The sequence below is a fragment of the Loxodonta africana genome, chromosome 24 (assembly GCF_030014295.1).
Source record: "Loxodonta africana isolate mLoxAfr1 chromosome 24, mLoxAfr1.hap2, whole genome shotgun sequence".
Taxonomy (NCBI): Eukaryota; Metazoa; Chordata; class Mammalia; order Proboscidea; family Elephantidae; genus Loxodonta; species Loxodonta africana.
The window spans coordinates 24,578,337-24,722,515 of record NC_087365.1 but is presented as its reverse complement, the minus strand read 5'-3'; the positions used below and the strand labels follow the sequence as shown (position 1 = coordinate 24,722,515).

Here is a 144,179-nt window from a genome sequence, read left to right as displayed (position 1 = left end):
TACCCACCCATTTTCCAATAATTTAGAATCTAAACTGAAATGCTGAACCACAAAATAAGTGGAAGAACTGCCAAAGCTCTAGTGGCTGAGCACAGAAGATGCCATGCCTGAGGATGCAGACTACTGGAGAAGCTCCCAAGAAGAGGGAGGCATCCTGAGTTACAAAGCCATATGCCTTCCTTGAAACACGAGGCACGGGGTGCACAAGTCTGGTGTGAAGTTCCCTGGACCCAGTTTCATCCTAACAGGATGAGCACAATCATAATACAGTCTCATGGGTGGAAGGGGCTAAAGGTAGTGGTAGTAGTGATCAGATGGACAGGGGCAATCATGATCTTATTGATCAAAATCCTGACTTCAAGTTTTCTCTCTTTGCCAAGGGTGAGAATTTTAGAGCTGGTTTATACTTTCCTACTCTTTGACTTTGGGCTAGGCATTATGACTTGCTTTGGCCAATGGAATATTAGTGAAGATAACCCCAAGTCCTTTGAAAAATTCCTCTTTTCCTTGAATTTACCATTCAATTCTATCCTATCCTGTCTCATCCATTCTATTCTATCCAAGCTGTATCAGCAAACGTTTGAGGGCTCCAGCCAAACTCCAGAAGTGAGTGAGTTCTGGGTTCTGCCCTCAGCCTGGAAGCGAGTAAAGCCCAATAGGGGTGCATAGGGAAGCCATATTTTCAGGAAGCTGTTTGTTTGATGGAGGATAAAAACCAGTAACCAATAGTCATCTAGTTGGCTCTGACTCACAGCGAGCCACGTATGTCAGAGTAGAACTGTGCTGTATAGGGTTTTCTTTTTTTACATTTTTAAAAAAATTTTTATTGTGCTTTAAGTGAAAGTTTACAAATCAAGTCAGTCTGTCATACAAAAATTTATATACACCTTGCTATATACTCCTAGTTGCTCTCCCCCAATGAGACAACACACTCCTTCCCTCCACTCTCTCTTTTCATGTCCATTCTGCAAGCTTCTGACCCCCTCTGCCCTCTCATCTCCCCTCCAGACAGGAGCTGCCCACATGGTCTCATGTGTCTACTTGATCCAAGGAGCTCGCTCCTCACCAATATCGTTTTCTATCCCATAAGTCTAGTCCAATTCCTGTCGGAAGAGTTGGCTTTTGGAATGGTTCCTGTCTTGGGCTAAGAGAAGGTCTGGGGACTGTGACCTCTGGGGTCCTTCTAGTCTCAGTCAGACCATTAAGTCTGGTCTTTTTATGAGAACTTGAAGTCTGCACCCCACTGCTCTCCTGGTCTCTCAGGGGTTCTCTGTTGTGTTCCCTGGCAGGGCAGTCATCAGTTGTAGCCGGGCACCATCTATTTCTTCTGGTCTCAGGCTGATGTAGTCTATGGTTTATTGGCACTTTCTTTTTTTACATTTTTTAGTAATTTGTTTTATTTTTGTTGTTGAGAATGTGCACAACAGAACATACACCAATTCAAAAATTTGTACGTGTACAATTCAGTGACATTGATTACATTTTTTGAGTTGTGCAACCATCCTCACCCTGCTTTTCCAAATTGTTCCTCTCCCATTAATATAAACTCACTGACCCCTAAGTTTCCTATCTAATCTTTTTAGTTACTGTTGTCAATTTGATTCCACATAGATATATCTTAAAAGAGCTCAGTGCTCAAGGTAGACATTCTTTACTAGTTAAGCTAAACTATTGTTTGGTTTTGAGAAGACTTCAGGGGGTATTTTTGGTTTAAGGTTTAAAGATTATCTCGGGTTAATAGGTTCAGGAGTTTATCCAGCCTCCGTAGCCAGAAAATCTGGATTCCATGAGAATTTTAAATTCTGCTCTGCATATTCCCCGTTCTGATCAGGAGTCATCTATAGAATCTTTGATCAAAGCATTCAGTAGTGATAGCTAGGGACCATCCAGTTCTTCTGGTCTCATGGCTGTTGTAGAGAAAAACTTGCATGTGGTTACAAGTTAAATCAGAGAGACTTATTTAGGGTTTAAAACAATTTCAATTGGGGAACTACATAGCCCATTAAAAATGGAACCAGGTAGTCCGGGGGCAGCTTCATTACACAAGTATTCTTACGGGGTAAAAAGAGGAACCAAATCATAGGGAGGGCAATTACAGGAAAATCAATGAATTGTAATAATCACACTCTGATTGGTTACTGGTGGTTAACGGTTTAGTTAGTGATTACAGATAGTTTCACAGAATGCCTACATCATAGTCACAGGACACTTACATGTATTGTCTTTGTCTATCTTGCGGAAATATCTTGTTGGCAACAACACCCAGACAGCACTCTTCCTGAGTATGTGTATTTTGAGGGATGTGGATGGTCACTTATTTAAGACCCCTCAGGGCATGTGGTTTTGACCACCGAGGAAAAACATGTTTTTCTCAAAAAACATAGCTGTTAGTCTAAAAGTCCAGATTAAAATTAGATAGCATGGTCAGCGTGTTATGCCTCTGTCTCAATGAGCGCCCTGAAGGTTGTCTTTTCTTGAGACATGGCAAAGGGAGCAGTTGTCCTTGGAGGCAATTAGCCACTTGTTCTGTTTGCTCCTCCTCTTCCTGACTCTCCTTCTTCCTCTGTTGTTCCAGGCAAATAGAGACCAATTGTTGTACCTTGGCTGGGCCCCTGCAGGCTTTTAAGACCTCAGGTTCTATGCAATGAACTAGCAGGTAATGCCTAGGGTTTTCAGTGGCTGATTTTTCTAATTATCAGGCCTTTCTTCTGAGATACCTCGGGGTAGACTCAAATTTCTAACCTTTGTTAGCAGCCAAATGTGTTAACCATTTGCAGTGCCCCTGGACTCTAATGGGGCAGTTTATCCCTGTGAACAGGCCTACAACTGCCTGTCACTATTGGCAAGGTCTTTTACTTTGGAATTCAGAGTTCTGTGTTGGCTCCTTCACTTGGGGAAACAGCTTGATCTTATTGAACAAAGTTAAATGTGGATCTCACCTGTGAACCAGCAATTCTTCTCCTAGGTATATAAGGGTGCCATTTTCAAATTACTAAAAGCATAATTCTCATAAAAATAGGTGAAAGCATACGTCAAATTTTTATTTAACTCACAAATGAAGGAAGCAGTGTAATGACAAAATCCAGGGAGGATGTGAGAAACTGATATTTATATAATTTGTGTGAAAAGAAATGCTGAAATAAAATGGCTAAATTTGATACAAAACTGGTTACTGCCCCACAAGGCAATAATATTATAACCTTTGGTGTTATCTCCTTCATTGAATTTTTTTTTCCTTTTTAAATCAGCACACCTAACCAGTTTTCTACAAGTCAACCTTTAACTTTAGAGAGTTCTAAAACCTTAGGAACCTAACCAACCACAATAAAGTTTCATTCTCTGAGTTGGATGACCCTCAAGAGGACTTAACAAAAATAATCGCAGAGTGATATTTAAATGTTACACATCTTCTTTTTACTTTATTTCAAAATTTAGGATAATTATGCTAAATAGTTACATTACCAACAGCAATTCTTACATACCAGTGCAAGACACATTTCCAAGATCGTTCAAAGCAACATTGTTTTCATTAGCAAAATCTAGAAATCATTCGAATGTCTATCAGGGGAATAATGGAAAAATAAATTATACTATAGTCTTTGAGGAGCCCTGGTTGCTCAGTGGTAAACCCTTAGCTGCTAACCAAACGGTTGGCGGTTCAAACCCACCAGCTGCTCTGTGGGGGAAAGATGTAGCAGTCTGCTTCTGTAAAGATTTATAGCCTTGGAAACCTCATGGGGCAGTTCTACTCTGTCCTATAGGGTCACTATGAGTTGGCAATGGGTATGGTTAACGGGTATACTCTTTACAATAAAATACTATACATCAGTGAAACACGAATAAACTGGCTACATTTTCCAACACAAAGCAATTCCACAGTGTAATTTTGTGAAGTTGCCGTAGATTGAGTTATTAACTCAATTTTAACTTCCCTGTGGTCATATTTTATATCCGCACCTTTGCCAAAGCCTCATGGTAGGCAAAAGTGAACTTCCCTACTATTTGACTTCTGACTTGTTTTGACCAAAGGGACTTTAGTGGACATTTAGCAAACAAAAGCAAAAATGGACCGTGTGTTTGGTTTTGCTCTTTTGAGCGTCTCCCTTTTGCCTCTTGAAGAGCATGCCTCGGGGAGATAGAGATTTAAAGAGACCAGGCACGGGGACCAGATCTGAACACAGCCTGCACCCTGGATCCAAGCCCAGCTGCGCCTCCCTCAATCAAACCCAACCAACATTCAGTTACACGGTCACGAAGTAAATACTTATTCTAGCATCCCACTGAATCTTGGGATGGTTTGTTATGTAGCGCTATTGAGCAATAGCTACATAAGACAAACATACAGAAGACAAAAGTTTCTATCTGTTGTTCAAGGATCTAAAAATATGGTTAAAAGATTCTGTGGATATGCAAAAAAAAAAAAAAACTAGTAGAACTGTAAAGTAAAGCACGTGGTTAAGAAGCATAAAATTCAGGATAGTGGTTTCTCTGGGTGTGAGGGAGGAGATACGTTTGGGGGCATGCACAGAGAACCGCAAGGATAAAAAATAGTGGTAGTGTTTTATTTTTTAAGGCAAGTGTTGGGTACGTGGATCTTTATTTTATTAGTACTCACTATAGCTTATATATACACGTTTCATAGAACCCCTCATATATACCATACATTTAATTTTCTTTCAGATGGGGGAAAATTAGCACACACAAAAACCTTGTACCACAATAAAAATACACAGCTTAGGACACAGCCCTGGGACTCAGTTTACACGGACCGCTTACAAAATCTTAGTACAGGTAAATCCAACTCATTCACATACGAGTTATCAGAAAAGAATGAGCACCTGATCTAATCAAAGATACTACCAGAAAAAGGACAGGGAAAGCAAAAACAAATGGCTAACATAGAATATTCACCAAAAAAATGTTGCCACAAGGCAAATGAAAAGTATGACCAAGTATTTTCAACCAAATTACAAAAAATTAACGAAGCAATCACCTCTAAGAGGAGGAGGCAAATGTAGAGATACTTGCGATTAAGTTAGAGATACCAAGGCTAAAGGGTGAGATGAAAAGAGAGCTAAAGGAAATTTAAAAAAAGGGAAATGTCAAATGATTAGCAATGCTTTTGTCTGAGAGTAGATGGTGGGGGCGGGGGGAGGAGAAGGACTCTTCCCTGTGAGCCACATGGAGCTATCCTGCCCGAGGTCCAAGGCCACACCCCTCCCAGAGCCTGGCCTCTCTCCTTGGGGGGTCTGTCACATCTGGACATTTAGCATGGAATGAAATGAGGAGAAAAAAAAAAAGCAGTAACGGAAGAGGCAGTAAGTAGTTAATTCAGCATCACCATGGAAAACAGGCTACGTGCCCTGGGTGGGACTTTAAAGGTGGAAGGGTCAGGTAGCTCTTTTCAGGCCCCCTGTTCATCCCAGCTCATTGGGACTCTTGGAAATGAGGAAGCTCTGGAAGGCAGCACAGCGGTGCTGAGCCCTGGTTTCAAGGGCTTACCATTCCACTAACTCCATGTGATCTTGTGAAGATCACCTTTTCTGAGCCCCCAATTTTTTTACCTCTAAAATGTGGGACATTTCCTGACACCACAGGGGACAGCGCGCAGGTGGGATGGAGTAAGAGACATGCCAGAGTTGGAAGAAGGCGAGGAATATTGTTGAGAGGGTTCCCTCTGGGGCATGGAATTGGAGAACAACCAGGTCAAGGGAGATGTCCATGTCTGAGTCATAGAAGGAGGGAGTCAGTGCAAAGGTCACATAGAGATCTGATCAGGGTGGGTGCTGGGTGTTGGCCAGGCAGTCACCAGGAAGGGATAAAAAAGTCTTGGTTGCCAGGCCCTGACACAAGGCAGAAAGAAGTCTGAACACAGACAGCTCTCTTTTCTTCCTAACTCTTTACAAATGAGACTAAGCCATTGAGTTCACCTGTGGGAACCAGGGTCTAAGAGACTGGGATCGCCAATGTGAGAATGGCTGCTTCAAAGTTATGAGGGTGAGGAATGTGGCAGATCAGCCTCAATGAGAAGCCCAAAACACCACTTTCAAACTCTCTTCAGTGAAGGTTAATGTCCTATCAGCTACTCCTTGGACCTTGGATGACAACTACTTAGTGACACTCCCTAATCAACAAGACACTGAGAAAAAAAGGAATTGAAATATCAGTAAGTGAAGTTAATGAGGCCTATTACTGGTGGCACAAACAGTTAAGCACTCAGCTACTTAAAGCCTGGTGGTTCAAACCCACCCAGATGTGCCTTGGAAGAAAGGCCTGGTGATCTGCTTCCAAAGGCCACAGCCATGGAAAAACCCCTGTAGAGCTCAGTTCTACTCTAAAACACACGGGGTCGCCATGAGTCACAATCAACTTGATGGCAGGTGGAATTACACACAGAGAAAGACGAGAGAACAACAGAGAATGAGGAAATTCTTTAAAAGTGCCTAAAGAAAGTTTAGATGTGTTTGCCCCATTGGAGCTAAGAAATGCCAAAGTTTCATATCAGACTTAGATGACCCCTTACATTTTAAAACTGTAGAAAGAGAGGGTGAGATTTGATTGGTCACAGCTACCCCACCTGAGAATCTAAGAGCTGGGCCAGATTTGTGTCAGGAGAGCCTATACTTATCAGTATTTGTTCTTTTGGCACACTGTAAACGGACAATGTCAAGGGACTCAACAATGGATTAAGCAGAAGTTCAAAAAAACCAAGGAGGGGTTAAAATATTATGAAAAGAAGACAAAACCAGCAAGAAGCCATTTGAAAAACCCAGCAGGGCTCATTCAAAGAAGCAGATTCCAGAACAGAAATAATGCGAGGGGTAGAGAGAAGCCCTCAGGGGAAGTGGGCCCCTGGAAGACAGTTGCTCTGTGAGACCCTTTGAACAAGAAACTGAGCCCAAAAGACAACTGGACTGAAAGAGAGGAGAGAATAAAGGAAATAAAGGCTGTGGCCCAGCAAAAGAAGTATTTCGAAGGCCAAAGCCTATGATACCATCTCCAGGACGATCTGGTCATGAAACCCTTCCAGAGAGAGGTCATCAAACCCAATTCAGTTCTTTGGGCCACTCAGTGAGATTGGCTAAGTTCTCTACCTCCTCCAGAAACGTGCCCCTGCAATGACTTTCTCCCTTTTTAATGGGAGAGATGGGCTCAGACTCTAACTTGGGTTTGAAGACAGGCCACCACTTCATCTCCAGGTGATTACAATGTTGTTACAACTTCAGGGTAAATACTCTTACATATTTTTGTTTCCTATAATTAAAAAAAAAAAAACCACCAATAACGTCACCAAGTTTTAAAAGTCAAAGATGTCCCCTTGATGACTAAGGTGTGCCTGACCCAAGCCAGGGTATTTTCAATCGCCTCGTATGCAAGAAAGTTTGACAACGAAAAAGGAAGACAGAAGAATTGATACATTCGAATTGTGCTGCTGGCAAAAAAAAAAAAAAAAAAATTGAGTGTGCTGTGGACTGTCACAAGAATAAACAAATCAGTCTTAGAAGAAACACAACTACAATGCTCCTTAGAAGCGAGGATGGCGAGATTTCGAGTAGCTCACTTTGGACACGTCATCAGGAAAGACCAATAGCTAGAAAAGGGTATCATGCTGGGAAACTCAGGAGCAAAGGAAAATGAGGGAAACCCTCAAGGGCATGGGTTGACGCAATGGCTGCAACAATGGACTCAAACATGTCAACAATCGTGAAGCTGGCACAGGACTGGACAACATTTCCTTTTAGCCATGAGTCAGAGCCAACTCTGTAGCAAAAACAACCACCTCACCAAGTGATCCTCAGCTGGTATTGGACCTACTCTGATTTGTGGAGTTTGGAATAAATTAAAATATGCCCATCTGGGAGGCTCATGAAGCAAGGACTTGACCTTTACCTCGGTAGACCCTCAAAACAGAACTACGAGGTAGATGAGGATCACAAAGCTCTGAGAAGCTATCTTGCTCAAAGTCTCTGCAGCAACAAATTATATAAGGAAGAGTAACCCCCCCATCTAGAGTCCCAAATGCCTGTCCTTGGATCTTTGCACATAAAAAACAAACAAACAAAAAAACCCAAACCCATTGCCCTTGAGTCAATTCTGACCTATAGCAACCCTGTAGGACAGAGTAGAACTGTCCCACAGGTTTTCCAAGGAGCAGCTGGTGGATTCAAGCTGCCAACGTTTTGGTTAGCAGCTGTGTTCTTAACCAGCACGACACCAGGGCTCCTCTTTGGACACAGAAACTCATTAAAAATCCCCATAACATCAACGAATGGAGACAGGTAAAACAAAGGCACAAAGAGGTTCGTTAAACTTGCCCAAGATCCCACAGCCAACTTGTGGCTAGCTGCCTTTGAATTCAGGCAGTTAGCTTAACGTGATCAGATTTAACTCCGGCTTATTCCCTTCCTTGTCTCTCTGTCCTGCTCTCAGACTCTCCCTTTCCCTCTGGACCTCCCAGAAAGAGGGAGGAGGAAGCTGAGGACTGTGAGAGCTAAGGAAATCGTACCAGCCAGACAGGCAGGGACTGCACCAGAAGTCAAGGTTTCTCTGAGCCCAGGGCCTTTCCGGAAGGTGTGAGTAACAAGAGCAGGGCAGAAACAGTGGAGAGCTCTGTTGAGCAGAAGTATCCTAGGGAAGGAGAAAGGTGCTGTGAATCTCCACAGGTGTCAGCCAGTCCCCGGGGGAAGGTGGAGGCCGGCCCATGCAAGGCACTGAAGGAATGAACCCAGAAGCCATAGGGCGGCCCCATTCACATTCCGGGGGGAGTGAGCCAGCCCAGTCTGGTGTGGAAGCAGCCACCTCCTTCAGGCTCCCTCAGCATCCAAAGAGCCTCACAATACCTGGGAATTTGCCAAAGGCCCTGAGGGGTTACACACCCCCCCTGAGGGTTTACATACCCCTGTTAACTCTCTCTCTTTGGTTCTCTCAGCCTCTCTCTGCATTCCTTATTTTCTGTTCACAGTGAGAGGCTACAGGCAGACAAGGCAGGTAGGACGGCAAGCTGAGCCCTCGGCCAGAGCTCAATTTCCTTCTCTCACCAGGCAGAGTGGGCCCGGCCAGCAGCTCTGGCTGAGCAGGAGTCACAGGAGGTTCATCTGTCCCATGGGAAGCCCTTCCCTGAGGGTCCCTCTGATGCCTTCGGCGTGACCAGCGGGGCAGGAGTAGCAATGAGCTCAAGCTCGTCTCTGAGATTTGTCTGCTGGCTGCTATGTGTGCAATTACTTTTCCTTAGAATGTCGTTCTCAACATAGTGAGGATTATGATAAATAATATAACCACCAACGGGTTTAAAAGAATTGTCATGTCGGTTCTGTGACTCTGGTCCCCTAAGAGGCAGAAGAGCAAGCAACCAAATTCGTTATCCAAACTGCAGGGCTGGAGCCCAGATGGGCTCAGCGGGAGGCTGTGGACCCAAGGCAGCCTGGAATGGATGAAATCAGGTATTTTAAATGGAAAATTGGCCCGTAGTGCGGAAGGTCCCTGGGTGGCGGACATGGTTTACACTCAACTACTCACCTACTGACCTAAAGGTTGGCAGCTCAAACTCACCTAGAGGCTCCATGGAAGAAAGACCTGACTACCTGTTTCTGTAAAGATTATTGCAGAGAAAAACCCTATGGAACAGTTAGGGTAACCCTGTAACACATGGGATCAATCATGAGTTGGGAATTGCCTCAATGGCAACGAATTTAGCACAGAAGTGGCTTGCCCTTCTGGACCACGGGAAGACCATGTGTGTGGTTCAGGCCTCACCTGTCCCTAAAGACCCCCAGAGGAGTGACAGTGGAGGAGGAGCCTGTGGGGAGGTACCGGGAGAACTTGCAGGACCATCTGAATATGTGGCGCCTCTGCTGCCTGGTGGCCTGACTGTGTCCTTCAGTCCTTATCACTCCTCTGAATCTCAGCCCAGGTACAGGTGGATGAGCGTTTGGCTTTCCCATGTTGCCGGGGTCCTCTGCAGCAGTTGTGGAGCTGGGCCTCTGTCCTCGTCCATCTAGTTGGCAGCCACCGGGGAGGGTGCTAGTCCCCTGGTCCTCTGCATTCCAATGTCAGCCATTCCAATGTCACCGCTCAGGAGCAGGCGGCCACAGGAGCGAGGAGGTAGGTGGTAGGTAGGACGGTTGGCAATGCAGAGGGCATCATGGTGGATTGCTAGAGAAAAAGGCAAAGAAGACATCGTCCTCCTCCTCCTGAAGCTCCAGTGGGGACAGAGTTTGTTAAGCCTTACCATGCTTCGGAGCTCCCCTCTCCTTCTTTCCTCTGCTCTCTCCCCTCCCTCTCCCTTCTCCCTCTCCCCACCCTTCCCCCTCCCAGGATAGCTTGAAACTGCTTCCCACAACACCCCCCATCCACACTCACACCACTACCCAGCTCCCAAGGGCTCATTATGGTGGTGGGGATGGGGAGTGAGCTGGGGGGGACTGGAGTGTGCTTTGATGGGGATTTCACCTCACCTACCGCCCCTGTGGAGCCCTCCTCCTGGGCGTGTTCCCCGCGGGGTCTCTGCCTCATGCCCCCTCTCCCCATCCCATGCCCCTCCTTGGGCGGCAGAGAGGACAGCAGGGTTGTGTCTGCATGTAGCTGTGCCTCAGTTTGCCCGTTATCCATGTGCATGCATATCTTTGTGTGTTCCTGTGTGCATGCTCGGGGAACACCTCCCCCCAAGTGAGTGACCCTGTGAGCCTTCTGATAAGCAAGGCCCCAGAGGAAATGCCCAGTGGGCCCCACTTCCTGTGGCCCCTTTTTATTGAGGCCAGGAAGGATTCAGAACAAAACTGAGCAATAACCAAGCTTGATTTAAAGATGACGACGCTTTCCCGTCTCTCCCTCCATCCCATGCTGAGCCCTCCAAATATTTTCAATCAAATCTTAGTAGCATCCTTTGCTTTGTGCATCTGGGTTCTGTGCCCGAGGAGGGGGGGGGCCTTGGCAACCGTAGTGAAACCAGTTCCCTTCATGGGGATTAACACTGCCTGAGTGGCTCCTCTGCAGGCTGTCCATCCACTTTCGCTGCAAAATTTCACCCCTGGCTACACCCCTGGATAGACATAACGTTCTGTGTCTACACTGGGGCTGCTGAGCCAATAGTTGAAAAGCACCAACAGAGCAGACTAGTCCCTGTAGGTACCTGATTATCAAATTCACACTCCCTCCAAGAATTCCCATCAGTCAGGGCTGCATCACTACCCTGGGGGGCCACAAGTGTGATTTCTTTCCTCCATTTAAAAAAATATTAAAATTTTATGACTGTGTCAGTGTAAATATGAATATTATTGGCATTATATATTGAGGAGTCCCTGCTGCTAGCCAAAAGGTTGGAGGTTTGACTCTACTCCGGGGTGCCTTGGAAGAAAGGCCTGGTAACCTGCCTCTGAAAACCTTGTGGAGTCCAGTTCTACTCAGACACACGTGGGGCCACCATGAGTCAGAATCAGCTTGATGGCAGCTGGTTTATGCTTGTTTTATATATTAAAATTTTTCTCCCATTTAAAAGTCCATTTTTCCCCCTCCTGGTTATAAAAGAAATTGAAACATTTTCATGGGCCCCAAAATGTTTTGTGGTCCTGGACACTGTGCCTACCATGTCCTGGGGCTGAGGGGTGCTGTCCCATCCTGCCTGTGGCTGTTACACTCCACTCTCTCCCTCTGCCCAGAGCCTACGTCGTTCAAATGGTTTCCAGTCTAAACAGGGCAGAGCCCCACATCTCCATCTCCAGGGATGGTCCCCAGGTTACCCGCTAACTTGCACGTGTCTGCACTGGTTAACACGATTCTATGCTTCCTTATTTGTTTTACACTAGTCAACGAGGGACTTCTTGGGTGCCAGGCAGTTTTCTAAGCATATTACATTGATTAAATCCTTGATCTACTCCTATGGGGTGGATGCTATTATCCCCTCCATTTTACAGATAAAGAAACAGAAACTCAGAGAAGTTGCCTAAGTCACCCAAGGCCCCAGCATTCATAAACTAGGGAGCTGGTCTCAGAACCCAGGTAGTCAGGCCCCAGAGCTGACTTTCCTAACATTACACAGCCTTCCTCACTCAGGGTGTTTGGAGGCAGCCATTTCATGGACAGAGCATGTTTCTCTGGGTTGTCTCATTGCCTAGGATCAGTAGGGTGGCTGGAGTGAGGGTTGGGCCAAGGTACCTGGTATGAGACCTTGGGAAACACCAACCGAGTGGCTCTTGAGGCCTGAAGTCGTAATCTTTCCCTCCTTCCTGCATGCAGGGGGAACACATCCCCCTCACAGATCTAATTCTTAAACCCTTGATTCCCAAACTCTGCCCCCCCATCACTGTAGTTGCTGCAGTCAGAGGAAGGTGTTTCCCCACCAAAAAACCCTATTGTATCTGCTTTTCTTCCAACTGAAAGAAAAACACAAAATAGATAGCATTTCCTATATTACACTTCTGAGATAAAACCGGGGCTTCCAACCAGTTAGTCTCGTCTGATTTGAACCCCTGCTGGGAATTTGCATTTCTAAAAAGTTTCCTGCTGAGAATTTGCATTTCTAACAAAGTCTGGGTAAATTATACCTTAGAGTCACCCAGAGAACTTGTTAAAATGTAGATTCTGATTCAGTATATCTGGGGTAGAAATGCAACGGAACTGGTTCAAAGCCCTGGTTAAAACAGAACAGGGTGTCTCGTTGACAGCCAAGAGAGGAACCAGTGGGAGGCCTGGGTAACCTGCCTGAGCACCTACTATCTCACCAGATTGCAGAGGCCTTGGTGACTCAGGCTGTCAGGGAAAGGGCACCTCCCTCCCAGGCCCTTGATGGATTATAGGGAGATTGTCCATTAGCTGAGAGGGGACAGCCCCTGCACCAGTACGAGGCTTGGCGGCTCCTAAAGGAATTGGCCGTGGGCTCCCCAGAGAAGCAGGCTGATACTGGCATTTACATCTAAGGAACCAGAGGCACAAAGAGATGAGTAACTTGTGCAGGGTCTTTGCTGTCATAGGCAGAACTGGGGGGCCGGTTCAGATTAGAGGCAGAGGTGGGAGGTGGGCCCAGGTATATTAACTCCCCTACAGCAAGGTCCTCCCAAGGATGCATTTGGGAGAGTGGGGAGAGGGCACTGAGGGCTGAACTTGAGCTCAGCACCATGGGGTCATGTTCCCTCCCCATCCTGACCACAGCTTTCACCACCTTCCCGTACGACCACCAGCAGCGAGTTGGTAAAAGCAGCATCAAGGTTCAGATTGAGACTGTCAACATCAACCATGCATGGGTGATGTACTCATTCTCCAAGGGGCAGGTAGCCCCAACAGCTCAGATCAGATCCCAGGATCCTGCCCAAATTCCTGAGCCCAGAGCACCTGCTATGACCTCAACCCAAATCCGCAGCTGCTTCCCAGTCTTCTCCGAAGGACGAAGGACAGCTGCCGTCAGGTGACAGGGTGGGAGTCCAGCCCCCGGGGGAGGGCCTGATTCGGGACGGGGCTCACTCAGCCACAGCCCTGCTGTGGGCTTGTCACCTCTTACCAGGCAAGAGGTGACATTCCCCAAGCAGGGAAGCTCTTCTGCAGGCCCACGAGCAGCTGAGTCTTCTGTCTTCTTCAGGACCCAGGGCAGGCACACACTTGCTTCAGGGTGGGCCTTCTCTGTCGGGAGCCGGCCACCATTCAACGCCTCCCTGACTACAGACATTCCACCAACCGCCTTCCTGACTGATTGCCCGAGACAGACCAGTGAGAGTCCTCACCAGCTCTGATGTATCAACTGACTGAGAGACTGGACCACAGGGCTGAGGCTTTGTCAGTTTAACTGATTCTGTCCCCAAGGGAGCAACTGCCAGATATTCTGATTGGCTGACAGAGCAGGGTGGCCACCTGCCCAACTGAATAACCAACTAGCTCCTCTCCAGCTCAGCTGCCTGTGGAACAAAGTGGATGCCTGCTGCCGTTGTCCGCAGGCTCTGTGCTTCTTTCCTCCTCTTTCCCCTCCTCCTCCTCTTCTTCCTTTTTCTCCTTCTCTTTTGTAACATCTTTATTGAGATATAGTTCATACACCACACAATTCACCCTTTTAAAATGTACTATTCGATGGTTTTTAGTGTGTTCACAGGTTGTACAGCCGTGTTGTACCATGTATCAGTACTTCATTCCTTTTTAATGCCAAATAACATTCCTCTCCTCCATTCGTCTGTTAGCTCGTCGTACTGTGGGGGTTTGCGTGTTGCTATGATGCTGGAAGCTTATATCACCAGTATTTTAAATACGAGCAGGGTTACCCATGGTGGACAGGTTTCAGCAGAGCTTCCAGAATAAGACAGACTAGGAAGAAGGACCTGGCAGCCTACTTCTTGAAAAACTGGCCAGGGAAAACCTTATTAATAGTAGCAGGACATTGATATAGTGTGGACTGAGCAGTGTTTCGTTCATCTAGTACACAGGGTCGCTGTGAGTTGGAGCCGACTCGACAGCACCTAACAACAACAATAACGATATTCCACTCTGTGGATACACCACATTTTATTTATCCATTCACCAATTGATGAACGTTTGGGTTGTTTCCACTTTTGGGCTATTATGAACAAAGCTGCCATGAACGTTTGTTCAAACTTTTTGTGTGGATGTTTCCATTTCTCTTAGCTATATACCTAGAAGTGAAACTGCTAGATGAAAGGGTAAGTCTATGTTTACCTTTGTGATTAACTTCCAAACCTATTCTAAAGTTGCTGCACTGTTTTACGTCCCCACCAGCAATGTAGAAGCCTTCCATTTCTTCCCATCTTCACCAACAGTCATCTGGTTTTTATTATTACTATTATAGCTATCCTAGTGGTATACTATGGTACAAAGTCAACCCAACTTAAGAAATTGGCAAAAGACTTGAATAGACATTTCTCTGAAGAGGATATATAAATGGCCAATAAGCACATGAAAAGATGCTCAATGTCATTAGTCATTAGGGGAATGCCAATCAAAACCACAAGAAGATACCACTTCACACTCACTAAAATGGCTATGAAAAAGAAATGGAAAACAACAAGTCTTGGCAAAATTATGGAGGAATCGTAACCCTCATCCATTGTTGGTGGGATTGCAAAATGGTGAAACCACTGTGGAAAACAGTTGGCCAGTTCCTCAAAAAGTTAAACAAAGGATTACCAATTGCTGGTATCAATTACAAGCAATTCCACTCCTAGGTATATACCCAAAAGAATTGAAATCAGCAGCTCCAACAGAAAGTTGTACACAGATGTTCTTTGCATTCACAACAGTCAAAAGGTAAAACAATCTAAACGTCCATCAAGAGATGAACGGGTACACAAAATGTGGTCCATCCATACAATGGAATATTACTCAGCCATAAAGAGGAATGAAGTCCTGATCCACGCTACCACATGGATGAACCTTGAAAACATTATGCTGAGTGAAATAAGTCAGAAACAAAAGGGCAAATATTGTATGATCCTACTTACATGAAATATCTGAAATCGGTAAGTGTATAGACACCCAAGTTTATTAGTGGTTGCCAGGGGTGGGGGGGAGGTAGAAGGGGGAGTCAGTGCTCAGGGGACAGTGAGTTTCAGTTAATGGTAAGAGAAAAAATTGGGGACAGTGGTGATGTTTGCACATGACGCACGTAACCAATGTCACTGAACTATACACTTAAATATGGTTAAAGTGGAAAATGTTTGTTACATATATTTTTAACCACAATATAACAATGAAGAAAAATTGTATGATCAAAGAGAAGAAGAAAAGTCAAGGATTGTTCCAAGGATATTGGCCAAAACAACCGAATGAGTAGAGTTGGCGTTTTACCACGGTGGGGGAGACTGAGGGAAAGCAGGTTAGCAGGAGAAGGTCGGGAATTCACTTTTGGAAAGTTAAGTTTAAGGTCCAAGTGAGGGTTTCAAGCAGGCAATTTGCTTCAAGAGTCTGCAGTTTAAGATAAAGTTTCAGGCAGTGTCATGGATTGAATTGTGTCCCCCCAAAATATCTGTCAACTTGGCAAGGTCGTGATTCCCAGTGTTGTATGCTTGTCTACCATTTTGTCATCTGACGTGATTTCCGTAAGTGTTGGAAATCCTATCACTATGATGTAATAAGATGGATTAGTGGCAGTTATGTTGATGAGATCTACAGGATTAGATAGTGTCTTAAGCCAATCTCTTCTGAGATATAAAAAAGAGAAATAAGCAGAGGGACATGGGGACCTCATACCACCAAGAAAGCAGTGCTGGGAGCAGTGCGCGTCCTTTGGACCTGAGGTTCCTGCGCTGAGATGCTCCCAGACCAAGGGAAGACTGATGACAAGGACCTTCCTCCAGAGCCGACAGAGAGAGAAAGTCTTCCCCTGGAGACGGCACCCTGAATTTGGATTTCTAGCCTACTGGACTGTGAGAGAATAAACTTCTCTGTTAAAGCCAACCACTTGTGGTACTTCTGTTATGGCAGCACTAGGTGACTAAGACAGGTAGAAATAAAAATCTGAGTGTCCTCAGCACACAGCATACCCTATGAGAAAGGATAAACTCTCCAGGGAGTTAGGTGGAGAGAGAAGAGAAACAGGTTTCAAGGATTGAGTCCTGAGGCCCTTTAGGGTAAAATAGATTGCAAGATGAAGAAAGCCCCAAAGACAGGGGTGTCAGGAAGCCAAGAGAAAAATATTAGATGCTGTGGATAGGTCAAGAAAGTCCTTCCATTCTAGTCACATTTCCTGCAGGAAGAGTTCGATTGAAGTTCTCAGGATAAAGAAAAGCAGGAGAGTGTTCTTCAGGCAGCTCATGGTGCCGGCAGCCCAGAAGAGAGGCCCCATGGTGTGCCTTCGTCAGGGAGCTGTGGCTCATTGCTGGGTGGCAAACTCAACTGCCTTGATCTCTTGGATTCACACCCTTCCCCTGTTCTTGCCACACCCCCCTCCACCACCACTACTGATCACAGCCTTGTCCAGAGCAGTTTGAGGACAAATGCTGCAAAAGTTCATACTTGAAAGGTTTCTGGCTTTCCGTAGAGTGGGCACATGACTGGGGCAGAGTCGGGGTGTGTGTCGGGCTGGGAAAGAACAGTGGTGACACACTAGCAGAGCTGAAGAGGTCAGTCTGGGGTTGGGTAAATCTTGAACTGCATCTCAACGCCCGTAGGTTTCCCAGATCTGCCTCAGTCTGAAACACCCAATCCGACGACCTCCTTGTTTCCTTCTTTGGCAGGGATGTGGCCTGTCATCTGTTCTCCTAACCCTTGGAGCGGCCTGTGACTACCTCTATGGGTGAAGTAACCCATGGTGTGGAACACATTTTTTTTTTTTTCCTGTGTGGTGCTACGGGTGCCCAGGGAATGGAAGATGTACTCCTGCCCAAAAAGGAGGAAACTCTTGAGTCAGCTGACTCCACAGTACATCAAAGACTGGGTCTCCAAAACATGCCACAAGATGGCGGCGTATGCACACAGCATTTCAAACTCTTTCCACCTCAGAGAATGTTGCCCTTAAACTGATCTGGTGACAGAGCCTACACTTAAGGGTTTATGGTAAAGTATCTTTTTATAATGTGTTGCAAACACATGCAGCATGTCTTGAAGCAGATACATAGATTCAAAGGACAAAGAGATGTTCAGTTCAGAACTGTAACCCTTTTGTAAAGAGCAGTATTTTGCACTACAAAACCCATTTGCACTAGAAGCCTGATAAAAGGATTTGCTCAGCAGGTGGCCTAGCTGGAGGCTGGCTGAGCAGATGGGCAATGCCTTACACACCTTAGGGCGTTAACCTTAACTGCAGCTGCCTGGAGTGGAGATCATTATTTTCATTTTACAAATGGGAAAAATAAGGATCAGAGAGTTTAGGAAGCTTGGTAAAGGAACACAGCTTTCTAGAAAAAGCTGAGGTGGACTCTTAACCTGGCTTGCCTGACCCCCATTGGATGGATGAGGCCTCCTCTAGGTCATGCTAAGTTTTTACTGCTTCATGACTGCTAAAGTCTAGGTCCAATACTCCAAACTGCAGAAGCCTTCCTGCAATTCCATCAAAAACGTTTTGTAACCGATATGATCATTTATGAGGAGCCCTGGTGGTGCAATGGTTAAGCACTCGGCTGCTAACCAAAATGTTGGCGATTTGAACCTACCAGCTGCTCCATGGGAGAAAAGACCTGGCGATCTGATCCCATAAAGATTCAAAAAACCCGTTGCCATCAAGTCAATTCCAAGTGATAGCAACTCTGTAGGTCAGAGTAGAACTGCTCCGTAGCATTTCCAAGGAGCGTCTGGTGGATTCAAACTACCAACCTCTTAGTTAGCAGCCATAACACTTAACCACTAAGTCACCAGGCTTTCCCCATAAAGATCATAGCCTAAGAAACCCTATGGGCAGTTCTACTGTGTCATAGGTTGAGAGGTGACTCGAGGGCACATAACCACAGAAACAATACGATCATTTACATGTCCAGCGTAACAGCATATTGAGAATAGTCCTTAACTTGGAATTAGTGAGGACAGTAATGAGCAATTTATCATGAAAGAGGAGAACAGAGAAAGGGAGCCAGTGCCTGGGAGGGAAGGTGAGATCAGAGAGGCTTTGCTTTGTTTTGAAAGATGCGAGAGGGAACAGCACATTTGTATGTAGGAAGTGACCCAGTCCAGACAGAAATGTTGGGGAAAGCTGGAGAGAGGGAGAATTGCTGGAGGGATGCCCTGAGATGGACCTGCTGCCCTAGTGGAGGGGCTGTCAAGAGTTGGGCAGCTGAGTGCAGGAAAGGTAGAGCACGTGGGCTCAGGTGCACAGGTAGAAGTGATGGTAGGAGCAGGTGGAGACTCCCTTCAGATGCTTCCATTTCCTCAGTGAACAATAAGCAAGGCCAACAGCTTTGCTTATTCAATTAAATTAAAGCTGTGTGTAAGAATGGGGAGAAGATGAAGAGGTTTCAGAAGAGAAGAGGTGTGAAATAGTCATCCAGGAGAATGGAGCTGTAACAGATTTGGGGCCAGCCTTGTATGGCAACTGAGGTTAGTTAGTGGCCAAGAACTTAAGTGAGACTAGTTAGAAGTGCTGCTTGCTTTCCTGGGGCCATGTTTAATGTAAGAGTGTGGAAGCAGGCTTGCAGGAGAAGTGGATATAATCTGAGGGGAGTGATGAAGCAAGAGGTGGGCTAGGGCCTTCTGGGCATGGGTGAGAAATTGATTGCAACGTCTGACCCTGGAATTAAGGCTGGGTGAGGCTGGAAGTGCAGTGGTCTTGCTGAGCAGAGGGTGCCAGAGAGTGACCAGCAATAGGGGAGTCCATTAAAAAAAAAAAAAAAGCCGTTGCTGCCCAGTTAATTCCGACTCATAGTGACCCTATAGGACAGAGTAGAACTGCCCTATAGAGTTTCCAAGGAGTGCTTGGTGGATTCAAACTGCTGACCTTTTGGTTAGCAGCCATAGCACTTAACCACTATGCCACCAGAGTTTTCAATAGGGAAGTCCCACCCACCCACTGCCGACGAGTCCATTCCGACTCATAGCCACCCTAGAGGACAGAGTAGAACTGCCCCGTAGAGTTTCCAAGGAGCAGCTGGCAGATTTGAACTGCGGACCTTTTGGTTAGCAGCCGTAGCACTTAACCACTACACCACCAGGGTTTCCTAACAGGGGAGTAGGGGGCATGAAATTTCTGCTGTGGAGGGAGTATCAGTAGAGGACAGGACAAGGTCTCAGGTATGACCATAGGAATGAATGGCTGAGGAGGGAAGACAACCAGCCACTGGTAGAGAACTAAAAGCCAGGACACTGGAAACATAAGAATATATCACAGAATCATGACAGGAAAGTGTTAGAAAAATTGACAGTGATCCAGGAAGTAAAATCTTCAAAGAATACAGTCATCTACTCAGGTTTGGTAGGTGGCTATAACCAGGAGGGTGGTAGGTGAAACAGCTTGTCTTGGGAAGGTGGGAGAATGTTCTAGGAAAGCAGCAATGAACTATGAGGAAGACACTCACCTCACCTTCAGGCCCACCGATACTAGTGCAGGAAAGAAAACATCACAAAGAGCAGCAGGATAAAGCGAGGTTTCACTTAGAGCTGTACTCTCCAATATAGCAGCCAGCCACTAGCCACACATGTGGCCACTAAGCACTTGAAATGTGACTCAGGGAGCTGAAGAACTGAATTTTTAATTGAACAGAATTTAAATTAAAAACTGAAACAGCACAAAATATTTTTTTCCCGTTAAACACAGCTTTATTGTTTTGGTAGGGCTCCACTTCACTGTTGCTGCTGAAAATCCAGTATGTGCTCTGTGTGTAAAACACCAGATTTCAAAGACTTAGTGTGAAAAAAAGGGTGTGAAATATCTCATTAATATTTTTATACTTTGGCATGTTGAAATTAAAATTAATTTCACCACACATTCCAAGAAAAGAAGGAAATTGCATCAGACGAATCTTTCTTCTCTTTTTGCTTATTTTAATATGGCTACCAGAAAATTTTGTATCACCTATATGGCTTGCATTACATGGCTACTGGACAGTGCTGGCTTAGAGAAAGAAGATAAAGAAATTTCTAGATAAAAAAAAAAAAAACCAAAAAACATTGCCATCAAGTCAATTCTGATTCACAGTGACCCTATAGGACAGAGTAGAACTGCCCCATAGTTTCGAACAGCCAACCTTTTGGTTAGCAACCAAGCCCTTAACTGCTGTGCCACCACGGCTTCTCTAAAGAAGAGGTGGAGGAAATAGAGCATTTGACTGATGAATGGCCTCGAGTTCCAGAGGGCACATGGAAAAGTTTTCAGGGATTGGTGAGGGATGGAAGGTCAGAGAGGCAAATGCACCTTATATGGGGATGAGTGTCTCAGGGCTGAGGGATCTCCAGGGAGTTCTGGGATTCTTGTAGTGTCTGGAATCAGCAGAGACGAGAGTCATGTAAAGTTTTGATTTTTCTCCAGGCATATACTGTTGGTAAGGCTGGGACTGCTTAGAGGTAAGGAGGTAGTTCTGCTCTCATTAGGGACCCCCTTTTTGCTCTGCCAAAGGAGGCATCTAAAATGAAGTACATTGAAGGAAGAACCCAACAGGACTTGCTGATGGATTGGATGTGGGGCATGAAAGTAAAACAGGACTCAAGGATGACTCAAAAATTTGGCCTGAGTAATGGGAAGAACGGAGAAGGGAAAGACTAACTACAAATATAATGTATTTGTGTTGGGGGGGGAGGGGGGTGGGTGGATATCATGAGTTTGCAATGAGTTAGGTTTGAGGATCTTGAGAAGGCAATTGGCTATAGGGGTCTGGAGTTCAGGGGAGAGAGGAGGCTAGCGATACAAATTTGAAGGTCTTCAGTGTATAGGTGGTATTTAAAGCTACGGGATGTGAATTGGGAGATCAAAGAATTATAGATCAATCCATAATCGTTTCCCTATAGCTTGATAAACAGCCACAGTATATATAAAAAAAAAAAAACCGAACTCCCCACTTATTTTTTAAGATGCATTTTTTTTTTTTTTTTTTGCAGGTGTACATTCTAAATGACACTTGGCTGGATCTAATATTACAGTTGTCCCGTATACCCTGAAAGTGCCCCAGCTGACAGGATACACGGATCCAGAAATAAGCTTGGGGAGACAAAGCCAGACTGGTATTTATACATTTCACAATGTAGAGAACCTATAGCTGCTCTCAAGAACTTTCTACCCTCTGCTCTCCCCACTCACAAGCTGCCCCTGGCTCCTTACAAACATTTCTCTACATACCTGGAATTTTGTTAAATGAATAAAACCTTGGGTCAGAGTCTTTTGAGCTGAGCCAGCCACACCAACCCGGCAGAAGAAAGCCATTCCCTCTGCATTGGGCCAACTGGTGAACAAGCCATCCTCTTGTCCACACCCCTCAGCACAGAGCTTTCTGCACAGGAATTAACCAAACCCACACACTGCAAAAAAGGAAGAAAATTGCCTCAGATGAATCCTTCCCTTTTGTAGTTCCTTGGTTAGCTAAGATAACAAAAATACACTCGATTATCACTCTTTAACTTGGGTTGGTTCTGCACTCCACTTCCCCCTGGAGTTCCTCTTCTCCTGCAATACACACACAACCTACACTACTGGGTGCCTCCCCTCATGGCCATAATTGGGGAGGCATTTTTAGATGGCTCCTAAGTCAAAGAGACCATAAAGTACAACAGAAATTAGGCGCTGGGAGGTCATCGTGACAGTTAACTGATTTTACTGATAAGAAAACTACTGCAGGGAGGTGAACTGACTTGGTCACAGCTCAGAACTAGTGACAGGACTGAAACCAGAGCCCAGACCCCTTTTTCTTCCTAACTTTTTGTTACCAAAAATTTCACACATACACAAAAGCAGAACAGTATTAAGAACCCATATGTACTCATCGCTCAGCTACAGTAATTACCATGCTTATCCATATTTTGCCAGCGCTGTTTCATCTACCCACCTTGGTCTGTACTAGTTTTAAAGAAAATCCAAGGCATTATGATGTCATTTCTTTTGTAAACATTTTAGATTAGGAAAAAAAAAAAAGCAACATGCCATTAAACACTAAATAAAATTAACAATAATTCCTTGATGTCACCTAATACCTGTCCATATTCATCCCGATCATCTCAAAGGTGCCTTTTTATATGGGCCATTGTAGCAGGATCTAGAAAGGTCCATACATTGCATTTGGTTGTTATGTCTCGTTTCTAGTTTATAACCGTCTCCTCTCCTTTTTTGACTTAATGTCATTGATTTGTTGAAGGCTGGGTCAAATGTCTTCCAGAATATTCTGGATTTGACTTTTTGTTTCTTATGGGGTCATCTAGCCTGCTCTTCTTTTCTCTGTATGTCCCGAACATTGGTAGTCAGGTCTAGAGGCTTGCTTAGATTCAGATCCAGCTTTTTGGGCAAGAATTGATAGATGGTACTGCGCACTTACTATTGACTATACACGGGGAGACAGGTAATACCTGTTAGCCACTTTTGGTGACACTAAGGCTGCTCAGTGGGTTCAGGTGGTGTTGAGCTGGTCACGCCGTTATTGTCCTCATTAACCTTTCACATCATCGTTCTAGCATCTCTTGATTATCGTCTACATCCATTCTTTCATTAAGGGTTACGAGATGATTTTTCTACCACTCCCAAGAAGTCCCTGGGTGGTACAAAGGATTAAATGCTTGACTAGCAGCTGAAGGGTTGGCAGTTCAAAGCCACCCAGATGTGCCTCAGAAAGATGTGGCAATCTGCTTTTTAAAGGCCACAGCCATGAAAACCCTATGGAGTAGTTGTACTCTGAAACACACGGGGTAGCCATGAGTTGGAGCTGACTTGACAGCAGCTGGTGATGGTATCATTCCTTTGCCTTTATCAGCTGGAATACTTCTATAAAGGCAAGCTTTTATCAACTACACGGTTGTCCCGAAATATAGTTGACACAGTAAATGTAGGAAAAATGCTTGCTCTGTGATTATCATTTCCCGGAGAACTGAGTTGTGCCCTGGCAACTTCTAGTGGTGACAAATGCAGGACTTTTTTTTTTCCTACTATTATGAACTCATGAGATTTGTATATATTTGATATGTCTCCGTCCACTATAGTCATTATCCATTTTGATTCTAAAACTGTCCCATCTTAGTTGATTAAAGTCCCTTCACATTAGCTCCTGTGTTCCTTTGACTTCATTCCACTCATGCCCCTCCCCACCCCAGGCCTATGATCATCCATGTTTCTCAAGAGTGCTGGTTCAACTTGAAATTAGCCATTTCTTCAAGGAAATCTTGTTTTGGTGGGAGATGGTATTTAGAGACCACAATTTTGGATGCAAAGGATTCATGTTGTTAACAGGTTATTACATCTAGGTTTTTTCAGTGAAGAAAGAAAAAGAGATACTCATTTTAAGAAAAAAAAAACCATAGGGTCATACTGATATTTCCAATTCAAATTTAAGATTACAGGTTTTTGCTTCTTTAATTTCATATTTACATCTTGTCTCTTTCACTGAAACCTTATGGGGCAGTTCTACTCTGTTCTGTAGGGTCGCTATGAGTCGAAATCGACTTGATGGCACACAATGACATCAATATCAATATAACTGCATATTTGCTTTATCCTAGAATATGCCTATAATTTTAAAGAAGAGTAACCAATATTACACAAAACAACAAAAGTGGACATACTTCAGGTATTCTCGTGGATTTTTTTTCTTTAGCATATACTCAACTGTTGTTAGGTTCCGTCAAAGTCCATTCTGACTCAGAGCGACCCTGTGTACAACAGAATGAAACACTGCCTGGTCCTGTGCCATCCTCAAAATCGTTGTTATGCTTGAGCCCATTGTTGCAGCCACTGTGTCAATCCATCTCATTGAGGGTCTTCCTCTTTTCTGCCGACCGTCTACCAAGTATATTAAACCAGGGATATTCAAGCATAATATCCCCATTTTAAAGTCACTCAAACTCATGTTTGTTTTTTTTTTTTCTGTGTGATCTTGCTTCCAACATGACATACGTTGGGCTGATCAGCTTCAGTTTGTCTTAAATTTCACGGGGTTGTTTTACTCCTATTTGACTTGGCTTTTTTTTTTAATTATGTAAAATATTTTTAAGATTCCAAAATCAAAGTAGTATGGCAAAGTTTATCCACTATTCCCTCAACCCTGTTCCTTCCCCATTATTGAAAACCATTTTAATTAAGTTCTGATTTGTCCTCCATGATTTTTTTTAAATATAAGCAAACATACATGCATTTCTTACATAAAAGGTAGCATACCATAAGCCCTGCGCCTTGTTTTCCTTCCATTTAATAATGCAGCCTTGATATTAATCCACACTGTATATGGATATCCTCTTCATTCCTTTTTACAACCACATACTATGAGAATAAGATTTGGTATCATATTTTTTATTAGCAACATAAAAACTTTGAAATTCATAGGGAAAATTATTCTGAATATGATATCCATTATCCAGCCAAACATCCCAGAAAGTTTATCACCTACACATTATCTAAAATATACTACATAATTTATATCAGCAAAACAACCCTTCCCACAAAAATGAATCCAGTAGGATGACATGAAATACACAGTGGTAATACAGAAATGGTACACTCAACCTTGGCTGTTGTCGTAGTTTAGATACCACAGAGCTGGTTCCGACTCACAGCGACCTCACGTACAACAGAACGTGACACTGCCTGGTCCTGCGTCATCCTCACAATGGCTGCTATGCTTGAGCCCATAGCTTCTACGGGTTTAAAAAATCAGCTACAATCTGGAGCTACATTTCCAGATACTCCTAACATTGGAGGCTCTTGGTGAGAGAAGTGGGGAGAAAAGAAATGCATTCTAAGTTTATTTGGAAAAAAAGAAAAATAAAGCCACTGAGTAATACTGATCAGACTTAGATACCAACAGAAAACTTTAAATTGAAATATTTGTTAATTTAAGTATAATGTACAATATTCAAAACACTAAAGGAAAAAGTGAAGACAACACCTAGAGGGGCAGTGAGACATGCCGTGTTGGTGAATGGCACTATCCACTTACAAGTGGAAACATTAACAGATCATTGTGCACCTAAAAACCTTCACAGCACATAAAACTAAATTGACAAGAACTACAAGGAGAAATGGAGTAATTCATAATCCCAGGAAATGAAAAAATACCCTTTTCTGAACTCAGTAGATCAAGAACTTAAAAAAAATACATAGTATGCAAGTAACAAGTTTGAATACACAAATATATTTGACCAAACACACACACAATAGTATGTCCATTTTTTTCAAATATCCATTTAACATTTGGAAAAATTGTTCATATATATGACACAAAGAAAATGCCAACAAATTTTGAGGAGTAGGAATCACGTAGGCCCTACTGATTACAACACAACAAGGAACCATTGAAGTATACCCTAGAGAACCTTACATTTGGAGGTAAGGTTAAAAAGAAACTCAAATGAGAAATTTAAAACTATTTTGAAGTTAATGACAATATCAAAACTTGCAGGACACAGCAGAAGCAGGTCTCAGAAAACATCTATAACTTTAAATGAATTTATTAAAAGTGAGGAAGATTTATCTGTGATTTAGGATTCAACTCAAAAAACAAGAAAAGTACAAAATAAATCCAAATTAAGTAAAAATTTTAAAAACTAAACAAGAGCAATAATTTATGAAATAGGAAGGATAATACTAAAGACTAGTTTTAAAAAAGGGACATAGATCTTTGATAATCTAGTAAAAAAAGTAACCCCCATCCTCCCCTAAAAAGAGATTAAGAGCAAAAAAATAACTTCACACCCAACAAGATGGTTGGAATAAAAAAGTCAGATAAGTTTGGTGATGACCTGGAGATTTTGGAATCTTCACACACTGCTGGTGGGAATGTAAAATGGTACAGTCACTTTGGAAAACAGTATGGCAATTCCTTAAACAATTAACACAGAGTTACCACATGAGCAATTCTACTCCTAGGTACACACCCAAGAAAAATTTAAACCTGTGTCCATACAAAGACTTGTACTCAAATGTTTATAGCAACATTATTTATAATAGCCAAAAAACGGAAACACTCCCAAATGTCTACCAACTGACAAATGGATAAACAAAATGTGGAATATTATTTGCCTATAAAAAAGGATGAAGTACTGATACATGCTACAACATGGACGAACCTTTAAAACACTATGCTAGGTGAATAAAGCCAGTCACACAAGATCATATATAATTCCATTCACATGAAAAGTCCAGAACAGGGAACTCTATAGAGACAGAAAGTAGGTTAGTGGCTGCTTAGATCTGAGGGGAGAGGGAGTTATGGGAATAAAGTGGTAAATATATACGTAACAAAACATTTGTCATTTCAACATCCTTCATCTTATTTAATTAACACGTGCAAGAAAACTTCAGCAGCCATCGTATTTACATCCTCATTACAGTCAGGAAAGAAATAATGATGCCTATAATTCTGGCTAGCTAATAAAATAAGACAATAGTTATGAAAAAATTAGAAAGAAAAACACACTGTAGATAACACAATCAATTACCTAGACAATCCCATAGACTCAATGACAAAGTATTTTGACTAACAAGTAAGTTTATCCAGGTAGCTAGATATTACACCAATAGACCAAAAAAAAGCTAATTATTGGTGCAGAAGAAAAGTATTTAAGGAAATGTAATAGAAATAAATAAAAAATCTATTCCTAGGGGCTTCAAAAAACATACAACGCCTAAATGGGAAACTGACGCATGTACATGTGTCTTCATTTAGCCAGAATTTTTATGTCTTTATCTTACTGAAGGACATAAATATACTGAATAAATGGAGACACATACTGTCTTGTGGATAGAAATTTATTCTTAAAATGTTAATCCTTCCCACACGTTAATCTAGAAAATCGAACACCTATCTAATTCCCAAGAGGGGCTTTTCTGGCATTTGATAAGGTGATTCTCAAGTTACGAAACGTTTAAGAAAACGTCGGTGAATAAAAAACTCTGAAAAAGAACTGGGCAGCCACTGAATCAGGTATAATATAAAGCTATAATAACCGCATGGTTTCAGTAAGACAAAAACCACGGGAGACTCCTAGGTACCACTTACTGGGGATGGGATGGGAGCAGGTTTGGTGGCAGAGGTGGGGAAGGAGGTAGGACAAGCTTTGCTGAGGTGCGTTAAGTGTGAGATGCCCAGTAGGCCTCCAAGTGAAGATGTGGACAGACATCTGGAGTTCAGGGTAAAGGTCTGGGCTGAAGAGATACTTAGCAATCATCTATAAATGGCATTGGAAACCATGGGATACCACTGAACCTTTGCTAAGTTTTGATGGCTTTCCTCCTGCAAAATTACACAGTTTGGCTTTGCAAGTGATTTCCTAAGTCTGCCTATCCCGCCCACACTTCTGTTCCCCATCAGAGGCGGTAGGGGCACATTTGAATCAGTTCAGGAGATGATTACTCCCCGCCCCTCTCCTTGTATTATTCCTGTACTAATATCACCTCTCTCTTCATTATTATTTTTAAATGTGTCTTTCATGTCACTTCCATTCTTTAAAATCGTTAATAAACCTTTATCTCCTCCAAGGATGTAAAGCCTCTATCTGGCATTCGTAATCTCCTCTCTGTTGTCAGGATGGCTCCTTCATTCCACCTGAACACATCACAAATACTACCCTGGCCTCAGAGGTTACACAGGCTGTGCCCCAAACTGGTTTCATAACGATGCTGACGTCTACCCCTTTCTGTAAAGGCTTGAGAGCTCCATGAAGGTTTTCCACAATCACTCCTTCTTAACTCCCCCAACACATACTTGTATGGCCTTAATCATATACTCTCTTGCACTATATTTAACATTTCAAATACATTTCTCAAACCATATAAGCCCATTAAGAGGTAATATTTGAATGAATTTCTCATCATGAATACAAAAATTAGGCAATATTTCTAAGACACATACTTTGCCTTCCACCCAAAAACTACATGGCCCAAAGCTAAAATGTAAAAGAAAGTAAACCAGTTGTATCTAAATCTATATTAACCAGACTCCATTATCCAGCCTAGAATATCAAACCAGCAGTATTGTGACCACCAAAATCCAGTCACAGCTGTGAAGAGGAAGCAAGGGCAACGACTGTCCACCAGGACTAATGAGGTGGCCTCCCTCCAGGGTCAAGCCAGTCCTTCTTCACTATCAGTCCACCAGCGACAGGATTTAGGTATATTGCCCAGGAAGCAGCAATCACACCTGGGGAAAAGCTGTATCATATCTTCCAATTGAATCAGTGGAATAATAACCACTACTCTTCCAGCTTTCTGCTCATTGGTTAGGGTAGCTCATCAAATATGTGACTCCAAGCAACCAGGGCACAAGTGAGAACCCCACATGCAAACATGCACACATGCACATGACACACTCCAAACAAAATGGCCAAGCATGCTATATAAAATTGCATGTACACTGTCAAACAATTTGAGTTAGGAAAGTAGGATCGCTGCCACCACCATTTATTTATCTAGTTCATAACTAAGTATAGAGCACTATAATAGTGCCGGAAATGCAAAGAAGTCCCTGCCCTTAAGGGGCTCACAATCTTATTAGGGAAATGTAACAGGCACATAAAAAGTTGGACTATAAGAAAGCACATGCTAACAAATGCCACAAGAATTCAGAAGGCAACAGAGTTTAAGAACACCAGATTAGAAGTCATGAAACTCAGAATCTAGTCCCAACCTGGTAAGTCATTTAACCTCTCTGGGTTTATTACCTCAGCTGCAAAATGAAGTAGTGCAATTTAGAGGCTGTCTGCATTTGTTTCCGTCTTAGAATATCATGAAACTGATCAAAAGCTGAGGAAAGTTTTATGGAGATGGTGGCACTTGAGCTGGACACTGAAGGACAGCAGAGAAAGGCGTTTCAGATAAGCAGTTCTGAGGTAGGCCTAAGCATGGGGCTTGGAGGTGAGAAAGAAAGATGAGTGTCACAAGGGAACAACGGGACTGAGGTAAATGGGGTGGCAGGAGGCCAGCTGTGGTAGCTCTCAGGCACTACTGACACAGGAGTGAGCTGTGTTCCTCATGTTGACACCCAGTTACAGTACATAATTTCAGAGACTAGAAAATATCAGGACAATGGCGGCATTTTATCAAATATTTCACTCAGTTCCAGAAAAATATAAAATAATTTAACATTAGACCTCTACATTTCAAAATTGACATCAATAAACCACCCCAATGATCAAAATGTAAACCAATTCAAAGTTTACATTCCTAGTAAACATGACTAAATCTCTTAATTCAAAAGGGCATTTGATACGAATTAATTATCCTGACCATTCCAACAGTTATCTTCTGCTATGTTCCAGGTACTGTGGAAATAAAATAAGGCTGCTGCTCTTGGAGAGCCCACAGCCTGGTAGATGAGACAGACACTAACCACGCCTATCTAGAATGTTCTGTGACACATGTGATCAAGGTTACGAACACAATGCTATGGAGTAAAAGATTGATTCGTTCCTCCTGAAGAAGCTTTGGCAAGGGCTCAAGAAACAAAACTGACGACTCAGGCAGAAATGAGAGTTTGGCAGGGAGAAAGTGTCCGTGGGGAGCAGAGGACTTCTGGGTAGGTGTGGCTGGAGCCGAGTGTTTACGGCAGTGGCTAGTGACACAGAGCCTGGACTTGCCCTGTAAAAATCAAGAGCCATTGCTTGTTATATTTTAATTATCTACTAGCATTGGGTCTTATGGGCAGGAAGAGATAGAAAAGTGAGCAGGGAGGCTCTGTCTGTATGCGAAGCAGTTATTGTAAGCTCTTCTCAATAAACATAAACTGCCTAGGCGCACTCCACACACCTCCTTTCCTCGTCCTCTCTGCTTTCCCCTTTTTTCCCTTCATGATCTGCTTCCCCTCTACCTTCAAAATGGAGCTGGAACTGGAAGGGCACAGGGTGAACTAAAGGAACAGGATTAGAAACACATACATATGGCCAATCAAATTACTGTACGTAATGGTGATTGTACTGTACTAAGATCTGCAGATGAGGAAAAAAAATGCTTTTTCAAGAGTTTTCTACAACTACCTAATTCACACCAAAATGCTGGAAAATCTCAATGTGGGAAAAGCACACAGAACCTTTCCAGAATACTCCATTTTCTAAACTATTTTCCATTAAACATCAGTGTCACCAAAACAATACCATACGATTTCAAGGCCTATCTTCACACAATTAAGACCTGGCCAAAACCGTACTGCTTGGCTTAAAAAATAAAAAAAGATACAATATATAATTTCAAGTCTTCGGTTCTCAGCTACTCCCCAAGTCTGTCAAGACATGAATAAACTGCCTAGCAAATAACATGCAGTAAAATGCAGATGCAAACAAGCCAGCTCTTTAGGCTAGACACTAAATTTCAATTTTTCATAACAATATTATAAAACTGATTCTATAAAAGTAACAACTTCTTGAAATTTCATTTTATAATGAGGAAAATAAATCTGTGTCATTTTATTTAACATTCGTTCTTAAGTTACAGTTATATCCAAACAATCTGCTTCTAATGAAGGAAATCTTAGTATAATCTTAAAAAAAAACATGCATATACATTTAGTTGAATCTTCTACATTTCTAAATAAATTACATGCATGATACACATTAACCAATAAAGAATACCAATATGAGAATTCAGGACATTTATTTTTCTGCGTGGAGACTGAACTACTGTACAACACTCACAAAACAAATCCACAAAGCAACGGTGTGTAATAGGTAGTGAGAGACACTTAAAATAAGCATATTTAAAATGCCTACAAACAGGCTTTTTTTTTTTCTTTTTCTTTTAGGCAACAAAATATTTTCAGTCCTTGGCACCTTCTCACTCACCTAGCACCACAGATGCAAGGACTTAAGTAAACGTGTACCATCTCATGCTTAAACCCTGAAGCATGCATCGGATAGAATTTACACATGTGACCTACTCTAAGTATACAACACGTACGTCCTCTTACTAATATTTTACATTAAATTACCCTGCAGCATTTTGAAATTGTGACCTTTCTGCGAAACAACTTTTGAAAGACTTGTGAAGAAACAAGTGTTCAAGGTTCACGTCCAGGCTGTTTACACAGGTGTTGGGTTTGGTTACACGGGAAATGGCAGCATCTCAAGGTTCACACTGAAGGAAAACGGGCGTGTCAATCCACGTAAAAAGACATATGTGCAGAGATGGCACGAAGATTTGTGCAGTTGGAATTACCGGTGCAAACGCATGCGTCTGAGGTACTTATTTTTCCCATGGTCAGGTATAACTATGCGTAGCCATTTTCCTCAAGCACTAAAGATTTCAGACCTGATCAAATGAAAAGCTGTTAACAAGCGAAAAGATGAGATAGTCATATATTTAATTTCAAAGAGTTATGCTATTAATGAGCATTTGTTTAACATTACAGGTTTACATTTTTAGTTTAAAATATTTACCAACCAATAAATCTTCTCATGGTCAAGAGACTGACTGGTAATTATACCTGGCCAAGTGATTTAAATGGCATACTTGAAATTCTAGCAAGAACTGTAGAGAAATAGTAAAATACTTCATTATTGCTTCATTGGACTGAGGAACCCAAAAGGCATAGATGAACAATGCTCAGTAGTGAGAAGTGAAGACCCAGAACAGCGGTGCATGCCCCCAAACAGCCTCTGTGCAGTAAAAGCTAAGCATTCCCCGCGTTGTCGATGCCATTGGCATCCATGCGGATATCAGGCTCCCCACACAGAGAGGAGGGAGCAAAGCGGCTAACAGTGGGGCACAAACAGCTCTTAAGCTCTGGTAATTCTTGCTTCAGGCGTTCCAACTGCTCCACTTGGAATATATTTGGCTGTTCAGGCATCCAATCATATATCCTATGGTGAAACAAACACAAAACACATAAAATGGTATAATTTATAGTTTACTTAAGACCTGCTTGACTTAACCCTTTCAAGAGAATTCATTTACAGAATGCCTTGAACACCTAGAGAGTCCTTAAAAAAAAAAAAAAAAAAAAGATGCAAGCATGTCCGTTCTGTTTAAAAACACCTCTCTCCTACCTAGTCTTCCCACTATTCCAGAATAACACACTGCCTTTTGTACCCTGATATAGAAGAGCTGAATATACAGTAACTGAATCAGAAAATGAAATCTGTAGCTTACTTACTTGTGATTCTTAAAGTATCCTCTTTCCAGGCCAAAGTCGGCCATGCCTTATTTTACAGATGGGGACACTAAGAGGTTAGATAGCTTGCCCCAAATCACAGAGCTAGCAAGAGGCAAAACTGGAATCCACACTGGTCCTCACTTTCCAGTCTCTATGACCAGGGTGGGAAGGACTTGCTCAGCAGTGTGAGCACCATCCTACAGCTGTGTAGTGCTGACAGATGTCCCCGAGTCTAGAGCCCGGAGAGACTCGCATGACTGGCAGCTGCACTGGCCCTGCCCGCCAGCCCTGCCCGCCAGCAGAGAAACAGTGGTCTTCCATACTTAACATGTGAAAGCCAGATGCCTGATGTGAGGTACTACAAGACAATTTTTGTGGTAGCACAGTAGGGAAGAATTTCTTAACCAAGACAAAAAAAAAGACTTAAATATGTGACTATATTTTAATAAAGGCTTTTGGTTAGAGACAACCATGAGAGGATACAGACAGGAACTCTAGGGGTCAAGGCATCAGGCTGAACAAAGGCATCTAACTTCACCGTCCCCCTACATCCCATTAAAAAGAGTAAAATAACAGGATTTTTGAGAAATCCATGAGCGTAAGGGAAATAGACACAGCAACAAAATTTTGGAAGCTAGAAAACAGATGGATAACAACTAAGTTTTTCAGTCAGCAGATGGAAAAGGCCAAACTGAAGCCAGTAGTGAGAAAAAAATAAAAGGCAGAGTAAAAAAGCAGCATCAAGTTCCTCTTGACCTGGGAATGAAGGGAACAGGATGTGGCCAAGACTTTAGCTGTAAGTGCTTTTCTTCCTCTACTCCTCGCCACTGGTGATGTCCCTCCCCGGCCCTGGCAGAGGGTTGGAGGTAAAGACTTTAACAGATGTCTCTTGGAATGGAGGACAGCAGGACCAGGTGAACTTTGGGCATTTTATAAACCACTGCCACCACAGCTGCCACCACCAGCAGGGCAATTAGAGACAGTATATGTGTACCAAATGCTAAGTACAGAGGTATGCCCCACCTCCTCTCTTCCCTCACTTGATTCTAAGAACCTAGCAACCAGACCTGGCCCTTCCAGGTACAACATATAGGTTCTTCTATGAGAAATATGATTAGCCAAGACATAGAGCTCTAAATGTACTGACATGAGAGGTGCAACCCAACAGCCCACCCAGATCACCCTGTAGTCAAGTCAACATGCCTCATTCACATACTCAGAACAAGCTTTTTAGATTCCAACTCTTTGTCATGAGAGGCAGACAAAAGATTTCCAAATGTCCAAGGAAAGCTTCTAACATGGAAGATAGAGTGCAAAACGAAGAAGACTCAAAAAGACAGAAAAGAAAACCCCAAAAAACCTTAATGCCATCCGAGAAAGAGAACTTTTATTATACAGGAACAGGATCTTTTATACATAGAAAAAGAGCACTCTGAGAAAAAAAGAGTCTTTGGAAATTAAGAGGACAATAGCAGACGTGAAGAACTCAATAAAGTGAGTAGAGGGTAAGTTAAGGAAATCTTTCAAAGTGGTGCAAAAAGACAAAGGTAGAAAATAGGAGAAGAGATAAGAATTAGAAGTCTAGACCAAGAGGTACAATAAAAAACAAATGTGGAGGAGACAAACAAAGGAAGAAATAATTTAAAAACTTTCCCTTAAATTCAAGGGCATACACCAACAAGGCTACAAGGGCAACCCTGTGCCAAGCACAATGGTAAAACCAGACTCACAAGAAGCTCCATCTCTATGTGATTAGATCACTGGTGACAAACAACTCTCCAAATATTTCCACAGAGGAAACAAAGAAATCACACAAGAAGGAAAAGGAATCAAAATGGCTTCAGACTTTTCAACAGCAACTCTGGAATTGTAAAGGTGAAAGAGAAATGCTTTTAACATTCCAAAGAAAAGTAATATCTAACATGGCATTCTATGGTCAGCCAAGATATTTTCAAACACGCAAAATCTCAAAAACATTTACTTTCCATGCTCCCCTTCCTCAAGAAGATGCTGGAAGATGCGTTGCATAAAATGAGAAAAAGCTATGAGATACAGGGAACAGGAGAGCTGCCATCTCTCAAGAATGAAAAAGAAGGTGTGCTAAGGGCTCTCACTCCAAAAAGGCCACTATGATTCTACCAGCTTTGTAACCAGAGTCTTACTTAAACACGATTTCTCTTCACCATATGCTGATCAACTTTCTGCTCTACCCAACAGGATTATTATGCTTTGGCTTACTCCTGAGACTTAATAGTAGGCTACAATGAGCTTAAAAAAACCCAATGATGTCGAGTTGATTCCAACTCATAGCGATCCTATAGGACAGAGTAGAACTGCTTAGAGCTTGGAAATACAGACCAGTCCACTCTGTGTGATCATTTTCCTGCTGTACATCCAATGTCTGACCCACAGGCAGGTGGCTGCCTGATTGTGCTAAGCCAGAGACCTACTGGGTCACAAGATCAGTTCAGAAGGTTAAGACTAGCATAAAGAAAGTATACACACACAGAAAATATCCAGGGGGCATTGTTTTAACTTTCTGTTTCAGGTACACACTTACAGACGTATCTGTGTATACTGCATTGCAGCATAAAATGTATTTCTAATTGGGTTGGGAACAAAAAAAATTGAAAGTCAGTGCCCTGGAGAAACTTTACACGCGTATCCCAGGAGACGTGGTCAGCAATATTGATAGGAGCACTAATGTAATAGCAAAAACCTGGCAACAACCCAAATGCCCTTAAAATAGCAGAAAAAATTATAGTAGACATGCAATGAAATATTACACAGCCATGAAAATTAGTAAATTACAGCTATATGTAACAGTATGGCTTAATCTCAGGAACATACTGACAAGTAAAAAAAAGGTACAAATAAAGTTTTAAAAAATGTAAAACTAAATGGTTTAGGGACAGAAATAGACACAACTTGAAATAAGAAAGAAGAGAATAATTTAATAAGCAGTTATGTTTGAGGGAGGAGATAAGAGGACGGGATTAGAAGAGGGCACAGGGAAGACTTCAAATCTAATGATAATGTTCTTTACTTTAAACACCGGTATCCACTGTGTTGTTACTGTTTTTGTTTTAATCATTTAAACGTGAGTATTTATAAAAAGGGGAAACATTATTCAATTTACTGTATGAGGCCAATATGATCCCCATACCAAATTATACAAAAACCGTTTGAGAAAGATAAATTAAAGGCTTATCTTACTCATCATAAATGCAAAAATCCCAAACAAAATATTAGCACGTCAACCTTTGCTAAAGCCAGTAAAAAAAAAAAAGCCAGTACTTCCTTCAAATTCTCAGTTGTCATTTAATTAGCTGGAAATGTCTATTAAAAAGGGCAAGGAATCATGCCATTTAATGCAAATTTCACCATATAGGTAATAAGGAAGAACAGAAGGCAGGCAGGAAGGCAGGCAGGCAGGAAGGCAGGCAGGCAGGAAGGCAGGCAGGCATTATCTAGGCTGTGATTTGAATACCAGACTAATTCAGACAAAAATAGAGAAAAAGTAAGCTTTATTAAAAAAAAATGTTGTGACTCTATAGAACGAACAGTCATGTGAACTAAATCCAAGGAGAGTATTTTGTAAAGCAGGCCTGCTGAGAATTTTATTCCAATCAGTTCACTTACTCTTTAACGACGGTGCTCAAGTATTAGCAAGCCCTTTCATCCTGCAGCAAAGTAAACAACATCTCCTGTAACCCCAAAGTTCCTTTATACTAAGCAACTCTTTTGTCCTGCAGATTACTGGCTTTCAAATATACATTGTAAGTAATATGAGGGGCTTATTTAAGAAAACAACAACTTATTCAACAAGTATTTGAGCTCCTTCTGGGTAAAATACATTGTTCCACACTCCAGAGCCCAGCAGAGAACAGGCCCAAATCCATGCTCCCAGGGAGCTAAGGCTCTCGTTTGTGTGTGTGTTGGGGTGGCGTGTGCGGGAAAAGGGACCAGGGAGAAAAGCAAAGGAGGAAAATATAATACTTATATGCAGTCTGTCAGACAGTGAGAAATGCCACGGAAAAGGGCAGTGCACTGTGAGCAGAGGTTGTTATGGGCAATGGGGTGTGCAGGGAAAGCCTTGCTGAGAACGGCACATTGCAGCCTTTACTGAAATCTTTCTTTAAAGAAAAAGAGAAACAGCAAGGAGGTCAGTGTGGAGTGCATGGGGGAAAGTCATTGGAGGTTGGGAGGTGGTGTATGTGAGACGGTGGGGGCGGAGAACAGGGAGCAGCTTATATAGGGCCTTGAAGGGACTCCAAGTGACACCTAAAACCATGGGGAAGTTTTAAGTATTAACATGACCTGAGTTTGGCCAGAAAAAATGGAAAGATGGAATTGTCATTTAAACTGAAATCAGGACGACTACAAGAACTGATGTCAGTAGCTGGACGTAAAAGTTTAGAAGTCAGAGGGAAGGTCTGATTATAGATACATGTATTTGGAAATTCTGCCCCAGATTTGGGTGAGATCACCAAGAAAGTCAGTACAGACACAGAAGTCTGGGGACAGGGAGCCGCCTCTACATCTCCTGAGATGACCTAGTACATCTGGGTTAGGGCCTAGGCATCTGAATTTTTACTAAGCCTCCCAAGTGATTCTGGTTTTCTCTAAAGTTTGCAAAAACCCACTGACAAACAAATGTCAACATAAACCTCAGGCTGAAGTACAGAATTTTAATTTAACTAAGTTTTATTTATAATTTATAAGATGAAAACTACTTTGTCGCTATCATTCCATGGAAATTTTTCATGAAAAACAAATACCTATCATAAATTAGACCATTAACTCCAAATTCCTTCAATTTCCTTCTGTTTTCAGGATCATTGGTGTCATCACCCCAGCAGAATATGACTAGTCCCTTAGCTTTTGCCTCTTGAATATAGGACGGGTTTCTGAGCAGGTCTTCAGAATGTGCATTTATCCCCTATAACAAGAAAAATCACTTATGCATGAAAAAGGGACTTATGAGTGGCAAATGCTAAATGGTCATATGCTAGTGCTCTCCAAATTGGAGTGGGCAGGAAAAGAAAATGTTAGAATTATTTACCATTTATTTTTTCTCATCATTTAAAAATTCCTTTTTAGTGTGTAACTCATATATAAATATATATATATAATATTCTCTTTAGTAATATTAGTAATACATGTATGTAATATATAAGCAATTTATAAACATACAGATGTGCACTCAAACAAATTTTATTGATGGAATGCTCTATTAAACAAGTTTACAGTCTAACCATTTAGAGGATTCATAAGATCCACTCACAAAACTTCCCTTAAGCCTAAAAGAAATTTTCTATTTTCATTCATTTAACCGCTTTTCGTTGAGACCTAATACCTTCATTTTTCAGTAGAGCTACTTGCTTCTTACACACTTTAGCAACCAGATATATAAAGTAATAATGAAACCTTATTTACTACTGCTCTAAAATATGAAAAAGAAAAATCCAAACAAAAGTTACCAGTAGATTTTCAAACTGTGCAAAGCTCATTGCAATGGGAGTTGTCCGAGATCTGAGGTCCATGAGTTCAGGGTAAATATCAGATTTCCCTTGAGTCAAAAATAATATGGGATATTTGTTCTGTTTTTGTCGAACCCTAAAATAAGTCAATTAAAAAAAAAATAGCTTTCAATGGGAGGATAAATGTAATGTATTGTTTTGAAATTTTAGAAAATAATAAAAAATATATGGAAAACAATCAAACAAAAAATCCTACTGCCATATTTTTAAGAGAATAACGCATGCATATTACATTTGTTTGCCACCTATGCGCTCTTCCGTGAGGTATTATGACAATTTTTTTCTTTTTACGTGATGCTGTAAAAAAAAAAAAAAAAAATTGGCATAGCACACCTATGAAAATACCTCGGGGCTGGGGGAGAGCGCATTTGGCAAACAAACTTAGAAAGTACAAGTTATTCATGTAAAAATGTGTGGTAATCAGATATAACCACCATTAGCATGCTCTTCATTCAAAATCAAAATAAACCTTTAAAATTATTTGATACAAAAGCTAAGATATTCTCAGAAATGGGCAATAAGAAAGCCCTTGAGGGCTTACCATCGATAAGATTTTACGTGTTTCGTAAAATGAAACATAGGGTATGATGTTCTAGGACCTAGTAGGTATAGAGTTCACAGAAGTGGACAGCTTTCCAGAAAGCAGTGATTAAAGGATATGAAAAAATATATGACCAGACTGACAGGACAAATCAAGTCCTGGTTACATTCTAAGGGTCTAAGAGAAAAAAACTGTATATATTACTCACATTGTACAAATATCTGCATCAAACGAAGAAAACACTATTCTCCTCTTCCCAGAATTTTCTAAAACAGTTTTTAAAATTATATCCAAAAACTTGTTCATGTCAAAATATGTTGATAAGTTGCCATCCCACATTCCGTCCTATGTAAAAGAAATAAATAGAAAAATAAAAACCATTACCCACCCTAAAATCACAGTGCTAGAAAAAAATCTTGAACACATATAGTCTAACCCTTTTATTTTACACACAGGAAACCAAAGACCTGAAGAGATTAAGTGACTTACCCAACACCACAGTGCTAGTTAGTGACAGCGCATTGATCATAGTTCAGGCATAGAGACTCTTCCATACAAAGTGATTAACTATTCCACTAATAGACTTTAAGAAGGTTAACAAAACAGAAGCTGAAACTCTGGAAATTTGTAGTCCACTGTGACTTTAAGATATTCTGATATAATTTTCATAAACTACAGGGCAAAAGAATTCTACCCCATTTCATTAGCTCATTACAACAAAACCCTATTAATTATGAGGAACTCTGGTGGCTCAACAGTAGGGTCACTATGAGTCAGAATCGACTGGACGGCACTGGGTTTGGTTTAGTTTTTTTACTAACTGAAAGGTTAGTGGTTCGAACCCATCCAGTATACTAGCTAAAAATCTTATTCTTTGGGTCTCAGGCATACAAAATACCCTCAACAAATATTTAAAATAATTCAATAAATATAGCTAAGATACCAAGAGCCCTGTTGATATCCAAATGTTAAAGATTTTAAAGATCAATCATTAAAATAACTCTAGAAGCTTAGAAAACTAAAAAATCACCTATGAGCAAAACCTTCTTGAACGCTTACTACTTTAACCTGGACCAGCTTGTCACAAACAGATACGCTGACCAAAAGAAATTCCAGTTAATTGCTCCCACTGCCCAATCATGACACCCAACTGACCTACTTCGAACTGCCCACTCACCTGTTCATTCAGACTTCTCACCACCTGACATGTTCCCTAGTTACTTAACTGCCGTTTCCCCCATCCACCCGCCCGTCCACTAGAATGGAAGTTCCAGGAAAGCAGGGCCTTACACAGTTTTGTTCACGACTTGTCCCAAGCATCCAGGAACGCGCCTACTTAGAGCAGATTTTCAATAAATATTTTTTGAGCAAATGAGTGAGTCTGGGATTGATTTAAAATACATCGGCAGAAATTTCTTTCCCTGGGTTACTGTCATTACCTGCCGCACCCAACAGAAACCGCTTAGGCAATGACTTACGGCGTGATTAGGTATGAATCCTACTTTGTAAATATGCCCGGAAACCACCCATGATATTAATGGACACATGAGACACTTGTTAACTGAAATTTCTACAATAACACGTTAATCATTAATTTTAAGAAAGTACTCACGTCTTAGTATATGCTTTATAAAAAGGTCTAAAAACCACTGTGGTGGCTGGAGAAAGCCACAATGTGATTTTAGTTTCCCTTATTCCATTAACAACAGAAAGAAATAGGAACAAAAGCACTGAGAAAATAAACAACGGGGGAGGGGCAAGGCTGTGTTCCCCAGAGAATGACTTACCCTTTGCTGGCAGATCCATTTTATTTCTATGTTAAACCCCACATCTTCTGGCAAAGACTCTAAGACCTAGATTTTGTTTATTGTTGGTGAATTTTGTTTTGTTTTTGGTGAGATGAGTTGTGGATTAAGAAAAAAAGGAAAAGAGAATTATTACAAAAGGCAATTAATAAGAAAACATGTCCTTAGACAAGATAAAATGTATTGTGCCTCAAGCATAAACCACTAGATCTTTCTCATTATCGAACTGATTTGGCTGACGATTATTATGTTAAATAATAAAGTCAAAAGGAATTAACTAACAAAAGCAGGCAACAACTGTGGTAACTGATTGCCACCATCACAAGGATGGGTCCACTAACCTAGACTCCTTTTCACTTTAATGTTGAACATTCAAAGTGAACTGTAATCAGACAGGGAATCTCATGAAGTCAAGACACATTCCTCATGTTTTCTGAAGAGCATTCAGATACATCAGTCTACTAAGACACGGTTACATAACACTTGACAAATACCACGCTGGTAACACCCAACTGAAAGATTATGCCGCAGCTTGTAAGTAAATAAGACTATATCTATATAATGAATAATACGTGATCCATTTAAGTTAAACCATCTAGACACTTTGCAGTCAAGACTATTTTGGCATTCATAACTAGAAGATTAGATTGAAAATATGAAGCCTGGTTATTAATCTACAAAGAGCTGACTTGTTTAATCTTAAAACAAACACGAAGGCCAGGCAAACACATAAACATGTTCAGGTCAAAATGAATTTAGTACAGATTATGTTTTACTTCAATTTAGTTCAAAACTTTAAAAATCCTTAACATGTATAATATATATGGTATTTAAATTTATACTAAATTATAAAATAAATAAAAGCCTACTAATAGAATAACATTCTATAACATAGTGCTGGGTTGGCAGTTCAAACCTACACAGAGACTCCACGGAAGAAGAGACCTGGTGACAGGCTCCCATAAAGAGTATAGCCTCGAAAACCGTATGGGGCAGTTCTACTGTCCTGTTGTTGTTGTTGTCATTGTGTGCCACTGAATTAATTCCGACTGATAGTGATTCCATGCGTGATAGAGCAGAATGGAAGAGTTGCTGATGGGTTTGAACCACTGACCTTTCAGTTGGCAGGAAAGCGCTTAACCGAGGTGCCACCAGAGCTCCTTACTCTGTCCTACAAGGCCGCTATGAGTCATAAATTGACTCGATGGCACACAACAACATAGCCGGAAGTCTGGTGACCTGGGATCTAGTCCTGCATCTTATACTAACCAGCTGACTGAAAAGTAGTTTCCCGAAACAGTTTATATGCAATTTCATGTGAGGCTTTTAACTTCCTGCTTTTGCCGTCCTTCTCTTATGTCTTTAGCCTCATTTATTTAATGTGGTATGGTGCCATAGATCACTTTTATGTGGGCTTTCTAGCCATGGTCTTGTAATTTCCACCCACATGATTGGGAGGGACTGTGCAGACATGGTAACTGTGGCACACCAAAGGGAATGGTCAGTTTTGCCATCCCGCTGGGCTTGAAACGCGCCACCTCAGAGGCAGGAAGAAGAGGAACCCACCACCACCAAAGACGAACAGCCAGGAGGCAGCACATCCTTTGGACCCAAGATCCCTGTGCTGAGAAGCTCCTGGACCCAGGAGACAGAGAGAGAGAGAGCTCAAGAAGTGGCAGCAAAGACCTGGCCGCAGAGGCTGGTAGGAGACAGCACAGTGGGCTTCCTGGCCCACGGAGAAAGAAAGCTAAGCCTTTGGGCTAGAGAGAGGCGAGCCCGCAAGCACAGCTGGGAAGAGCCTATCCTCATGGAAGAACTGTATCCTTGAGTGTTCCTGAGCCTGAATTGTAACCTGTTACTTCCCTAAAACCCCATAATCCTGAGTATGGTCTGTGAGTTCTGTGTGGTCATCGAACCCAGCAGAGAAGTAGAGAGTGTCGTGGGAGGGATGGTTGGTGTCAGAATTGGCAAAGATGGTGAAGAGAGGAGGCATGTCTGACCGCTGCCTCACAGTAATCAGCCTCAGCCTATTGACCTTGAGTCTCCGTCCTCCTTGTGAAGTTAGAGGAGGTAGGCCACAGCCCCCCCGTCGTTTATACTTGTGGCTATCATGGAACACAAAATAAGAAAAATAAAGACATGTGTATCAGTGTTATTATTGTTAAATACTGAATTTGAAGAAAGACTGTCCTTTATATTGAAATCGTATTTAGCCTAATTTTTTTTTTGGTGTTAGAATCTCTGATTAAATGACAATGAAGGTAAAGTGAGTGAGTGAATGAATCAAAGTGTGTATTTAACTTATTTGGCTAAATAAAAGCTGTCAAACCTTTTACAGACACAGTTTTTTAAAAAAGTTTCTGTTCTATGAAATCAAAAGTCTGGGAATCTTGAGATTTCTAAGAAGCAAATGATTTTTGGATTTTAAACGAGAAGGAAAGATCTTCCTCAGCTGGGCTTCATACACACCTGGATGATTCTATGACTCGTGTTTTAAATGTACAAGGACAGTGATCCATTTTAGGGGCTGTCTTAAAGCATAGCATCCTTTTTGCAGAGGGAATAATTAATCCTTAATTTACTTTTAACCACTTCAGACTTTACTGATTTAGATTGTTTTATGAGCTCCTCAGATATTACATATCTAAGTATTTTGACAAAATATCTTTATTATACATTGTTTACTGCCACTTCTTTCCTTTCTAAATATACACACACATACATAGACTTTAGGAACCAAATAATATACTAGATAAAACCCACTAAGGGAATAACCCCTATTCCCAAAACATACATTTCCGTATCATGCTAAACTGGAATTACCTATTTTTGCCTGAGAAATCTAGTGAAGCTGGTATTACCAGGAAAAGACACTGAAGGAGACTAGTAATTAGGAAATGGGCTAGTAGGAAGAAAAGCAGATCTAGTGCTGTCTAGGAGCGTGTCTGGTGTCCCTGTAGGTTTTCCTGATACAAAGGGATTCCTGTATGAATTGTGTCTAGTTTTTAAATCTTTATGCTAGTTTTTGCTTATACTTTTTCAGAGTAAATTCTTGAAATCTGTGCCTCCACTCTGAGAACCAGGGCACTTATTTTCTTTGGTTGCCTTTCTGACTGTGTTGTTTCTCTCCAGAAGCTAAGGAACGGTTTTGAACACCGTAAAAATGCCCGACCCACCACGACATCTCCATCCTGCCCCGTGTCTGTGCCCTCTCCTTCCTGTCTATATACAGAGATAGGTGAATTTGCTATTCTTGCCAAATTAACCTGTTGAGATGGTAACTTTTATTCACCTGAGCCGATTAATGTTAGTCTTTTAAAAAAAGTAGCACAGGTATATCCGACGAGAACGTATCTTCTCAAAAAGCACCAACAATGATAAATTTATATTAATGTTTTCTTTGACACAGTTGTTTCAGAGCCCACCTAACAGACCAGAAACAAATGCCATTTAGACATAACAATGAATGGAATAGCCTCGCCTTAATTTTTTGGCAAGAAACTTACCATCCTAAGAGAAGGAAATGGCTGATTTTCAGAGAAGGAATTTTCTTCCTCAATCACAGATTCTGAAATTTTGAATTGTAAAAACTCAGTAAATAAATAATAGCATTATATCACTAACGTCTTCCCTAAATTCTTAGGGCAAAAAAAAAAAAAAAAAAATCTAAAGTAACTAAAATCTTCTTATGCACATATTTTTGAAGGCTCTTGTATTTATTATTTTAAACACTCAAATCCTATATTCTATTCAAGCATCTTTTATGAAACCAATTTGCAACATCTGATAAAAATACCATAATTTGTGGCCTCAGCAGTGATTATTTTCTCATAAAAATTTCTAATATTACTCTTCTTAAAGGAGTCACAGTGATTATTATTTCTCAGTGGGATTGAGAGCTGAGTCACATTGCTAAGATCTCTATTTGAAATACCAAAATCAGCTCAGAAATTAAGCAATTAAGAGACTCTAGCCACTGCTGTGCTTGTGTTACCATCACAGTAAACCCCAGATTGTATTTTTAAGAAGCGCACAAAAATTTTTCCCCAAAAGAATGAAATTTTCCAATTGTACAAAACTAAAGGTAAAATTTATTTAAACATTGATGATTATTATTGCTAGTCATGAAATATCTATAACCCTATAAAGTTACTTGTTAAACTATGTTATGTTTATGCTCTGGGGATAAATCCTTTAACTGTTCAGCACTTCACATTCCTTCACATGGGCATTCAAATCGTACTGTTATCACAAGTGCTGACAAATACCTGCTGAGTACCTACTATGTGCAGAGCACTGTAATCATCTCTGGGATCATAAAAAACATTTTCACTATCCTTGAGAGGCTTATATTCTAGTTGAAGAGACATGACAAATACCAAAAAAAAAAAAAAAAAGATACAATAAGCCACAAATAAATGGTACTGACTCTTCAGTTCTATAGGAGTACAGAGTAAAGTAAAACCACAAAAAGATGTGGCAGGCAGGGCAAGCTTTGAGGAAATGGAGGCAGAGAACGGTTAAGTAAAAGTAACCTGCCCAAGGTCCCAGCTGGTAAACGGTAGAGCTGGATTCAAACTCCAGTTGACCTGGCTTTGGAATAAGATTTTGTACTTGATATACTTTCTATGTTATAACGGTTAAGGATGTTTGGAAAGATTGATTGGTACAAAATTATAAAGAATTTTGATCATCAAGGTAAGAAAAGTCATGAAAGGAAACAACCATGAATGGCTACTACACAAACGACAATATTCTACATGCTTTCATGGACATATTAGGACTGTGGTTCCTGGCTTCTGTGTGTCCATTTTTGCATAAGTAAAGAACTAAAGCACCCAAATTTTACTAGTTTGGTTGATGAGAGACATATATTTGGAAATGAATATATGTAAGGCTTTCGCTTGTACAAAATTACATTTAGATATTCCAATACCAAATTCACTAAAATGGGTAAGGAAATACCACATTAATGCAAACTATAAAATGGAAAGTGTTTCCATACCGATACATACCTTTCCGATCTTTAGATTTTAGTGCAGTCACATGAGCGAGCTAGAAAACACACACACAAACACAAAACGCAATCAGGAAAAAAAAAAAGCCTTAGTTTGCGAACATATGGTTAATACAACTGTCACTTGAAAAACTAGCAAATTAGAAAAGACTATAAAACATCGAAGTATCAGTTTAATAGGATAAGTACTGCCATGGAGGCTGGATGAATCCATGAAACTATTGCCCTGAGATAATCTTTAAACCTTAAACCAAAAATACTCTCTAAAGTCTTCTTAAAATCAAACAATAGTCTAGCTTAACTAGCAAAGAATGTCTGTCTTGAGCGTTGTGCTCTTTTAAGAACTACCTATATGGGATCAAACTGACAAGAGCAACCTGAAAGATAGAAAACTTAGGGGACAATGACTTCATGTTAATAGAGGAAGAACAACTCAGAAAAGGAGGGTGAGAACAATTTTTATGCAAGTAATGCACGTGTTTGCTGGCTACACCCTCACAAATGCTGCCATGCCAGTCCTCTTCCACATGTTACTGTAAAAAGAAATTAGCACGGTGCCCTTACCAAAATACCTGGCGGGGGAGCGCGTGGCCAGCAAACAAATGCAGGTGTGTGTTATTTGCATAAAAATACAGTATGTTCTACTGTGTATATTCTCAACAACATAAATAAATTATTAAAAAAATGCAATAATCACTCTGTATACATTTTATATGTATATACATACACATAGGTCATAACAAAATACCCAAGTAGGGATGTAGAATCTAAAAATTCATAAATTAGGAATCTGTTTATACTTAATCTACCATTTATTTAGGTATCTAATGGGGATGGGAAGAGGGACCATGCAAAATCATACGGTACAATATACAAGGATCCTAGAAATTAGTAAAAACCAACTATCACATAAAAGGCCAATATTATTATAAAACAGTGAGTTGTACAGAGAAGGGCTAAAGCAGACCAGAGGCTAACCTAAGATGTTCAGAAGGCCTAGCTCCTCTGACCTACAAAGACTTGTGGCCTAACCCCTTCACGAACGCAAAAACAAGGGGTCTGGGAAAACTGTTAGAGGAGGCAAATGGGTCAACACAAACCCATTCTCCCTAATGGAACAAAAGACCAAAGCATATGCTCGCTGGGTGCTGAATATACAGTCATTCCCATGCGCCCTATAAAAGCAAGCATAAGCAGTTAAAAGATAAAGGATAATTCACATCTCATGCTACTACTATTACCTTTAACAACTGGAGTTGGTCAAATGTTAACTCCTTTACTGGAATTTCAAATAATTCAACTGGATCAGCATCAAATTTCTGAAAAGTAAAAGAGAAAAACAGACTTTCAAGTTATTACTGAAAGGTTTAGATGTTAGGCCTAACATCTCAATTTACCGAATGATGAGAACAACTGTTATGTGGCCATGGTAAGCCCACACAGGGAGCCCATCTTACCCAACACCACCACCCAGCTCTTAGATCCTGCTTTTAATGTTGCTACAGAGGGCCTGGCAGAAAAAATAGCTGAGAATAAGCTGTGGCACTGAAGATACAACAGAGCCAGAGGTCAGTCACTATCACTTCCCCTATTCCCTGTCAGGCTGCACACTTCTTACACACACTCCTGCAAAAAAGCTAGGAAAGCAACATGTAAGTACTATGTAGGGATCGAGTTCTGTCAGTAAGTTTTTAAGCTTGTCTAAGCCTCTTTAAAACTTAAGTTTGCTTAAAAATTGCTAGAAAAAGCAACTGTCCTTAAAAATTGTCTGATACATTGAAATAGAAAATAGCTATAAGCACCAGTATTTAACAAGAACCTGATCTACTATGAATTTTTCCCAATAAGCAAAACTACTAGCTTTTAATGCTGATATCAATTGCCACACTATACCTCTATGGAACTGAGTAACACATCATCAATAAATTACCAATCCAACAAATACACTAAGGTATTCGTGTGCACGTGGTATGAACATGAAGTGTTTCTGGACAGATACAGAAGAAACTATTAAGAGTAAGATTGACATGAAGAGGAATAGGTAAAAAAAAAAGGCTTTTTTTTTTTCATTTAATAATCTTCTGAACTATTTGCATTTTTTACAATACACATGAATTGCTTTTATAAGAAAAATACTAGCTTAATTAAAACTCGAACTAATAATATATATAAGTCATTACTTCATTACCCAATTAACTCATCCAGGTTCAAGATCAGAGCAAGTCAGAGTCTGGTAAAAACTCGGGATGAGTAAGTAGTCCTTCCAATTTGTCTCTCATAGAGCTTTAGAAATAAGTTACAGATAGATGCATTAATCTCCATCTTGTGTAGGCAGGTCCTTTTGCGCTCCATTCCTTCTCATTTCCCCTCACATTAATATTTCCCCGTGGCAAAACAACCTGCTCCATTTCTGTTTTGTTATTCTATTTCTGTCATCTGAATAAATGCATCTCCTTTCTTCCCTCTCCTAATACCATCTCACGGAAACGGAAGGGTGCTTTTCTATACATCACAGTAATCCAACCTCACAGGACTCAGATAAGAATCCACTAGCAGGCACGGCCATGTGCCTTGTCATGTTCTTTTATACAGCTACAACAAGCAGTGTCTAGTACGGTATAGAGCCCTCACTGACACAGTGGTTAAGAGCTCAGCTGCTAACCAAAAGGACGGCAGTTCAAATCCACCAGCTGCTCCTTGGAAACCCTATGGGGCAGTTCTACTCTGTCCTATAGGGTCGCTATGAGTTGGAATCAGTTCACATGAGTTGGAATCAACAGATTTTTTCAGTATGGTGTAAGACATGTTAGCAAAGTGGCCTTATTTAAGTCAACTCAGTCAAAAATAATACCCAATACAGTTCTAAAGAAAATCTCAAATGAACCCTCACAGTGTAAGTCCCTGAGAAATCACTTGATTAATTTGTATACTGAAGTTTAGGGCCTATTATCACAAATATGTCTGTACATTAACAACTACAATTTTTAAAAAATTAGATGTTTTTCAAACCTCCATCATGCCCTCTTCTCCATTCTCACCATCTTTACTCCAGTTCAGACTTAATTTACCTTTGGTTCACACTACTCTTCCCTTTGCCTCTAGTCCCTGCCCTCTCAAATTCATATTATATCAGCTACCCAAAATATTCATCCTGAAGTTTAGTTCTGAACATTATCCTCCTCTGTCTTCCATCTCTCCCTAGCTCCTAACCCTAAAACCCCTACCCTTCACTGAGGCCCTCTACTATGTGGAGCCAAACCACCTGTCCAGTTTTAATTTTTACTGTGACTCTTCCTACTTTAGTCAAATCATACCGGCCTATTAAATTGAGGAAAGCACTGAAGCAGAAATAGATGGGCAACTAAAAAATAAACTAACAGTATGATATCTTCCCCTCCTGCCTCAGTGTAGTGACAATGGCTAACTGATATAGAATCATCTAGAATGTCCCTTTGTTAGATAATATAAAGAAGCAAATTTGGGAAAACAGAGACCTTTTATTTTTTTTTTTACTTAAGGAAATTAATATTCCCATCTCCTCACTCTTCTGATGTTGTAGGAGCTTGAGAGAGGAAAGAACTGGCAGTAATTCACCAACTGAATTACTTATAGAGAATTGAGCGACTCTAACAAATAATTAAAATACAACAAAGTTCCTAGTTTTTATCAGGACAGATTAGAACTGCCCCATAGGGCTTCCAAGGAGCAGCTGGTGGATTCAAACTGCTGACCTTTTTGTTAGCAGCCAAGCTCTTAACCACTGCGCCACCAGGCCTCCTACCTAAAAATAAGAGTTTAAAATGAAGGAATTTCAACGTACCTTTTTCATAGTCAAACAACAGGTGAGATCATGATAGACCACAGGCACAAAATCCTTTGACAGGTGTACATCAAATTCTACAAAGGCCGCACCCTGAAGGAGATAAAGGAAGTAAGTAGGAGAAAAACATTATCTGGATCACAATACATCTAAAACTACACGGAGGTAAGAAATTTATCATTCAATGTACATTTACTGGAAACCCTGGTGGCGTAGTGGTTAAGAGTTTGGCTGCTAACCAAAAGGTCGGGAGTTCAAATCCACCAGGAACTCCTTGGAAACCCTGTGGGGCAGTTCTACTCTGTCCTATAAGGTCACTATGAGTCAGAATCGACTCAATGGCAACGGGCTTGGTACATTTATTATTCACTACGACAACATAAAACTTCCTTATGAAATACGTAATACTACACTTCAAGCTTTTTCTCAAAAATAATTTCCTCCCTTAAAACAATTATAACTGTTTTACCTTTTTTCCCCCACTTAGCAGAGCAATTACGTTTTCTTGGCCAAAAAGGAGCACTGATCCACTTGAAATATGCAGGGCACCTCAGTGGCAATGATGCCGCCTTCACAGGTGTCACAGCTGCTACCGCTGCTAGCAGAACTGGGGCCTGACAGGAGCCTGGGGCACAGGGCTACCTCACCTTGTCACCCCTGCACCCCCCAGGTGGTCAGCTGACTCTCAAAGGTAAGACGGGGAAAAGAACAAGCTGCAGGCCCTCTTAGTTACGCTCCCTGTGCACTAGAGCAGCGTACTCTGTAGCCTTTCTTAGCAAAACCTCAGGATCAGATTAAAGAGGAGGTGGAAACCGCTGCAAAGAGACAGAGAAAACAGAAATGGGCAATACGAATGCCAAATTTCCTGATGTAAGCCTAAACAGAAGAAAAGCACAAGAATTATGTTAAGGATATATTTTTAAGAGTCTGATCCAGAAAGAGAAATAATCCCAATAAAAGATGAGGACAGAAACTGACATACCAATTTGTGAATTCATGGAAGGAAAACCAGCTGAAATCAACTAAACAATGTCTGGGAATTCTGCAACGTTATGGAGTGAGTTATATAAGAATGGATGTATTTCCACCCTTTACTATGGCATCTATGACCCGGTCATGGAAGGTTTCTCAACTTAGAGTACACATTACCATCAAATCGTTCTATAAGCATTATTTCCAAAGTGAATATCTGAATAAGCACATTATTCCATTAACGAAAACCAGTATTTAATGGAGAACTTTTTTCTTTCCTGATCACCCAAAATTAGTTATCTCAAAAGCAGGGTGCTTAAGATCATAACCAAGAGATGCTTCATCTTTACTTAGAAATATGTTCGGCAGCAGCAGCATAAATTCTCCCGTTTTTAGATCATGATCTTGGGGAACATCTAGCTCAATTGGCATAGCATAGTTTATAAAGAAACTGTTCTATATTCTACTTTGGTCAGTAGTGTCTGGGGTCTTAAAAGCTTGTGAACGGCCTTCTAAGATACTGCACTGGTCCCACCCCACTGGGAGCAAGAGAGAATGATGAAAACCAAAGACACAAGTGAAAGATTAGTCCAAAGGACTAATGGACCACAAGTACCTCAGCCTCCACTAGACTGAGTCCAGCACTACTAGATGGTGCCTGGCTACCACCACCGACTGCTCTGACAGGGAGCACAATAGAGGGTCCTGGACAGAGGTAGAGGAAAATGGAGAAGCCCCAAGAGTATGGCCCCCAGACACCCTCTTAGTTCAGTAATGAAGTCACTCCTGAGGTTCACCCTTTAGCTAAAAATTAGACAGGCTCATAAAACAAAACGAGACTAAATGGGCACACCAGCCCAGGGGCAAGGACGAGAAAGCAGGAGGTGACAGGAAAGCTGGTAATGGGGAACCCGAGGTTCAGAAGGGGAGAGTGTTGGCATGTTGTGGAGTTGTTAACCAATGTCACAAAAGAATGTGTGTATTGCTTAATGAGAAACTAGTCTGCTCTGTAAACCTTCACCTAAAGTACAATAAATAAATAAATATTCCCCTTTTTAACCTATTAATCCAGACTGTAGGTGACTCCCCAGGCCCACATTTCTCTTCCTCAAAAGACCAAAGTTATTTCAAAAAAAAAGAGAGGTTCACTTACATGACTGGCAGCGTTTCTTAAAGAAGCAATAGTATTTTCTTGAACTTTAGCAAGCCTGAAATAGAAAAGAAGTACTTATTATATACTATAGAGAAGATGAAGAAACACTGAATGAAGAAGCCGGCTATATTTTCAAAAATGGAAATAGTACTTGTCCCCTACTGTGAAGTTAATTTTGCCAGCCCCCAAATAAGACTGTAACCATCACTTGGTTGATACAGGTATTTATCATATTAATACAGCTAAAGGTATTTACAGGCTAAACATAGACACACCCGATACCACAACAACAGAGAGTGTGTGTCTTCTTGTAATAGTATTGGATGACTTCTTTTTTTCTTGGAGAAAAGTGAGGTGTGGTGCATGGACCAATTAAGGAATATAATCCCCTTCAAAGGCAGGAAGGAGTAGAGACATAGAAATCTGCTCCTTGTAATGCGGTCTCCAGATGACGTAATACTGGCAGCCTCTGGTGGGAGGATGGGAAAGGATGGATGCACCAACAGGATAGTTATGGAAAATAAATTAAGAATAGAGATAATTTTGCTGTGTAAATTCTCAACAACAAAATAAATAAAATTTAGAGGCGGGGATAAAAGAATAGAGGTAATAGAAGCCTCACTGCTTGACAAGATGGAGCTCTACAGTACTTCTTTCTCAGATGGTGATTTGATAGACCGTGATCTCCATAAATCCCAATGCTATAACAGTGTTACTTTAAAAATAAGGGTGGGAAGGGATTAAAACTGAAAGTAGAAAAGCTGTGGAAGTGAGCTACATGTTGGTAATTAAATAACTTACAAAGCTGGGCAGAAGAACAACTCTGTCAAAATGAGCTCCGCTTCTGGTAAAAGAGACACAGCTTTCTGTCTGTCTGTGCAGTCCAGGTTGAATTAGTATCCTTCCCTGAGTTTACACACTGGTACTACCAGAACAGGACTCTTATTGCCCCCCTTGTTCATCAATTCAGGAGAATATTAAAAAGACCGACCAGAATCTTAGGAGAGAGTCGGTCTTTAAATAAATTACAAACCCCAAGTACCAAGTGACATTTACTTTCAAGGGCACACCGTTGTGTTAACTCATAACTCTACTGATAAAAGGACCATCTGACCATCAGTGGGACAAAGCAATGCAACCTTATGAAACATATGAGCTACCAAATGCTAATCCTACTCAAATATTCAACCTACTGGGCAGTTGTTGTAGAGTTCCCTGCGCCTCGATGTCCAACATCCAATGGTATTCTTGGCTTCCAATACTTGGAAAATGAAGATTTCATGTCACAATTGTATTCTGGTAATGGCCTAATAATTATATAGTCAACTTTCATAGAAAAAAAAAGGGGAGAAACAAAGATAAAAAAAAAATTTTTAAAGGCCATCAAGAGCTCGATTATATTTAAATACAACTTAACTCTACTTTAATAACCTCTATCAAATATTAAAAAAAGGTTGAAATTGATTCAAAGTAAAGCTTCTAGAAAAATAATAGATATGCTCCTTAAAATCATATTACTTAATATTCTGAAACAAATAATTCAATCTTTACCTTTCTTGTAAAACCAATTTGAAACTAATTAAAATTCCAACCTAGCCTTAGCTTGTTTGTAAAGGGCCAAGTAACTACCACCCAGATCCTCCAACCTTACCTCTGACTTTGCCTATTGTTTTTCTGGAATTTCTGCTCATGATAGGAAGAGTAAGGATTCCAGCACTCTTCCCACTCTCAGCAATGGTAGATGATAAGAGACATGCTGTACCCACATGTCCAGGAAGGGCATCACCCTGAACTACAGGTTCACTGAGATCTTCCTGGAAAAACAAGGTTTAGAATAAACAATTTCTACGCTATAATTTAATTAAAAAAAAAATTCCCTTAAAGTCAATTCAGAATCTATGGATATTTAAGGTTAAGAGCTAAGGCTGCTAACCAGAAGGTCAGCAGTTCAAATTCACTAGCCACTTTTTGGAAACCCTGTGGGGCAGTTCTAGTCTGTCCTATAAAGTCACTCAGAGTCGGAATCGACTCCACAGCAACAGGTATACGGGTGATGAAAAATATACTCAAAGTTACATTAAGGTAACTTAGATGGCTTCTTTACAATAAATAAGATCCACTAATATTTTAAGATTTTTGTATCTTACTTTATGCATTATAACTCTACTGAATTTACGTTTCTGGTCCTCTAACCTGCATTACGTCAGTTTCAAGCACTGATGGGAAGGTTCTGTGGTGCCTTCATGTTCAAAGATCAAGGCACAGTGAATTTGTAATGTGCATCAACACGGGTGGCGTAGAGCGATAGTAACTTCTCTAGAAAACCGAATATTCACTTTGAGGCACTGGACAGTTTCATAGCCCAGTCTATGAATCACACAGTATTTCCAAAAATGCTAATTAAGGAAAGGGAAAAGTTAGGTTCTTCAAGAGATTATTAAAAGGTAGATTCTGAAGCAACAAGGAAAAGCTCAACAAAAACTTCCTATTTTTACAATAAAGTCCCATAGATTTTATCACTTAGCCAATAATTTGATTCCTTATAATACAGGGTAGCCATAAAGACACCCACAAAGGCTATATCTAAAGATGTCACCAATTAAACAACTCAGTTTCTAATAATTTTGTGTAACAAGTTTCATTCAATAGGTTAAAGCTTGCCCTAAATTCGGCTATTTTCAAGAAACTGTGGCTAGGTGCTACTGCAAACTATAATCCAGTGGGAATGGGGTACAAGCGGCAGGAGAGCTAGAGGAAAAGTAGTACACATCACCCCGCTGTGCCAGGTACAGTGCAGTAAGAACCTTGGGGAAGGGACTATCTGAACCCACAGCCATCCATGGGCTCCAGTAAGTATCACACACAGCTCTGGAAACTTAGCTCAGATTCCGAACAGCTTGGCGCAATTTTTTTTATTCTGGTTAAAATATTCATAACAAAGCCTTTGCCAATTCAATAATTTTTACACGTACAACCCAGTGACAATGATTATGTTCATGGTGCACAACCATCACCACTATCTTTTTCCAAATTATTCCACCACCAATAACAGACACTCGATGCCTTTAAGGCAATGACTCCTCCTTTTTCCTTCCCTCCCACCCCGAGTAACCACTAATAAACTTTGGTCTCTAAACATCCACCTATTTCACATAAAATACGAAAGTGGGATCATATAATATTTGCCCTTTGTGACATTTCACTCAGCATAATGATTTCGAGGTTCATCCATGTTGTGGCGTGTATCGGGACATCATTTCTCTTTATGTCTGAGCAATATTCAAGTTTTATAATTATAATTCTGCTAAATGTAGAGGAATAAACATCTAAAAAGTTGTATGGATTATGCCTTTACATAAATTAGTAAATGAAAAAATCAAAATGTATGTAAAAAATAAGCTTACGCTTGCATTCTTTTTCAATCCCCTCACTGAAAATAACTTACTCACCTCAAAAAAATCAAAGATTAGTTCCAGGTTATCCGGCTCCATCGTCTGTATGCTATACTCCGTCCAGCGGTCAGGCTGCAAGCCATACCCACACTCTGGCTGGGAATGCCGGCACTTGAATTCGTTGTCGCTTATTAGAGATATCTCCAGGCTATTAGACATTTTGTGAAGGACAGTAGGAGATGCCCTATCATCGTCATCTTCCTCCAGACCCTCTAGTGTCAGCTTTACCCTACCCAATAGGAGAAAACATTAAATACAAAAAAGAAGCACAGAAATGAAAGTCATACAAATGTTACTACCTAAATGCTGAATTTAAAAGTGCTACTGAATACGTTTAAATCTTCAAATAGCAAAAATAATATGCAAAGATACACGAACTACAGGTTAAGGCACTGAATATGTTTCATGGAACTTGTGCTTTTATGTACGTATACTCCTGCAAGTTTTAAAAAGGGACAGATGTCTACTGCGTCTACTACAACTGTTTTTGTTAATAATTCTTTGGTTAAGATTTTTGAAAAAAATGAATCTAAAGAGATATTTACTATTATCTCATTTATAGCTGGCTATATAAATTTCTTAACCTTCAAATAATAATAAGACCTCCTTTTGAGAGGTTTCACAAATACACATATGTAAGACAAGTACAAAGCTGAACCTGTTAGGGTGCATTAAAAGGCTGTTACAGTTGGTTGTAAATTAAAGATTTTTTCCTGACTCTACCACAGTGAAAGTCCAGGTACTTGGTGAAAAGTATATTACTAAAGAAAAATATTTGTACTAAGCCTATGTATGTACACACACACATAAATATATAGAATATTTGAATATAATGGAAAAAAAAAATCAGAGTCTCGAACTCTTATAGGCCTCACAGCAATGGAAATAGTTAAGACCAGTCACCCAGGCCATAGGGTCAAAGCCCAGTCTTCTCCCAGTGAGAAGCAATTACTTACACAGAGCACTACTTGCAATCTAAAAAGTCAACTCATAAGCAGCCATCTAAGATACTCCACTGGTCTCACCCTATCTAGAGCAAGGGAGAACGAAGAAAACCAAAGACACAAGGGAAAGATCAGTCCAAAGGACTAGTGGACCACAAGTACCACAGCCTCCACCAGACTGAGTCCAGCACAACTGAATGGTGCCTGGCTACCACCACTGACTGCTCTAATAGGGATCACAATAGAGGTTCCCAGACAGAGCTGGAGAAAAATGTAGAACAAAATTCTAACTTACAAAAAAAAAAAGACCAGACTTACTGGTCTGACAGAGACTGACGAAACCCCAAGAGATGGCCCCTGGACTCAGTAATGAAGCCACTCCTGAGGTTCATCCTTTAGCCAAACATTAGACAGGCCCATAAAACAAAATGAGACTAAAGGGGCACACCAGCCCAGGGGCAAGGGCTAAAAGGTCAGGAGGGATCAGTCCCTAGAGGATGACATCATGCTTGGTCAAGTAGAGTGTCACTGAAAAAGAGGAAGACCTTCAACAAGATGGACTGACACAGTGGCTGCAACAATGGGCTCAAGCATAAAAACAACTGTGAGGACGGCGCAGAACCAGGCAGTGTTTCATTCTGTTGTACTCAGGGTAGCTGTGAGTTGGAACTGACTCAACGGCACCTTTCAACAACAATTGGAATGTACATAGTTTAAACAATTTTAATACTATTAATGTAGGGAACAATGTTATCATAGAGAGTACTAAAATTTTTCATTCTAGATTTAGATGGAACCCAATTTGTAATATAAATAACAGAATCACATTGGTAGAGCCTGCATGATCCCCTGCTCTCAACCACTACTAAGGCTTGTCTAATAGCCACATAATTCTGAGGTACACTTGAGGGGGACACCTATACGGATTATCCAATTAGTAATACTATTCTGTAATCACACTGTAAAATCAAAAGTAGCATTTTAATAACCCAAAACAAAAATAATCATCTCTCCTCAGAAACCAAACACTTAGGAAACGTTCTGGACAATTTATTTTGTTGGTGAGTCTGAAGGAGCAAACATTCTTCTCTGCTAGGCTGTATGAACCAGGACCTCCAAGTGTCAGTAAGGAAAGTGAGGCATGGAAGATAAAAATAGTTATTCTGCCAACAGCAATGTTTTTCTGTTATAGAAAAAAATCAAGTTTAAAGGGATGGGGTCTTTAAAAGAACTTAATACTTAGTTCATTGTATATGTTACAGGTTTTCTTCAAAAAGCCATAACTGGTATGGTCTATCATAAAGAGATATTACTTTGCAATTACTGATGGAGGCAATTGAAAAGGGAGACTTGTGTTTGAAACTTGGTGGTAATGAGATGGGATCACACATCTAGTATTTTACATAATTTGCATACGCTACTGCTACATTTTTAAAGTCCTGACATCTTTGTAGATAAATTTATTTCCTACTCCATGAAGGCTTAGTCTATCACTAATATGACTTTGGGAGATGGTCGGAACAAACACTAATATGTAGCTATATACAACTATTTCAATAGGAATCAATGTTATTTAATGTGTAGAGTCCAGCTAAATATGTTGTTTGTGGTTAGGTGCCGTGGAGTCGGTTCCAACTCATAGCAACCCTACATACAACAGAACTAAGTACGGTTATAATAAAACATTTCAATTTATTTTAAGTCTAAGGAACACAATATTTGCAAACACTCCAAGTGATTCCTACATAAACAAAGATTCAGCATGCATTTATACTCTAATCTAAACCTCTGTCTTTAATTAGCTATTAACTTCTTAACTCGGGGGGAGGGGGGATCCTAATAAGCCCAACCAAGGCTTTATTTAAACGTCTACTTCTACCCTTATCTTAATGTCTTATGCAAATAAGACAATTTATAGCAGCAATACTATTTATTTGCTCCTTTTAACTTGTAAAGAAAATATTCAGCTACGTACATCTAACTAGTTACAGACTCTCTGAGGTCAAGGGGATCTTCCGACGAACCTCAGTTTTTCGTACGCACGGCAGAGGCCTAGGAGAGTTAAGGCACAGAGAGCAGAGGCCTAGGAGACTTAAGGCACAGAGAGCAGAGGCCTAGAAGAGTTAAGGCACAGAGAGCAGAGGCCTAGGAGAGTTAAGACACAGAGAGCAGAGGCCTAGGAGAGTTAAGACACAGAGAGCAGAGGCCTAGGAGAGTTAAGACACAGAGAGCAGAGGCCTAGGAGAGTTAAGGCATAGAGAGAAGACCCACTTGAACTTGACGGTAGAGCCCAGAACCACAGACGCAAAGGACTGTGAAGTGCCACCTACCCTGTCCCTTATCTACCTTACAACTGGGATACGTAAGCACTATAATATTTAAGCAGCTACAGTAAAGCATTTATGGATTTTTAAAACATGATATTATAAATTTTATTATGAAGATAAGTATTGTATGATTAATTACTTCAGTTACTGAAAATGGCCCTTTCAACTTAGCCCTGACATTTAGCCAGAAAAAGATACATTACTCATCAATACTTACATCCTTCTGTCCCAAATGTCACAAAAACTCAAATGATAGGGGGGGCCTGATTCTTACAGAAGCCAGCTCACTCAGAGGTATGTACAGTGACTTTACAGAAATATAAAGTTACTAATTTAGCCATTTATACAGCTTGGTATCTATTTCTGAAATTAATACAGGCTTAAAAAGCAGAGAATTCTCCAAGACTATTGCCCTGAGATACTCTTTAAACCTTGAACCGAAACAAACCCCACAGGTCACCTTTTAACTGAATAACAGATTGGCTCACAAAATAAAGAATATTACCTGTGAGTACTGTGTTCCTTTAAAAAATCATCCATATGAGACCAAATGGTCAACAATTATTTTAAAACAAAGATGAGAAGGTATGGGGACAGGGAAACTAGACTAATGGTAATGAAACAAGCAGAATGGAAATGATGAGAACGTTCACGCGCTGGGAAGAATGTAATCAGCGTCACTGAACAATTTGTGTAGAAACTGCTGAACGGGACACGAAGCACAATACAATATCATTAAAAAAAAAGAAACTAATCTAGAACTGCTAACTGCTACTTTTCTTCATGGAAAGGCTTCTCGTTTTCAAGCCACAGTGATAATTTAGAACACTGAAGGATATTTCTAACAATTGTTTTTCTGTGCTTACGCCATTCTCCCCCCATTAGCACAAGATCATTTCCATTATTAGCCACTATCGCTATACTAAGAAATTTTAAATGGTAGAAATGACAAAAAGAAACCACTTATCTATAGAAAAACAAATTCTTCTGATTTCAAATTTAGGGACTAACGTAAGTATGCGTAACTGTAGCAATCTGAGAGGGGAAAGCAGTTCACTATCACAAGGCCTGTAATTATTAGAAAACGTGACGTCACCTCTGTGTTACTTTCTTAGTTTGTACACTTACGGCTAAACTCAGATGGGTATGAACACTACAGTGCTAGTGAAGATAAATGCCTCAAGTAACAAATACACATAGTCTTACCTAAATCTCGATTTTTTTAACTTTTTCTTGGTTATTGAGACAGGAGGTTTTTCAGAATAGTGCAAACGTAATCTTATTTCAGTTTGACATGTCAGCCATCCAGAATCCAAAGTTTCAATACCATCTGGCAGAGCAAATATGAAAACTGGTAATTATTATACATTTAAGAAAATTTGTTTTATTATAAAATATATATGAAACATTTGCCAATTCAACCATTTTTATACATGTAATACATGTTTTTTGAAACAACCTAAAAAATACAAAATGCATTGAACATTCTAGTTCACGTTAACATTTTAAAATGCCTAGTTTACACATCACTGGTACTTCGCCCCAAAACAAACATAGGTAGTCTTAAATTTGTTGAAAAAGGGCTGTTATTTGAAGTAGGGAAAAAAATTAAACGAATATTAACAATTACCCATGCTTTAACAACTTCAGTAAATTAAAAGGTTCTTACTGAATCCAATATTGAAGTAAAACAAATCTGTTTCAGAAGGAACACATGTTCTAAGACGGCTTCTAGACTGGCCATTCTTCCATGACGACCCACTAATACTTCCAAGGTTTCACCTGAAACTAGTTATGCCCCTAGTGCTGAAGGTCTGAGATACAAGACGGCTAAGAATAAAACTGAGTCAATTCTATCTTCTTATTTACATATTCTGTCATAAGTAAACGGCATGACTGCAATAGCATGTTAAGCATTGTTTAACTTCAAGTTGGAAATGTGAACTCAACAAACATATGTAATAAAAATTTCATAAGAAACAGAAACTGACAACAATTTTGAACCTAAGCTTTTTCATCAATAGGGCTAAAAAAATAAAAATAAAAAATTTTATATCCTTAGGTATAATTTAAAATTTTAATCACTGTTAAATTTTTCAAATAAAAAGAAATCACTATCATCTCTAAATTTTAAACACAGTTTTCAGAGGACAAAGTCGGAGAAACAGCTTTTCATTCTAAAAGCTAACCAAAACTGAATTTAGGACAACAAAAAAGTAGGAAAGAAATTTATAAGGATAAATTAAAAAAAAAAAACCCAGTGCTGTCAAGTCGATTCCGACTCATAGCGGATAAATAGTAATTAGCAAATCATAGAGGGACATAATACTGTGCACTACAGCAGAAGAAACGAGAAAACCACTCCTCCATAAAGAAACCTCTCTGATACACGCTGCATGGATAACGTTTGTAAATAATAAAGGGACAAGACTCTAAAACGCTAAACACGAAAACTATCAAAGTATTTTAGACCAATATTCTGATGTAATATGAACAATCACAAAGGAAAACAAATGAAATTCCCTCCAAATATAGCCAGATCCATGTACATTTCTCATGTGCGTACACATATGTACGTAGTAAAACCACAACCAGAATATCCAGGCTGTGTTCTTTCTTACAGTCAATAGGAAAGCAAACTGGTTATCAGCGATTTCTCTCTGGTTTGGAGTCAATGCAAATACACATGCCACCTGCTCCTTTACACCTTCTGGCTCCTTCAGTGTAGGACTGACAACCCTGATGCACTCTGAGAATTCCAGTCACTGAAGAAAATTTGAGTTCTCAGGATAAGGTATTCACTGAAGCAGAAAAGTATGCTGTTGCATTACATTTTCAACATTCTTAGAAGTAAGAGCATTTTCCACTCTACCGTAAAATAGTTTTTAAAGACTCAACAGGAATCACTAGAACATTCCGCTTAGTCTGGATTTTACTGTAAAAGCATACACTCGTACAGAAACTTAGCTGAAAAGTAACATTTCGCACTTTCAATGTTTAGAACTGTTAATATCATTTTCAAACATATTGTTACTGATAAAAAGCAGTAATATGTTAAGGATAATAATTTTGGGCGCTGGTGGTTCAGTGGCAGGATCCTCGCCTTCCACGTGGGAAACCGTGGCTCAGTCCCAGCCAGTGCATCTGAAGCGCAGCCACCATCCCCCCGTCCGTCAGTGGGGACTTGAGTCCTCGTTTCCATGACGCTGAGCAGGTTTATGCGGAGCTTCCGAACTACTACAGACTAGGACGGAAGTTCTGGTGACCTGCTTCCAAAAAGACGTAAATGACAACCTTGTGGACCTCGACGATCTGATGCCCGACCGACCCCAGCGACAGTGCGGGACCAGGCCGTGCTTTGTTCTTCTGTGCACGGGTCACCGTGAGCCAAGGGGACTCACTGGCAGCTAACAACAACGACATAATAATCTTATTATATTAACATACCTGAAACCACCAAATAAACACCAAAAGGATAAAAATTTAAATCACAAGAATCATATTGGAAACTTACTTAATAGAACATATTTGTTTCTTGGATCTAGACTCTATTTTCGAAATCATACTTTCTCATATTTCCCTGTACTATATATTTCTAATGAACGTAAGGTAGCAGGTCAAACACATAACTAAACAGTTTCAAAACAGAGTCTCACTTACTGTGGATTCCAAACTGTCCATCATCGATAACAATTTCACTTTCTAGAATTAAAGGAAAACCGGAAACCTAGTTAAAATCTTGATGTATACAGAATGAACAACTGAAAAATTACTCAATTTAAGCATTTTTAAAAATATTAAATCTAAAATTCAAAAGCAGCCCAATGTGAATAAGCATATTCATTGTAGCCCTCAATAGGAATTCCCTTTTAAGGACACTAGCAAAAAATAATAATTCTCACGCACAATATTACAAGGAATTAAAAAAAATAAAAAACTCCTCAGAGAAGGGCTCTAGAGGCACTGGGACAGACTTCTATACCCACCAACATACGAGATCATCAGATTGTTTGACAATGATAAGTCCTTCCTGATTTTTCAAACCAAAGGTCTTGGCACAATTAAAATGCTTATTCTTTTGTAGTGCATATTCCGAACTTGTCTAAAACGTCATTCTCCTGAAATCCCAGCTATTTTTTATAACTAGCTAAAAGCTTTACAAACTTACCTGTATAGACAGAGCTGTGAGGAACTACCAAAAATCAGTAAGTGCTAGCACATCCAATTCTAACAGAAATTTCGATCAAATAAGAAAAGCTGAAAAGCCCCATCCCTCTAAGCAAAATATTAATTCTCTTCTCTGATATTTCCCTTCCCTGTTTACTTTAAACATAAGTCTGAAATATGTGTCAAAATAAGTCATAGATTCCCATAAAGATTCTCTGGTAGTTTTTACACAGCTCTTAAATCTGAAAGTGATAGTTCCCAAAGGCATAAAAGAAATCTGCTTTTAAAAGACGAGAAGCAAAATTATCCCACTTCTGATAATAAGAAAATATATTTAACTCCAATATGTTTCAAAATGCAAATTGTTTAAATGTTTAATACCTAATAATTTCCAACCTCAGTGTGGGACTACTATAATTCTAAAGTACACTATCATAAAAACTTTAAATACGCTATCAAAAATATACTAAAATATATAAAAAGAAAATCCAATAAAGAGGATGGAATGAGATATTTGCTTAAATGAGATGTGTCCTTGCTACGGGGTAAAGCAGAAACTCCCACTACTTTCAAATTTGAGTAACCAGCAAGCCATTCATTATTTTTAAATGCTAAGTTTACCTAGAAACTAAAAGATACATTTCAAAACTTTTCAATTTCATTCAATTTACAGATGAATTCAAGTAGGTAAACCAATGTTTGTGAAATGAATTTCAAACTCTAATTTTGGTACAGAAAAAAATTCAAAAATACTTGTATGAAGGAAAATGCCATCTTTAAAAAAACAAGAAAACCACGTGTTAAAAAAATAAAACGATCTGAATATCTCAATTCTAACATAGCCAACAGGGAATTTAAATAAATTAGGAAGAATATACGTCTGCTATAACCAAGAAATTTTTGTTCATTCATACAAGTTCATTCAAGCATTTATTAGTTAAGGAAAAAAAAAATTATTCTCTTACTCTTCAAAGTTAAAAATTTAAGAATCTTTGTTTTGGATTAATTCTTTCTGCAAAGTTCTCTAAGCCTGAGCAAATAATCAAATAAAGCCATGGATGCCCAGTTCAAGAAGAACGTGATTTTATAAACTTCCGAGCTACTCCACATAAAAATAAATATTTCATAAGAAACTAATCTAACCTAAGAAAATAAAAATAACTAGGCAAGCACTTATAACAAAGTTTATAAAGAAGAGCAGTTAAGAACTGTTTAGTTTTGGAAGTAAGATCCACAAAATGCTAAGTGAAATTGGTAGAATGGACAATGCATTGACTTTATACTTTAAAATCAAAATGTATTAAATCCCACTAAGCCCTTGTGCAGCATATTAGTAACTTTATGCATATGCCTCAAACAGATGCAGTTAATGCCCATACCTAAAGGGGTTATTGATCGTGGTTGTAGATGAGTCTCCCACTTGTGAACTATGACTTGACATGGACCACCGATAGTCTGCAATTTAAAAGTTAAACGTCTGCAATAATTTCTTAGAGCTTATTTTCTACCCATGACTCCATTAGCTGTTTGTGGCCTATGTCTTATACTAAATATGAAATCAAGCGATTCATTTTGTTAATCATCAATATTATATGCCAAAAATCAGGACTGTACCAGGTCACAAAACACGATGCGTGCTGGAAGAAAATGAGGGTGAGGCAGTGAAAAAAAAAAAAGATGAACTGGCACACAGAACTGTCTTAAACCCATTCTTTAATGTGTCTGCAATACTCAATTTTTTCAAACAAATTTACATTTTTAACTAAAATTAATTTGGTTGTAAGTTCAAGTTAACATCAAATATCCTTTAAGTTTGGTATGTCAGTAGTCAATGAGGTAACCCTGAATAATGAATTTATTCATTGTCCTCTCCGCAGATAACGCTCCCACTGTTTGAAAAGCCCAAACAACTCTCCATTAGTAGCAATAGTAGGAACAAGTACTTCAAGCTCGATTATCACCAGTTATTGAAGGAACTAAAGGGCATGAAGTTACTTATCATATCGAAGAACAGAGGGGAAAAAAACTTGTTGCTGTTAAGAGTTGATTCCAACTCAGAGCAACCCTATTTAAGAAGAGTAAATGGGAACCAGGAAGAACACCAGATTTCTCCTACCACACTAACTGGTGTTTCTAAAAAGCAGAAAAAACCCAGAGCTGTCGAGTCTATTTCGACTCATAGCGACCCCATAGAACAGAGTCTGACGAAAGGGGAACTAATACCCAGTTTTCCTATAATGCCTTAGGGTTTATAAATTCATGTAGTGTAAAAATTCCTAATACTGTCTTCAGTTATCAAGTTCCCTTACTAAAAAAAGACTAGTTTTATGTGTTGGTGGTAACTCCTACAGTAGTTTAAAAAGAAGAATAAACAACCACCAAAGACTCCCTGAGTATACCTAAAGGACTGACTCCTAATTTTCCTTTGATTATTAAGAAATAATAATTAAAAGTATGTGTCAAAATAAAAATCTTATATTTTTAAAAGCAAATCTTCAAACTGTAACTTTATAAGGTATTTTAATTTTTTCTTCATTACAGAGTCTCTGTAGAAATTTAATAAAATACAGAGAAGCAATGAGAAAAATAAAAACTACTGATTATAATATCACTTAGGGATAATCACTATCAACATTTTTATGGATAACCTTTGAGTCCTTTTCTATGCACATACTACAGACGCAGTACTCTTAAACAGCCTGGAACATGCAAGTTTCTCTCTATATATTGTAAAATATATTGTACATGGCATTAAATACTCTTTTATAACAGTTTATAGGATTTTAATACTGATTATATTTGAAAAGTGCCAAATGACAACAAATAAGTGTGTAACAAATTAGGTACATTATTAAGTAATTAAACACAGATAATTCTGCCACTTAAAATGACTATAGGTTAAAATGGTTTTTGCTTTTAATTTGCAAACTTCTGAAGTTTGGAAACTAAAATAGCATTAGCCATTCATTCACATCATTGATGCTGGGATATTAAAAGAAGGAAAAGCTCATTTTCTCTAGCTGAATACCTCGTTATTATAAGGGTTCACTTAGGAATTGGTAGACTGGGTAGATTTTTTTTTTTAATGCAAATGTGAAACTGCTCATCTGAAAATATGGTGAATATATTTATTTAATTCTACATCAGCTAGATGTTTTTTACCACAACTTTTTACCTGGCACATGATTTTGAATTTGTGTTTTAAAAACAAAACTTTCTAACCCTCAAAAAATGCACATTTATACATTAGAAATAGGACTAATCTTTCTTAGCAATAATAAGCAGCCAGAAAGAACTAATCTATTGCCTTTCCCTACCCTCCTGTCCCTTCAAAATAAATAAATAAATAAAAACTCTATAAAGATAGTTTGGACCTATAATCTTATAAAAGTTACTAATCAAAAGTGGGTTAAAAAGGGTACCACGAATATAATAAATGCAGGCAGAGATAAAAAGTGGGTAAAGGAAAGGACAGGGATTTTTTGTTTGTTGGTTTCATTTTAATTCAGGCCTCAGGGGAACTTTACAAAGTGTTGACTATAGTACCTATGCTTAACCATGTAAAAATAGCTGTGTGAATTAACTATTTGGTAGGAAACATATCTTAGCAACAATTTTTAACAACTCTAACCAAGGCATCCCCCTTTGGCCAACCCACTCCTCACAACAAAAAACCACCTAGATGTGCACAGGACGGATTATCTGGGCAGCAGACCAAAAGGCTCACTGCGACAGATAACTTACGATTGTGGCTATTAGCATTCACACTGCCAATTCACGCTGGTTGGTTATGATGTTGAAAAAAAATTAACCAAGTATTAAGACACTCTGGGTTCCCAAAATGTGTTACAATTCCTTTACTGAACTCTAGAACGTAATCTTAAAATTTCAGCTTTACTGAAGTTCTTTAAAAAAAAAAAAAAATTAAGATTTGAATATCGGGAAATTTAAAATCTCAGTGATGACTCCAAAATATGTGATCCTTCCTAACACGCTAACTGCTGTGACTCTGAGATCTGAGAAAAAGAGCAGTTCCGTTCTACAACAGGCTGCCACGACTTTACGCACTTTGGAGCTAAGTGGAAGGAGGGTCCTTGGGGAAAAAAGTAACAGTATCAGTTCAAGATAATAGTCCATTAATGGTATTGGTAAAGTTATTTCACAATTTAGCATATAATAAATCCGATGATTGCGGAAATGTTTTTAAGCATGCATATTAATAAAAAATTTAAAAACTCACTTGTTTCCCAAAAAAAAAAAAACTTAACAATTGTCAACAGGTAAGACAGGTGTTGTTTTTTTAACAAACTACCAAGTGAAATAATCAGCTAGTCATATAAAAACACTGATTTCAGATATCATAAAAATATCTATAAATGTAAACTTTAAAAATTTTACTGTTTCCACAATTTTGTAAAAGAAGACCTGAGATCATCTATGATGTCGTTTAAGGCCAGATCTATAGCTATTAAAATCACTATTTTTGATGAGACCAATAAAAACATGGTCATCTAGGAGTGAGTAAAGCAATGAAGCGAGGCTGACAGACATCGCAGAGAAGGTTCAAATCTCAGCCAGCATATGAGTATATAGCATCCAAAAGAATTGTCCTGTGCTATGAATCTTGTACATAATGAGAACTCGTTATGCTGAAAATGAACCATCACATGCCTATCATCGAGGACCACTCTGTAAAGCTTGTTTCTTTTGTTTAGGGATTAAACAAAAATCAGGGGAAATTAAGAATATAAAAAGTTTGGAATAAATCTAATTATTAATGTATGTTAGCATCTATAAAAATTAGAAGCATAGAAATGTTACTGAAAAATAAAGACCTACTTCCACTGAAATAAAGCAAAAATTTCAAAAACAATATAATTAAAAAGTGGTTAACATTTCATTACGAGAAAACATCTCTCATTCCAGGCACAAGCAAAGGAGGTAGACATGGATCAGAAATGTTTCAATCATATATTAATTTACAAAGTATCTCTGGTGAAGATGTGAAATTAATGGTGATCTACAGACTCATTCCAAGAATACCCACTACTTTCCTTTAATAAGTTTCTATTTTATAAGAGAACATTTTGCTTTGTAATCTGTAAAATTATCTAAAAATTCAGCACATGAACAACTTATTTTAATTTCACAAAATGTAAAGGACTGAGTAGTTGTGGAGATTTAAGAGAAAAAGCATTTCAGGGCTCTAACTTCTGAACAAAAAGAAAGATGCCAGATAAAGCAAAGCATGGAAGAGAAAATATGAATGATAGAAGGGACCTTAAATACAGTCAGGTCAGACCCTCGTGAGAGAGCTGAAGTCTAAATGACTTGCCTACGTCCTAAGAAGTTCAGCTTAAGTCCTTTCCAAGTACCATCATCTGGGTGGACTACTTCCAAAAAAAAAAAAAAATCAATCTTATCTCCCAATTCAGTTTTTTCATGCTGTTATAATTGCTTTGCTATCATTCTTTATGCTTATAAAATATGCATTCCAATAATTTATTTTATCGTTTAAGATTCCTTATACGTCATCTGACAAAGCACAATCGAGACAAAGTTTCACTACATTTCTATTAAAAATTATGTTTCATTTTAAAAGCGCCACCAACTTTCAAAAGCAAAGAAGTGTCACTTTAAGCTGGCATGTGGAAAAAAAAAACAAAAACTCTAGCCATATGCATGGGATTTTATGTAGCTATTTACTCTATTCCATGAAAAACATACTTACCATGGCTGCCCCTGCATCACACGGTACATGTGTACACGATACAGAGTACCTACTTAAAGAAACACACTCACCAACATATACTGTAAACTTTTGCAAGTATTACAAGAGGGGAAAATTGTTTTTTTTACTTTAAGTAGACTTCTTGCCAATTTTTTCAAAAAGGAGTTTTGGACTGGTTTGCTGCTTTTGGTTACATTTTCAAGGAAGAGAAAAAATACTATAGGTTGGCTTAATTTGACCTGTGTTGACAAAAGTCTTACTTTAGAAAACTATACTCATTAATGCTTGTCTAAGCATCCCTCTCCAAGCAAAATTTGGTTGATTTCCCATGCTAAATTTCACATAATAAGACCCTTAAATAAGCTGTTCATGTCATGAGTGCTGATTTATGTATCTATACTCAATTGTCCAATTTATACTGAAGAACACTACACATAACTTCTATGCCAAATGAATGACAGATGCCCTTAAGTCGTTAAAGTGAGACTATTGTCAAGATAAGCCAACACAATGATCAACCACAATGTAATTTAAGTTCAATTACTGAATATTTACAATATATTCTTGGAATAAGAAACGTAATAGGTGCAAAAGACAGCTGAAGTGGGTTGTCAATTTTTTTTCTTTTTTTATAACGGTGGCTAAGAGAATAAATGGGGTAACAGTGGCTGCTTGCATTTTTCACACGTAACAAGTGTTCACTGACCCCCAAGGGAAATACATTAAAAAAAAAAAATCTAGCCCATGTTTTGCTTCCTGGACCCCTATTCACATGCAGCCTACGTATGCTCAAAGGTAAAAAATATGAAGGAAAAGAATCCATTCGGCAAGTATCTTTAAAATAAGAGGAAAAGAATCAACTCTTTTTTTTTTTTTTTTTTTCTAAATACAAGACAATCCCAATATAAAAAAATCATTGTGAGCAAGCAGATTTAATAGTCGAAAGCCTTCAGAAAAGATTCTGGCCTATCAAGACCCTTTTTGAAAAAATCTAAGAGGAATCACTCCAATTTTGATAAAAGTTAAACAATGCAACCACTAAGAAATGGCTGCTGTGAAAATATTTAAAAAAGATTACTCGTTTAGGGCCAGCTACATACTTCTCTAAGTGTATTTCCACTGCAAAAGGATTTAAAATCAAAACAAAAAGAAAAATCCTTACAACTGGTCACTAACTGGTTTACAAATGTCACAGAAAATGCACACCCACAGATTACATTTATTTATCATTAAAACCAATTTCATGATAAGAATATTGAAGAATATACTTACTATTAATCTTTTAAAACTTCCATGGCAGACAACATCTGCCTCTGAAGTGGCTACTTCCTTGCTTTTTGATACTAACATGCTATTAATCTAAAGTTATATTTTTGTTATTTAACCAAAACAAACTCATTTTACTTTTGTTTTCAAACTTAAGTTAGTAGCTTTTGAAAGAAATAAGTTTGCTTGAGAAGTTGGAAACTAGATAAAGAAAACATACCTTTGGTTCTAAAAAGCACCCTCTGAAGTAGCGATATTGAACTGATAATCCTCTACTTAGTACAATGGTGGCTTTCCATAACATGCTGAGAGGGGGGAAAAAAGGCAGCAGAATTAACATCAAACTAAAGCGCATAGACTTCAGAGTTCACAAACCCCCTCAAGTTAGGTCTATGACCAATACCATTTATCCATTCCTCCACAAAATTTCATCACAGGCCTGCTCTGCATAAGGTGCTGGGAACACAGTGATGCTCAAGGCAGAAAGAGCCCCACCTTCAGGGAGCTTTCTTTCTTCAGGGGCAGACTGATAAATAACCAAACAAGATACAATTGCAGATCACAGTAATAAGGGCTACTTGACCTTTGTGAAGTTTTGGAGGGACGGCCTCACTGAGAAAAAACTATATGAGCTGAGACCTAAATGATGAGGTGGAAACAGCCAAACAAAGAGCCATAAATACTCCAAGCAGAAAAGCCAAGTAGTTCAAAGGTGGAAGCCAGAGCCAAAATCTTCTCTTGCCTCCCACTTAGCTAGGGATGTTACGTGAGGACAATGCCTTTGTGTCATGAGTAAGGGATGAACGTGGGCAAGTTACACTCATGTTCCTGACTGTCCCTTGTTCTAACTGCCCTGCCCAGTCTCTGGTCATTTACTCAACCAAGCAATCTGTATCTGTATCATACTTGCTTCAACTCCATGTGTTCCTCTGACCTACGCTATTCTACCAGTAACTAAAGCTTTGACCAAATAGCCACCTGCAGACTAAAGAGTTCATTACAATTTATGACTGTAACTGATTTTCAGCATCAAATCATAAACCAGTGGTACCCAAAGTGTGGTCCCAGCACATCGACATCATCTGGGAGCTTGTTAGAAATGCAGATTATCAGACCCCACACAGACCTGCTGAATCAGAAACTCTGGGAAGTGGCAGCCAGTAATCTGTGTTTTAACAAGTCTTTGGGTGACTCTGATGACCGCTAAAGTTTGAGAGCCACTGTTATAGACCATTACCTAAACATCAATTCAGTAGTTCAGTGAGTCAACGGCAGCTCCAGATACTTTCTTCCATGATACCAGATGGCCACCACTGCTGCCACCCTGGCTCCACCAAGACAGATTTGGGGCATTACCCACACTCTGACTCCATCCTGGGTCTTAAACAAAATATCCATAAGTAGCTGTCACCCATGGTCCTAGCTTTGACAATTAAATGAATCCGGTATCAATAAAATATATATATCCTGGTTCTACCATAGGAGATTCTAATTTCATAGGTCTGGGGTGGAGCCTGGTCATGTGGAGTTTCATAAAACTTCACAGGACATTCAGATGTACATGGCTGGTTGAGAATCAATGCTGTAAAGCAAGGACAGCAAACACTTGGCATATGTGCCCCCCATAAGACTCAGCATCCTTAACACAGGGCTGCAAGCAGGCTGTATCAATTCACAGTTGAAATGAATCTCTGCTATGCTACAAAAAAAAAAAAAAGGCAAATTTCTTCTACAAACAATGAGCTAGAGTATATAAAGCAATGGAATTAGTGGAAAACTTTGAAAAATGTGTTGAAAACATGTCTCCTAGGCACTATTTCTCAATCTCCAGGAGCAGGGCCAACACATGCATATTTTTTTAAAAGCCCTCCCCCAAGTGATTCTATGCCCACCACTCCTGGTTATGAACCACAAAAAGAAGACACAGAGAAAGTAAAGCAAATGTCTCTAAGCAAATGTAGCACTGATTAAAAACGAATCAGAACACTGAAGCACAGGAGGATAATGGGTTTTTGGGACATGGAAGCTCTGCATTAGAGACCCTCCCTGACCTCCCCCTGTTCGTCTCTTCTCTATGCTGGTCCTGATTTGTATCCTTTTTAACAAAACTGTAAACACAGATATAGCAGAGAAAGAAAAAAAGAACCTGAATTGTTCAGTGACTTAAAGACTGGCCATAACCCAATGAAATCCAAGAAAAAACAAGAAAGAAGGGCAGTGAGGTTTATTAATGCATCTGCCTGATGCTGAATCATTCTCATTCTCCCCTAAAATACCAAAAAATCTATAGGTGAGCAAAGAAAACCACAAGTGATCCACACTTTCAACATTACCAGGAAAGAATACCGTGACCTTTAAAGTAACTGAAAGTAGAAAAACAAAATTTCAACAGCACTCAAAACCTCAAACCTGTACAGCCAGTAAAGGGAGGTGTAAGAAAGTCCACGAAAAAGAGAGACACAGAGGTCACAGATGCAGAGTACACTGAAAGCCTGAAGAAACACAGTTCTAAGACACAAAAATGTTGTCCAAAGACAACCGGATTCTATGTCATCTACCTCCTTTCTTCTTGTGAAGCACTAAGTATTTATCTGCTATATACAAATCAATTGTATTTCAATGTGCATCAGCAATATGTAACATCTGCCCTTGGAAACCCTGGTGGCATAGTGGTTAAGTGCTACGGCTGCTAACCAAAGGGTCAGCAGTTCGAATCTGCCAAGCACTCCTTGGCAACTCTATGGTGCAGTTCTACGCTGCCCCATAGGGTTGCTATGAGTCAGAATCGATTCAACAGCACGGGGTTTGGCCTTTTTTTTTTTTGGTCCCTCAAAGTTAGGAGTTATCTCATTCCATTAATAGCAGTTCGACCAGGCTGGCTGAAATAGACTTAAAGAAAAGTGACAGGGCAGCTCAAGAGTTCAGAGCAGAAGTGTGTTATAGGGACAAGTTCAGAAAGACATGAAGTTTCACTTTGGATGAGAATGGCTGGTCTGAAAAATCAAGTAATAAACAACCACTTGAGGGGAATAAACAACTCATCCCTCTGTGAAAGACCAGTAAAGAGCATCATACCCCAATAACAATTATCAATAGAACCTTACTTATAAAGCAGCTAAGAATTGACTAAGAAAATGTGTTACACTAATAACAAATAGGAAAAAGGGTATTTTATTTGGTTTTTTTTTTTTTTTTGGTCTTCTCTTTTTATATAAGAGAGGTCATACAATATTTGTCCTTTTGAGATTGTCTTATTTTGCACAGCATAATGTCTTCAAGTTCTACCCATACTGTAGCATGTATCAAGACTTGATTTTTCCTACCGGTGGAGTAGCATTCCCTTGTATGTATGTACCATGTTTTGTCTGTCCATTCACTTGCATGTATGTACCATGTTTTGTCTGTCCATTCATCTGCTGATGAGCATTTAGGTTGTTTCCACCTTTTGGCTATTGTGAATAGTGCTGCAATGAACGAACATTGGTGTACACATCTCTTTTTGAGTCTTTGTTTTCAAGTGTTTTGGGTATATACGTAGGAGTAGAATTGCTGGGTTGTATGGTAGTTCTACTTTTAGGTTTTTGAGGAACCACCACACTGTTTTCCACGGCTGTACAATTTTGCATTCCCACCAGCAATGGGTAAGAGTTCCAATTTTCCCTCATCCTCATCAACATTCGTTATTTTCTTTAAATCTTAGCCATCCTAAACTTGTTGCCGTCAAGTCGATTCCAATTCATAGCAATCCGGCAGACCAGAGTAGAGCTGCCCCATAGGGTTTCCAAGGAGCACCTGGTAGATTCGAACAGCTAACCTTTTGGTTAGCAGCCATAGCTCTTAACCGCTATGCCATCAGGGTTCCCTTAGCTATCCTAGTGGGAGTGCACTGGTACCTCATTGTAGTTTTGATTTGCAACTCTCTGATGGCTAATGACGCTGAGCATATTTTCATGTGTTTGGTGGCCATCTGAATGTCCTCTTTGGTGAAATATCTATTCAAGTCCTTTGACTATTTTACGACTTGGATCTTTTTATTTTTGTTATTAAGTTGTCAAAGTTTTATATATATTTTGGTTATAAGATTCTTGTCAGATACACGGTTTCTAAAGATATTTTCCTAGTCCATAGCTTGTCTTTTCACTTTTTTGGTGAAGTCTTTTGACTCAGCACTTAACTGCCATGCCACCAGGGCTCCTTAGTATGTGTTTTACTCTTGTTACTTTTAATTAAACCATTACTTCAAGAAAATAATTTTATAGGCTGAAACAAAAAATAATTAGATCTTTTATCAAGAACATGCAATGAGAAGGCAAAAAACCTGAACTTTGTTTTTTTTTTTAAATAAAAAATAGCAATATAAGACTTATTTAGAAACATGCTGATAAATACCAAAATAGGCAGCCAGGAAGGAGAAGTGCTGGTTTGACAGACGGTAACCAAGGAGCAGAAGAGCCTGAGTTTTCACAACAAATTTTACAAAAACTCTTTCACTCTTTAAATTGCGCACATGGTAACTTTGACAAGTTAAAACTAAAAAAAAAAAAAAAACCCAAGGTATTTGAGAAGTCTCTAAATTTATAATCTGGGTGTCACAGTCATTCTGTAACTCAGCATCTCCATGCTCACCTTTCACCTGTCTCGTTCTCTGGGAGAAGAGCCACAGCATTTTGAGGACTCCAATTTCCCAAAGCATCGCAGCTTCCGCATATTGCAAAAACTTCTCCTGAGGAAACAGAACAAGCAGTTACTGTGGAATAAGTAGGAACAGTTCCAATTTTAGTTTTAGGAAGCAAGAAAACAGCAGTAAATTGTACTAGTTCAACCAGATGAGAAGTTTCCTTTACCAAAGAGGGACCAGCCTCACTGGAGTGCTGCTGTGTGCCCAGGTACCACACTAGCACCTGGGCATTAACACAGCGACACAGAGCTGAGGCCAGAGAAAGGGAGGAGGGCATCTGTTTAACTATTTATTGAGCCACTATCAAGCACATATTGTTGGGCACCAAGAACACAAAGTGACCAAAGCACTGTTCCTGACTTTAAATTGGCTTCCAATTGAAAAAGCAAAGACTAAATGCAGAGAAGTATTCTAGAGAAACATTAACCAATATTTTCCAGGAACTCAAGCAGTTTATTAATAAGCTGAATATCAAGAAAATTATCAATGGCACAGCAGCAATGTAACAAAAAACCTCAAACCAAAGTCAGATATAGTGGAAAATTTAGTTTTCCTCATTCAAAAAATGACTATCATTTCATCTGAATACTTCTCAGCAGTAGATCTTAAAAACCAAGCTTGGGGTTTATGATTAAGTTTATATAAAAAATTTGGTCTTTATCATTAGTTCCTGAGAGATAAACTGGAATATCCCCAGTGATTAAATTGGCTTTGTTATCTCTAAGGGCTCCAGAATGAACATACTGTATAGGTTATGCTAATGAGGTGACTCAGGTGGGGGCTGGCCAGGCCAGAAAGACTCAGAGCATATCAGCTGACCTTAGGCTGAGGAAGCATGATTCGATCAATCCTGCCTATGTAATAAGGAAGGAGCCCTGACGGCGCAGTGGTTAAGCACTTGGCTGCTAACTGAAAGGTCAGTAGTTTGAATCCACCAGCCTACGAGCGATTCACAGCGCTGCTATAGGACAGAGTAGAACTGCCCCATAGGGTTTCCAAGGTTGTAATCTTCACGGGAGCAGACTGCCACATTTTTCTACCACAGAGGGGTTGGTGGGTTCAAACTGTCCACCTTTTGGTTTGTAGCTGAGCACTTAACCACTGCACCACCAGGGCTGTAACATGTAATGAGACCCCACTAAAGTCTCTGGACACAGAGGTTCCATGGGCTTCCTGGTTGGTGATAGACATGGATGCACATGGAGGGCAACATATCCTTTTTGGGACATAGACGCTCTGTTGGGAACCTTCCCAGACCTCGCCGTATGGGTCTCCTCATTTAAACCCTTTTTACTATAATAAAACTATAGTCCTAAGTACAGCACTTTCCTGAGTTCTGTGAGCCATTCTAGTGAATTACCAAAGCCAAGGAAGTTGTGGGAGCCAGCAGGTCAGAAGTGAGTGGGGCCCTGGGAACCCCTGAGGCTTATGGCTGACTTCTTAAGGGAGTAGTAGGACACCCCCAAATTTGTACCCAGCAGGTCAGAAGTGACAGTGTTATGGGGCCTTCAAGCTTGCGGCTAGTGCCTGAAGTCTCGCGCAGACTCAGCAGTCTGAAGGACTGTGCCCTTTAACTTGAGATCTAATCTAGCTCAAGCAGTTAGGATCAGAGGAAGACGTCTGCATGTGTAATTGGGAACAGAATGAAACAGATATGAATTGGAACTGAACTGAATTGAATAGATAGACTGCATTGATTTCCCTTACACCAACATATAGCTACCACCTACACATGTTAAGTTTTGTATATTTAACAGATCTACAACTTCTTGGATATAGGTATGCAGAAGTCTTTGACTTATACGATGACACACTCAGAATTCATATAATCAAAATTCAAAAAGAAAAAGATAATGAATTGAGGCCAATTACAAAACATAAGATGAACACTTCCACACTCTGAGTGCGGCTTGGCTTTCAAGCTTTGGGTACTGCTCTACTAAGACTAGAATTGTATGAGCATTTTATAAGCCCAGGCCATCTAAAACTTAACTCAAAATATGCTATTATTCAGAATTTTTCAGAGGTCTCATTACATGTATGTGAAACATAAGATAGTTAAATATAGAGATTTCACATCAAAATATTCACCAATCCATTAATGTAACCAGATTTTTTTTTCCTGGTAATTAACTTAGGCTAATTAATTATTTAGATAATCATTTCTGATTAAAGGAAAAAAAAAAGAGAGAGAGAGAGAATGGAGCTAAATACCAAACCTATTGCCATCAAGTCGACTCTGACTCCCAGAGACCCTCCAGGACAGAGCAGAGCTGCCCCACAGGGCTTCCAAGGCTGTAATCTCTATGAAAGCAGGCTGCCACATCTTTCTCCCACGGAGAGGCTGGTGGGTTTGAACAGCCAACCTTTGGGTTAGTAGCTGAGCACTTAACCACTGTTAAGTACAAAGCACAAATATTCATTTCCAAGACTGTGTATGTTGCTATTCAATAGTCTCAGGCTCCTAGCTCCCAAAGTACCCATACCCATCGCCGTTACCTCAATTCTCACTCATAGCAGCCCCATAGGACGGGGAGAACTGCCCCATAGAGTTCCCAAGGCTGTAATCTCTAGAGGCAGATTGCCACATCTTTCTCCCGAGGAGCAGCTGATAGGTTTGAACCACCGACCCTTCAGTTAGCAGGTGAATGCTTAACCACTGCGCCACCAGGGCTCTCTTCCCAAAGTACACATCATCATACAGTCACTAATTTGGGCCGATTACACTTCCATCTCAAAGCAGAATCTCACTAGAATGTTTTCATGGAGTCATTATTACTCGTTCCCACACAAACAGGAGGCTACTGGAAAAAGTGAAACTTGGGGGTCGGTGGCCCACTGTGCTACTACAGGTGTTCCCACATTTTACCAACTCCCGTCTGCTATGTTACTTTGTCTTTTGCTGATTTCCTCGGAATTCGGTTTCTCTGAGGAAAAAAGAAAACATTGTTTTTGTTTACTAGGACAGATTTTCTTCAATTGGCCCTCACTTATAGGAAAGTATGAAGACTAGGGTACTAACTTAAAAATGTGCAACCAGCATCCTCACATACTCTTTTTTTTTTTTTAATGCACTTTTTTTTCCTTTTTTAGAGCAGTTTTAGGTTTACAGGAAAACTGTCCAGAAAGTAAAGTTCTCATACGCCCCTCTCCTCCTCAGATACCCTGTTATGAATCAAATTGTGTCCCCTGCAAAATATGAGTTGGAATCCTGACCCCTATACCTGTGGATGTAATCCCATTTGGAAATGGGCTTTGTCATGTTAATGAGGCCATTTCAGCCTTAAACCTATTTGCTTTTTAGATATGAAAAGAGCACATTAGGCACAGAGAAGGAAGCAGGAAAGGAGGGGAAGATTCATGCCCCCTGGAGATCACCAAGAAATCAAGGAACACCAGGTTTACAAAACTGAAAGACATCTTCCCTAGAGCCAGGGCCCTGATTTGTGACTTTTGGCCTCCTAAACTGTGAGAAAATAAATTTCTGTTCTTTAAAACCACCCACTTGTGTTTCTGTCACAGCAGCACCGGCAAACTAAGACACACTCCTTTCTGCCATCATCAACACTTGCATTAGTGTGGAACATATTCTTTTTCTTTCCTTCCACCTCTCCCCTCAATGGCTCCCACTTCACCCCTCTGTTCCACTCTCTTCCCACATTCAGCAGACAGCAATTCCTCTAGCCACTATAAGGAAACTAAGATGACAGTGGATGAGGGGAAAGCCTCTCCAACGTCCCGTCCCTGTCCCTCTACCTCTTCTTTCCCACCTACAGATTCATCTACATTCACATCCACCATTATCTCCTTCCCTCTAGTCTCTGAAAACAAGTGTCTGCCCTCACCAAGCTGACCCTTCTGTGGCCAGCTCTGAGGTCAGTCCATTCACTGACACAGCCAGCTCCTTCTGGCTTAAACTGCCTGCCTACAACTCTGCAGTCTTCTCTCTGCAGAGGAGGCCACACGCTGGACAGAGGCAGGCATTTGACCCAAGGGAGCCAATCCACTGAGTGATTAGCAATCTTCAACCTGTAGAATCCTACCCAGAGATGGAGGTGTACCAAGCCGTCTAGGCTAAGAATTTGAACTTGGGCACTTGGAGATACACACACACACACACACACACACAACTGTGTTGGTTGCTAGAACAAAAACACTGGATATAGAATGAGTTAACTTGTTCACCCTTTGAATATATATCTGCTAAGTCCCTGCTCTGAGCCAGGCACCATGCTAGGTGTAAGAATTCAGCATAACAAGGCAAGGTCCTATTCTCATAGACTTTACAATCTGTCCACAAACAAAATTAGCCAGACAGTTCTATAAAAACCGTAAGAGATGCCACAAAGCAGTGCTAGGATCCTGAAGGAATTTCACAGGGACCCTAACCTAGCGGAAAGTGGGAGGCTCGTGTAGGGAAAGTTAAGGGTGGGTCCACAGATGTCGGCAAAGGGAACAGAATTTGAGAAGGGCCCACAGGAGGAAGAAAGGGGGGAAGGAATGCAGCAGATATGAGGAACAGAAAAGGATCAGCATAGCCAGGCAGAGTGGGTGGTGCAAATGGTTTGTACTTGGCTCCTAACTGAAAGGTTGGTGGTTTGAATTCACCCAGAGGCAACGCAAAAGATAGGCCTGGCGATTCGCTTCTGTAGGGTCACAGCCAAGACAACCCTGTGGAGGCAGTTTTACTCGGAAGCACATGAGGTCACCACGAATTGGAATCGACTTCACAGCAACAGGTTGTTTATAGCCAGAGTATATTAAACAAGAATGGACACGACCCAGGTACACGCCTTTTCATAGCAAATTCCTTTAACTTAATTATGAGGTTGTGAAAATGAGTTTTTAAATTCCCAGTACACACTAGTAAAGGTGAAAAGGTAATTACAGTAAAACCTAAGTGCTATGGCTGCTTAACAAAAGGTCGGCAGTTTGAATCCACCAGGCACTCCTTGGAAACCCTATGGGAGAGTTCTACTCTGTCCTAAAGTGTCGCTATGAGTCAGAATTGACGCAACAGCAATGGGTTTTTCTTTATCTTATACTAAAATTATTTCATGCTGTCTTAATAAACCCAAAAAACCAAACCCACTGCCGTCGAGTTGATTCCGACTCATAGCGACCCTATATAGGCAGCAAAAAATATAAGCAGCCAAGTCATATTAGCCAAAAAATTCACCAGCTTCTTGCACTAGCAAAAGTTCCCTCATTTTCCTGTACTTAAAAATCATAGCCAACCATCTTGTCCTATCCAAATTTAAACAAACTCATAGCTCTCTTGGAAAATACGAGAATTAAGAGGCTATTTGGGAAGATTTTTGTTTGTTTTTCCTTGAGTTTACCATGCTCTGAGCACATTTCTGACATTCAGGTAAGGCCTAAAGATATTGTCCCATAAAATTTAGGCCCACTTTTGTCTCTAGTAACAACTGTATATTTAAGATAATCTGGATAACAAAAATGCTAATTTTTTTAAAGTAAAATTTTACAGTACCTGGAAAAAGAGTTCCTCTTATTTCAAAGGTAACCTGAGAAGGTGTCATTCTGATGGTTTTGTTTTTGGATGTCGTGCTAGGAAGAAAAAAAAAATTGTCATTTACAGTATATGAAATTATGAGCTCTAAACATTTATCATCAAGAAACAAGCTAAAAAGAAAATGAATCTCAACTATGAGAAAAATATTAATTCCAGAGTCCTTATATATAAACTGACTGCATTACTTGAGAAGTACCCAGCAAGTTTTAGGATGTAATGTTACCAACCTACTTCTGTAAAAATGTGTAAACCAGAAATACCACAAAACAAAAAAAAGTCCATACTTTTTATTTTTAAGGAGTCAAGGTTCTCTAATCACATACTTTCTCTTCTGATAAGCAGCTATTCCAAATTCAACCTTCCCAACTAGGCTCATGTCATGAAGGAAAGAAAAACTATAGTTAGGAAAAAGCTTAACTCAAGAAAGAATTTCTACTTTAATAACAAGATATCAGTTGAAACAACTAAGAACTTAAGTACTGCCCACTGAAACAAACTAGCCATGTTTTGCAACAAGTTTGAGAATCTGCTTCTAAGATACAATGTTAAAGTTCTCTTCTCCACACAAATCACTCTTTTCAGACTTTCTCTTTTTTTAGCCATAGGACCACCATTACTCCAGTTCTACAATCTCAAGTCTAGAATCTTGACTCTACTGTCTATTACCAAGCTCTTTTGATTCTATCTAATTGATTGTATGCCCATATTTTTCTTTCTGAAGTTATCAACTGCATTCAAAGCCAAAAGTCTCCTACCTATATTTTGGCTTCTCTCTCTCTTCCCAGTAATACATTTTATGTCAATTAGAATATTCTTCCTCATGTCTCTGGCTTGGAATCACTTTGATTTACTTACAGAAGTCTAAACCCCTAAGTCTTTGAGATCCTTTACCACTCATCCCCATTTTCTCTCTAGCTAAATGTTCAATTCTTGTCTTTCCCAGTCAAAGGAATCTATTTGCCAACACCTAATTTAAGTACCTAAGGAAGACAGGAAATGGATAAAACAATACAATACCAATTCTCAAAAGATTATATAATTTACATAGACAAAGAACACATACTCCACAGAAGGGCACATCATATTCTATATAACATCTCCACACCAAAATCAAACCACTTGTTGTTAACTCCTGGTGACTCCTTGTGTTGCAGAGTAGAACTACTACTCCATAGGGTCTTCTAGGCTGTGACCTTTCAGAAACAGACTGCCAGCGTTGTCTTCTGAGGGGCCTCTGGGTGGATTCCAGAGGTTAGTAGTTGAGAGCTTAACTGTCTGTGCCATCCATAACTTCTCCAATTCCCCCCCCAAATTTTCCCACCCCAATCCACCAGTGTTCCTAAAAGAATTCCAATCATGTCTTGACTCTACATCATTTCCATAAATTCCCCCAGTTTAAATTTTGTTTATTTACATTTGTACATTACTTTATAAAGAATCCTAAAAAAAGCAAATCATTTTATTTTCCCTTTGCTCCCTCTCCTCCTCCCCCTAACACATGCAGAACTCTCCGATGGCCCTTTAATGAACACTGCTACTCACAGTTAACCACAAGTCCTAGCCAAGGGAGACAGATCAACCAACAGCAGTGGTTCTCAACTGGAGGCAACTCCCAACCTCCCCCCTTCAGGGGATGACTGGTAAGTCTGGAGACATTTTTGGTTGTCACACACTGGGGGTAATGCTACTGGCATCTAGTGGGTAGAGGCCAGGGATGCTGCATAACACCCTACGATGCACAGGAAGCCCTCCACAAATAATAATTCAGCTCTAACTGTCAATAGTGGTGAGGCTGAGCCACTTTGATCTACGATAGCGACCCCCAAGGGGACGGAGGGAACTGCTGTGAGGATCAAGAGAAATGTAACCTGGCACAGTGCCAGCCACTGGGTCCGAGTGCAACATTAGCTATAAATTATGCATCAACACATTTACATCAATAAAATGTAAATGTTAAATATACATTAAACAAGGCCATCCCTTAACACAGTTTCATGTTTACTTGTACCATTTCAGTTAGAAAACCCAAGACCATGTGCTGGAGAGAATCCAGTCCTTGATCAAACTAATTTCCAAGACACTTTAATCTACTTTCTGTGTCTAAGAGTAATCACGATCTAGAATTGGCAGACGTTCAACCATTTCAGGAGGTAACATGTGATCAAGAACCAATGGCGCTGAAGGAAGAAGTCCAAGCTACACTGAGGACACTGGTGAAAAACAAGGCTCCAGGAACTGATGGAATGCCAACGGAGAGGTTTCAACAAATGGGTGCAATGCTGTAAAAGACACTGTCTATGGCCAACTGACTGGAAGAGATCCATCTTTGTGCCCATTCCAAAGAAAGGTGGTCCAACAGAATGTGGAAACCACTGAACAATAGCATTAATATCATATGCAAGCAAAATTTTGCTGAAGACAATTCAAAAATGATTGCAACAGTACGTGGACAGGGAACTGCCACAAAGTCAAGCCGAATTCAGAAGAGGATTCAGAACAAGGGATATCACTGTTGATGTCAGATGGATTTTGAGTGAAGGCAAAGAATGCCAGAAAAGATGTTTACCTGTGTTTTACTGACTATGCAAAGGCATAGGACTGTGTGAATCATAACAAATTGTGGATAACATTGTGAAGACTGGGAATTCCAGAACACTTAATTGTGCTCATGAGGAACCTGTACATGGACCAAGAGGCAGTCATTGGAGCAGAACAAGGTGATACTGCATGGCTTAAAATCAGGAAATGTGTGCATCAGGATTCTATCCTTTCACCATATCTATTCAATCTATATGCTGAGCAAATAATCTGAGAAGCTGGACTATGCGAAGAAGAGCAAGGCATCAGCATTGGAAGGAGACTAACAATCTGCAGATGACAAAATCTTGCTTGCTGAAAGTGAAGAGGACTTGAAGCACTTACTGATGAAGATCAAAGACCACAGCCTTCAGTATGGATTACACCTCAACATAAAGAAAACAAAAATCCTCACAACGGGATCAACAAGCAAAATCATGATAAATGGAGAAAAGATTGAAGTTGTCAAGGATTTCATTTTACTTGGATCCACAATCAACAGCCATGGAAGCAGCAGCCAAGAAATCAAACAACGTATTGCATTGGGCTCAAATATGATGATTGTGAGGATGGTGCAGAACTGGGCAGTGTTGCAATCTGTTGTACACAGGGTCACCTAGAGTCAGAACTGACTTGACCGCACCTAGCAGTAACATTTAAAGCACATACATCTAGCACATCCAGCAGTGCAAACCAAAAAACCCGCTGCCATCAAGTCGATTCTGAGTCACAGTGACTTTACAGGACAGAGTAGAACTGCCCCATAGAATTCCAAGGAGCAGCTGGTAGATTTGAACTGCTGACCTTTTGGTTAGCAGCTGAGTTCTTAACCACGGTACCCCCAGTGCTCTTATCTAAATCCAAAAATAGCTCTAGCCTGCTACTCCCTTCACTGACCTATAGTTATCTGAATATCTTAGTAGTTCTCTTTTAACATGGCGTCTGATAATTTGAGAACAAGAGTACAAATGTTTCCTTTTCTAATAGACAAAATGGTTCACAGAAGCACTGCAATCTTCCATTTAATTTCAAATATCTACATCACATCAAGAAAAAAATCTTAAGGCTAGCAAAAAAAAAAGCTTGACTTTGAAGTTGCTGAGTTAATTTTACAAGACAGCAAAAAGCACCATTATCCAGCAAAACTGCTAAATAACCAGTCTCAACCTATAACCTGTTCTTTAACCCAGGGTCTACTGCTGTAGTTCTCAACTACCTCACCCACAGAATTACGTAGTTGGTACTCAACTATTTGTTGATCAATTTAAAATAACTATTTTAATCAATTTTTAGGGAAATCAGGCGTAATTATTCCTATGTACTAAAATCATCAGCCGGTACAAAACTGTCTCTAGATTTCTACTGCATTAAGACAAATGGGAAACTTACCTAAACTTAATCTAATTGCAACGAAATCAACTAAAACTGAGCCTTTCATTCTTAAGGTTGTTTATCAAAGTGGCTGCAGTCACTTGGCTGTAAAAAGCTGCAGTAAACATACTATGCAAAGCTGTATAGGCAAACACAAAAACACCCCAAAACATATCCCCAAAATTCAACAAGGCATCATCTTCCACTTGGACTGCCAAAACCCAAATAATCTGGTTTAATTTTCAGCCCCCAAAACTTAATACCATTCCAAATATAAGTCTGGGGGAGGGGTGCTGTTCTCATGGCAGTTTACTGGATCATGGACCGAGGCCAAAATTCTGGTGCAGGATTGAAGCATACGATTTTGGCACCAAGCTACCACCAAAACAGTAGTGACAAAGTAAAATCCTACTCTGTTTTGTGACACAAAATTTACACAACCCCTACATTTTCCCCTCTGCCAAACGAGCAAAAAGCATGACAACCTGGAGTGGGGAGGTCTTCCAGATATACGTAAAATAAGAATATTTATGTGCCCAAGCTGACTGCACACATAGTTTAAACAACTCACCTATTACCTCAAGTATAGACTACACTTCTTGAGAGAGGTTTTTGGTTTTATTTTATGTAACCTCCATTTTGTGCTTCTTGAAGATAAAGATTAAGCAGCATTCTCACTGGAGACTGAGTATCATTTAACACTATTTTAAAGAGACTCAAGCAACTACCAAAAAATGACATTATAATTTACATTAAAAAATACTTCACAGTTTATACTACCTAGCAAAATAATTTTCACTCTATTATTTTTGTCAAAAAACAAAAAACTTTGCCAGCACATGGCCTTACTGGTTTACCAGCTTGGGGGAAGAAAGGGAGATTTAAGCAAACCAAGGGTACAGGAACATTTAGTAAAGAGCTCAATTGAAGTCAGTAGATATTTTTAGCTAAAGCAATTTTTTTTTTGACCAAAGAAAACAGCTCTCAGTTTTCCTTCAAAATTTTTCAAAGAAAAAAGCTGTTTCCAATTCTCCTTAGTATTTCCTAGAGCCCCAGAGATTTGATCCTCACAGCCAACTATCAAAAAGGAATATATGAGATGCCTACATTTCCCAGAGTTGATTTTCTTCTCATCTTGGTAAAGGTTAATTATGGCCCCATTATTCTGACCCCAGGACCCTAGGTGGCACACACTAGCCAAAAGGCTGGTGGTTAGAACCCACTCAGAGGCACCACAGAAGACAAGCCTGGCCATCTGCTTCTGAAAGGTCAGAGCCTTGAAAACGACTCTGCACCAATGGGGTCGCCATGAGACCGAATCGACAACAGGGTAACTAGCAATAAACAGTTCTGGTATATTTTAACCAAATTGTAAGCAAACATCAATGCATTTTTTAGTGAGACAGCCTTTCTACAGTAGATTTCGCTACGCCAACTTAATTCTTTCATCAACTTTCCACACAACGCAGCAAGACTGTTTCCAAATGTTTTCCATCCCATTTTTAGTTTGCTATTATGTTCACAGGGATCAGTTTTTTTCTTTAAGTTATACACAAAGATCTGATTCATCAACCTACATTTTGTACATATAAAATTTCACTGTCCTCTGCCGCCGTGAGATTTCTTTGTGGTCATTATTACCCTGAATCCAACCTCTGCTGATTCAAATTTTGTCTAGAATATTGGTTCTCATTATTTAAGTCAAGAACCAATTCAACTACATGTAATTTCACCTCAGTTGGCTTCATTTTGTGTGATTTGTATCAGGAATGTGACGAGGTGGAAACAAGGCTGCTAGCTTGTATTTACTTCTTGGCACACTCAAAATTGTCACACATGTTGCAAGATGGAGAAACATGAAAGGATAGAAGAGTGGGCAGAAGCTGGGCAGGAAACTGGGAGTTGGGAGAGAGAAGAGTTTGAACAAAACATCCTCAAGTCCGATTAGCCTGCTAGGTTCTCTCAGTTCCTCTATGCTGCTGCTGCTGCTCCATCAGACTTAAAGCCTGCTTCAAGGTCAATGAATTCCACAATTCACGACTGGGGTTGGCTTCCTTTAGAGCTGGGCAACGGGGTAAAAGGAAGGGACTGATGTCGCCTCCGAGTCTTTGTCCCAGAGGTCCTCAGAGCACTGTGAAGAGCTTCAGAAAAAGTAGGACTTCGGAGAGAAGGGGGCAGCTGTCTGAGAATTGTATCGAGGGCACCGGAACCTTTCCCTAAAACAGTGAGCACTTGGGTTTCTTGCAGTAACTTAGTTACACAAGCATGTTCTAGACGACGCGCTTAGGCAATGTCAGAAAACCAGCAGCTGTCAAAGCGCTGTGACTTCCTCAGGGATAACTCGAGGTAGAGGAAGTGGGCGAGCGCAATGCTCTGGGGACGGGGCACCCGGAGGGGTCTCCCTGCCTTCTTGGTTTCTGTGCTTCTTGCTCCTGATATGCCCGTGGTGGTCCCGTCCTCCATGCCTATCTGCCTGAAGTATTTCCCCTGTTTACAGATAACCGCGCGCCAGGCGGTGCCGCGGAGCCCTGGCGGCAAACAATGAGCCGAGGACGTGCTCCCCAGCGGCTGCCGGGCGAACGTCTAGGCCGCGGTGTCCCCGCGGGCGGCCCCTGCCGGGCAGCTGATCCGCCGCCGCTCGCCCCCAGCGCCCGCTGCGCCCGCCCGCACGCCCGCTGCGCCCGCCCGCTGCGCCCGCCCGCTGCGCCCGCCCGCACGCCCGGGCCGCCCTGACAGCCGGTCGCCACGTGAGCCGCAGCCCGCCCTCCCGCCGCTCACCTGCCGGCTCCGCGGGTCCGCGGGTCCGCGGGTCCGCGCCTCCGCGCCGCCGCAGTGCCCGACAGCGAGGGCTGCGAGCCGAGGGGCCGAGGTACCGGCGCCCGCCGTCCCGCCTCGCCAGCGCTCCCCCAGGCGGCCCGCGGCGGCGCCGAGCGACAGGAAGCGGCTCCGCTCAAAACCGGTTTCAGCTGCTCCAGACCAAACCGCCAGGCCACCCGGCGGGGCGGGGCCGACGGGCGGGAGGGGCGGGGCCGACGGGCGGGAGGGGCGGAGCCGACGGGCGGGAGGGGCGGGGCCGACGTCACGCCCGGCGCGGTGCCGGCCAATCGGCGGCCGCGCGTGGGGAGGGCGGGCCCGCGCGTTCCTGGAAAGGCCGGAGGCGCGGCGGGGCGTCTGCAGCATCCTGCCTCCCGCTGTCTGGAGGAGCCGGCTGGAGCTGTCAGCGGCGCCCGCGCGGAGGACGCCTGGCCGGGGTCGTAGAAGCAGACCTTGGTCTCCACAGTCGCCTGAGGGACAGCCACGTGTGGAGGCGGGAGCTGCGATCCTGAATTGCCGTTTTTCACGCTTGAAAACCAGGGAAATGAGCAGGACTTTGGGAAATTTTGGAGCCCTGGTGGCGCAGTGGTTGAGTTTGGCTGCTAACCAAAAGGTTAGCAGTTCGAATCCACCACTATACGGCAGGTCTACTCTGTCCCATAGGGTCGCTATGAGTTTGCATCGACTCCACGACAACGGGTTGGTTTGGTTTTGGTGGCACACTGGTTAAGGGTTTGGCTACTAACCAAAAGGTCAGCGGTTGGAATTCACTCGCCGCTCCTTGGAAATTATGGGGTAGTCTGCTCTGTCCTATAGAGTCATTATGAGTCGGAACCGACTCGAAGCAACGGGCTTGGTTTTGGGGCAGCGGAAATTTTAGGAAACATTCTTCCGTTACAAAACTAGCAAGCACCCTTAGACCAGTCTTTAAAGTTTAAAACCAGAATTGGGTGACCGAAGACGGTGGAGAGGTTATAAGCTTTGCCACTCAAAGTATGGTCTGCAGGCCAGCGGCTTCCCCTGGGAGCTAGCTGAAAATGCAGAATCTCAGCCCATCCTAGACCTGCCCAATCAAAATGCATTTAACAAGATCCCCAGGTGATATGTATGCCACTTTAAGTTTGAAGGAATAGGATTAGAGGAAAAAGACTCTTCTGCAGAAGTTAAAGTCCCTTCTTTATTTTCTGAAAAGTGGGTCCTATCTCTGCCTCCCCAAAATGCAGATTGTTCTTTCATGGACCTGAGAAACTTAACATTTACCACTTACCTGACTTAATTGTTACCTTCCCAGCACCAGGTATTTCTGGTTGACTTCTAATAAAATTATGTTATCAAAAGCTTCATCTAAGGCAGATGAAATGATGAAAATTTTTTAAAAACTAAAAAAAAAAAAAACCTTCAGGGTGTTGAAGTACCCTTAGAATAATTGCTCTCGTTGCAAATGGGTTCAAATTGGCCTATTGAACAGGATTAGATGGGCTCTAGCTTTAGACAGAGCTTCTAGTCTTATAAATCGGGTTGTTCACATTTGATATTTGAGCTTGGTATACATTCTAGGGCATCCCTGACAATGCCATCCACGCAATTAATAAATAGTTAAGCGTCTGTTCTGTTGTAGGCACAGGATGCAATGGTTTTATTGATGGCACTCATTTTAACCCCAAATTCCTTAAAGAATTTAGATTTCCTTGTAAGTATCCACCATTATCTGTTAAATCTGCTGTTGTTGATTTCATTCCTCTGCTGGTAGTCATACTTCGGTGAAGAATTTCTACCATAATAGTTTGCTTCCTTTAAATGCTTATAATAGATCTTTATTGTCCTGTAACCACCACTTATTCGAGCAATGATTTGCCTAGCGTTTATAATTCAAGTAAATGGACCTAATCTATGGTCCTCCTTCCCTAAATCATATTGAAATGACAGAATAATTATACATATTCAAAAAGTGCCACCAATGGGCTAGAAACCGGGGAATTTCTAGAAGATATGAAACTAGACAGTAGCATTGTTGCTGTCAGCTGTTCCATCCCCTAACTCATAGCAACCCCGTGCACAATGGCATCAAATTGTTGTGATCCATAGGGTTTTCACTGACTGATTTTCAGAAGTAGATCCCCAGGCCATTCCTTCCTTGTCTGTTTAGTGTGGAAGCTCTGCAAAAACCTGTGCAGCATCACAGCAACACGAAAGCCTCCGCTGACAGGAGTAGTGGCTACGCTTAAGGTGTATGCATTGATTGGGAATTGAACAGGGTCTCTTACATGGAAGGTGAGAATGCTACCGCTGAACTATCAGTGATCACCCTGCCAGTAGCATTAACTCATTGCTGTTGAGTTGATTCTGATTCATAGAGACCCTGTTGGACAGAGTAGAACTGCCCCGTAGGGTTTCCAAGGAGGAAACCTTGGTGGATTTGAACTGCCGACCTCCTGGTCAGCAGCCAAGCTCTTTAAGCACTGTACTACCAGGGCTCCTGCCAGTAGCATTAGATGATTGGAAACATTATGAGAGCAGAGAAACCCTGGACCCACACAGGGGAAAGAGGGACCACTGGAGATGATCCCATCTTGTATACTTTTGCTTGAAAGCTCCTAGATAATATTTTAGATGATACCATGTTTGCCCTGTTCTGATTGGGAAATTGAAGTTAAATATAGACAATACATTCCTTCCTCCTGCCACTTCTGTGGAATATTGTTAACTTTTCAAAAGAATGGGTAATAAGATTAATTTACATCTCAGCTCATTGTTTCCAGAAGGGAAATTTAACATTCATTATCTTATTTAATTAAATAATAAAATATGTTACTTGTCCGAAATCAGATCAAATTTTATACAGTTTTTAGAAGTGGCAATAATAATAAGGAGCCCTGGAGGTATGATGGTTTAACATTTGGGTGCTAACCAAAAGGCTGGCAGTTTGAATCCACCAGCCACTCCTTGCAAACCCCCTGGGGCAGTTCTACTCTGGCCAGACATGAACTCGAATCTTACCCTTCTCTATCTGACATTTTTAATGTAAGTCTGTGGTCAAATTTTTGCTGCCAAGTATTGTGTTCTTTAAAGATCTGTCTGTATGGGATCAAATTGAGAACAGCAGCTCAGAAAATTAGGAATCTTAGGGGTTTATGTTAATGGGGGAGGAAAAACTCAAACGAAGGGTGTGAATGGTTGCACAACTCAAAGAATGTAATCAATGTCACTGAATTATACATGCAGAAATTGTTGAATTGGTATATGTTCTGCTGAGGTGAGATGTAAATTAACCTCATTGACCATTCTTTTGAAAAGTTACAATATTTCACAAGTGGCAGGAGGAAGGAATGTATTGTCTATATTTAACTTCAATTTTCCAATCAGAACAGGGTGAACATGGTATCATCTAAAATACTATCCAGCAGTTTTCAAGCAAAAGTGTACAAAAAGTGTAAATAAAATGAACTATAAAAATAAAATATATTGATGAATTTTATTCAAGATTTTATTTTCTTGGAAAAACTCCATTGCACCAATTTAATTTCTTAATCAATTTTTCTAGAAAGTATATTTAAGCTGTTGCTAATTTGTTTCATTTTTATTTCACTGAAATTTTCAATTAGAATTGATTTTTTCATATGCATTTTACCATAAAGAATTGCTTTATGTGGATATCAATTTTTGGTAACCAAATGTACCTTCTACCATTGTGAGTTTCCTTTTGTGGCATTATTTTGCAAATCTACATTTTGCCACAAAGAAGTGACTCTTCCACCATTTTTTAGTTAATAGCACATTTTACCTTGGCAGTTTTAGTTGTTATTATCTTTGTTTTGTGCTCATTCTTCTCTCAGAAATATTTATTATGTCTTGCATTGCATACAAGACTGATCTTTTCTACTTATTTTGTGACCAATCCATGCAGATATTGTGATTATTCTCAGATATTCCATAATTACCCTACTGTCTGAATTTTTTTAAGACTCAAAGCTAACAATTTGGTATGTGTCTTAGGCTGGGTTCTCTAGAGAATCAAAACCAATAAAGCATATAAATATATGTATAGAGAGAGATTTATATCAAGGAAATGGCTCACATGGTTGTAGACGCTGGAAGGTCCTAAGTCCATGGATCAGGCTTCCACTGATTCATGGAGCCGCAGGGGCTGGAGAACTCAAGATTGGTAGGTTGGAGAGCAGGGGTCTTGTTCACAGGCTGTGAAGATAAAATGAATCCCAAGATGGGCAGGCAAGACTGCAAGGAAGCTGCTAGCTCAAGTCATAAGAACTGGTGATCAGAGGAACAGGAACAGGATCTGCATGATCCAGAATGAGCAAAAGCCCCCAAGCCTTGCTAGAACGTCCGCTTGTATTCAGATGCAGGCCACATGCCTGAGGAAACTCCCTTTCAACTGACTAGCTACTCACAGCAGATCCCATCATGGGGGTGATCACATATCAAATCTCAACAGGGAAGTGATCACATTATACGACTGCCAAAACACTGAGAATCATGGCCCAGCCAAGCTGACACACAATCTTAACCATCACGGTATATTTATTCACCTCATTGATTTCTCTTCTTCTCAAAGATACTACCCATGACTTTCATTCCCTCTGCATAAGTACACAGATGGTTTTCCAAATAACAGTTAAAAAAAACAAATAAACCCATTGCTGTCGAGTCGATTGCGACTCATAACCACCCCATAAGGCAGAATAGAAGTGTCCCATAGGGTTTCCAAGGCTATAATCCGTACTGAAGAAGACTGCTACATCTTTCTCCCGAAGATCAGCTGGTGGGCTCAAACCACCAACCTTTTGGTCAGCAGCCGAATGCTTAACCACTGTGCCACCAGAGCTCAGTGGTACTGCTTATCCTTCGTGGATGTACAATGTGTAGCTTCCACAAAGTTGTTATGGTTTAATCTTTGCTAATGATTGTTCTTTCATATAAAGGTCAATACTGTATGGAGAAACCAAGGAAAACGCTGATTTCCAAAACAATTTGGGTTCTTCAAATGTGAGCCTTTAAAACCAAATTTCAATTTGGCCTTGGCTTTTTCAGTGTATCATTTTTCCAAGCTCTTGACTGTGTCATAGAATCAAAATGTCCAGGGAGAGCTGGAACTCAATGAGACCGCCTTGTTTTTTCGGGTCTTGCAATCATTCTGCCTTTGACAGGGTGCAGTTTTCCACTTTTCTATCGCTCATTTTAGTGGAAAATATTTTTGTTTTCCTTCTCTGCCTTACACAGATTCTGGCTTTCACAGGTTTTACTGTATTATTCATATTATCACATCTTTCCAAATGCTGCCCAGTCTTGTGCTTTCTGAATTAAAATGAATTCCCAAAGGAAATTCCCTTTCCCGCTCAAACTACTCAGCAACTGACTGGCAATCCTCTTAGTGAAAATGTTGGTAATTACCTACAGAATGAGCTGCTGTTTTCCAAGCAGATCCTTAACTCTGAACAAAAAAAAACTCCCATAGCACTGCTGCCACGTACCCGGCAAAGAAACCCAGCAGCTAAACCCAGGCTGGCAGCTAGCCGCAAGCTAGGACTGGAAGCAGGAAGGCAGGGTTCTTTGCATTCGTGGTACACTTATTATGTGAGTGATTTAGATGGGGAGATTAGAAACCGTGATTCTGCTCTCTGTTCTACTCCTGACTTGCTGGCTCATAACTATACCTGTGTGGTTTTGCCTCTAAAACAAATAGAGTTTTCTTCAGCCACTCACCCAGCATGCAGGGAAAGCTAACATTTAGTTGCTTTTATCTGTTTAGCTCTCTTTTGCCCTATTATAATCCAGTCCTCAAGAGCAGGGGCGATGTCTTATTGATATTCATATCCCAACAGAGAGCCTGGCACATGGCAGGCATAAAGGTTTTTATATAGAGAAGTGAAATTTTGAGGGAAAAGTATTAAGTAGGTTTGTCCATTCTAGATGTCAATATTTTGGTCATCAGTAGGAAGACAGCACTGTGTGGACCTCTTGGAGAAGCAGAGATTCAGCTGCTGTGGACTCCACTGCTGTGGCCTCCCCCTCCTACCTGCACCACCTTGCCCTGCAGGAGTACTGCTCTGACATTTAGTAAGATGACATAACTGACCCACAGCCATGGACATATGGCCCATGCACTGATTTTTTTTTTTTTTTTTAATTTTGAATGCACACATGCACACCTTATCCCAACACAGGCCCCCACCACTCCCTGTTACTCACCCCACCCCACCCCCCACCGCCGTCCGAGTTGTACGTTTTCTGTTTCCTGCCTGGCCCAGATAAGGCTGAGTTTGAATTCCAGGACAGCCAACTCCTGATCATCCTAGTTTTGCTGCGTTAAAGGGAACCCCACCCATCTGTCAGTTTGTTGTACTGTGGTGTGTTACGTGTTGCTATGATGCTAGAAGCTATGCTACCAGTATTTCAAATACAGCAGAGTCACCCATGGTGGACAGATTTCAGCAGAGCTTCCAAACTAAAACAGACTAGGAGGAAAGGGCTGATGATCTACTTCCAAAATCATCCAATGAAAACCTTATGGATCACAACAGAACGTTGACTCTCTCGCTTTGGTCAAAAGGGATCAATCATTGGAGGATACTGTGTTTGGTAAAGTAGAAGGCCAGCAAGGGTGAGAGGGGCTTGTGAGATGGATTGGCACAGTGGCTGCAACGGTGGGTTCGAACATACGGGTGATTATGAAGAAGATGCAGGACAGTTGACGGTTTGTGATGTCAAAGAGGGAAATTAATAACAGATGTCTTACTTTGATTTTAAGGCTTTTCTTATCCACAAAACGAAATATTAACTGTAAAAAACTTCCAGACCCAAAATTAATCCCACCAGTGGCTTTTTTTTTTTTTCTGCCCGAAGTTGCTAATCTTTTCTTTCTCGTTTCAAGTCAGGTTTACTTTTTTAATTTCAACAGGTATCAAGGCTGCAGGTAGGTAGAGGGCCAGAGATCACCTTGTGACATGATATCAGTTGATTTCAGTAAAAGGAGGAGTGTGGGACTCAATCAATCAATCAGATTAGCCAATGGTTGGTCATTGTAGTCACATAGTTACATAGTTCGTTATAACTAGCATAATTCAAGCCATTTGCTTTTTTTGGCAATCAGAATGGTCTCCTTAATATGCATAGAATGACTGCTCGGAAAACACTTTATGTTTCCATTTCTTTGAGCTCTGATTTTTTTTTAACAGTTCTGTTGTACATAAGGTCACCATGAGTTGGAGGTGTCAACTCCACAGTATTTGTCTGCGTATCTCTCTATCTACCTATCCATCTTCTTTTCATAAAAAGGTGGGTGTCATAGCCATGTTCCTTACCATATTTTCCTGCTAAAAGAGCAAATGCAAAGGGCATGGAGAGAGGATGGGAACCGTCCAAACCATTTGGAATGTATTACCGTACAATCAACTCATGTGACTGTATATAAAACTGTTAAAATAGCAAAAATAAAATAATTAAAATATTTTCCTAAAGGGAAAAAAAAAAAAAAAAAACCCTTAGGGACTATGAAAGTGATGGCAGTTAGAATTCTAAGGCCATTTTGCCCCTCCCAATTTAACTAATTACTAAGCTTGCTTTCTTGAAATCAGAATAAGTGCTTTTCATGTATTTAATACAAACATCAGACCTATGATTCACGGTGAGAGAACTAAATGACAGTGTGGTTAGACAACCAAAACCCATCAGAGATGGAAACTATCTCCCAGATGATTTTATTACCCAGCCTACTATAGAAAGAACCAGCTATTAGTTGGTTTTAGAGACATATTTTGCTGGGTTTGGGGAGAGAAGATACAGGGATGGAGATTATTAGAGAAAGATGCTGTAGGAAAACGGCATCACAGTCTGATGAAAACTTGCTGTTACAGTCAGTGATTCTGTCCTTAGGCCCCAGATTGCATTTCAGAGAAACCATTGTCAAGTCAACGCCAATTCGTGATTCAAATTGTGGGATTGTGTCCAAGTGGAGACCCATTGTTTAAGGCAAACAGCCAAAATACTTTCTGTAGAAGATCAGAACTCATCTTGGAAATTTTAAGGATTTCAGAGACCTAAGAATCCTGTAACAGCCAGACATTTCTTTGTGTTTTCACAACAGTGCTGATTCTGCAGTATGCCAGGCTCAGCCAAACCAAGTAGCCTCGTGATTGCCTCTCCTTTCATCTCTCTTTCTAAATATATTGGTGTGTTTTCTGTGTTCACTATGCTCAGTTCCTATCGTAAACTGCATTATAAACGTATAGTTTCAGAACACTACGCCTTTGCCAGAGTCCCTGGGTGGTACCAGTAGTTAACACGCTCAACTGCTAACAGAAAAGTTGGAGATTCGAGTCCACCAGAGGTACCTTGGAAGAAAGGCCTGGCAATCTACTTCAAAAAACTCAGCTATTGAAAACTCTATGGAGCACAGTACTATGACATATATAGGGTCACCATGACTTAGAATTGACTCAATGGCAACTGGTATCTGGTATCCCTTTTCTTAGTTCAAGTCATTCTCCACTTTCATGGCCTAAATGCAAATGACGGCGGTGACAATATAGGGTTGCTATGAGTCGGAATCGACTCGACGGCACTGGTTTTGGGATAATAATAATATAATAATAATAATGGTGAGTGGGAAATTTTTTCTCCACACTCTGCCTCTATGGATTAGATTCCACTCCTACCCCAGTTAATTCACCTTTTCTTTTTTTTTTTTTTGGTATCCCAATGGCTCTCTGTAATCAGATTAATATTCTTTAGCTGATTCTCCCTACTTCTTAGTCTTCATCTCTGATCCAAGATACCTTCATCCCTTCCAATTATGCTAAAAGACTTAGGCCTCCTCAGCCTAGAGCTTTGCTACTCAAAGTGTGGTCCTTGGCCTAGCAGCATTGGCCTCCTCTGGGAGCTTATTAGAAATGCTAAATCTCAGGCACTACTCCAGACCTACTGAATCAGAATCTGCATTTTACCAAGATTCCTAGATAATTTATGTGTACATAAAGCTTAAGACATTCTGTTCTAGAAGACTTGTCTCTATTGGCCACTCTCCCACCCACCTGAACCACAGTTAACTCCAGGATGGAATCAGGTGGTCCGCAGCTCATCTTGGAAGCATTTCCTTTTTCTTACAAACATCCTTTTCCCTTTTCCTTAGTTCCTCCTTTGTTGGTTTGACAAATATCTGTGCGGATAAATTTGCATAGACGAATTTTCATCATAGCTTGATTGAGCTCTGTTGAATGTATTCACGTCCGGTTTTCAATCTCTCCCTTTATTACTTTTCTACTAGGTTGTAAACTCCTTGAGGTCATGAATCTTATTCCTATTTTAAAGTCCCAAAATCTAGAGACTTGGGTTTGATCAATTCTGTTGCCTGAGGAAATAAAGGATTGACTTCTAAAACCCACCCTCTTTTGTAATTAGACTCAGCCAGTTAAAGGACCATCTAGTCCTTAGTAGAGCTTGAAGAGATTTTACAATCAGAAATCATTCATCTCACATGATTATTTAAATTTGGCCCAGGGCTGTGTACCAACCCACCCTTAGAGATGTACTCCAATCCCTTACCCCATTTCCAGTACAAAGGATGCTGCCCTGGGCCCAAATGAATGCGCCTGTTGTCTTACTCTGCCATCCTACTGCTACCACAGTCTTACACTGAGCATTCTTCTTTGGTTCTTCAGGTCCGAGGGCAAGCATCAGTCTTCTCCTGCCCAGATCCCAGGATGCTATCTTTTGACCCTAGGTCCAAAGACCACTCCTACCAGCCAACAAAGCAATCACCTCCACCGTACCTCTAATTCTGTGGCCATTTGCCCCTGGTTTCTACCTAAGAATCCTCAACGAGGAGAAAACCACAGAACCTTACTAAATGACAGAAAGAAGGATTTGTAACACGCAGTTTGGGGAAGATGTGAGGAAATGGGCAATCGGGAACACTAATACTGGGGGTGTTCATTGATACAACTTTTTTGGAGAATAATTGGATCATAGCTATAAAAAATTTAAGTGTGCATAGCTTTCAACCCAGAAAATGTGCTTCTAGGCATATATATTTACAGAAATACTAATACAGGAACATAAAGATATATGGATCAAAATATTCATTGTACCATAGCTTGAAATTGTCCCCCTAAAATTAACAAAATTTAAAACTAGAAACAACATAAGCATCCCTCAGTAGATAACAGTTACATCAATAATGCTCATTTATTTACACAAAAAACACTACACAGCCACAAAAAACAGTGTGATTTCTCTTTACGTATTCACTTGGAAAGATGTCTTATAAAAAGAACAAGTCGTACAGTGTATCATTTGATTCTATTTTTTTTTTAAATAAAAAGTATGTTGTTAAATGTACCTATTATGGTATTTTTTTAAAGGTTGAAGAAATGCAGAAAAAAATAATAAGAATATGTGAAATTGTTTCTTTTTTGTGTTTTTCACAACTTTTCTAATATTCTATGTGAATGTGTTTATTTTCATCACACAAGAGACCATAAATCAATAATAATAATAATAAACAACTCAAACCCATTGCCATCAAGTCGATTCCGACTCATAGCAACCCTACAGGATAGAGTAGAGCTGCCCCATAAGGTTTCCAAGGAGTGGCTGGTGGATTTGAGCTGCTGACCTTTCTGGTTAGCAGCTGAGTACTTTACCGCTGCGCCACCAGGGCTCCCAAGACAGGATAGACAAGATTTTTCATATGCAAGCAAATGAAACTACAAGCCTATCTTCTAATATGGGAATTATGTTAACCAAGGAAACAAAGTACATGAAATTCCGGAAACAAATGTATCACTTCCTGTTTCCACTGAAAGTCCTCAGTCAAATCAGGTAGAGAAGTGCCAGCAACCGAAACTGGCACTTAGGTGGCGCGTGCAAACCACTGCTTCCCACCTCTGCCTGAGGCAGAGCGCGAACCCTTCCTGCTGTACCCCCCCGGGGGAGAGGCCCCCCTGTCCTTTACAGCACAACACTCGAGGGGGCATCTACTACCGGACTGGGTTTGGAAGATACTTGTTCTTCCTATTCTAGCTGTGGGCTTTTGCCACTTAGTTCTCACCCCTTCTCTCCTGTTGCAGTTGGCAATCACAAGGGATATAGCTTAGAGACACCACGTGTTCCCCTGGGCATTCCACCCCCGATTATAAAATGATCTGGCCTCCCCTACGTCTCCTCCCTTAGACCTGCCATCCAGAGAGCACAGCACAGCACACGTGAGTGACAATGACATTATTATTCCCGTATGAATTTATTTTTAAAATTAATTTGCATGCATGGGTATGCAACCTCAGCTTCCTTTATGATCCATTCCAAATAGAGCTGTATTCAACAACTGCTCAGCTGCTTCAACACTGAAAAAGTACTTCGTATGCCGGAACTGCCGATCGTAAGTCATGTGAAGTCAGAACCAGGAGCTCTGCACCAAAGTTGTTAGCGATTAGGGGAGTTTTACATTTTCTTCTTTTTGGCATATGGGTATTTTTTAATTTTCTCCAAAAAAAAAAAAAAAAAAAAATCCAGTGAGGATCAAATGCATGTGAAATAGAGAATAGCTGTATGTCAGGCAGTGTGCTAAGAATTTTACAGGCACTATTTTTTATCTGATTACATCCTCACGACCATTTTTGAGATGCTATCATTAATCCATTTTACAGACAAGGAAACAAAGACCATTGCAGTTAAATACCTTCAGCCCAGCTGCCTGTTTTTATACAAACCACTAACTCCCTGGAGACAAACATTATGCTTGGTAAAGTAGAGGGTCAGCAAAAACAAAGGAGGAAGACCTTCAACGAGATGAATTGACACAGTGGATGAGTCACAATAGGCTCAAACGTACCTGTTGTTGTGAGGATGGCACAGGACCAAGCAACATTTCATTCTGCTGTGCATAGGGTTGCTATGAGTGGAAACCAACTCAATGGCACCTAAGTACAACAATGATTCTCTTAGGCCCTCGGTTTTATGGCCTATAACACTGAGATAGTATCTGCCTCATCAAACATAAGAATTAAAAATGGGTGCCAACTGTGAAGAAGCTCTTACATGAAACGCCTGGTAGAGAGGAAACAATACTGTTTAGTTTCTCCACAATGTCAAGTGCAACTACATTAAGTACTATTTGCTAATAATATTTATTATTAATTCATTGGTATAATTAATGTATTATTATTTAATAATTATTTATTGCTATAATTATTTAATTATTATTGAAACAGGTGCCTCAGCAGTATGTGCAGGAGCTGGCTCACGTCCTAGTGTCTCATTTCTCCCACTTTCAAGGTCACTGTCCTCAGATCACTGACTTGAAATCAGTCATAGTGGGAGTATTTATTTATACCATGGAAACCGATGAACACTATAAATTAGGGCTTTTTTTCCCTCGGAGAGCAGGCTGTTAAAATTTTATGAGCACACCAAAGCTCCTAGATGAAAAGATATGGACTTCCTGGTCTGCCTCAAATTCAGGTTTCAGTGGCATATTTCGGTGGAATGATTCCTGACTTGGCTTTGCATATCATGAGGCATATTTTCCCAGCTGCAGTGTTAAAGAGTTACAAAAATAGCAAAAAAAAAAAAATTCCCAGAAAAAGATTTCCCCCATTTCATCTGTTTCAATCTAATTAGGGAAACACACCTTTGGGTGTTGATGTGGACTTTTTCATTTATTTTATATTTTTAATCTTTATGCTTCCTGCTGCTGCCACAAAGGGCCCAGATTAATAATTTCATGAATAGCTCACTTTGTTTGGCATACTTGTGCCTTTGAGTAGCTATTTCATTAACCAGACGGTATTTCTTCTCCCATGGAACCGTATCTTTCAAGAATGCCTGGCATAGATAAGCTATTTTATCAAAATAAGGTGATATTTGTCAACATTATTTCAGTAGTTGGTGTATGGCCCTGGAAACTTTCCCCTCCCACCATAATAAAATATCAGGCCTCTCTTATTGTGACTGAAGAAATGGGGAAACTTCCTGCTGGGGTTCATACTGCCATCCTGAAAGTCAAGCTTCAACCCAATGGAAGACTGTCCTGAAGGTAAGAGTTCTGATTCTCCCCTGATGTCTTTAAGCCCTTGGCCACACTCTTTAGCCATTCTCCAGTGGGTCCCTGCCTGTCAGCTTTCGTTCAGTATTAGGTATGTGGGTCAGACTGCCCCACTCATAGTTATCCAGGCTGGGAAGCAAAGGCAGGCTGGCCTTTGGTTGGACTAGGGTTAGACACCTGACCAGAGAGAAACCAATCAGCTTCTCTTGGCAACTTCACCTAGGATACTGAGAAGGAAGTCCTCAGCTATTTGGGCCAGGAAGTTGTACATAATCAGTCCAAGTCCAACATGAGTCAACAGGGCAAGCCAAGGGAAAGAGGAAGAGACAGGCAGAACAGATATACAGAGGGAAGCAAGAGAAAACAACCCCTGAAAGATGGGGAATATGGTTTCCATTACATCTATTTCATTAACTCACTTATTCTCTTCTTTGTTTTTGTTCATCTCAGTCACTTTATCTTTCCATGCATACTGTAAAACCATTAGAACCCTATCCAATGGGCAGTTTTCCCGAAGTTAGTGTGGAATGGGTGATGATTCTAGAGACTAAACTTACCAGCCAAAAGAAAAGTGAGAAATACAGTAATAAAAGTCATTTATTCCTACTTTTAAAGCTTAAACTACCCTTTAAAATTGAAATATAGAAGTTTTTTTGTTTGTGTTTGTTTGTTTAATAATGTCCTATCTGGCAAAATTAAAAGCTGATTCTATATCTAGAGCCAGCTTTTTTGTTTGTTTGTTTTTCTTTTCACTATTTTGAGTTAAGCATTGCTTAGCAGGAGATTGAATTCCTTTCTCTCATGGATTCCACAGCAGCTTCTTTTTCCTCAGATGTCTCCCTTCATACAAATTTTCTCCAAGCTTTTCATGTGACATCCCAGTTAACTAGCATAGTATTGTGTTTAGTGCTTCTGTCCTATCTCCTAGTTTGTTGCATAATGCTTAGAATCTTAAAAGCTTACAAGTGGCCATCCTAGTTATAACAATTGGTCTCTATTCACCTGGAACAATAGAAAAAGAAGGAGAGTCAGGAACAGGAGGAGAAAATGGGATGCCTGGCTAATTGCCTCCATGAACAATGGCGGCCTCCTTTGCCATGAGACCAGAAGAACTGAACAGTGTGCAGCTACCATTACTAAACATTTTAACCAAAGATTCTACAAAAGAATCTCGATCAAAAGGTGGAAAATGCAGAAAAGAATTTAAAACCCATATGGATCCCTGGTGGCGCAGTGGTTAAAAGCTTGGCTGCTAACCAGAAGGCCAGCAGTTCAAATCCACCAGCAGCTGCTTGGAAACCCTATGGGGTAGCTCTACTCTGTCCTATGGCGTCACTATGAGTCAGAAACAACTTGACAGTAATGATTTTTGGGGGGGTTTATGGAGCACAGTTCTACTCTGACACACATGATGTCACCATGAGTCAGAATTGACTAGACAGCAACTGGTTTTTACTGTGACTGTATAAGAGAATACTCTTGTTCTTAGGGAATAGACGCTGAAGTATTGGGAGTAAGGGGCATGATGGACACTACACCCTCTCAGATGTCCAGATAGTCAGTAATGTGTGTGTGTATATACATAGAGAGAGAGAAAATGATAAGGCAATGGGACAATGTTAACAACGATGAATCTGGATAAGGGATATACAGGAGTTCTTTGTATTAATTTTGCAGTTTTTCTTTAAGTTCATAATTATTTCAAAATAGAATAGTAACAAACGAAAGCAAGGGGCAGAGTCAATGCCTTGCCTCCTTCTGAATACTTTTGTGAGTGATGTGACCTCGGGACCACCCTCAGGTGTCGAAGAAGAGAGCAGCCAAGACCATACCTTCCCACTCTCAAAGGCCAACTCCTCACTGCTGTATGGAAGAGAAAGCTCAAACTCAGCTGAGAGAAGTATAGCCCATCTCCTCCTCTGCCTTCTTCGACTCAGTCTCAGCTTCATTACAGAATTATGCTTCATAAATATATATATATATATATGCAAACCTATGTAGACGTGTACATATATTACACGCATCTGTATGTGTGAGTTGAAGGTCTCTGTTTCCCTGGCATATGTTCCATAGAAGAGAGAGAGAGGAAGAAGAGGAGGGAGATGAGGTAGGAGGAAGTAAGATATAGGTGTCATGGGTCATTTGCAGTAATCAAATATAATCACGGGATGCCCTTTGAAACTTCGAAGTCCTCACGGATCACCTGAGGATCTAGTTAAGATGCAGATTCTGACTCAGCAGGTTTGGGGTGGCCCTGAGATTCTGCATTTCTAACAGCTTCCAGGGGATGCCAATGCTGCCAGTCCTCTGACTCACCTCAGTCTTGCTGTTAGTTGCTGTGAAGTCAATTGTGACCCATGGTGACCCCGTGTGTGCAAAGTAGAACTGCTCCATAAGGCTTCCAATGATGTGATCTTTTGGGAGCAGATGTCCAGGCTGGTCTCCTAAGGGACCACTGGGTTGTTTTGAACCACCAACTTTTGGGGTAGTAGTTGAGCACTTAACCTTTTGCACCAGCCATCCAGGGACTCTTCAGCAAGTCTAAGCCAAAAAAGCCCACTGCTGTTGAGTTGATTCTGACTCATAGTTGGCCCTATAGAACAGAGTAGAACTGCCCCATTGGGTTTCCAAGGCTGTAAGTCTTTACAGAAGCAAACTGACATGTCTTTCTCCCACAGAGCAGCCGCACTTTGCAGCCACACTACCAGGGCTCCTTCGGCATGATCTAGCCACAGTTGAATGTGGAGCAATGCTCAAGGAACATCTCATTTTGTAGTCCTTTGGCATCTGTAACTATCAGTCACCTGAAGTTCTTCGGTTATATAATATTTTTCAGGGTTTTCTAGATAGTCGAACACTAACTATAGTTCAAGGTGATGTCAACCAAAGTCACTGAAAATTATGTGAGCATCTAAAATCATAGGGTCACCTCTTACACAAAAGCACCAGTCACAGTAGACCTGATGCTGCAATCCTGGGTTTAAATGCCCTACTTCCCTGCCGAGGCTCTGAAAGGACCATGCCCTGCAGCTGTGCAGAAGCTTTTACATAATGACTCATAAAAACAAACCAAAAGTGGGAAATGTTTGCACTGATGGTAACTGTCAAACGTCAAGACTGCAATCATCATCTTTGGTTTCAATTTCATTTACATTTTCCCCATTACATTTCTGGAGATCTTGGATAAATCACTTAATTTCTGCAGTACAATGGGTTGTTTTACATGGCCTTTCTAGCCGTGGTCTTGTAACTCCCACCAAAAGACTGGGCGGGACTATGGAAATTAGTTACTTGTGACAAGGGGATTGGATAGCTTGTTAATAATGTAAATAAGGTGCATGGCACCCTTACGAGGGTCGGACCATATGAATAAGGTGTATAGTACCCTAACGAGGGGATTGATCTGTTTTGCCATTGCTGGGCTTACAATGAGCCATCCCAGAAGCAGGAAGGAGGCTCTCAATACCACCCAGAAAGAAGATCCAGGAGTGGACAGCGTCTTTTGGACCTGGGACCTCTACACTGAGAATCTCCTAGATTTAAGAGACAGAAAGAGGGAACTGTAACACCGAAGACAGTGAGAGATAGCAAGAAGCAGCGTTAGAGAAATGGCAGCAGAATAACCAGGAGACAGCATGATGGGTTACTTGAAGAGAAAGCTGAGTGGCTTTGGGCAGGAGGCTTGCTGGTAGAGTGGAACGCCTCTGGACACTTGTCAGAGCTAGGCTTCCTGACCCATAGAACAAGAGAACTGAGAGCCTTTAGACAGGAGGCTTGCTGGCTGGAGTAGGGTGCCTCCAGGCACTTGGCTGCAGAGCTAGCTCACTGACCTTTGGGGTGAGAGAACTGAATGCCTTAGGGCTGAGCCTTATTGGCAGAGAGTAGTGCCTCCAGGCACTTAATGGCAGAGCTAAACAGCTCTGTAACACTTGCCTGAGCAGGGCAGAGGCCGAGGGGCCAGAGAGAGGCCTGCCTGCAGGCACTGCTGAGAAGAGGCTGGCCTGATCAACAACTGTATCCTGAGTGTCCCTGAATCTGAGATGTAACCTGTTACTTCCCTAATAACCTCAGAGTAGTGAGTATTGTCTGTGAGTTCTGCATGGCCATTGCAACAAATTATCGAATGCAGCAGAGAAGTAGAGTGCCATGGGAGGGACGACTGGTGTCAGAATTGATAAAAAGGTTGGAGGGCTGGAGGGTAGAGGCATATCTCATAGGAATCAGCCTTGGGCTTTTGCTAATGGTTCTCTCTCCCCCTTGTGAAGTTAGAGTAGGTCAGATACCACCAGCATGCCATTTTGAAAAAATGTCATCCTGTTCTTCTCTACTGCCCCGAGGGATAAGCTTTTCCATTAATAAATGGTTCACTTAATATCCAGGACTGAAGTACTTGCAATTGGAAGCCTTCACCAAAGTCAACAGCTATCCCAAGATTGAGGAGGTTGATATGACCAAGAGGACTCCAAAGACTAGCATGGGATGTATGTTTTCAGTGGTTTTGAAAGCTTCCAGCACTCCACTCCATGATCAAGAAAAGTGCTAACAATAATAAGACATTGATGATCCTTCATAAAAATTAAACACCTAGTGGCACTACCAACTTATTGAAGGCCTATCTGAAACATAGGGTGAAGGGTCACAAAGATGCTCAGAAGAATAAGATAGCCCCTGCTCTACTAGAAGTCACCATTTCATAGGTGGAAATAATGCAGATACCTAAGTAATTACAGTAGAAGATACAATATTGTGAATGAAAGCAGGTGGTCAAGAGTTCAGAAGAGGAACTGCTAATGGTCACACATCAGCCTTTTTTTTTTTTTTTTTAACAAATTAATTACTTGAACAACACTGATCCTAGACAACAAGTGTTTGGGAACCACAGCTCTGTTTTCTAGATCCTTTTTCTCCTATTTAATAAAACCCAGTCTCATTAAATGCCTAGTTTCACTTGGGAGTTTGAAGTCTCTTTATGCCATATAGTAAAACAATAGTCTTGCTTGAGTCTCTGTTCATTTCCTCTGGCTTCAAACCTGAGAAGCTGAGTTGGAGAAAGTAACACAGCTGGTGAAAGAGCTTCTTTACAAACTGATGATTTTCAGTCCTATCAAGGAATCCTCATGTTTCCCTAATCAACAATCTCTATGGTTGTTCCAGTCACTTTTGTAGCAGAACAAACCACTGCATACCTTATTGGCTTAAAACAACCATTTTATTATCTCCTGTTGGCTGATTGTGCTTCCCTGTGAGGTTCTTGCTTAGGGTTTCTCATGTAGTTACGGTTAGATGGTGACTGGGGCTGGAGTGGAGCCCTGGTGGCGCAGTGGTTAACAGCTTAGCTGCTAACCAAAAGGTTGGCAGTTTGAATCCACCAGCCGTTCCTTGGAAACCCTATGGGGCAGTTCAGTTCTACTCTGTCCTATAGGGTCACTATGAGTCGGAATTTCAACTCGACGGCAAGAGGTTTGGTTTTGGGGGCTGCAGTTGGCTGAAAGGCTAACTGGGCTGGATGTCTAAAATGGCTTCTTTGCACTCATGTCTGGCACCTCACGTGGCATGGCTGGAACAGCAGGGAGGTGGTCGGGAATTTCTCTCTTTTCAAGTGGCTTCCTCAGAAGATGAGTTTGGATTTCCTCACAGCATGGTGGTCTAAGAACAGTCAGACCTCTTACACGATGGCTGACTTCCTGCAGGGTGAGCATTCCAAGAGATCCAGGTGGCAGACAGTGAAAGAATGGATAAAAAACACAACCCATCAATATGCTATCCCCAACCACAAAAAAAGAAAATTATAGACGAATATCCCTCATGAACATAGATGTAAAAGTCCTCGACAAAATTCTAGCCAATAGAATTCAACAACATATCAAAAAAATAATTTACCATGACCAAGTGGGATTCATACCAGGTATGCAGGGGTGGTTCAACATTAGGAAAAAAAAAACAATGTAATCCATCACATAAATAAAACAAAAGACAAGAACCACATGATCTTATCAATTGATGCAGAAAAGGCATTTGACAAAGTCCAACACCCATTCACGTGTGTTCATTATACACAGAAAATCCCAAAGAATCCTCAAGAAAACTACTGGAACTAATAGAAGATTTCAGCAACATATTAGGATATAAGATAAGCATGCAAAAATCAGCTGGATTCCTCTACACCAACAAAGAGAACTTCAGAGAGGAAATCACCAAAATCAATACCTTTTACAATAGCCCCCAAGAGGATAAAAATCTTAGGATTAATGCTAACCAGAGACATAAAAGACCTATACAAAGAAAACTGCAAGAAACCAAAAGAGACCTACGTAAATGGAAAAACATACCTTGTTCATGGATAGGAAGACTCAACATTGTGAAAGTGTCAATTCTACCCAAAGCAATCTACAGATACAATGCAATCTTGATTCAAATCCCAAAGACATTTTTTTAAGGAGATGGAGAAACAAATCACCAACTTCATTTAGAAAGGGAAGAGGCTCCAGGTAAGTAAAGCACCACTGAAGAAGGTCCACATGGGAGGCCTCACACTACCTGGTTTTAGAGCCTATTATTCTGTCATGGTAGTCAAAACAGCCTGGGACCCGTACAGCAATAAACACATAGACTAATGGAACAGAACTGAGAATCCAGACATAAATCCATCCACATATGAGCAGCTGATATTTGACAAAGGTCTGAAATCTGTTAAATGGGGAAACGGCAGTCTCTTTAACAAATAGTGCTGGCATAACTGAATATCCACCTGGAAAAAACGAAACAAGGCCCATATCTCACACCATGCACAAAAACTAACTCAAAATGGATAAAAGACCTAAATATAAAATCTAAAATGATAAAGATCATGGAAGAAAAAATAGGGACAATGTTAGGAGCCCTAATTCATGGCATAAAACCAAAAAAAAAAAAAAACCGAACTCACTGCCATTGAGTCGATTCCAACACATAGCTACCCTATAGGGCAGGTTAGAACTGCCCCATAGAGTCTCCAAGGAGCACCTGGTGCATTTGAACTGCTGACCTCTTGGTTAGCAGCTGCAGTACTTAACCACTACGCCACCAGGGTTTCCAATTCATGGCATAAAGAGAATTCAAAACATAACTAACAATGCACAAATATCAGAACAGAAATTAGGTACCTGGGAGCGCCTAAAAATCAAACATTTATGCTCATCCAAAGACTTCACCAAAAGAGTAAAAAGATAACCTACAGACTGGGGAAAAAAATTTTAGCTACTACACATCCAATCAGGGTCTAATCTCTAAAATATATAAGATACTGCAAAACCTCAACAACAAAAAGACAAACTCATTTAAAACATGGGCAAAGTTACAACCTACCTGGACCAAAGGAGAATGAAGAACACCAAAGACATAAAGAAAATATGAGCCCAAGAGACAGAAAGGGCCACATAAATCAGAGACCCCATCAGTCTGAGACCAGAAGAACTAGATGGTGCCCGGCTACCACCAATGACTGCCCTGACAGGGAACACAACAGGGAGTCCCTGATGGAGCGGGAGAAAAGTGGGGGTGCAGAACTGAAATTCTAGTAAAAAGACCAGACTTGATGGTCTGACTGAGACTGGAGGGACCCCAGAAGACATGGACCCAGAAGCCCCGTTAGCCCAGAACTAAAACCATTCCCGAAGCCAACACTTCAGACAAAGATTAGACTAGACTATAAGACATAAAATGATAATCACATAGAGTGTGCTTCTTAGTTCAAGTACATACATGAGACTAAATTGGCAACTCCTGTTCAGAGGTGAGATGAGAAGGCACAAGGGGACAGGAGCTGGTTGAATGGACATGGGAAATCCGGGTTTGGAAAGGAGCAGTGTGCTGACATATTACAGGGATAGCACCTAGGGTCACATAACAATGTGTGTATAAATTTTTGTATGAAAAATTAACTTGAGGTGTAAACTTTCACTTAAAGCACAATTTAAAAAAATGCTGTTTCCAAGAGACACATGTTAGACACCAAAACCTAAATATATTAAAAATCTAAGGATAAAAAATATATATCGAGAAAATAGCTACAAAAAAGAGCAAGAGTGGCAACACTAATCCCGGATAAAATAGACTTTACACCAAAATCCTCCATAAAAAACAAGGAAAGACATTGTATAATGATTAAAGGGACAATCCACCAAGAAGATATAACCTTAATAAATACCTATGCACCAAATGACAGGGCTCTAAAATATATAAAACAAACTCTAACTGCACTGAAAAGAGAAATAGTTCCGCAATAATACTACCAAAAACCAAACCAAACTCGTTGCCATCAAGTCAATACTGACTCATAGTGACCCTACAGGAAAGAGTAGAATTGCCCCGTAGGGTTTCCAAGGAGCAGCAGTGGATATGAACTACCAGCTGAGCTGAGCTCTTAACCACTACACCACCAGGGCTCCACAATAAAAAGGTGCTATGAAAAACTGTACTCCAGCAAATTTGAAAACCTAGAGGAAATGGACAAATTTCTAGAAACACACTACCTACCTAAACTAACACAAACTGAGGTAGAAAATCTGAACAGACCCATAACAAGAGAAGTGATTGAAAAGGTTAAAAAAAAAAAAAAACTTCCAATGACAACAACAAAATTAACCCTGGCTTGGACGGCTTCACTGGAGAATTCTACCAGACATTCAGAGAAGAGCTCACACCAGCACTACTCAAACTATTTCAGAGCATAGAAAAGGAAGGGATGCTCCCAATTCATTCCATGAAGCCAGTATACCAAAGCCAGGCAAAGACGCGACAGAAAAAGAAAATTACAGACCAATGTCTCTCATGAATATAGATGCAAAAATTCTCAACAAAACTCTAGCCAACGGAATTCAACACCATATCAAAAAAATAATACACCATCACCAAGTGGGCTTCATAGCAGGTATGTGAGGATGGTTCATTATTAGAAATCAAGCAATGTAATCCACCACATAAATAGAACAGAAGAAAAGAATCCCATGATCATTTCAATTGACACAGAAAATGTATTTGATAAAGTCCAACATTTGTAATAAAAACCCTCAATGAAATATGAATAGAAGGGGAATTCCTCAACATAATAAAGGACACCTACACAAACAGTCGGAAACCCTGGTGGCCTAGTGATTAAGTGCTACGGCTGCTAACCAAAGAGTCTGCAGTTCGAATCCACCAGGGGCCCCTTGGAAGCTGTATGGGGCAGTTCTACTCTGTCCTATAGGGTCATTATGAGTCGGAATCGACTCGACGGCACTGGGTTTGGTTTTTTTGGTTTTATACAAACAGTGGACATCATTCTCAATGGACAGAGGCTGAAAGCATTCCCCCTGAACATGGGAACAAGACAAGAATGCCCTTTATCACCACTCCTATTTAACATTGTGCTGGAAGTCCTAGCTAGAGCAATAAGGCAAAAAGAAAGGAAAAAAAAAAGGCATCCAAATTGGCAAGGAAGAAGTAAAACTATCCCTATTCTCAGATGATATGATACATAGAGAACCCTAGAGATTCCACAAGAAAACTACTGGAACTAATAGAATGATTCAGCAGAGTAGCAGGATACAAGATCAACGTATAGTAATCAGTTGGATTCCTATATACCAACAAAGAAAATTGTGAGAAGGAAATCAGGAAAACAATACCAGTTATAATAGCCTCTAAAATAATAAAATACTTAGGACTAGATCTAACCAGGGAGGTAAAAGACCTATACAAAGAAAACTATGAAACACTACTGGAAGAAACCAAAAGAGACCTACATAAATGGAAAAACGTAACATGCTCATGGATAGAAAGACTCAACATTGTGAAAGTATCAATTCTACGAAGCAATCTATAGATATAATGCAATCCCTATCCAAATACTAACAGCATTCTTTAATGAGATGGAAAAACTAATCATTAAATTTATATGGAATGGGGAGGAGGAGCCAAGATGGTGGAATAGACAGACACTTCCGTCGAGCCCTCTTTACAACAAAGACCCAAAAAAACAAGTGAAACAAGTATATTTGTGACAAGCTGGGAGCCCTGAGCATCAAAGGCAAGCTTAGACAACGAACTTAGAGGGCAGGGGAAGGAAGAGACTGTTCAGAAGTGGAGAGGAGTTGCCGGACCTGAATCACGGGGAGCCCTCAGGCACCATTCCCTGAGCGGCAGCGGCAGCGGTGGGCTGGTCCTAGCATTCGGCCACAGTTTCCTCAGGGAGAAGCAGCCAGCCACACAGCCTACTCACACCTCTGGAACCTGAGCAGAAGGGCGCTCTTGGCAAAGGCTAAGTACTTGCGTATATTTTACCGCACCCCCCTCCCCAAGCCAGCTTCAGCGGCTGAATCCCTGGGCCTGAGATAGACCCTGGTGAGCACCTGGAGCCGTCCTCCTGGCCTTGGGGAAGGAAAAATTTCCAACTGGGGGGAAAAGATAATTTGCTAGCTCCATTAATTGGGATAGCTCAGGACAGAAGTGGCTCCTGTCCAGGCATAAACCGTCCGTGGACCTTGAGTACCTTTCCCTTCTGCATGGACTTGTGTGGGCCTATTTCAGGAAAATAGGCCCTTGTTGGCAAACTCTAATCATTTCAGCAGTGCGGTGGAGAGGTGGGTGTTTGATATTTGACATTGCTTTGCCTATTAAACAAGGTCCTTACCTACCCACAACAGGGACCTAAGGACTGGTGGCTCCACTTGTGTCGCCCAGCCACCTGCGACAGGGGTGCAGGGATACCTGGTGCCTCCCAGTCCTTACAATAAAAACTTTGGGTGCCCATGATCCCTCTGCAGAGCCCACCCGCCAGCATGCTCTAGGGAACAGAGACGTGTTTTCCTCAGGGACACTTGGGGGTTGGTTCTCAGCCCCCTGCCTTGGTCAGAGCGTGATCCCCTGCTGCAATCAAATACCAGTATATATGCCAATCACCCCTGCCCCTCTAAGACTCTAGGACAGAGCCTGTACCACACACTCGATATCAGCTACCTGGAAACCTGAGCTGAATTCATGCAAGAAAACTGAATGGACTCCTAGACTGGCATACCTGATAACAGCTCTAGCCAGTTGGGGACAGGACACCAGAGCTCCAAAGGTGAAAATAATCAAGCTAGCTCACTCAAGCAACCCATAGGGGTATACCAAAACAAAACAAAGCAAGCAGCTACGACACAGTAACCAAGCATAAACTAATACAATAACTTATAGATGGCTCAGAGACAACAGTCAATATCAAGTCACATAAAGAAACAGGCCATGATCACCTCAACAGGCTCTCAAAACAAAGAATCCAGGGATCTTCTAGATGAAAGTGCATTCCTGGAATTACCAGATGCAGAATACAAAAGTTTAATATACAGAACCCTTCAAGACATCAGGAAGGAAATGAGGAAATATGCAGCACAAGCCAAGGAGCACACAGATAAAGCAACTAAAGAACTCAGAAAGATTATTCAGAAATATAATGAAAAGTTTAATAAGCTGGAAAAATCCATAGACAGACAGCAATCAGAAATTCAGAAGATGAACAATAAAATTACAGAATTAGATAACTCAGTAGAAAGTCAGAGGAGCAGAATTGAGCAAGTAGAAGCTAGAATTTCTGAACTTAAAGATAAATCACTTGGCACTAACATATTTGAACAAAAATCAGATAAAAGAATTTTAAAAAATGAGGAAATCTTAAGAATCATGTAGGACTCTATCAAGAGAAATAACCTACGAGTGATTGGAGTACCAGAACAGGGAGGAATAACAGAAAATACAGAGAAAATTGTTGAGGATTTGTTGGCAGAAAACTTCCCTGATATTGTGAAAGATGAGAAGATATCTATCCAAGATGCTCATCAAATGCCACATGAGGTAGATCTTAAAAGAAAGTCACCAAGACATATTACAATCAAGCTTGCCAAAACCAAAGATAAGGAGACAATTATAAGAGCAGTGAGGGATAAAAGAAAAGTCACCTACAAGGTACAGCCAATAAGAATAAGCTCGGACTACTCGGCAGAAACCATGCAGGCAAGAAGGCAATGGGACGACATATTTAAAAAATTGAAGGAAAAAAATAGCCTGCCAAGAATCATATATCCACCAAAACTGTCTCTTAAATATGAAGGTGAAATTAAGACATTTCCAGATAAACACAAATTGAGGGAATTCATAAAAACCAAACCAAAACTACAAGAAATACTAAAGGGCGTTCTTTGGTTAGAAAATCAATAATATCAGGCATCGACCCAAGACTAGAGCACTGGGCAGAGCAACCAGAAGTCAACCCAGACTGGGAAATCAAAAAAACAAAGTAAGATTAAAAAAAAAAAAAAAGCCCAACACAGGGTAACAGCGATGCTGTTATATAAAAGAAGACAACATTAAAATTTGTATGGAATGGGAAGAGGCTCCAGACAAGTAAAGCATTATTGAAGAAGAAGAACAAACTAGGAAGCCTCACACTACTGGATCTCAGAACCTACTATACAACCATGGTAGCCAAAACAGCCTAGTACTGGTACAATGACAGACACATGGACAAATGGAACAGAATTGAGAACCCAGACATAAATCCATCCACCTAGGGTCAGCTCATCTTTGACAAAAGACCTAAAATCCATTAAATGGGGGGAAAAGACAGTTTCTTTAGCAAACAGTGCTAGCAAAACTGGATGTCCACCTGTAAAAAAAAGGAAACAGGACACATACCTCACACCATACACAAAAACTAACTCAAAATGAATCAAAGACCTAAATATAAACCAAAAATTATAAAAATCCATGGAAGAAAAAATAGAGTCAATATTAGTGGTGCTAATATATGACACAAATAGGATGTAAACCATAACTAACAATGAACAGACACCAGAGATAAACTAGATAACTGGGATCTCCTAAAAATTAAACACTCATCGAAAGACTTCATTAAAAGAGTAAAAAGGGAAACTACTAATGGAAAAAACTTTTGGTGATGACAAGGGACTAATCTCTAAAATCTATAAGATACTATGATACCTCAGCAACAAAAAGACAAATAATCCAATTAAAAAAGATTATTTGGATATGAACAGACACTTCACCAAAGAAGACATTCAGGCAGCTAACAGACACATGAGGAAATCTTCATGATCATTAGCTGTTAGAGAAATACAAATGAAAATTACCATGAGACACCATCTCACCTGACATCACTTGTGTTAATTAAAAAAAAAACAATATAACAAATGTTGGAGACGTTGTGGGGAGATTGGAACTTTTATGCACTGCTGGTGGGAATGTAAAATGGTACAACCACTATGGAAAATGATATGGCCTGTCTTTAAAAAGCTAGAAATAGAAATACTATATCATCCAGCAATCCCACTCCTAGGAATATTTACATGAGCTGTCACACAAATAGACATGTGCATACCCATATTTGTTGCAGCATTATTCACAACAGCAAAAAATGGAAACAACCTAAGTGCCCATCAACAGATGAATGGATTAACAAACTATGGTACATATGCACAATAGACCACTGTGGAATGATAAAGAACAATGATGAATCTGCAAAGCATCTCACGACATGGATGAATCTGGAGGGCATTATGCTGAGTGAAATAAATCAATCACAAAATGACAATTACTGTTTGAGATCACTATTATAAAAACTCAAGGAAAGGTTTACAATTACAGAAAGAAACAATTTTTGATGGTTGTGAGGGAGGGCAAGGGTGGAGAAGGGAAATCACTAGATAGTAGATAAGTGGTAACTTTGGTGAAGGAAGAGACTGTATACAATATAGGGGAAGTCAGCACAACTTGACCAAGGCAAAGTCATAGCAGCTTCATAGACATTCAAACTCCCTGAGGGACTGAGTTACTGGGCTGAGGGCTGGAGACCATGGTCTGTGGGGACATCTAGGTCAATTGGCATAACATAGTTCATAAAGAAAATGTTCTACATCAGACTTCAGAGAGTAGCATCTGTGGGTCTTAAAAGCTTGAGAGTGCCTCTATAAAATACATGTACTGGTCCCATTCCATCTGGAGCAAAGGAGAATGAAGAAAACCAAAGACACGAGGGAAAGATTAGTCCAAAGGACTAATGGACCACAAGTACCACAGCTTCCACCTGCCTGAGCCCAGAACAACCATATGGTGCCTGGCTACCACAACCAGCCGCTCTGACAAGGATCACAATAGAGGGTCCTGAACAGAGCGGGGGGTGGGGTGGGGGAGGGGGAAATGTAGAACAAAAAATCAAATTCACAAAAAAAGGCCAGACTTACTGGTCAGACAAAGACTGGAGGAACTCTGAGACTATGGCCTCCAGAAACCCTTTTAACTCAGAACTGAAGTCACTTCTGAAGTTCACCCTAGATCCAAATATTAGACATGTCTATCAAACAAACAATAACACACAGGAGGAACACACTTCGTAGTTCAATCATGTATATGAACCAAATGGGCACATCTGCCCAAAAGCAAAGACAAGAAGGCAGGAAAGGACAGGAAAATGGGATGAATGGAAACAGGGAACCCAGAATGGAAAAGGGTAGAGTATTGACATGTCGCAAGGATTGCAACCAATGTCACAAAACAATTTGTGTATTAATTATTGAATGAGAAACATAATTTGCTCTGTAAACTTTTACCTAAAGCACAATAAAAAGAAAAAAAGCAAGAAATTATCAGAGATATACACAAAGACTCATGTGTAAACATTTTCATCTCAGCATTGTTAGTAATAAAAAATGTCGGGATCACAGCCACGGGGAAAAAAAAAAAAAGGGAAAAGAAATCCAGATGGAAGTACAATATTTCTGGTGACATAGCCAATGAAGTCACGCATTATCTTTCCTGCCATTCTTTTTTTTTTTTTTTTTAATTGTGCGTTAGGTGAAAGATTAACACAGCATATTAGATTCCCCTTCGCTAGTTTGTACACAGTGTTTCACAACCTTGGTTTCATTCCGCACAATGTGTCAGCACTCCCCTCATTTCTGCCCTGGGTTCCCCGCTTTCTTTTGTCCTGATTTTCTACCCCTTCCTGCTGCCTTCTCATCTTTGCTTTTGGGCAAATAGTGCCCTTTCAATCTCATATAATTGATTGCTCTAAGGAGCACATTCCTCTCTGATGTTATTATTTATTTTACGGGCTTGTCTATTGTCTGGCTAAAAAGTGGCTTCTGGGAATGGCTTCATTTCCTGGTCAGAAGGGTGTCTTAGGGCCATAGTCTCAGGGGTTCCTCCAGTTTCTGTCAGACCAGTAAGTCTGGTCTTTTTTGTGAATTTGATTTTTTGGTTCTACATTTTTCTCCTGCTCTGTAAAAAAAAAATAAAAATAAATAAATTTTTTTTTTTTTTTTTTCTGTCTGGGACCTTCTGTTGTGACCCCAGTCACAGTGGTTGGTAGTGGTAGCGATACCATCTAGTTCTTCTGATCTAGGTTGTATAGGCTGTGATTCAAGCGGTCCATTAGTCCTTTGGACTAATTGCTTCCTCGAGTCTTTTTTTCTTCACTCTCCTTTGCTCCGGACTAGAAGATTTCCTGCCACATTCTACCAATCAAAATGAGTCACAGGGCCAATGCAGATTCAAGGGGAGAAGACCACAGCAGGATATAAATACAGGAGGCATGGCTGTCTTTAGAAACTACCTACCACACTTGTTTCCCCCAAAATGTATAGCAAATCTTCTTTTACTCTCTTCAAAGCTCTAAATTCCTCCATACCTATCTTCTTTTTACTTCTAGCAGAAGCAATGGTGTCACCAGGCAGGTGAAGAGAGTGTGGACCACACCAGGTGACACTGTTAGAGGGGGTGACACCAAAATGACTGTCTATCAAATTTCTGTGCAGTGATTGAGCAGAAATTTCTTATTTTTTATTCAAAAAAATCCTTGTAGTTATAACAGCAAAAAAAAAAAAAAAAAAAACTTCATGAGCACAGCTCACGTGTATCAATATACCTGCAAGGCTAAAACTCGGTGCTAATTTCCTTTTCGACCCTTCTAATGCACTTTGGTCAGAGCTATCATTATTACCCAATTACGATGAGGCTTCAAATTATGTGGTTCCATCTGTACCCGCTAAAACCACGTACTGTTGTTTTCCTTGCTCCTGGTGTTTTTATAGTTGTTGATTTTGTCGAATGTTCTAATGTTTTAGCTACAATATTGTGGTGATTAGCATGGGGAAAGTGACCCAACTTCTTTTCTGTGATCCACAGACTGTGCAAGACCTGGGCCTTGCTTACCTCACCCACCTCATCTTGTACTGGTCTCCACCTTGCTGGTTACATTCTAGCCACAGTGGCCTTCTTTCTGCATCTTGAATGAGTGCTTCCTTTTTTATGCCACTGGGTCTTTGCACATGCTAGTTCCTCTGTCTAAAACACATCCTTACTCTATCCTTCCTCCCCTTTGCTTAGCTAACTGCAACTTATCTTTCATCTGTCTGTGCAAGCCTCCCTTCTCTAGGAAGCCCTTTCTCTGCTCTCAAGAACTGTTTTTATTTCCCTTATACCAATAGTGTGAAGGCAGAGGGCAAAGCTAAATAGAATGTTTGTCTCAGACATGTTGCCTTTTACAAAATATATGTCAAATACATGATTCTCTAAAGGCAGAACTTCAAAAAGAATGACAAATGAACAACGGTCAAATCTAGCAAAGCATAAAGCTGGGTCTCTCCGGAACAACGCGATGGTAGTTTTGTAGCATTCTTGAGACTCTTGATTCCTTCCTTCCTTCCTCTTCTGGTTTAAAGACACACCATCGTGAACAAACAGGAAGCCCAAAACTCAGTGAAAACAGTATTTCTCATCTGAAAGAGCCTTGTCAACTCTACTAAAAAAAGACATTTGTTCTCTGTAACTTGGAATGGAAACATATGAAGAAGAATAGATAAAATCATTCTGGTTTGGATTGGGGCATTGTTTAGGTATCGTTCCTTGTTTTATTTTGTTTTCAATTTTAAGCAAGTCCATAGTGAGTTGTCTGGTTGTTTCTCTATACCTGAGCCTTAGTACTCATGAAAGGGGCTTATTGCAGTCCTTCACCAACCCAAGCCCTCACTTGCCCCAGGACACTGCTTTATTTTGGAATATGCTTTTTTTCTCTTCCATCCAATCACAGGTTAGAGCCTGACAGGCTGGGCCAGTCCTCACAGCCTCAGGGTGCGGTCCAAAGGGGCAGATAACCAGTTTCGGAGACAGAGATGGCCAGAGGAAGGCTCTGAGCTTTAGTCCTTGATCATGAGAAGGAATTTCCTCCCTGGAGAGGCAGACAGAACCCTAAGTTCAGAAGAACAGTGGACACAGAAATACACGAGAGAACTAGTCGTAAGTCTTGTAGCTGGGGAACGTGGCAGAACTCATAAAGAGGGGACAAACTACAGTTTATGATCATGTTCACACAAAAAAAAACACCTACTAGAAATTCATGGCAGTGTTATTGATAAGAAACAGAAATTGGAAACAACCCAAATGCTCATCTGTAGTAGAACAGAACACATGTCCTGAACTACACACAATCTCTCCAGAAAGTCTGTTCAGCTGAAGCTGTATTCTGTAGGGCATGCCAGCTGGCGAGGCCTGGCTTTGCAAGAAATTGAGACCTTTCCCCAGTCTAAGCTTAGGCAGGGAAGACTTCCTAGAAGAAAAGGCATCTACACAGACACCCCAAGAATAAACTCTTGATTTGAAGTATGCCTTTATATTTGGAATAGGATCAGTTTTCTGGACCAGTGTACACCAACCAACAACTGGAATCAAGAATATGGCCACAGAGTGGGCCAATGAGGTAAGCAGGACTCCCAAAAGAACATTGCCTTCATAATCCTTATTCCTAGCTGAGTAAGATCCTATGCTGTCTATATATTCAAGAAAGTTCGATTAATAAGATTTTTAAAATGCATTCCTGCACCTGTCTCATGGAGATTCTTCCTTATTTAGAGCTGGTCAAGCAAATCAGGTATGAGATAAGACACTCATGTGGCAGGCAAATCAATGGCCCTCCCAAAGATATCCACACCCTAATCTTTGAAACCTAAGAAAAGAGATTTTGCAGGTGGAATTAAGGATGGAATTAAGCCCTTGAGATAGAGAGAGTATCTAGGTGGACCCAATACAATCTTTAAAGCAGAGGCTCTTTCCCAGCTGGGTCAGACAGATGAGACAGAAAAATGAGGAGAGATTCAAAGTGCAAGAGGGACTGTACTTACCATCATGAGCCACAAATATGATGGCCTCTAAAAGCGGGGATCAGCCCTCATCTGATAGCCAGCAAGGAAACAAAAACCTCAGTCCTACAATCACAAGGAGCTGAATTTGGCCAAGAAACCAAATGAGCTTCTAGAAAGGAACACAGCCCTGATTTTAGCCCAGTAAGACTCATGTCAGATCTATGACCAATGAACTTTAAAATAATAGGTTTGTTGTTTCAAGCTGCTAAGTTTGTAAAAATTTGTTATAGCAACAATAGAAAACTAATAAACTTGAGTTTTTACCTGCAAGAATTCTAGGTAAACTAAATGTAGGGAAGAATCAGTTAGGATTAGTTTCATCTATGGATGACAGGAAGCCCAAAGTAATAGGAGTTTAACAAGAAAGAAATTAATTTCTTTCCTGTGTAAATAAAGATGGGAGGTAGAAGACATGGTACAGTGGTTCTGCAATTATCAGGGATCCAGGTTCCATTCATTTTCCTGCTCTACCATCCTTATTGTGCCACTTTATGGTCCAAGATGGTTGCTCAAGCTCCAGCCATCAAGTCCATAATCTACTCAGTAGGACAATAGGAAGATAGAAGGGGAGAAGAAGGGCGTGCCCGTTATCTCTAAGGACACTCCCTTGTTGTTGTTGTTAGGTGCCACTAAGTCAGTTCCAACTCATAGTGACCCTATGTACAACAGAACAAAACGCTGCCCGATCCTGAGCCATCCTCACGATCATTGCTATGTTTGAGCCCATTGTTGCAGTCACTATATCACTCCATCTCCTTGAAGGTCTTCCTGTTTTTGGATGAGCTTCTACTTTACCAAGCATGAAGTCCGTTAGGAGCTGATCCTTCCTGATAACATGTCTAAAGTACACGAGATGAAGTCTTGCTATTCTCACCTCTAAGGCTGTACTTCTTCCAAGACAGATTTATTTGTTCTTCTGGCAGTCCACAGTATATCCAATATTCTTCACCAACACCATAATTCAAATGCATCAATTCTTCTTCAGTCTTCCTTATTCATCGTCCAGCTTTCGCATGCATATGAGGTAACTGAAAATAACATGGCTTGGGCCAGGCACACCTTAGTCCTCAGAGTGACATCTTTGATTTTTAAAACTTGAAAGAGGTCTTTTGCAGTAGATTTGCCTAGCGCAATACGTCGTTTGATTTCTTGACTGCTGCTTCCATGGGCATTGATTGTGGATCCAAGTAAGATGAAATCTTAGACAACTTCAAACTTTTCTCTGTTTTTCATAATGTTGCTTACTGGCCCAGGTGTAAGGGTTTTTGTTTTCTTTATGTTGAAGTGTAATCCACACTGAAGGCTGTGGTCTTTGATCTTCATCAGCAAGTGCTTCAAGTTCTCTTCACTTTCAGCAAGCAAGGTTGTGTCATCTGTATATGGCAGGTCGTTAATGAGTCTTCCTCCAATCCTGATGCCAAGTTCTTCTTCATATAGTCCAGCTTCTGGGATTATTTGCTCAGCATACATATTGAAGAAGTATGGTGAAAGGATATAACCCTTAAGCACACCTTTCCTGGTTTTGCCCCTTCTTCTGTTGGAATGACTGCCTGCCCCTTGGTCTATGTACCAGTTCTTCACGAGCAAAATGAAGTGTTCTGGAATTTCCATTCTTCACGATGTTATCCATAGTTTGTTATGAATACTCCCTAGTGTCCTCAAAAAACCTCTCGTCTTGTTTGCTAGAATTCAATCACGTGATCACACCCAGCTGCAGGGGAGGCTGAGAAAAGTAGTTGTATTTGAGTTGTTCAACTAAAATTGGCTATTCGTGTTAACAAAGGGCTGTTTCTGTTTCCAGGAGGATCTGTTAAGTGTGGTAGTGGATAGGTATGAATGGACCAGTTAAATCTGGATCACAAGCCAAGAGGGGCCCTGGGGCAGTAACAACAGGAGACAGGCTGCCCCTGCCCATGAAAGGTCTTTTTCAGTTTCTTGGCTGAACTACAAGCAGAATGTTTCTCCTGAATAGTTAATTGGTTTTATGAAGATGGAAAGATATTTTCAAACAAGAAATCAGGGCCACCCAAACGATACCTTTATTCAACAAGGACACAGTCTTTCCGGGAATTTACTTTTGCAAACGTAATAAGTATAACAAGTAGGACAATAATGCTCAGGCTTCATGCTGGGATGAAAGGAGGTGATTTTCCAGTTAGTGCTCATTGAAAATTTAAGTAGGGAAAACTTTGCAGTCAAAACAGGAAGGGGAAACCAGACTACAATAAGACAATAAACTTAGAGCTTTGTTCTTTCACAGCACATAGGAAAACAAGGGTTTTTTAAACTACTTTCATCAGAGACAAATTTCTTGGAAGAATGTCCTCTACACAGTGTCTCTATTTCTTTACTTTTTCCATTCTTTCTGGCCTGGCTTTTGCCCCCATCACTTCACGCACCTTGATTTTATCAGTCAACAACACCTTCCATGTTGCCCAATCCAGTTTTTCTGCTTTTGTAGTTACTGATGTCTAAGCATTGCAGAATCCCTGGGTGGTACAACAATTTACCTGTTTGGCTGATAAAGTGTTGAAAGTTCGAGTCTACCCAGAGGTGCCTTGGAAGAAAGGTTTGGAAATCTACTTCTGAAAAATCAGAGCATAGTTCTACTCTGACACACATGCGGTTGCCATGAGTCAGAATAGACTTGATGGCAGCTGGTAACTGGTAAGCAACACTGATCCAGTTGACCACTCCACCATTTCTGGAAACACTCTTGTTTTCTGTGGTATCATTTTCTCCTTGTTTGTCATCTCCCTGACCATCTATGTAAGTTCTTCCTCTATTACTCAATCTCTAAATGTTGAGGATCTTGATCTTTTGTCTTTTCTTTGTCTTTGCTCTTTCCTTGCATGATCTCATCCAATTCCATGGCTTCCAATACCATCTAGATGCAACAATGTCAATGTTTATGTTATCAGCCCTGACCTCTTCCTAGAACATGAGTCTTCCTTATCCAGCCACCTTCTCCATATTCCTACTAGGGCATTTTACAGACTTAATGTGTCTCCTGGTGTCCTTGGTTACCCACCTCCCACATTTGTTCTCCTACCCTAAGTATTACCTGTCTTGTAAATGGTATCACCTTTCATTTAGTTGCCCATGTGAGAAACTTAGATATATCTTGATTTATGCCTTCCCTTGCCCTCTATATCCAATTCATTGAAAGTATTATTAATTCTATCTCCAAATTCCATTTCAAACCTGTCCACCTCCATTACCACCCAGTCTCCTCGTCCTATTCAATCCATTCTCTACACAGAAAATAAATTGATCTCAAAATGTAAGTCAGATTATGCCACACTGTATTTACTTACAACCCTTCAATGGATTCCCATTGTATTTAGGATTAAATATAAACTAGCTGTGACCTCTAAGCTGCTACAGGACTTGGTTCTTACCTACCATTCCAAGCTCATTCCATGCCACTCTCTCACTGGCTCACTACCCCCAGCCCTTTCCAGCCTCAGGGACTTTTCATATGCTGTGCCCTCTTCCTGGAAGCTCTTCCCCTACTGTTTTCATGGCTAGTTCCCTGTCTTCCTTTGGGTCTTAGCTTAATGATTGTCCACTGGGAGAGGCCTTCTCCGACCATGCTACCTGAAGTAAATCTTTTTCTTCTCCTTATTTTCTGCTTAGCTCCTTTCTTCTTCCCATCATCACGGTTATTCCTATTGGCATAAAACCAGGCCAATATTAAATTTTTCATAAATGAGGAAACCGAGAGAATTTTAAGAAACTTGTTAGATTTGAAACAAATCAAAGGCAACAAAGAATGAACTACTTTTCTAACTCAGGATCTTGTTGGGCACGACCAGTCACACCCAATCATGCCCATATCTAAAAATTGATGAGGTAAATTAGCATCTGAAACCCAAAAGGAGGCCAACTCTTGCGACCCCTCTGTGGAAAGTGCTTAGCTAAGCAGTTCCTGTTTTGTTACAGTCTTGGCCTTCAATGACACAGCTGCCTTCGACTTAAAATTCAGAGAGTGGAAGAATTTTCCCATGGCAAGTCTCATTTCCTGTGTTTCTCATTAGAGTTTTTGTTGTTTTCCCATTTTTCCTCCTCTAAGACCAAAGTCCCATGAAATGGAGATTGTCTTGATGGAGTAAGAGAAGAAGTTTGAGCTCAACTTAAATTCTTTCATATGAGTACATGACCGAAACTCCAGATTAGGGTCTGGTACTTCTTAATTTCTATATTCAAAGAAAATGTCAACATTAAGAAAATATACTCTTTAAAGTGCAAAGGTTCCCTTCAGATGTAATAGTTTTGCAGCTGAAGTTATTTCCTTGGCTGAAACTTAGGAATTTGAATTCTGTTCTAACACCATAAACTGCTTCTCTTCTGTTTTGTTAATAAATCCCTAAATGTTGAATACAAATCACCAGCAAGTTTTTAGTTAAATTTATCCCACTGAAGCATCTACCTTCTGACATTTCATAAAAGCCGAAAGTTACCTTTGTTGAGCTACAGATCCTGAAATTCTAGCTTTCAGGAGAGTGTATATTCTTGCTAAGTGAATTGATATCACATCACAAGGAAACAAAAATTTTTCAGGTACTTCAAAATAAATCCTAAAACCATGAGCAGATAGTGGAAATTCTCTGGGAAGAAATCTATTTTGCAGGGAATAAGCCTGCATTGGCAAATCTTCAGACAACTATAATTATTTCTGCATATAGAAAGTGAGTCAACGGCCAAAGATCCCAGACTCATCTGTCCCTGAGCAAACTTTGAGGAGGAAATGTACCCAGTTGTTCATATTTGTTTCTATAAGGAAGAAAGCATATTTTAGCTCTGAAGTACTTTTTATATTTGCTCCTGCCACTTTCGTACAGTCCCTACCTATGACCTAATTAAAAATTTTAAATGATATCAAGAGGAGAATATTTGTTTTGTTTTTTGAACTGGAAGGGTCAGGTGATTAAGCCGAGTGATTGTGCTAAACAATCCAAGCATGCTGTGTCTGTTAAGACCATTTCTTGGCTGCTTCTAAAGAGAGTTGTTTGTACTGGGCCTGCATAGAGTTGCCCAGTTTAACTTCAATGTAGAAAATTGTACCAGTTCCAACTATAATTCACAGAGGCTGCTGAACTTCTGGGAGAAGTTATGAGATATCATGAAACACAAGTCACAGCCTTCCTTATATTGCTCAACAAACATAGATGGGGTGTGGTCTGCTTCCCATGAGTCAGCCAGATTGGCAGACCCTGAGTAGGGGGTCTTCTACTTTAGATGGGTCCCATGGACATGGGCCTCCTTCAAATCTCTCCACCTTTAGGAAGTGAGGCAAGACTTATAATCAAAATATTTCAGAGTTGGAAGGGACCTCAGGGACTACCTTGTCTAATGTCTTAGTTTCCTAGTGCTGCTATAACAGAAATACCACAAGTGGGTGGCTTTAACGAACAGAAATTTATTTTCTCACAATTTAGGAGACTAGAAGTATGAATTTGGGGCACTGGCTCTAGGAGAAAGCTCTGTCTGCTCTGGGGAAAAATCCTTGTCTCAGCTTCTCTAGGCAGCCATTCTTTGAATTCCTGGACTTACATGACTGGTCTGCCTCCTTTATCTTCAGATAGTGTAGATATTTTTCCTGTACCTGTAGGAATTGAACTGTGGGTTTGGAATCTGCTATTTTATATATAAAAAATGAATGGTTTAAAACATACCTACATTGATAATGGTCTCATTAACATAACAAAGAAAATTCTATTCCCAAACGGGATCACACCCACAGGTATAGGGGTTAGGACTTATAACAAATATTTTTGGGGGGCACAATTCAGTCCATAACATTCGACCCTCTCATTTTAAAGAAAAGAAATTCCAGGTACAAAGGGGCCAGGGTACTTGTCCAGGGTGACACTGCTGGTGAGTGACAGGTAAGCCAGAGTCTTGGGCTTCCTGTCCCTCCCCACCTGTCACCTAGGTGTTCTGCCAGGAAGCAATCTTTACCAAAAAAAACTTGGATTTCACTGACCTGGAGTCCTTCAGCAAGGAACCCACCACAGATTGTGATGCCAAATCCACTTATAGTGAATTTCTTTCTTTAAGAAATATACAGTTTCCATGACTTCTACAATCAACCGCCACAGGAAATATCAACCAAGTATTTTCAAGTCTGTAGAGAAATGTTTGGAATGGATTTTTGATTACTCTCTGCTAAGGCAAAAACTTTATTTGACCTCTTTATGCTTAAAACTCAAGGGTGAGTTTTCTGGACTTCTTAATCTGCACTTTCTGTTATATGGAAGACACTCAAGGGTTTCCTGACATCCACCCCTGGATTCCATCAGCTGTCAAGCTCTGAGGGGCTTGTCCCTCTGCCTTAGACCACCCCAAGCTCTTTTGTTAAGACAGGGCTAGGCCTTTTTCTTAAAAATCTTTGTCTCCTCAGGACAGCCCCTCACCCAGCCCATTTTCTTAAGTTATTTTTCTCCTCAGAACTTCTTTGAAAAGAAACAACCACTAGCTAGCTGGAATCAGCTGAAACACATCCCGCCCTCCATCATGGCACTCCAGATGATCTTTAGCTCATTAACTGCCTCATGTATGGTAAATTCTCCACCCTGTGTGGAGAGCTAACACGCTAACGAACAAAAATGGGTAACTTCCTCCTGCGGAAGGAATCAAACCAGGCCTTGGAAACTGCTTACTCATTCTAAAACTCTCTGCGCCTATGTGCACCATTTTGTATTTTGAAACTGATTCTGCCTATATAAAACAACCTCAATGAGCTGCCTGTGAGGCAGTCTTGGATGGCACGCAGCCCCAACTGTCTCCTTGCTTGGCCAACTAATAAAATTGCCTTTCATTCTCCCCTACTCTGTCTATGTCTTTTGGCCCTGACAGAGTCATGCCGAGCAGAACCCGGAGTTCCCAGCACCAGTGTGGTCCCCCAAGCCCTCCCTAAATCATCAGGACTCACAAGGTATGCAGGTGTATCAGGATTTCATTAAGCAGCTGAGGTAAACTCCTACCACATGTGAAACATATGAGGAAAGGAATTTAGAATGAGCCTATGTAAGAATTTTTCTCTAGTTCAAGGGAAAACTTCTCGAAAAGTTAAATTCTTCACTTGTTCCATAAACTGGTTCCTAAATCAACCCATGTCAGCTCATCTTCCATTCCCTGCATAAGAGTCATGTCTTAGGCTGGATTCTCTAGAGAAACAAAATTAGTGAAACACATAGAGAGAGAGAGAGAGGAAGAGAGAAAGATTGATCTCAAGGAAATGGCTCATGCAGTTGCGGAGGCTAGCGAGTTCCGAAGTCTGTGGGTCAGGCATCAGCTGGAGGCTTCTCCTGACTCAAGTGGTTGCAGGGGCTGATGAACCCAGAATCAGCAGGTCAGATGGTGGTCTGCTGGCTCAAAGGGCTGCAGAGCTGGTAAATCCCGCAGTTAGCAGATCAGATGACAAGCTACTGGCTCAAGTCCTGAGAACCAGAGGTCAGATGATGACAAGCCAGAAACAGGATCTAGATCAAGGAAGTGAGCTTTGCCAGAACATCCACATATATATATTGGGTGCAGGTCACATTCCTAAGGAAACTCTCCTTTCAGCAGATTGGCCAATCACATCAGATCAAGTCATGGAGGTGATTACATTATATTACTTATGGAAGATCACAAAATGGAGGATAATTACATCAGATCACAAAATACTGAGAATCATGGCCTAGGCAAGATGTCACATAACATTTACTGTCACAAGCCTCTTTGGCTGCTAGGCATAGCTCTATTGCCCATTCTAAACTCAAGCCCTGTCCATAGGATGTTGTCTTGGGTCCTCGTCCATCTCTCTCCCTAAGTAGTGCATTGCCCTCAGGTGGGTTTATTTGGTCTGTAACAACACTTTGGGGACAGAGATGTCAGGACAGTTCTTTTTTTACTCTTTTGGAAAGATATTTTTATTAAGGCTTTTATATTAGCCGGACATAGAGTATAAAAAAAAAAAATTTTTTTTTTTTAGTATAGCATAGGAAAACCTCATACACAATTTACAAGTACAAAGTTTATTACTTGCAAATGAAGTAAAACTTAAAAAGCATGTTCATAAGTTTTTTTCCCCCCCAAAGGCCTTACAAGTTAGGATATTGTTTGATGATAGAAATTAGAAACATGACTTGTAATGGGGGAAAAAACGCTTCCTTGATCCTGCCTCTCTGCTGGTTAGTGTCACAGAACAATCTTCCCTGAGTGCCAAAGTTTATGAAAACATATTGTTTACTCGAGGCCTTCATTCCCTTTTTTAAAAAATTTTTTTTTGTACTTTAGAAGAAGGTTCACAGAACAAACTAGCTTCTCATTAAACAATTAGTACACACATTTTTTAAGGACAGTTCTTGAAAGCTTTGGTGTTCCAAGTCTCTCAGAAGAGTCCAGTGTGGACATGGGTTCTGTAAGTCCTAACCCTGAACTCTAACACTCCCTACCAGTGTAGCCACAGATAGAACTCTTAATTTTGCAGCCACCCATCAGGAAATGGAAGGATCGGCACAGTCTCCCAAAGACAGACATTAGGTCTCAGATAGCACAGCTTAAACAAAAGGAGGAAGTAAAACCTTTTCCTAACACACGCTATGGTCTGCATGGTCACCCTTCTCCCAGTGAATATAACATTTCACATTTCTATGTAGGGTATTTGTGCCTTTCCTTAATCTGCCTGTGCCTCCCCTTTCCTCTTGCAAATTGTATCCTCTCAGGCCTGTTTGTAAGATGAATAAGTCTGTGACTGAGCTGCACTTCTCAACGGCTGCCATCATAGAGATCCAGCTAAAGCTCTGAGATGAATGTATGTGTGTGTGGAGTTATTACTTTAGACTTTCTGTGCTGCATATGGAAACCCTGGTGACATAGAGGTTAAGTGCTACAGCTGCTAACCAAGAGGTCGGCAGTTTGAATCCACCAGGCGCTCCTTGGAAACTCTTTGGGGCAGTTCTACTCTGTCCTCTAGGGTTGCTATGAGCCAGAATCAACTCAGTGGCAGTGGGTTTGGTTTGGTTTTGGTACCACATATATTCTATTTTCTGTTTTTTTTCCCCCAAGTCTTATGACCTAAGGTTGGATTCAAAGTATCTGTATTCGCGGAGTAAATAAAGAGAGCCATGCTCATCAAACTCCACATGGAATCCTTTGTACTCTTGCAAATGCATGAATGCATGCAGGGGGTCCCCAAGAGCTGCAATAGAGATAATAATAGTGCTTACCCTGCAGGACATTTGGGAGGTTTCAGTGAATTTCTATATTTAACACAAGCATGCACACATCACCCATACATATAGTGCTAAACACAGTATCTGGTGCATAGTAAGTACACTGTATGTTTCCGTTATTACTATTTAACTGTATACAACAACAATAATATGCATATCTGTGGTTTCCACCTGTGATTTGTTTTAAAAGTTGCCACTGCTTATGAAAACCAAAGCTTATCTAATTATAAAATGGGCAAAGGACTTGAATAGACATTTTACCAAAGAGGACATTCAAACGGCTACCAAGCACATGAAAAGAGGGTCAATGTCATTAGCTATCAGAGAGATGCAAATCAAAACTGCAATGAGATGCCATTTCATTTCGCTCCCATTAAAATGGCTGAGATAAAAAAAAAAGTGGAAAATAACAAATGTTGGTGAGGATGTGGAGAAACTGGAACCCTCACCCGTTGCTGGTGGGAATGCAAAATGGCACAGCTGTTGTGGAAAACAGCATTGCAGTTCCTCAAAAAACTAAAAATAGAACTACCATAAAAAACCACCAAACCAAACCCAGTGCTGTCAAGTCGATTCCGACTCATAGCTACCCTATAGGACAGAGTAGAACTGCCACATAGAGTTTCCAAGCAGCGCCTGGTGGATTTGAACTGCCTACCCTTTGGTTAGCAGCTGTTGCACTTAACCAGTACGCCACCAGGGTTTCCAGAACTACCATGTGCCATGCACATATAACCCAGCAATTTCACTCCTTGGTATATATCCAAAAGGCTTGAATGCAGAGACTCAGAGACTTGTACAACAACGTTCATAGCAGCACTATTCACAATAGCCTAAAGGTAGACAACCTAAATGCCCATCAGCAGATGAATGGATAAACAAAATGTGGTGCATATATACAATGGAATCCTACTCAGTCAGGAGGAGAAATGATGTCTCGATACATGCTACAATATGGATAAAGCTTGAAGACATTGTGCTGAGAGAAATAAGTCAATCACAAAAGGACAAATATTATATGGCCTCACTTATATAAAAAGGCGAGAAAAGGCAAATGTTTAGAGACAGAGTTTACTAGTGGTAGGGTCACTATGAGTCAGAATCGACTCCATGGCAATGAGTTTGGGTTTTTTGGTAGGGGTGAGGGAAGGGGAGAAGGGGAGTTACTGCTTATGGAGTACTGAGTTTTGGTTTATGGTGATGGAAAAAGTATATTGATTATTGTAAGTTATGTCAATAAGTTGTACACTTGTAAAAAGTTGAATTGGGAAAAGTTGTGTGATAGACACATTCGCAACAACAACAAAAAAGAGTAGCTGCTGAGGCTGCTTATGTGCAAGGAAACAGCTTATGAGATTTGGTTCCTTGGTTTGAAGCCTTAGGGTGTTTAGTGCTTCTGTTCTATTTCCCAGTTCATTGTGTAGTGCCTGGGATCTTAAAAGCTTGCAAGTGGCTGTCCAAGGCACAACAATTTGGTCTCTATTTGACTGGAGCCACGGAGGAAGAAAGACAGTCAGGAATAGGAGGAGGAAATGGAATGTGTGGCTAATTGCCTCCATAACATCTGCCTCCTTTGCCAAATGACCAGAAGAACTGAATGGTGTCCAGCTATCACTACTAAACATCTTGATCAAAGATTCTAGGAAAGAATTCTGATCAAAAGGGGAAAATGCAGACCAGAATTTCCAATTCTCGTGAACTTCAGACTTTCTGGAGCCATGGAGGCTGGATGAACCCTTGAAACTATTGTCGTGAGAGCATCTTTAAACCTTAAACCAAAAATACCCCCTAAAGCCTTCTTAAAACCAAACAAGAGTTCAACTTAAGTGTAAAAAATATCTACCTTGAGCACTGTGCGCTTTTAAGAACTATCTGTATGGGATTAAACTGACAACAGCAACTCGAAAGATTAGATAGGAACCTTCGGGGCAGTGAGTTTATGTTAATGAGGAAGGAACAACTCAAAGAAGGAGGGTGAGGATGATTGCACAACTCAAAGAATATACATAATGAATGTCACTGAATTGTACATGTAGAAAATATTGAATTGTTTTTTTTTTTTCTGTGTATATTCTCAACAACAACCAAAAAAAAAAAAAACTTATACAAGGAAAAGAAAGAGACCAAAGCTTATTAGTGGTAACCAGAGATGAGAGGGAGGGGAAAACGGAGACTCAGTGCTTATGTGACATTGAGTTTCTTTTAATGCTGGTGGAATAATTTGGAAAAGCGTAGCAATGATGGTTGCAAAACATGATGAACATAATCAATGCCATTGAATTGTACATATAAAAATTGCTGAATTGGCAAAAGTTTTGTTATATACATTTTTACCACAATAAAAACAATTTAATGCCAATGCTTTAAAAGTTGTTTGGAAAAGCTCGGATTTTTTAAAAAATAATATTTATTGTGTTTTTTGGTGAAAGTTTACACAACAAATTAGGTCCCTGTTTAACAATTTCTACACAAATTTTTCGATGACTTCGGTTACATTACATTCTCATTAATTCTGGTTGTTCCATTTCCAATAATCTAGTTTCCTTGCTCCCTTACTTTCTCATCTTTGGGAAAGCTCAGTTTTGAACCAAGCTGCAAACTACAGTTTGGAGGAAAGGCCCAGATGTCGTCCAAGAAAAACCTTTGTACCTTTGAGAAACCCGTGTTTAAAGGAAAGGAGCTGTCTTCCATCATGGAAATCAGCCATGGGTTTTGAAAACCATATGAATCCCTAACTTTCATGGGGTGCTTCCCATGTACTGACTGTATTAATAATTTATTCTCCAAAGCATCCCCCATTAGGGAGGTTCTGGTATCATCAACACCATTTTATAGTTGGGGAACTTGAAGTTGACTTAGACAATAAAGTGACTACATTGGTTCACAAGTTGAGAAATCAGAGGTAGAGCTAGCTTCAGATGTTGCCTATAATCTCAGCACTATTCTCTCCTCATCAGCTCAAAGTGTCTATCAGTAACTCAAGGGCGACATGCTTCCTCGTCATATGAAAAGACAAAGAACATCTCTTCTGTAAGACCTTTTGGAAAATTAAGTTTCTTTCTCAGAAGGCTCCAGCAGACCTCTTCTCATTATGAATTTCCTTGCCCTAATTCAGGAGTCACTGTGGCCTGGGGATGGAGAAAAGATGGGCTCCTCCTAATGCCTTAGGCATGAAGCTGAGTATGGAATAAATCATCCAAAACTGCGCCATAAAACACGATTGTTCCAGGTTGATATTTCAGGAAGCAGATTCAGAGATGGACATTCAGGTGCAGACTCATCAGGGAGTGTTCTTGGGATCAGCAACTGTAGAAGGGAAAGGAGGGATGCAGGATTGGGTAGAAGGAGAAGTGGGCTGCTAAGCAGTCTCATCAAGGCCTCAGCCAATCCCACGGAAAGCTCTGAAGCTGGAATGACCCGAGGGCAGATTATCCAACAGGTAAGGTAAGCAAGGTACTTACCTTGCTTACCAGATCTTTAATGTGGTGAAACCCAAGTGAAATTGTTCACTATAGATTAGGTAAGTAGGCACAAGTAAACCCTGTTTACCTTGTGTTATGGATTGAATTGTGTCCCACCAAAATGTGTGCCAATTTGGCTAGGCCATGATTCCCAGTATTGTGTGATTGTCCACCATTTTGTCATCTGATGTGATTTTCCTAAGTGTTGTAAATCCTACCTCTATGATGTTAATGAGATGAGATTAGTGGCAGTTATATAGACTCAGTCTACAAGATTAATCTACAATTAAGCCAATCTCTTTTGAGATTTAAAAGAGACAAGCAAGCAGAAAGACAGGAGGACCTCATACCACGAAGAAACAAGAGCTAGGAGAATAGTGCGTCCTTTGGACCCAGGGTCCCTGCGCTGAGAAGCTCCTAGTCCAGGGGAAGATTGATCACAAGGACCTTTCTCCAGAGCGGACAGCGTGAGAAATCCTTCCCCTGGAGTTGACTCCCTGAATTTGGACTTCTAGCCTACTAGACTGTGAGAGAATAAATTTCTCTTTGTTAAAGCCATCCGCTTGTGGTATTTCTGTTATAGCTGCACTAGATGACGAAGACACCTTGCTAACTACCCTGCCCCTGCCCCTGCCCCTGTCAAGGATTGTGAATTTGAAAAGAGGCTTTGATTCTGTAAGAAGATACTGTGGGGTTGGGAGAGAGATAGATGCCAGCCATACCTAGAAGAATCTTCGATGTGGTGAAAAAATGTGAAATTGTTCACTACAGATGATCTGGTAAGCAAGGTAAGCACCATGTTTACCTTGCCTATTGTTGGATAATCCACTCCTGGTTGACTCCTTCGAGTTGTCCTGAGTTGGAGCAAGGAAGGTGCGAATAAGGGGGCTGAACCTTTATTCCCTTCACCCAACTCTCCCCATCAACCAGATATTGTCTGCAGGCTTCCCAGGGAAGAAGCATGGCCCTGAGGGAGATGGTTCTTTGTAGGTGAAGGCAGTTCCTGGAGAGGGACTCAGCTGTCAGTGGCTGGGAGATCGGTCCTTTTGGTCTGAAAAGGAATCTGGACAGCATACCACAGATAGTCTCTGTTTCACGACAACCGCACTTACAACCATCTGTTTTTTGTACATCTTGTTGATAGGAAGGAAACCCTGCTGGTGTAGTGCTTAAGAGCTATGGCTGCTAACCAACAGGTTGGCGGTTTGAATCCACCAGGCGCTCCTTGGAAACCCTGCGGGGCAGTTCTACCCTCTCCTATAGGGTCACTATGAGCCAGAACTGACTCGATGGCAACAGGTTTTCTTGGTGGTTTGTTGTTAGAAATATGAGCTGCATTCAATATTGCAGTGTGTTCACTTGCAGATGTTCAATGTTATGGTTTACAGTGAAGCGGTTAGCTGAGGCTTGATTTAACCTAAATCAGGGACCTTAGTTGCTTGAAGATATGGACACAAACGCTAATCACTTTGCTAAAGAGGTTAGGCAGATTCAGGAGGCAGGAAGATGTTACTGTGAAATATGTGAAGAAAAAAAGAAAAGGACCATACTGATTATTCCCAGGGACAATCCAGATGACCCAGAACCTTCCACAAGTGGAGTTATTACCACAACTGACAAAATGCCAATGTTGTCCAACTCTTCTTAAGCGTAAATTTTTACAATTTGTGTACTTTTATGTATGTATTAAAATATATCTAAGTTTATATGTAATGTTTCCAACCCCCAAAGACAAATAATGATCAGATTAATAAAAATACTGATAACAATAGGCAATAATAATGACTTATGTCAGACTTATGTCAGAATCAACTTACCACAGAACAGAATCCCGCAGTAAGTTGGCAACTACCTGTAATTATAAAGCAAGTAGGGGACAGGAAACAAGTCACCCTACTTCTATGAGGGAAAGTCTGAATTTGTACTCAGGCCTTTTAGTTGCCATTGGCTCCAGCTCCCACTTTGTCACTTGCTGTTCATTGTATGCTGGTTTCTATACACTGAAAGCTATAGATTGTTCTGGTAAGAATTCCAAATAAACAGTATTTAAGTCTCAACTCCCCCACGTGTCTGTCAGTTTGTCCTACTGTGGGGGCTTACGTGTTACTGTGATGCCGGAAGCTATGCCACTGGTATTCAGATACCAGCAGGATCACCCATGGAGGACAGGTTTCAGCTGAGCTTCCAGACTAAGACAGACTAGGAAGAAGGACCCGTCAGCCTAGTTCTGAAAAGCATTAGCCAGTGAAAACCTTACGAATAGCAGCGGAACATTGTCTGATATAGTGTTGGAAGATGAGCCCCCCAGATTGAAAGGCACTAAAAAGATGACTGGGGAAGAGCTACCTCCTCAAAGTCGACTTGACCAGGCAGTGTTTCATTCTGTTGTGCATAGGGTCACTATGAGTCGGAACCAACTCGACGGCACCTAACAACAAGAAGTCTCAACTGACCACCCATGTGTGTCTTGAGTAGCTAAGAGGGCTGAGGGTTAGGAGGAAACCAGTGATGCTATACTTTATTGCCTGGTTAAGGAGACAAAACTTCTGGCCAGACTCTCACCAGAGAACTATTTGGTTTGAACAAAATGAAGAAGGTGAGGAACTTGTAAAGGTTACAGAGAAGTTACTACAATGATGAATGTTTTCCTGGGCCAGTCAGGAAAGAAATAAGGCTTCAACTCAGGGATGGTCTTGGTTATCTCTCTTTTACAATGTGATACAAACTTAAGCACACGCAGGTAAAATCCATAATTACAGTCTCCTGTCTCCTGGCAAATGGTGGGGGTGGGGGTGGGGGTGGGGGGCCCCTGGTGGCACAGTGATTAAGAGCTTGGCTGCTAACCAAAAGGTCAGCAGTTTGAATCCACCATTTGCTCCTGAAAGCCCTATGGGGCAGTTGTACTCTGTTCTCTAGGGTCTCTATGAGCTGGAAACAACTCGAAGCCAATGAGTTTGGTTTTTGGATTTTTGGCAGATAGCAGTCCATGGGTAATGCAACCAGTTAATGAGCTAACTGCCTAAAGATAGGCAGTTTAAGTCCACCCAGAGGCCTGGCCACCTACTTCAAAAAATCAGCCACTGAAAATCCTATGGATCACCATGAGTCAGTTGACTTGACAACTGGTTGGTCTGGTCTGGCAAACGTGCCAAATTATTTCATTCCCGACAAAGTAATCAGAATCCTAGCAAAATTAATGTGAAATTACATGCACCTTCACACATATAGCCATTTTATCTCAGATGTTTTGGGTATTCATGAAGAGTGAAATTAAAAACGCATATATATTATAAGAAAAGCAAATACCCTGGGAGCTTTAAAACACCTGAACTGAACGTGAAACCCCGACCTGGCTTTGGAACGCAGGTCTGTGCAAAGCTGCATCCAATAAACTATTTAATCACGGCTGGTTCCCATGGCAATGCCACTGCGGCACCCTCGCTGAACAAGACAGAATGTGATCAACCACCAATGTGAAAGTATAAATCCTCCCCTAGTCTCTCTGTTCTTCAACATTTCTCTTCTTGACATGTTCTGTGTTACACACAGGAGTCAAATGCAGCTTGTATCTCCTTCTTCTACACTCACCTTATTTGTCTGAGTGCCACTGAAGATTTTCATTTCATTGGTAAAGCCCCACTTCACTACAGACAACACAGAAATGGGGACAGGTGGATCACATCCACTTTAAAAGAAAACGAAAATAATTCCAGATATTTCTTTACCCAGCCATGTCCCTCATTAAGAGTCCTGTTTTTTTTCTTTCAAACGGTAATGCCTTTTTCTGTTGAAATCAAATCAAAGCACATTTGTGTCAGGAGCAACACAGACCCTAAGTAACAGCGAAGCTATTTTTAGAGGATCTTGGGAGGGGGAAGATCTTGGACTCCACCTTAGGTTCTATTCAGCTCTTTGCGTAGTGTGTCCTGCAGGGAACCGGCTGCATGTGTGCAAGCATTTCACCTGGCTGCTTATAAATGTCCTGAGATGGCCTCCAAACCTGTGCTAGATGGGCTTGGGCTGCCAACGGGAGAGTCAGCATCCTTTCTCCTCTTTTCCTTTAAGAACAGCACCTTGTCTACTCACAGCCAACTGCCTAGCCCTTAAAGAGTCCTACCAGGAGGTCAGGTTGTACTGCAAATAACCAGTGGTGTATCTGGGCTGTCTGTCTATAAGCTTGTATGAGTTTGCTTTGAGGGGGACAATCACAGCAGCTAGGAAATTTGTGATGGTTGTGGTGGTTATTTGTTGTTTAGTCAGCTCCCACATTATATATAAAAATGCCAGAACAAAATATTGCCCAGTCCTGCTCCATCCTCATGATGTTAATTTTGAGTCCATTGCTGCAGCTATGGGAGCCCTGGTGGCATAGTGTTTAAGAGTTCTGCTGCTAACCAAAAGGTCGGCGCTTCCAATCCACCAGCTGCTACTTGGAAACCCTATGGGGCAGTTCTACTCTGTCCTATAGGGTCGCTATGAGTTGGAACTGACTTGACGGCGATGGTTTTGGTTGCAGCTATTGTGTAGTGCCTTCCAACCTAGGGGGATTCATCTTCCAGCACTACGTCAGTCAATATTCTGTTGTGATCCCTGTGGTTTTCATTGGCTTATTGTCAGAAGTAGATCTCCAGGCTGTCTTCCTAGCCTGTCTTAGCCTGGATGCTCTGCTGAAACCTGTCCACCATTGGTGACTCTGCTGGTATTTGAAATACTGGTGGCATAGCTTCCGGCATCATAGCAACACACAAGCCGCCACAGTAAGACAAACTGACAGAGAGTGGTTGGAATTTGTGGTTATGAGTTTGCTTTGTAGATAGAGTATGGGCTATGAGTTTGCATTCTAGATTTGTGGTTTGGGGTGTATAAAGGGGTTGACAATACTTTGTGGTTCAACCAATATGTTAAAGAATGAACAATGGATAAATACTATAAATGACAATTCAGTGGAAGAATTTAAGTATTATCTTGCAAAGTGTGGACTTTGGATCTTGTTTTAAACCAATCAACTATTAAAAATTATTCATGTCACAATGAAGGAAATTTGAACACTGATGGGATATTTGATGATATTAAGGAGTATATGGGGATGACAATGATATTATACTTTACTAAAAAAGAAGTCCTTGTCTCCATACGCACTGAAGTATTTTCGGGTGAATGATATGATGGCTGATACTTGTTTCAAAACAATCTGGGGGATGGGGGAAAAATGGTTCCACGTATAGACTGGGTGAGAGTTAACAATGGTGAAGCTGGGTGAAAGGAGTGTGTGGGTTCATTATATTCTTCTTTCTACTACGGTTTATGGTAAACATAAAAGGCACAGAAGACTAACCCTTGGTGGGAAGTGATCAGAATTTTCCTGGAGGAAGGGTTCTTCAAGCTGAGACCTCAAGGATGAGAGGAACTAGAAGGGTGAGAGGATGAGATGTGGGGTAGTTGATGGATGAGTAAGTCCCAGTTAGAAGGACCTCTTTAAAGTTTTGAAAAGCAAAGATATCACCTTGAAGACTAAGGTGCGCCTGACCCAAGTCATGGTGTTTTCAATCGCCTCATATGCATGTGAAAGCTGGACAATGAATCAGGAAGACCGAAGACTTGATGACTTTGAATTGTGGTGCTAGCGAAGAATATTGAATATACCATGGACTGCCAAAAGAATGAACAAATCTGTCTTGGAAGAAGTACAATCAGAGTTCTCCTTAGAAGCAAGGATGGTGAGGCTACACCTCACATACTTTGAACATGTTATCAGGAAGGATCAGTCCCTGGAGGACATCATGCTTGGTAAAGTAGAGGGTCAGCAAAAAAGAGGAAGACCTTCAATGAGATGGATTGACATAATGGCTGCAACAACGGGCTCAAGCATAGCAACAATTGTGAGGATGGTGCAGGACTGGACAGTATTTCATTCTGTTGTGCATAGGGTCGCTATGAGTCGGAATCGACTTGATGGCACCTAACAACAACAGAGGGAACTGGATGGAGGCAAGCCTGAAGATGAAGGAGAGTTCCATGGGACTGAAAGGAGCTCCATAGGAGTACCAGAGTGTATTGGAGTGAGGCAAGAGATAAAGCTGGGAGGTAGAATCAGAGGCAAATAGGCAATGATAGGTGTGGGTTTTCTCCTAAGGGCAATGGGAAGCCATTGAGTTGGGAAGTTACCTGACTGGGTGCATGCTTTAGAGAAATTGCACTCAAGCTTCATGGTCCCAAGGTAGTCCCAAATTTAGAAAGTCTTCTTTGAGTACTCCAGCCCTCCTCTCTTCTGAGCTGTAGATCCCACCTTCCTTACCAGTTGTTGGAGCCCTGGTGGTGTAGTGGTTAAGAGCTCGGCTGCTAACCAAAAGGCCAGCAGTTCGAATCCACCAGCTGCTCCTTGGAAACCTTATGGGGCAGTTCTATTCTGTCTTATAGAGTAACTACGGGTTGGAATCAACTTGACATTAACAGGTTTGCTTTGGCCTCAGTCATGGAGCTTTCAATTTAGCTACCATAGAACCTGTACTACTTAAAAAAATAATAACTGGTAACCAAAACCAAACTGGTGGCCATCAAGTTTATTCCAATTCATAGTGACCCTATAGGATACAGCAGAACTGCTCCCATAGACTTTCCAAGGAGTGGCTTGTGGATTTGAATTGCTGATGTTCTGGTTAGCAGCTGAGCTCTTAACCACTGCATCACCATGACTAAGACCAGGCGCTGCTTACTCTTCTAAGTCCCTCTCCATCCAGATAGTTCTGGGCTGGGACAAATTTTAGGTGTCTCAAAAGCTTTTAATCAACTGACCTTGATCAATCATTAAAATCATAAACATTACACCTTCATTATAGTCACAGTTTCATTTGTACATATTCAGGTGATTTTTTTTTTTTTAGCAATAAAGTATTTTTAATTAAGGTATGTGCATTGTTTTTTTAGACATAATGCTATTGTACACTTAAAAAATTTATACATTGGGAAAGCAAAAAATTCTTGTGACTTACTTTATTGCGATATTCACTTTGTTGTGGTGGTCTGAAACCAGTCCCACGATATCTACGAAGTATGCCTGTGTTAGTTGGAATTTTTTTTTTTTTATTGTGCTTTAAGTGAAAGTTTACAATTCAAGTCCATTTCTCATATAAAACTTATACACAAATTGTTAAGTGACCCTAGTTGCTCTCCCTACAATGTGACAGCACACTTCTTCTCTCTACCCTGTATTGCCCATGTCCATTCAACCAGCTTTTGCCCCCTCTGCCTTCTCATTTCACTTCCAGACAGGAGCTGCCCACACAGTCTCATGTGTCTACTTGAGCTAAAAAGAACACTTCTCACCAGTATCAATTTATGTCTTATAGTCCAGTCTAATCTTTGTCTGAAGAGTTGGCTTTGGGAATGGTTTTAATTTTGGGCTAACAGAGAGTCCAGGGGTCATAAGCTCTGGGGTCTCTCCATCTCAGGCAGACCATTAAGTCTGGTCTTTTTACTAGAATTTGAGGTCTGCATCCCACTTTTCTCTTGCTCCATCAGGGGTTCTCTGTTGCATTCCCTGTCAGGGCGGTCATTGGTGATACCCAGGCACCATCTAGTTCTTCCGGTCTCAGGCTGGTAAAGTCTCTGGTTTATGTGGCCCTTTCTGTCTCCTGGGCTTATATTTTACTTGGATCTTTAGTGTTCTTCATTCCCCTTTGCTCCAGGTGGGGTTGAGGCCAACTGATGCATCTTAGATGGCCACTTGCTAGCTTTTAAGACCCCAGACGCCACTCAACAAAGTGGGATGTTGAACAATTTCTTGATATACTTTGTTATGACAATGGGCCTAGATGTCCCCTGAAACCATGGTCCCCAGACCCCCACCCCTGTTACTCTGTCACTCGAAGTGTTTGTTGTATTCAGGAAACTTCTCCGCTTTTGGTTTAGTCCAGTTGTGCTGACTTCCTCTGTATTGTGTGTTGTCCTTCCCTTCACCTGAAATCATTCTTGTCTACTATTTTTATCTAATTAATGAACACTCGTCTTCCTCCCTCCCCACCCTAGTAACCATGAAAGAATGTTTTCTTCTGTGTTTAAACCTTTCTTGAGTTCTTAAAATAGTGGTCTCATATAATATTTGTCCTTTTGGGACTGAGTAATTTCACCCAGCATAACACCTTCCAGTTTCCTCCATGTTATGAGATGTTTCATGGATTCTTCATTGTTCTTTATTGTTGCGTAGTCTTCCATTCTGTGAATATACCATAGTTTGTTTATCCATTCGTCCATTGATGGGCACCTTGGTTGTTTGCATCTTTTTGCTATTGTGAACAGTGCTGCAAAGAACATGGGTGTGCATATATCTATTTGTGTGAGGATATACTCCAAGGAGAGGCATTGCTGGATCTTATGGTAGTTCTATTTCTAGTTTTTTTTGAGGAAGTGCCAAATCCATTTCTAAAGTTGTTATATGATTGTACATTCCCACCAGCAGTGTATAAATGGTCCTGTCTCTCCACAGCCTCTCCAACATTTATTATTTTGTGTTTTTTGGTTAATGCCAGCCTTGTTGGGGTGAGATAGTATCTCATTGTAGTTTCTACTTGCATTCCTCTAGTGGCTAATGATCATGAGCATTTCCTCACGTATCTGTTAGCCACCTGAATGTCTTCTTTGGTGAAGTGCTTGTTCATATCCTTTGCCCATTTTTTAATTGAGTTGTCTTTTTGTTGTTGAGGTTTTACAGTATCTTATAGATTTAAGAGATTAGACAGTGATCGGGTTTGTAGTACCCAAATTTTTTTTCCCAGTCTGTAGGTTGTCTTTTTAGTCTTTTGGTGAAGTCTTTGGATGAGTGTAAGTGTTTGATTTTTAGGAGCTCCCATTTATCTCTTTTCTCTTCTGGTGTTTGTGTATCGTTAGTAATGTTTTGTATATTGTTTATGCCATGTATAAGAGCTCCTAGCGTTGTCCCTATTTTTTCTTCCATGATTTTTATTGTTTTAGATTTTATATTTAGGTCTTTGATCCATTTTGAGTTACTTTTTGTGCACCGTGTGAGGTATGGGTCTGGCTTAATTTTTTTGCAGATGGATATGCAGCTATGCCAGCACCATTTGTTAAAGAGACTGTCTTTTCCCCATTTAATGGATTTTGGGCTTTTGTCAGCTGCTTGTAGGTGGACAAACTTACGTCTGGATTCTCAGTTCTGTTCCATTGGTCTATGTATCTGTTGTTGTACCAGTACCATGCTGTTTGGACTACTGTGGTGGTATAATAGGCTCTAAAATCAGGTAGAGTGAGGCCTCCCACTTTGTTCTTCTTTTTCAGGAATGCTTTACTTATCTGGGCCTCTTTCCTTTCCATATGAAGTTGGTGATTTGTTTCTCCATCTCATTAAAAAATGCCATTGGAATTTGGATTGGGATTCCATTGTATCTATAGATTGCTTTGGGTTCAGGTGATTTTCTTGACTATCATGTAGCCAAGCTATTGTGTAAGAAGGTGGTTCTACTGTAGTAATAAATAAATATAATAATAATCTGATACCAACTTAAATTATTCATCTGTTCAGTTTATCCTGTAAAGATAGTCTTAGGTTTGTAGGTTTTTTTCCCTTCTTAAAAACTCTTCATCATTGCATGAACATGCAATTGCTAACTTCCAAGTTTGGATGAGCTGCACATGGTATTTAGAGCATGTGTTTATAAGAAAATAGTCTTCATTTGTATTGATGCAATACAATGCTATCTTCTGCTAGCTGCTTTTCAAAGGCAACGCAACCATTCAAAACAAATTGCTTGGCAAATGTCAGTCTTTGCAAATTTGGACATGATGCTTAAGTTGACCTTTAATTTCCTACACTACAGCTATATGTTTCTTTGCAAAGTCCCTAAGGCCAAGTAAGTAAGCCTTTAAAGAAAGCAGGAGGAGAAGCATCATCCTCTCTGGTAAGATCCAAGGGTAGCTAGGAGCTCTGTTGCTACCAAAGAGCTCTCCCACTACCTCTCTCAGTGCTAAAACTACCATTAGTCAAACTTTCCTTTGGATATTGCATCTTTCATTACAGGCCTCTATTAATGTGATTTCAAATATACAATATGAATCTGTATGAATTTGTTCCATGAGAATCAAACTCAAGAATTGTCATTTTCCAGTCTCTTTAACAGATGGTACTGGCATAACTTGATGTCCATCTGTAAAAAAAGGAAACAAGATCCATACCTCACACCATATACAAAAACTAACTCAAAATGGATCAAAGGCCTAAATGTAAAATCTAAAATGATAAAGATCAAGGAAGAAAAAATAAGGACAACACTAGGGGCCCTAATATATGGCATAAACTGTATACAAACCACAACTAACAATGTACAAACACCAAAAGATAAACTAGATAACTGGGAGCTCCTAAAAATTAAACACTTATGCTCATCAAAATACTTCACCAAAAGAGTAAAAAGAGAACCTACAGACTGGGAAAAAAAATTTGGCTATGACATATTCAACAAGGATCTAGTCTCTAAAATCTACAAAACTCTACGATACCTCAATAACAGAAAAACCCAATTAAAAAATGGGCAAACACTTCACCAGAAAAGACATTTAAGCTGACAACAGACATGTGAGGAAATGCTTGTGATCACTAACCATTAGAGAAATGCAAATCAAAACTAAAATGAGATACTATCTCACCCCAATATTGACACTAATCCAAAAAACACAAAATAACAAATGTTGGAGAGGTTGTGGGGAGTTTGGAACTCTTATACACTGCTGGTGGGAACATAAAATGGTACAACCACTTTGGAAAATGATATGGTGCTTCCTTAAAAAACTAGAAATAGAAATATCATATGATCCAGCAATCCCACTCCTAGGAATATATCCTAGAGAAATAACAGCCGTCACATGAATAGACATACACACATCCATGTGTATTGCAGTACAATTCACAACAGCAAATGATGGAAACAGCCTAAATGCCCATCAGCAGATGAATGGATAAACAAATTATGGTACATACACACAATGGAATACTACACAAGGATAAAGAACGATGATGAATCCCTAAAACATCTCACAACATGGATGAATCTGGAGGGCATTATGCTGAATGAAATAAGTCAATCACAAAAGGACAAATATCATATGAGACCACTATTATAAGAACTCAAGAAAAGGTTTACACAGAAAAAAATTCTTTGATGGTTATGGCAGTGGGGAGGGGAAATCACTAACTGGAGAGTAGACAATTGTCAACTTTGGTGAAGGGAAAGACAACACACAATATAGGGGAAGTCAGCACAACTGTACCAAAGCAAAAGCATAGAAGTTTCCTAGCCACATCCAAACACTTTGAGGGACCGAGTAGCTGGGGCTGAAGATGGGGACAATAGTCTTGGGGGACATCTAGGTCAATTGACATACCGTAGTTCATAAAGGAAATATAGTACATCCCACTTTGGTGACTAGTGTCTGGAGTCTTAAAAGCTTTTGAGTGGCCATCTAAGATACATCTATTGGTCCCATCCATCTGGAGCAAAGGAGAATGAAGAAAATCAAAGACATAAGGAAAAAATTAGCCCAAAGGACTAACGGAGCACATGAACCAGAGACTCCACCAGCCTGAGACCAGAAGAACTAGATGATGCATGGCTAATCACTGATAGCTCTGATAGGGATCACAACCAAGAGTCCTGCACAGAACAGGAGAAAAATGTAGAACAGAACTTAAATTCACAAAAATGACCAGACTTACTGGTCTAACAGAGACTTGGAGGAACCCCCTAGACTATGGCCCCCAGACACTCTGCTAACTCAGAACTGAAAACATTCCTGAAGCCCACTTTTTAGACAAATACTAGGCCTATAAAACAAAAAGTAACATGTGAGGAACATGCTTCTTAGTTCAATCAAATATACAAAACCAAATGGGCAACTCTTGTCCAAAAGCAAGGTGAGAAGACAGGAAGGGACAGGAACTGGATGAATGGACTCAGGGAACCTGGAGTGGAAAGGCGGAGCACGCTGTCACATTGCGGGGATTGCAACCAATGTCATGAAACAATATATGTATAAATTTTTCAATGAGAAATTAACTTGAGCTGCAAACTTTCACCTAAAGCAAAATAAAATAAAAATAAAAAACTGTCATTTTCCTTTGTATTTCTAAAACAAATTAAATCTGGCTTAACCTCCATCGGCTTTGTTATTGTGGTTGCTAGCTGCCACCGAGTCAGTCCGCAACTCCTGGTGACCTCATGCACGATGTAACGAGTTTGGAGATAGGCAGTACTTCTTGACCAGAAAATTCTGAATCAGGGAGGTCTGCTGAAGCAGCCTGAGCCAGTGGTGAGCATGATCCAGAAGGAGAAGCTGTGGAAGCCTCTCTCCCACTCTGTTCCCCATAGGCTAAGGGTGTGGAAGAGAACCTCGAGGGTTCCCTAGGCTCCTCATGGAGGAGCACAGAGTAGAGAAGGGGCTGACATAAAGGAGATGCCCAAGTGGTTGCCCAACAAGAAGGTGCTTCACTTGGAGAGGACCCTGGAGCATGGAGGGTGGAAGAGGCTAAGGGGAGACATGACTGCCTCTGACCAAGGCAGGACCTTCAGTAACAGAAAGGGTCCAGGATTCTGAGAGTACCATGTGCACCATCTCAGTACAGCCCACCACCCCTGAGGGCCACCACAGCAGAGCCAGCCTGAGGAAGTCCTCCCAGGAGGCCAGTCACAGGAGCAGTTCAGAGCCTCCTTTCTTCATGTGCCCCACCAACGAAGAAGCAGGCTGGGGAGGAAAGGAAGGGGAGTCCTGGAGCCCAGATTTCTAGCTGAGATGGTGGGTATATATAACTTTTTGGTGATCTTCTGTGTTAATCTATTGTTTTGTTGTTGTTAGGTGCGGTTGAGTAGATTTTTGACGCATAACAAGTGCATGTGACAGTATTGTTCCATAGGGTCTTTAGGCTGTAATCTTTACAGGGGCAGATCTCCAAGCCTTTCCCTGTGGTGTGGCTCAGTGGGTTCAAGCTGCCAACTTCTTAAAGGTTAGCAGCTAAACATTTAACTATTGCCCCACCAGGGTTCCCTCATTGTCTGGTAATATCCAACAAATTATTTGAGCTAGTGTTATACTGGCATAATTCAGAGTAGGAACCAGAGGTAGCCGGGATTCAGAAAGGAAGGAACACAGGACATGGGAACTCAGGAAGCCATCTCTCATCTCTGATTCTCTTTGGCCATCCTTTTCTTTCTCTCTCTCTCTCTCAGCTGGCTTTCTATGCTTCTCCCGCCCTCATGGCACACTATGACCCTGCAAAGCTCCCAACATGTGAGAGCGCAGTCTCCCGCAGACACTGACTAACATCCTTTCTGTTCCATATGTGCATGCAGGGAGAGAGAATCTGATTGGCCTAGCTTGAGTCCAGCCAGCTCTGGCCAGATGCTGGAAATGGTTGTACAGGCATGGCTGCAGGGTGCCCCCAGAAGCAGACACAAAGACAGAAATATGAATGCAAGTAGTTTTTTTGAGAAATGATCCTAGGACGCACCAGTAGGGGGAAGGGGAAGTGAGAGAGGGCAAGGCAGGAAGCCAAATGGAAATGTTAGTGAAGAGTGGGTAACTAGCTCACTAGGAGAGTGTGAAGAGCTCACCTGGAGTTGTCCTACCTGAAATAAGGTAGCTGGGATAGTTATCCACCCAGTCCCACCAGTCATTGGCTGACATGCTAATTTCCTCACAGTTCCCAGAGTTATTGCAGATGGAACAATACAGGCGTTTACATCAAAAAGTAGTTGGTGGGAATGGTGAGAGCCATAGGGATATGGGCAAGGTACCATGTACCTACAGCGCCTGCTATAGGTATCATTAAGGGGTGGAAAGGAGGACTCATAAAACCATAGTTGAAAATGTGATTGAAGAAAGTAGAATTTTCCA

The 144,179-nt window shown here is 40.7% G+C and overlaps 1 protein-coding gene across 4 annotated transcripts; it reads right to left on the bottom strand.

The window, feature by feature from the left end:
* Positions 1 to 27,076: 27,076 nt before the first annotated feature.
* On the bottom strand, positions 27,077 to 86,403 carry GPCPD1 (glycerophosphocholine phosphodiesterase 1). Of its 4 annotated transcripts, XM_064275802.1 has the most exons (21): positions 86,300 to 86,403; positions 79,532 to 79,608; positions 76,929 to 76,964; positions 73,986 to 74,082; positions 69,580 to 69,664; positions 63,742 to 63,817; positions 61,856 to 61,897; positions 59,402 to 59,525; positions 54,922 to 55,153; positions 53,124 to 53,286; positions 52,666 to 52,798; positions 51,473 to 51,527; positions 49,348 to 49,440; positions 46,769 to 46,846; positions 45,526 to 45,565; positions 44,017 to 44,078; positions 40,493 to 40,558; positions 38,914 to 39,050; positions 38,105 to 38,240; positions 37,403 to 37,563; positions 27,077 to 32,328 (listed from the first exon to the last, which is right to left on the bottom strand). In XM_064275802.1, the coding sequence occupies exons 2-21, from the start codon at positions 79,578 to 79,580 to the stop codon at positions 32,139 to 32,141; spliced, it is 2,055 nt and encodes a 684-aa protein (XP_064131872.1). In that variant the 5' UTR covers positions 79,581 to 79,608; positions 86,300 to 86,403; the 3' UTR covers positions 27,077 to 32,138. The 4 variants fall into 4 exon arrangements, with proteins under 4 accessions (XP_064131872.1, XP_064131873.1, XP_064131874.1 ...); XM_064275803.1 differs by lacking the exon at positions 76,929 to 76,964; XM_064275804.1 differs by lacking the exons at positions 76,929 to 76,964; positions 79,532 to 79,608; positions 86,300 to 86,403 and adding an exon at positions 76,257 to 76,281.
* Positions 86,404 to 144,179: the final 57,776 nt, after the last annotated feature.

Coding starts and splice junctions, on each gene's coding strand:
- GPCPD1 (XM_064275802.1), bottom strand. CDS start 79,580: ATGACACCTTCTCAGGTTACCTTTGAAATAAGAGGAACTCTTTTTCCA. Junction 74,083..76,928: donor GGAAATCAGCAAAAGACAAA/GTAACATAGCAG, acceptor CTGTTTCCTCAG/GAGAAGTTTTTGCAATATGC. Junction 32,329..37,402: donor AATGGTCTAATTTATGATAG/GTATTTGTTTTT, acceptor GTTTCACCATAG/GATATATGATTGGATGCCTG.